The sequence below is a fragment of the Schistocerca piceifrons genome, chromosome 1 (assembly GCF_021461385.2).
Source record: "Schistocerca piceifrons isolate TAMUIC-IGC-003096 chromosome 1, iqSchPice1.1, whole genome shotgun sequence".
Classification (NCBI taxonomy): domain Eukaryota; kingdom Metazoa; phylum Arthropoda; class Insecta; order Orthoptera; family Acrididae; genus Schistocerca; species Schistocerca piceifrons.
The window spans coordinates 1,178,023,905-1,178,168,083 of record NC_060138.1 but is presented as its reverse complement, the minus strand read 5'-3'; positions in this window follow the sequence as shown (position 1 = coordinate 1,178,168,083).

The following is a 144,179-nucleotide window of genomic DNA, read 5'->3' as shown; positions in this document are numbered from 1 at the left end:
GCCGCGTGCCATGGTTGCATTGTGCAAAACATTAAGTTGGCGCCAGACGGGAAGCAGACTTCCAGGTATACGGCCTAGCGCCGAGAAGTCGCCGCTGCGCCAGACAGCGCATTGTAGGCCAGGAATAAAGCAGAGGATGGGCCCTTGTTAGGGAGCAAGCCGCCAAAAGAAATGTAAACGTTTTGCGAATCTCCGCGGGACAGGGAAACTGGCGTCCAAACGTCCAGACTCTGTTTCAAAACATGTCTAGAGTCTATGGCCGTTCTTTGGAAACTTCGAAATGGACGCAACGGGGGAGATAACAAGGTGTTTATCGAGGGCTGTGCTTCCACCCTTTATTGTGTTGGCAAAAGACACGGCAAACCCGTGGAAAAGAGGCCAGTAAGCTGAATCTCTTTTCCATTTCTTGCCAATTAACTTTAATGTCTCTGATTGGTCAAACAGGTTTGCAGTGCAAAGACCATTCTCTGAGCTTAGAATGCTGGGCTCCAGCTCATGATTGGCTTGTGCGAAAATGGGGGAAGGGGGAAGTCAAAAAAGAGAAATGCGCTTTTGGAACTGAGCTGAGGAGGAAGCAAGGAAAAAGGAAGAAGAGACACTTGTACAGGTCCCTTTCTATTGGCGCTTCGCTAGTTAAGAACTGCAGGTATCTACCTAAATGGTGAGACTTGTGTCCTTTGCTACTGTGCGACTTAGAACCTGAGCCTGTCACCTTCTGAACCGACATGGGTACTGCTTATATCATCACACTCGCAACGAGTGACGCGTGTGTGTAGTTATTTGTCTTCAGTCGGCAGTGTAAACATTTGACATATTCCGACATGCACAGTCCTGGCACGGAGTCAAATTGGTTTGGCAGACCACCAAACTGTTCCACCTGCACACTGGAATCCATTGGGGTTTCAGAGGCTCGTAGGGAAATACCTGCATTCAGAATTAACTGAACGCGGGACAGCGTACTTGCGTTTTTCTGGAATGGGCATTTAATAACAGATTGCTGCTGTCCATAACTTCAGTCGCCGAACGCATTGTAGTGTGCCGCCTTGACCAGGAGAGTAAAGTATTCGCTGCTGTGACGTAGGACTATAGTATATATTTCTCAGCACCCTATACTTTCTAACACTATTTTTCTTTTATTGTATGGTAGAATACAGATGCTTGATGGTGGCGTTATTTGGTGCCATAACCTGGATTCACATATATGAAGTCAGATAGAGCGATTACTGTTCTGGTTAGTGTCGTGTGTCGATCCGCAGCAGATCACTTTGTCCACCGTAGATACCATGTTAGTAAGACGTTTGTTAATTAAAAACGTTTGTGTAATGTTTCTTTAATAATTTTGTTGTCTTGTCATGTTCTAGATCAATAAATCGATCGTCAATTAGACTACAACTTCTCCCTGAGTTCTAATTAACCGTTCTTTCCCATTTTAGTATTGAAGTCTAGACCTGCATCATAAGGAGTAGCTTTTTCACTTGGTGTCCAGTGCTTGAATCTTTTACTTCATTAACGATAATTTTCTTTCAAGTATACAGCACCCATACACCCGACTTTTGAACCTTCCGCATTGCATACAAACGTCGCACGTTGGTGGAATGAACGCAGTTCAACGAGTTAGCCAGTTCTCGAGTACATCGACGAAGAATGTTCCCGTTCTTACCTGAAGGGCGTGTTACTGAAGACAAAGGGCTAGATGCTTCGTCCTCTAGAAATATTTAGATCATCCCAAACATCAGAGAGTATTCAAGAAGATTCCAGAAGATTCGAGCCTATTCGAGAACATTCTACAACACTCAAGAATGTTCCGGAATGTTCCACAATGATCCTGGATGATAAGAACTGTTTGCGAGTAGTTTGGAACATTCTGATATTCTGGAAGATTCCACAATCCTTGAGAACATCCTGGAACATTCCTGATCACAGGGAATCATTCCAGTCCATTTTCGGATGTTGTGGAATTTTCTGGAATATTGTGGACCTTCGTAGCCTTTTAGGTAGATGCCGTGTTTCTTGACTTCCGCAAGGCGTTCTATACAGTTCCCCACAGTCGTTTAATGAACAAAGTAAGAGCATATGGACTATCAGATCAATTGTGTGATTGGATTGAAGAGTTCCTAGATAACAGAACGCAGCATGTCACTCTCAATGGAGAGAAGTCTTCCGAAGTAAGAGTGATTTCAGGTGTGCCGCAGGGGAGTGTCGTAGGACCGTTGCTATTCACGACATACATAAATGACCTTGTGGATGACATCGGAAGTTCACTGAAGCTTTTTGTGGATGATGCTGTGGTATATCGAGAGGTTGTAACAATGGAAAATTGTACTGAAATGCAGAAGGATCTGCAGCGAATTGACGCATGGTGCAGGGAATGGCAATTGAATCTCAATGTAGACAAGTGTAATGTGCTGCGAATACATAGAAAGAAAGATCCCTTATCATTTAGCTACAATATAGCAGGTCAGCAACTTGAAGCAGTTAATGCCACAAATTATCTGGGAGTACTCATTAGGAGTGATTTAAAATGGAATGATCATATGAAGTTGATCGTCGGTAAAGCAGATGCCAGACTGAGATTCATTGGAAGAATCCCAAGGAAATGCAATCCGAAAACAAAGGAAGTAGGTTACAGTACGCTTGTTCGCCCACTGCTTGAATACTGCTCAGCAGTGTGGGATCCGTACCAGATAGGGTTGATAGAAGAGATAGAGAAGATCCAACGGAGAACAGCGCGCTTCGTTAAAGGATGATTTAGTAATCGCGAAAGCGTTACGGAGATGATAGATAAACTCCAGTGGAAGATTCTGCAGGAGAGACGCTCAGTAGCTCGGTGCGGGCTTTTGTTGAAGTTTTGAGAACATACCTTCACCGAAGAGTCAAGCAGTATTTTGCTCCCTCATACATATATCTCGCGAAGAGACCATGAGGATAAAATCAGAGAGATTAGAGCCCACATAGAGGCATACCGACAGTCCTTCTTTCCACCAACAATACGAGGCTGGAATAGAATGGAGAACCGATAGAGGTACTCAATGTACCTTCCGCCCCACACCGTCAGGTGGCTTGCAGAGTATGGATGTAGATGTAGATGTAGATGTCGGTATGTTCTGGAATCCACCATTGGTGGGTGGGGCTACCCATAGGTAGGGGTATATAAAGCAAGACCCTTCGTGGGTTCATACGTCAGTTTCTTACCAGTAGCGAAGGGTGGAACCGAAAAAGTATCGCAGTGTGCGGCAGGGCGGGGTCGGTCGTTTGCAATTCCCTCTTGCACTCATCGAAAGTCCACCTACCTCGATATCCTTCTTTCCGACGCCCCTTCACTCTGTAGTAACAGATAAGTGCTAGGCAGTGTAAAGCAGCGTTGGTGAAACCACTACCTAATACCTACCACACAGAAGCCGCGTAAATAGAGTTGAAAATCGGTTCAGCGCCCGCGGTAGCCGCGCGGTCTCGGGCGCCTTGTCACGGTCCGTGCGGCTGCCCCTGTTGAAGTTTCCAGTCCTCCCTCGGGTATGTGTGTGTGTGTGTGTGTGTGTGTGTGTGTGTGTGTGTGTGTGTGTGTGTGTGTGTGTTGTCCTTAGCGTAAGTTACTTTAACTTAGAATAAATAGTGTGTAGGCTTAGCGACCGATGACCTCTGCAGTTTAGTCCCATAAGACCTTACCACAAATTTCCAATTTCCAAAGTCAGTTCTTGAAACTTCATTTTTAAAAAAGTCGGGCATTCGGAGGATACAATCTAATTGCAGAAAACATTTAAAATTATATTGAATCTGCTTTTTATTCATATGGAAACACATGAAATGGCTATCAAGTCCGTATTCAATATGGCAATGCTCTCTCATTCAAAGTTCACTGTCTGTACAATATAGTTTCACTCAACAAGCAGCGCGAATTTTTGCAAGTCCGACCTGACTAATTTCCAAAATCTACCAGTCACCGACCCACAACTATTCGCGAGTTAAACATTCGGCCGTTTCAGTGGTCTTCTTCGAAAGAAGTGCTCGCCGAAGTATTCCGTACAGAGCACGAAACATGCCACTCGGAATTGTGACTACGACCAGAAAGTTCACACGCTCATAACTCTCAGACTATTTAATTTAGAAACACCAACCTTTCATTAAAATGTTCGTAACTCCGGTCGCTTCAGTCACGAGGTATTCGAACCGCAATTAACTCGCTATTTCTTCATTTTTCAGAGTATTTTTTTACGGATCTATCTAACATGACCGGTTAGCAAGCGACTCTCCTCGAACTGTTCTACTCACTGCCCACTGCACTATATTCGCGCTGGAACAGCTTAATTCTGATTGGCTGTTGATCTAAACGACCAATCAGAATGTTCCATCCAGATCATTCTCGCGGCAAAACTTGCTTTATCCAATCAATAATCTAATAGTAATTAATGTCAATAAAATTTCTACAATAATATGTTGTTTAGTCAAAATAAGCGAAGTACGAATTATTCTCCAAATTGATAAATAAACTTATTCCGTCTCTAACTTTCATTCTGCCTGATTTTATACAAAAGCAAACTCACACCGCCATACATCATCTGAATTATGGTTGCACCATAACTTTCCCACGGTCCATTTGCGCAAGGTTTTATGAAAAATGACATATAAAGTTTCAACGTATGTCCCACATACACTCTCTCAATCATTCTTAAGCACTCACACAACAAAATATAATCAAATAATTATTTTGACTGATTTTTGTATTACGTAATGCACAGTGACTAAAGTTTTAAAAAGAAAAGTATGCACTGATAACTTTGTAATGGCTTTAAATGATAATGCAAGTCAATCTGTGTTTGTTCTTAACATGTTAAAAAAAATACAAGCATTCGTTTTAGGACTTTTAGGTAATTTTCTTTATCTCCGGCACTATAATAAATAAAAATCTCAAATTTTGACGGCATCATTCTATTAATAACAAAAGGTTGTGTACCAAATTTGAACAAAATCGGATAATAACTACCATGGATTATTTGGATTCGTAGAGAGTATGAATCTTCGTATTGATTGCCTGTTACGCTATGCGCTATATAGTTCGCACGGCAGGCAGCGTCAGCTGCGCTGTGACAAAAAATAAATTAATAAATAAAAAATAAAATAAAATAAAAACAAAAAAAACCACGGCGTGCCTTACTGCAACGAATGTCAGAATGTCATCTCGTAATAACTTGCTACGTTACAAGTGAGTCAAAGAAAACGAACGGGAAAGGTAGTGAAAGTGACACAGTATAAAGCGTGAAAGGTGTGTGAAGCGTACTTAGAGTATTTGTTAGTAAAAAGTTGATTTATATTTTAGACAATGCCCAAAATTAAAGGCGGTGGGGGTTGTAGATATATTACATGAACAAAAAAATGTGGTTTGTAAAGAAGTATTGTGAATAGTTAGAATATGTTTTCATTAAAATTTTTTTACCTCTTTTACCTTAACAAGTATTGTAAATAGAATGTGTTTTGAAAAAAATGTTTTTACTTCTTATTCTTTATTTTTGATCCATTTATTTTAACTGCCACTCAATCTCGTATCGCTGGCATGTGTGGCCGAGAGGTTCTAGGCGCTACAGTCTGGAGCCGCACGACCACAAACGGTCGCAGGTTCGAATCCTTCCTCGGGCATGGATGTGTGTGATGTCCTTAGTTTAGTTAGGTTTTAGAAGTTCTAAGTTCTAGGGTACTGATGACCTCAGAAGTTAAGTCCCATATTGCTCAGAGCCATTTGAACCATTTGAACAATCTCGTATCAACTCCCTGAGCGAAGTAGGGCACCACAAATAGTAACTGTGTAATAGTTCAGAAGTTGTGACGTCATTAACATTGAAACGCATAAAAATTTAGTTTCTCTTAAAGCGTAGCTGTTTTGTACATGCGAAGTCGATTCCTTAAAGAATCGGTGTTGGTTGGGTAGGGGGTATCTTGGTACCCTACAACTGGAGAACAGCCATTGCATAAAACAGTATTTGGAGTTTGTTAATTACTATAGTAAATGTACTCGAACAAGTGGAATATGAACCAACAAGCCTCAGCACCCATTTGAATCGTACACTGGTCAAGTATCAATGTTGTTTCTATGAAGGCTACCAGTTCGTATTCCACGCGAAGCAGTTACGCAGCAAACACTGTACTTGATAGTTGTCATATCTCTGCATGGCAACAAACGGCAAACGGTGCCGGGCGTTTCTTTGGCGCCCGTAGAGAGCGGACTGCCTGCGCCTTTGTACAGGTGGGCGGTGTGTGGGCGAGGGTGCAGCCGCGTCGTCCGGCAAAGAGACCGGTAGCCCGGGGCGCAGTGCGGCGCAGATAGGGCGCTTTATTTAGGGCGAACTTTGTGGAGCAGCTCGTAAACACTTGCCGCGGCCCGCCCAGATAACCGCCAGCCGGCCCGTCGCCGCAGGCGTCCGACCGCTGCCGCGCTGTACGTACCGCACACCGAGGGCGTCGCCGGAATTAACCGACGCCGTGCGCGGCCGCGCCACGAGCTCAGCACGTTCTCACGGAGAGCTAAAGCGGTCCCATTGCCCCTTCTCGCAGGGGAGAAACAGATTGCTGCAGCGCCGTTCTCCGGTGTTAGCTGCAGAGGCCAACTTGGCTGTCTATTTTGTACTACTGTAACCTTCTTCTTCTTCCGTATTACACCAGTTGTGATCTGTTACGGTTCTCATCTTTATCTCGGTCTGCTCTCTTTCCCTCCCTTTTCGTTTGAAGTTCTTTATCTGACGTCAAAGTTTCTGTTGGCACCTACTTTGCAGATCATTACATCCCTTTTTGTTTTTTCCAGTCTTTCTTTCAGACTCCATGCTTTCAACTCTTTAAGAATATCTTCATTTTGTATTTTATCTGTCCTCTTACACCCCACCACCACTCTAAGATAACTTCGTCCTAATCACTTGCCTTCATGTTTCTTGTCTTTTAAATATCCATGATTCACTTCCGAGTGATAGGGTTTGCAATGTGACTGTATTGTAAAATTTCTGATGCGATTCTTTCTACATTTTTTGCTTTAAAGTTTTGTTAATTGTTCCACAGAAACTCCACATCTATTCCATTTACTCTACGTATCATCTTCGTATTCAGACAATATTTTATATCGTAAGCAGTTTAAATATTTTACTTCTTTATTTCATTTTTTCATTAACGACCATCTTACTTCTCGTTAAATATTTTCCACAAAATACCACAGATTTAAATTTACTAGAAGACAACCAACGAAAGAATAACGATCTACGAGTCCGAGCTTCTGCAAACAATTTGCATTTTGCTAAAACTTACTTTTTTCTGCATATCATTAAAGTAACAAGTTGTACGAACTTTGTGTAAACATTTCGAAAGTTGAAAGCAAGTGAGCATAGCAGAGATGTGAATAGCAAATAAGCTTATTTACGAAATCATCGCGCATGCACACTGCCCAAAGAGAGGCATTGACTGTATCTCTTTTGAGAAGAATATATAACAATCGCTTGCTCTGACACAAACTAGTATTACCCTCTGGGAGGATTTTGAGTTTTGACGGTGGATAAGGGTATCGGACAGTAATTTTGAATATCTTGTAATCAATAGAAAAACTAAACAGGCTTTTAGTTTGGCGATAATCTAATAAGTAAAATTTATATACGAAGGAAAAACCGAACGGTCACCAGCCCAATTAGGCACATTAATTTGAAATATTTTGTTCAAGAAGAATGAATATTAGTTGTTGTAGTGACTTTCATTAAGGCTCTCTTTGTATAGCACACTGGATACACATGAATAGAGGGTAAATCTAAGTTGTAGGTAGCAGTAGTTATCATTAATGCACAAACCAGTAATCATAGAAGGCAAAATTGTACCTCACTCGTAATAATAACAGTTACAAACACGATCATGACGTTACTCAGTACTGAGATGTTACTGCAGGAAGCACTGACCTGAAGTTGGACATGGAAACGTTTCTGACTAAACTGACATTAAATTACCACAAATAAAATTAAATAATTCCACAATTACACTGTTTATACTTCCATTTATAGACCCGTATCAGATTCCTTTATTAGAAATAATATTCTAATTGTCTTTCTAATATGAGAATATTATGGTGGGGATCCATAAACTGATACTGTAACACTAGTCAAATTCTATGATTATTTCTGTAGTAAGATTCAGTTCAACTAAATTTAATTGTTAGCCCCACTTCGAATAGTTTGTTTTCATCCTTCAAAGCATATTACTCAACACTGCGTTCGATTAACCTAAAGAAAATCGTTCATGATAGCAATTAGGGCTAAATTATGTTTCAGATAGGTTTAACTTGTGTGCCTTTTTCATCACCTGTGAAGCAGGTATTTTAGACAGTTACATTTACACAGTCTGACACTGAATTTTAGTACATTTAATACACAGAAATAAATCACTAATTCGTTAGAATGCTCGGTTTTCTGAACACTTAGAAGGGGATTCTGCATAGGTTCATGATTAGGATAAAAGTTATGTTTATAAACACAGGTTATAGCAATTGGACTATTATTGAAAACACTCACACAAATTAAGTGGTCCATGCTGCGATACACATCTGTATGCATTGAAGTTGGTGGAGCATTGGCGAAGTAGTGGTGGCAAGCGACGTGGCGGCTAACTGTACTTACGGCTCTTGATGTTGGAAAGCTCTTTACAGTTCTTCTTGGCGACGTATTTTTAACGTATTAGAGCCATTCCTTGTTGCCTAGAGTAGCATGCAACAGCCAAATCCACATCCGAGGCAAGATTCCTTGCAAAACGGCTTCCAAATGCCTCCCTTGGCACCCTCGATTTGTACCGTGCAAAGGCTAGTCACTGATTGCGTACCGTTCCCACCAAGGAGTCGCCCAGTTCGACCGCCAAATCCACCTTTTACATCGCGCCGCTTCGTTGCGGATGGACTTCCCTATACCTTTTACGTTACACAATACAACCGTCCTAAGCATAACCACCTTCGAATTTACAATGTTTTCTTTAAAAACATACATATATTATAAAATTTCGTTATTTTAAACATTATTTAGCATTTTCTATACATACATCACTAACTTTAAATTTCATGTCACAAATCAATGGCCTTAACTAATAAAGAACAAACACTTCATAATCACAGATACACATTTACGTAATATAACCTACTTCTAATCGATGTAACTGTTACAAATATTGTTACCTACCAGGATAATGGAATGTAGTCGAATTAAGTCGGGTGATGCTGAGGGAATTAGATTAGGAAACGAGACACTTAAAGTAGTAAAGGAGTTTTGCTATTTGGGGAACAAAATAACTGATGATGCTCGAAGTAGAGAGGATATAAAATGTAGACTGGCAATGGCAAGGAAAGCGTTTCTGAAGAAGAGACACTTGGTAACATCGAGTATTGTTTTAAGTGTCAGGAAGTCGTTTCTGAAAATATTTGTATGGAGTGTAGACATGTATGGAAGTGAAACGTGGACGATAAATAGTTTAGACAAGAAGAGAATATAAGCTTTCGAAATGTGGTGCTACAGAAGAATGCTGAAGATTATATGTGTAGATCACATAACTAATGAGGAGGTATTGAATAGAATTGGGGAGAAGTGGAGTTTGTGGCACAACTTGACTAGAAGAAGGGATCGGTTGGCAGGACATGTTCTGAGGCGTCAAGGGGTCACCAATTTAGTACGGGAGGACAGCGTGGAGAGTAAAAATTGTAGAGGGAGACCAAGAGATGAATACACGAAGCAGATTCAGAAGGATGTAGGTTGCAGTAGGTACTGGGAGATGAAGAAGCTAGCACAGGATAGAGTAGCATGGAGAGCTGCATCAAACCCGTCTCAGGACTGAAGACCATAACAACAACAACCAGGTAAAATTGTCTCACTGCAGTGTTTTTTTGGTCATATCATTTACTTTTTACCTCTTTCCATTAACAGTTTTTATCTTTTTGGTCTCGTTGTGGCACAGTCTTTCCTTTGTGCAGTCTCATACACTCTCAGTTGAAATAAAGTAGGTGCTCGATGTATTCAGTAGCGCTGTGTTGACTTGTGATTGTATCTGTTATATAAAGAATGACTTATTGGAAAGGACAGCAAGGATGAATATGATGTATGTATAGAAAGACGGAAGGAATATAAATTTTGAATAATGCTATTTTTTTTTATCAGAAGAAGTTTAAGGTAAGACGGCAGCAGTGCGCAGCTTGTTTATCGGAATGATAATTGCTAGCTAGTTAACTTTCTTCATTTTCTCATCCTGATTTATCACGATATTCTTGCTTATCAATGGACTCGTCGAAGATTGGTCTTGGCGCTCATTTATTCCAAGAATTTGAGGAGAGTGGTGTAACAGTGCAGAGAGATATAACTTTTGCCAGTCCTGTGTTGTCTAAGTCGGAAAGAAATTATTCTGTAACCGAACTGGAAGCATAGCAATTATTTGGGCGTTTTCTAAATTTCGGTTCTTCTTATTTGGGAAACATGCTAAGATTTACACTGATCCTCGAGCACTCCAATTTTTAATGTCATCCAAACTCAAGTATGACCATCTGAAACGATGGTCTTCATATTTACAAGTGTTAGACTTCACTGTTGTTCACATTCCTGGTACGCAAAATATTGTAGCGGCTATTTTATCAATTGCTCCTGTCGGTTTCGTCAAGAACACTTATGAAAATGATTTGAAGATAAACTTCAGTTTGCTGTAAATACGAAAGATAGCCTTTGAAAGCATTTTCTCCTTCCTTACGAGACATTCCATCGCATTCGAAAAGGTGTAAAGAGTACACTGATGACCTCTATGACTGGGAAATTGTGTCTGATGAAGTGATAAGTAGAAGAAACAGGAGTCCACATGGAACAGGTATCAGCCTTTAAACAGCGTTGGACAGCTTAACGTCAAATAAGGCAGAATAGACAACATTCCATCAGAACTTCTAAAATCGTTCGGGGAAATGGCAAAAAAGCGACCAGTCACAGTGGTGCGTAGAATTTATGAGACTGTCGTCAGACTTCCGATAAAACATCATCCAAATATTTCAAAAGATTGCAAGAGCTGACAAGTGCGAGAATTCATCCTGGATCAGCTTAACAGCTCAGGCATCAAAGTTGCTGACAAGAATAATATATAGAAGAATATGAAAGAAACTGAGGATCTGTTAGATGACGATCAGTTTGACTTCAAGGAAAGTAAAGGCACCAGACGGGCGGCTCTGTTGTTGATAGTGGAAGCCAGATTAAAGATAATTCACGACACGTTCATAGGATTTGTTCACCAGGGAAAATCGATCAACAGAGTAAAATGATGCAAAACGTACGAAATTCTGAGAGACATAGGGGTAAGTGCTTGGATTAAAAAGTGTCTAAGACATGGACGTATTCTATTGTCCAAACTGTTCAATCTATGCATCAAACAAGAAACGATAGAAATAAAGAAAGCGTCAAGTGTGGGATTAATTTAGGGTGAGAGAATACCAGTGATTAGATTTGCTGATTATATTGCTATCCTCAGTAAAAGTGAAGAACTACAGGATATATTGAATGAAGTGGTTGGCACAGGAGAGGAATTCGTGGCTGGTCACATCATATCCGTCAGAAGACTGAAAACTGATGACTCAAAAAAAGCATGGTTTGGCAAGCACGAAGACAGACAGTAGAAACCTTCGCCATGTTCAGGCAGGCATTATCTTGTTAAGATGAAAGCCCGGGATGGCTTGTCATGAAGGACAACATGAGGGGACTTAGAACATCGTCGACATACCGCTGCGCTGTAAGGGTACCGCGGATGACAACCTAGAAGATCTGTTATGAATTGATGTGGCACCCAAGACAATCGCTCCTGGTTGTCGGAGTGTATGGCTTGCGACAATCAGGTTCGTATCCCACCACTGTCCTCGGTGTCTCCAGACGTCTTTGGTTATCATCGTGGGTCAGTTTGAAGCAGGACTCAAGACAATTCTACACCACTCAGTCAGATTCCAGGTCGACGAAGTGTCTGGAAACGCTTCAAAATGCGGTGAGATGCCAACATAACTGTCGGCCACTACACAGCCCCATAGCCCGAAGTGATGGTCTAGGTCACCATTTCCTTTCATGGAAGGACACCTTTGGTTGTCATCCGTGGCAGCCCTAAACACAGAGGTGCGGTTACTATATTCCACGCCACATTAGGTTGCCCTTCATGGCAAGCCACCCTGGACTTACATTTTAGCATATTAATGTCCACCGCACACACTGAGATTTCCCACTGTCTTCGAGCTCACAAAACACTATCTCCTTCAGCAAGGATCTTTTCCCAGATGAGAACGTTTGGAGCATTATGGGTCATCCAACCAGTTCGGGAATTTGACGATCTAATTCGCTAATCAGATAGATTTCAGCATGATATCCCTCAGGATGATATCCAACAACTCTGAAACTCAGACAATCAACACCAAGCCGAATAAATGGTTTAATAAAGTCCAGGGATGGAGCAGTTCGTTAATGAGATTCTGAGGCGGCCGCGCCGTCTGTTTTACTAAAGACGGAAAACTACACTCATGCTCTACATTAAGGATAATGCTGATACATGGTGAAACAACGCTCTGGTGGGCGGTTTGCGCGTTTAAATCACCTCGGGGTATGACCATGCGGTGCATTTGACCTGCGGTCGTCGCACCGTGGCGCTGGCAGCTGTCCACATACGCAGAGGTGTGTTGGTGGATGTCAGAGTACGGTGCAGCAAGTAAGTGTGTAGACGTTTTCAAACGTGCTAATGGTGACTGTATGTTGAAAATGGCTCAAAGAACACGTATTGATGACGTTATGAGGTGTGAAGTGTGTTCTCAAGATTATGGCAACGATTCCAGCAGACATGGAACGTGTCCAGGAGCTGTAGTACGGGACGTCCACAGTGTACAACACCACAAGAAGACCGATATCTTATCATCAGTGCCCGCAGACGGACACGGAGTACTGCAGGAAGCCTTGCTCGGGACCTTATTGCAGCAACTGGAAAAGCTGTCTCCTGTCACACAGTCTACAGACGACTGAACAGACATGGCTTATTCACCCGTAAACCTGCAAGGTGCATTCCTCTGACCCCGGGTCACAGGAGAGCCCGTAAAGCCTGGTGTCAAGAACACAGTACGTGGTCATTGGAACAGTGGTTCCACGTTATGTTCACGGACGAGTCCAGGTATAGTCTGAACAGTGATTCTTGCCGGATTTTCATCTGGCTTGAACCAGGAAACAGATACCAACCTCTTAATATCCTTCAAAGGGACCTGTATGGAGGTCGTGGTTAGATGGTGTGGGGTGGGATTATGATTGATGCAGGTACACCCCTGCATGTTTTTGACAAAGGGACTGTAACAGGTCAGGTGTATGTCAGTTTGCACCAGTACGTCCATCTTTTCAGGGGTACAGTGGGTCCCACCTTTCTCCTGGTGGACTGTAACGCAAGGCCCCACCGAGCTGCCATCGTGGAGGAGTACCTTGAAACGAAAGATATCAGGCAAATAGAGTGGCCTACCTGTTCTACAGACCTAAACCCCCACCGAGCACATCTGGGATGCTCTCGGTTGACGTATCGCTGCACGTCTTCAAACCCCTACGACACTTCAGGAGCTGCGACAGGCACCGGTGCAAGAATGGGAGCCTATACCCCAGCAGCTGCTCGACCGCCTGATCCAGAGTATGCCAACCTGTTGTGCGGCCTGTGTACGTGTGCATGGTGCTCATATTCCATATTGATGTCGGGATACATGCCCAGGAAACAGTGGCGTTTTGTAGCACATGTGTTTTGGGACGGTTTTCTCAACATATCACCAATACCGTGGACTTACAGATCTGTGTCGTGTATATTCCCTATGTGCCTTTGCTATTAGCGCCAGTTTTGTGTAGTGCCACGTTGTGTGGCGCCACATTCTGCAATTATCCTTAATTTATGAGCAGGAGTGTATATTCGGGTCAGCCAGAAAGCGAGGGAAAACATACTGACCAGAGTGTCGAGTCTTAGGTCGACCCTCCTTTTTTGTTTCTGCTTCCTATTTACTCAGCGAAATCAGCAACTGTGTTTATAAATAAAAATTTCGAGATCTAGTTTTTCAATTATATTTAAAAAAATTATACGCAAAACATAGTAACATTCCTGGTAATAATAACAGCAATAATAATGTCTCCATCATAAAATGCACTATGAGAAGTTCAGAGGGGACCTCTACGCTAAGTTCCCACTAAAGAGTCTTCCACCCTGACTTGTAATAATCAAAGTTAAGTGCTTGCCACCAAAGCGGAAAATAAGGTCAACATTTGCTACGTGGTGTCGTTAACATTACGGGCGGCACACACTGTTAATTCCGCGAAATCTAAGCGATCCAGGACGGTGTACAGTCCTGGCGAGTTCACTTGATAGCTGAGTGCGAAATGAAGTCCTCACTCCCTCTCAGGCCGTATTTATACTCACATCAAGAAAAGTTTGCATCAATCTGGTTCCCAGAACTCCTGAAGATAGACTTTGACTGTGGACATTGTATCACAGACACTGTCCCTTTGACTGTTCACAGATGTCACAAGCCCGCTCAACGATGTAAACAACCATGCATGAGCAGCGCCTATTAGACCAAGGGGGGTCCGACAACTGATCAGCTCCTGTCGTTCCACCAGGAAGGAGGTACGCGGCTCGTGTTCTCTGTAGTTCAACTATGCCTAGATGGCCAGCCAATACCGCGGTTCTATCGCGTCCGCATAGTTACATTGTGTCAGGAAGGGCTCTCAACAAGGGAAGTGTCCAGGAGGCTGGGACTGAACCATAGCGATGTTGTTCGGATATGGGGAGATACAGAGATATAGGAACTGTCGATGACATGCCTCGCTCAGGCCGTCCAAGGGATACTACTGCTATGGATGACCGCTACCCACGGATTATGGCTCGGAGGAACCCTGACAGCGCCGGCCGGTGGGGTCGAGTGGTTCTAGGCACTTTAGTCTGGAACCGCGCGACCGCTACGGTCGCAGGTTTGAATCCTGCCTTTGGCATGAATGTGTGTGATGTCCTTAAGTTACTTAAGTTTAAGTAGTTCTATGTTGTAGGGGACTGATGACCTCAGATATTAAGTCCCATAGGCTCAGTGCCATTTGAACCCTGACAGCAACGCCACCACGTTGAATGATGCTTTTCGCGCAGCCGCAGGAAGTCGTGTTGCATCTCAAACTGTGCGCAATAGCCTGCATGATGGGCAATTTCACTCCAGACGTCCATGGCGAGGTTCACCTTTGCAACAACGACACCATGCATCGCGGTACAGATTGGTCTAACAACATCCCAAATGGACCGCTCAGGATCGGCATCACGTTCTCTTCACCGATGAGTGTCGCATTTTCCTTCAACCAGAAAATCGTCGGAGTCGTTTGGAGGCACCCCGGTTAGGCTGAACGCCTTATACACACTGTCCAGCGAGTATTAAGGAGGCGTTGTGTGGGGTCGATGTAAGCCGCTGGTGGACGTGGAAGGGGCCGTAACGGCTATACGATACGTGAATGCCATCCTCCGACCGATAGTGCAACCATGTCGGCAGCATATTGGCGAGGCGTTGGTTTTCAAGGACGACGATTCGCGCCCCCATCATGCACATCATGCGAATGACTTCCTTCAGGATAACGACATCGCTCGACTAAAGTGGCCAGTATAGTCTACAGACATGAACCCTTTCGAACATGCCTGAGATAGATAGAACAGGGCTGTTTATGGACGTCGTTACTCACCAACCACTCAGAGGGATCTACGCCGAATCACCGTTGAGGAGTGCGGTAATCTGGAGAACAATGCCTTAATGAACTTTCGGGTAGTAAGCCATGACGAATACAGGCATGCATGAGTGCAAGAGAACGTGCTACTGGGTATTAGAGATACCGATGTCTACAGCAGTCTGGACGCCCACCTCTGAAGGTCTCGCTGTATGGTGGTACAACATGCAATGTGTGGTTTCCATGAGCAATAAAAAGGGCAGATATGATGTTCATGTTGATCTCTGTTCCAATTTTCTGTACAGGTTCCGGGACTCTCTGAACAGAGGTGATGCAAAAGTTTTTTTGATATGTGTGTACGGGCGCAGAGGACGGCCGATGGGAACACCTGCCGTCATCCGCTCTATGCCCCGGTAGCAGCCAGTAAATATCCTCTTTCTCGGACACATGTTATTTTATAACGCAGTCATGAATCATTTTAGAATCTTTGTAATGTTTGTATGAATGGAGTTAAGTCGGCTTTAATCACAGAAATTGTTTTAGCTCACTAGCGTTTAAACTTTTGCCGTCTACAATGTTTAGAACGGAACTGACAATAGGAGATGACCTCTGAACTACATCTTTAAGAGACCTTGTATTGACTGGTATTTGCATCAAAGTCTCGAAACTTGTTACAGCTCTATTATATAATGGGTTTCTTCAGGTGCAGTAATCAAAATTTCTATGATTAATGTACTTAATCTGTTTCGAGTACAGAAGCTTTGTTCCAGATTTAGTTTTCAGTAAATTACTTGAAAATTATTTGAGTTAGCTTAGCTTAATGGGGTCACATAGGTAATGCTTTTATATTAAACTGAAGCTTCATACCAATTTTCGTCTTTGTAATTTTGATTTTTAGGGCCTTCAGTTTCTCGTAAAAACGCCGATTTTGACCAAAATATTTTTCTGATCAAGTTGAAACTTGTAACAGTTGACGGCCGAGTTGTTGCCTTCCCCAACCGCAGTTTATTGGCCGTCACCGCCAGCCATTCTTCCTCCCACAACTCCATGCACTTCCTGTGGCGTGCAGAGATGACAGACTGCAAGGGAATAGGACACTGGACCACATCCTGCTCTCTGAAGGCCTCCTTGGCAGCTCGGTCGGCCTGTTCATTGCCCCATACTCCTACATGACCAGGCACCCAGCCGAAGGACACCTTCTTACCCCGCCGTTGGAGCAAGTACAGTTGGTTATGTATCAGCTGGAACATCTCCTCAGTTGGGTACAGATTCTGCAGTGATAGTAAGGCGTCGTCTTGTCGCAACGTTTCAATGAGTTTCGTTGCCATCATCTTCTGGACTTCGCCAGAAGATGATGGGTACGGAACTCATTGAAACGTTGCCACAAGACGACGCCACCACTCAGCTGACAACCCGAGAAGAATTCATAATTCCAAAGTTTAGTATTTATCTTCCTCCCGCGAAGGCGGGCTAAGCTGGTAGATATATAAATATATACTATATGTAACCTGTTCTTATACGATCCTGATTCCTTAAATATTAGCGACTGGCAACTGGCTAAACATCAAATTGCATAGCAGCTGCTTAGTTCCTTGTGCAGCTCTTTCTAGTAGTCTTTTATTAACACGTCTGAGCACGTGAGCATTCATTTTTAAAGATAAGTGTTTCTGTTGTAGTTTTTTATGTAAGTGGTTCTATCATGTTATGTAATTGGATCTTAGCTTGGCACTAGTGTTTAAGTGTCATTAAGTCACCCTTTATTGGTAACTGTTTCATTTTATGTATTTTGAGGTAAATCCTATATGGGAGTTGGAATTTCTGAAGTTTGTCAGTAATTCTGTTTTCTTAGTAAGGGGAAATAAAGCTAAGAGTATTAGTGCCTGGCAACGTTAAGTTTATAATTGACCTTTAAACAAGAGCTTCTTTAACGGATTGAAGTAGTAAGTTTATAAAGGGTATTTTAGTGAAGAATGTTTTAAGTGTGGCTATGTTAATCTAACAACTGGTTTTAAGGAGTTTGAGGATGTGGCTATGTGAAGTAATTGATAATTGCTATGCCTAAGGTTTCTATAAATGCCTGGCACATTAAGTTTTTATGACTTTATCTTAAGCGACTATTTGTTTGAGTACTGTGTACGTTGGGTTTCTAACTGTATTTGTATAGCTTATTTAGTGGCTCTTTCAAAATTTGTAATTGTCTAATTCCTCAAAAGGCGTAATGTTAATAAACTGTCTTAATTATAAATTGTGACAACCAACCATGATTCCATCCCGCTTCCTCTTTTATGGTATCGAAGATATGGCGGGTAAGTGTGGTACGAATAAGAGAAACCCACGTACCACTGCTCTAGTAAGTTATTAGTGGGGAAGTCTCGTAGGTGATTGGTAGCCTATCAGTAAGTTGGTAGAGCAGCACAGAAAGTAGCCTATCACACAAATATGACAACCCAGATATGTCATGTCGGTAGCCATCACATAACCAATATAGACAGTATACAGGGGAAGACATTCGCTAGTATCTAGAAGTTAACCACCATGAAGAAGACAGCTGTAAGTGGTTGCTTTAGTTTCTGTAGTGTTTAGTTTCTTAAGTGTTTTATAATGACAGAGCTTCATGCCTAATCGTATTCTAAATGGCTCTGACCGCGGAAGTCTACGAATTTACACAGTTATACTACACTCTACAGGTACAGTGGGTACGTCACATCAGCGTAAACACTTCCATCAACGATCCACATACACGTGGAGAGCGAGTCGACTGTGTCAATTGATTACAACAGAGCGGCGATGCCGGGCGGTATTCCAGCCGAGACCGAGCAGGCAGGGTCGCCGTGGGGGACTGCGCCATCGGCGCCAGTTCTGTGTGCAGTAATGGCCGTAGCGGCGTAATGCAGTTTTAGTTGGGGCCATAACGCGCTTGCCTCCGACCACCTACGCCTCTGCCCCGACGCTACTGGCATCCCTTCTGGGACGTTGGCCCTGCTGCAGACTCTGGCCGCTACTGGCGGCTGTCAGGTCGACGTCCTGTTGCCACAGCCCCTCGCTGAAACGGACACTCCGAACCCTACTGCCGAACGCTGTACCTCCGAGTTTCATTCCGGCTTTTATTATAGATTCATCTACTGACGGCTGTGAAGCTTTTGTTGGAGAAGACACACTGCTACGCCGAGAAAAGGATTCCTTGGTAGAGAAGATGTGGTATACTGTCTTACCGAACAAAGCCGCAGTGATAAGACACTGCACTCACATTCGGAAGAACTGCTGTTCGAATCCCGATCCTGGTAACTGGTTTCACGCTATGTATGGTCTCCCAGAATGTTGTCTACCCGATGGACAAGGCCAATAACACCTTCCACATCACTGTCGGGATGTTAAACCCTCAATTTCCTTATCATTGGACAGTTATAGATATATAGAGTAAATTCGTCTTATAGGTTTCAAAAGATTATACAGGGAACTTAGTCGCCAATTTGTTAAGGGACGTCATATTCGCTGTTGACTGTTGAAGTTATTTATTTAACAATTGCCGTTTCGGCCTTGGGGTCATTTTCAAGTGGTGCTGCAAAACATTTTGCCCTTGCCGCAGTGGATACACCGGTTCCCGTCCGATTACCGAAGTTAAGCGCTGTCGGGCGTGCGCGGCGCTTGGATGGGTGACCATCCGGGCCGCCATGCGCTGTTGCCATTTTTCTGGGTGCACTCAGCCTCGTGATGCCAATTGAGGAGCTACTCGACCGTACAAGTAGCGGCTCCGGTCAAAGAAAAGCCGTCATAACAACCGGGACAGCAGTGTGCTGACCACACGGGCCTCCTTTCCGCATCCTCAACTGAGAATGACACGGCGGTCGGATGGTCCCGATGGACCGCTTGTGGCCTGTAGACGGAGTGCTGCAGAACATTTGATTCAGCATCATTAGATAACCGAAACTGACAAGCGTATAGTTCGCCCCCGGTAGCTGAGTGGTCAGCGCTACAGAATCTCACTCCTAAGGGCCCGGGTTCGATTCCCAGGTGGGTCGGAGATTTTCTCCGCTAAGGCACTGGGTGTTGTGTTATCCTAATCATCATCATTTCATCCCCATCGACGTGCAAGTCGCCGAAGTGGCGTTAAATCGAAAGACTTCCACCCGGTGAACCGTCTCCCCGACGGGAGGCCCTAGCCACACGACATTTTTATTTACCACCGTATACAGGTGAACACATTCACTAGTACCCATTACTTAACCCCCCGAAGAGGATCACTGCAAGTAGGTCGAAACATCGGCAATTTACACGCTTTAGTATTTTCTAGAGGCGCGAACAATTTGTGTTTCATAATGCGGCGACGAAACAATCAAAACTATGTAATATAATTCTTTTCAAGTGGAATACTGAAGATTTTAGAGACGTGGGTTACTGTAAAAGTCACTACGTGTTTGCTTACGCTGACGTGTCCTATTTGCTAAATCTGTAGAGTGGATGTTAATGTAATAGAGATTGCTGAGACGCAGGATATCGTATACAAGTCAGTAAGATTGTCAATGTGTACACTGGTGTGACATCCCTAGTATACCTCTAGAGTGAAGTTTCGCCCTTTCTTCCATGAACATATTTTGTAAGACAATCACTAATTTAGTTAATTTCTCTTAATATTTTGACGTGTTAGGCGATGAAACAATTATAAAGAATTCCTGTACTAAACATTCAACGGAAAAAAAATTGCTGGACACCTTATATTTCAACATAAATATTCTGAGATTTACTGCCACGTACATGATGTTACGAAGAACATTAGTGATTACTTGTTCTTATTTGATTTTTGTTTAACAAAAACAATAGCACAGTGTTGCACAAATAACAACGGATGTTTTGTGGCATAGTAATGCAAAATATCAGAATAATTTTGACGTTTGCAAAACAAATACATGGTGCAGAGAACTTCAAGTTTCGTGATAGAGTTTAAAATAATTCTTTCATTTTGAAATACCAAGGTACTGTTAGCAATTTGAGCACTTCGTATTAGTTCTGCTATTGCAGTGCTCCTCACATTGACACGTCATATTCCACGGGCCAACGGTCATAGTCGCTACCATCGAATTGCGTGTCCACATCATGGTTTTTTTTTTCTTCTTGTTCTTTACCTTGTTGAGGCGTGTATATCATCTTCCCACAGTACATAACACTCTTCTTCACCCCTTTATCTTCCTGACGAGACAGAACAGCCACCGAGCGAGGTGGCGCAGTGGTTAGCACACTGGACTCGCATTCGGGAGGACGACGGTTCAATCCCGTCTCCGGCCATCCTGATTTAGGTTTTCCGTGATTTCCCTAAATCGTTTCAGGCAAATGCCGGGATGGTTCCTTTGAAAGGGCACGGCCGATTTCCTTCCCAATCCTTCCCTAACCCGAGCTTGCGCTCCGTCTCTAATGACCTCGTTGTCGACGGGACGTTAAACACTAACCACCACCACCACCAGAACAGCCTCTGCCAGACACATCCTAAACTTCAGAAGATCCATAATGGTGTTTCTCCCAATAGTGTTTTCATAGCCAGCGGTTCACAACTGAAAATTGTATGAAAAATTGTGAACACCGACAGAACGCCACACACGTTAGAATCCTCTCACGGAGATTGACTTCGACCTTCTCTTAAACCTGCATGTAACGAGACTAATATTCACCGAAGGTTTCCGATTACAAACGTATGTGAACCACTGGTGGAGTGAAATCACCACGTATGGCCGTCAGATTACTAATAACTGTCGATACTCCATCCCTAACGGCAATACGCAGCAGATTGCCGAAGCAACACAGTTTAATTTAGGTACCAGTTACTGACATGGATTCAGCAGGGTGTTTTTGTTTTGACAAAATTCAGTTACATGTGCAGCGTATATCTGATGCCAAGAGGCGCATAAACAGAAGCATTACGTAAGGACAACGTTGTCACTTTTTGCACTCAGTTGGAAGTGAGACAAGAGATTCAGTCCGGCAGATATATATTGAAACCTATATTGAAACCGCATGATCGTGTCGGTACAGGTGGAAAGCAGTAATTAAATAGCTGGAAGCACAGAACCTGAAATCATTATAGGTACAGAGTGCTGGCTAAAGCCTGAAATAAATTCTGCAGAAATTATTACGAAGTCTCAGACGGTGTTCAGGAAATCTAGATTAGGCACAACTGGTGGTGGAATGTTTGTGTCTGTCAGTAGTGGTTTATCTTGTAGTGAAGTCGAAGTAGATACTCCGTGCGAATTGGTATGGGTGGAGGTTATACTTAACAGCCGAACTAAGTTAATAATTGGCTCCTTCTACCGACCCCCAGACTCCGATGATATAGTTGCTGAACAGTTCAGAGAAAATTTGAGTCTCGTAACAAATAAATACCCCACTCATACGGTTATAGTTGGTGGGCACTTCAACCTTCCCGCGATATGTTGGCAAAAATACTTGATCGAAACCGGTGGTACGTAGAAAACATCTTCCGAGATTGTCCTAAATGCTTTCTCCGAAAATTATTTCAAGAAGTTAGTCCACGAACCCACGCGAATTGTAAATGGTTGCGAAAACACACTTGACCTCTTAGCCACAAACAATCCAGAGCTAATAGAGAGCATCATGACTGATACATGGATTAGTGATCACAAGGTCGTTGTAGCTAGGCTCAATACCGTTTCTTCCAAATCCACCAGAAACAAATGCAAAATAATTTTGTTTAAAAAAGAAGTGCCGCTAGAAGCCTTCCTAAGAGACAATCTCCATTCCTTCCGAATTGACTACGCAAATGTAGACGAGATGTGGCTCAAATTCAAAGATATAGTAGCAACAGCAATTGAGAGATTCATACCTCATAAACTGGTAAGAGATGGAACTGATCCCCCATGGTACACAAAATAGGTCCGAACGCTGTTTCAGAGGCAACGGAAAAAGCATGCAAAGTTCAGAAGAAAGCGAAATCCAGAAGGTCGGCTAAAGTTTACAGACGCGCGAATTTGGCACGGGCTACAATGCGAGATGCCTTTAATAGGTTCCAGAATGAAACATTGTCTCGAAATTTGGTAGAAAATCCGAAGAAATTCTGGTCGTATGTAAAGTACACAAGCGGCAAGACACAGTCAATACCTTCGCTGCGCAGTGCCGATGGTACTGTTACCGACGACTGTGCCGGTAAAGCGGAGTTATGGAACGCAGTTTTCCGAAATTCCGTCACCAGGGAAGACGAATGGAATATTACAGAATTTGAAACACGAACAGCTGCTAGCATGAGTTTCTTAGGAGTAGATACCTTAGGGGTTGCGAAGCAACTCAAATCGCTTGATACAGGCAAGTCTTCAGGGCCAGATAGTATACCCATTATGTTCCTTTCAGATTACGCTGATACAATAGCTCCCTACTTAGCAATCGTATACAACCGCTCGCTCACCGATAGATCTGTACCTACAGACTGGAAAATTGCGCAGGTCGCACCAGTGTTTAAGAAGGGTAGTAGGAGTAATCCATCGAACTACAGACCTGTATCATTGACGTCGGTTTGCAGTAGGGTTTTGGAGCAGATACTGTATTCAAACATTATGAATCACCTCGAAGGGAACAATCTATTGATACGTAATCAGCATGCTTTCAGAAAACATCGTTCTTGTGCAATGCAGCTAGCTCTTTATTCGCACGAAGTAATAGCCGCTATCGACGAGGGATCTCAAGTTGATTCCGTATTTCTAGATTTCCGGTAGGCTTTTGACACCGTTCCTCACAAGCGACTTCTAATCAAGTTGCGGGCCTATGGGCTATCGTCTCAGTTCTGCGACTGGATTCGTGATTTCATGTCAGGAATGTCGCAGTTCGTAGTAATAGACGGCAAATCATCGAGTAAAACTGAAGTGATATCAGGTGTTCCCCAGGGAAGCGTCCTGGGACCTCTGCTGTTCCTGATCTATATAAATGACCTGGGTGACAATCTGAGCAGTTCTCTTAGGTTGTTCGCAGATGATAATGTAATTTAACGTCTAGTAAGGTCATCCGAAGACCAGTATCAGTTGCAAAGCGATTTAGAAAAGATTGCTGTATGGTGTGGCAGGTGGCGGTTGACGCTAAATAACGAAATGTGTGAGGTGATCCACATGAGTTCCAAAAGAAATCCGTTGGAATTCGATTACTCGATAAATAGTACAATTCTCAAGGTTGTCAATTGAACTAAGCACCTGGGTGTTAAAATTACGAACAACTTCAGTTGGAAAGACCACATAGATAATATTGTGGGGAAGGCGAGCCAAAGGTTGCGTTTCATTGGCAGGACACTTAGAAGATGCAACAAGTCCACTAAAGAGACAGCTTACACTACACTCGTTCGTCCTCTGTTAGAATATTGTTGCGCTGTGTGGGATCCTTTACAGGTGGGATTGACGGAGGACATCGAAAGGGTGCAATAAAGGGTAGCTCGTTTTGTATTATCACGTAATAGGGGAGAGAGTGTGGCAGATATGATACGCGAGTTGGGATGTAAGTCATTAAAGCAAAGACGTTTTTCGTCGCAGCAAGATCTATTTACGAAATTTCAGTCACCAACTTTCTCTTCCGAATGCGAAAATGTTTTGTTGAGCCCAACCTACATAGGTAGGAATGATCATCAAAATAAAATAAGAGAAATTAGAGCTCGAACAGAAAGGTTTAGGTGTTCATTTTTCCCGCGCGCTGTTCGGGAGTGGAATGGTAGACAGATAGTGTGATTGTGGTTCGATGAACCCTCTGCCAAGCACTTAAATGTGAATTGCAGAGTAATCATGTAGATGTAGATGTAGATGTGGTGTAACAAACTTGGTTGAGATACAGTGTATTGTGTTATATACACTCCTGGAAATTGAAATAAGAACACCGTGAATTCATTGTCCCAGGAAGGGGAAACTTTATTGACACATTCCTGGGGTCAGATACATCACATGATCACACTGACAGAACCACAGGCACATAGACACAGGCAACAGAGCATGCACAATGTCGGCACTAGTACAGTGTATATCCACCTTTCGCAGCAATGCAGGCTGCTATTCTCCCATGGAGACGATCGTAGAGATGCTGGATGTAGTCCTGTGGAACGGCTTGCCATGCCATTTCCACCTGGCGCCTCAGTTGGACCAGCGTTCGTGCTGGACGTGCAGACCACGTGAGACGACGCTTCATCCAGTCCCAAACATGCTCAATGGGGGACAGATCCGGAGATCTTGCTGGCCAGGGTAGCTGACTTACACCTTCTAGAGCACGTTGGGTGGCACGGGATACATGCGGACGTGCATTGTCCTGTTGGAACAGAAAGTTCCCTTGCCGGTCTAGGAATGGTAGAACGATGGGTTCGATGACGGTTTGGATGTACCGTGCACTATTCAGTGTCCCCTCGACGATCACCAGTGGTGTACGGCCAGTGTAGGAGATCGCTCCCCACACCATGATGCCGGGTGTTGGCCCTGTGTGCCTCGGTCGTATGCAGTCCTGATTGTGGCGCTCACCTGCACGGCGCCAAACACGCATACGACCATCATTGGCACCAAGGCAGAAGCGACTCTCATCGCTGAAGACGACACGTCTCCATTCGTCCCTCCATTCACGCCTGTCGCGACACCACTGAAGGCGGGCTGCACGATGTTGGGGCGTGAGCGGAAGGCGGCGTAACGGTGTGCGGGACCGTAGCCCAGCTTCATGGAGACGGTTGCGAATGGTCCTCGCCGATACCCCAGGAGCAACAGTGTCCATAATTTGCTGGGAAGTGGCGGTGCGGTCCCCTACGGCACTGCGTAGGATCCTACGGTCTTGGCGTGCATCCGTGTGTCGCTGCGGTCCGGTCCCAGGTCGACGGGCACGTGCACCTTCCGCCGACCACTGGCGACAACATCGATGTACTGTGGAGACCTCATGCCCACGTGTTGAGCAATTCGGCGGTACGTCCACCCGGCCTCCCGCATGCCCACTATACGCCCTCGCTCAAAGTCCGTCAACTGCACATACGGTTCACGTCCACGCTGTCGCGGCATGCTACCAGTGTTAAAGACTGCGATGGAGCTCCGTATGCCACGGCAAACTGGCTGACACTGACGGCGGCGGTGCACAAATGCTGCGCAGCTAGCGCCATTCGACGGCCAACACCGCGGTTCCTGGTGTGTCCGCTGTGCCGTGCGTGTGATCATTGCTTGTACAGCCCTCTCGCAGTGTCCGGAGCAAGTATGGTGGGTCTGACACACCGGTGTCAATGTGTTCTTTTTTCCATTTCCAGGAGTGTATTAGAGGAGCTAATATACAAGACTTAGATCTTGCGTTATATCAAATGTAGTTTAATGAGACTAAATTATCTTGTATGAAAATCCGACTAAACATTTCTTTTAAAAAAGAAATAACGTTTTATAGCGTCATGACGCTTAGAAACCTTACCATTTTCAGTACATTTTCTGCACCTGATGTCTCACTCCTTGTAAGTATTTGTGAGAAGTCACGACTGCCATGATATGAGCTGCTGATAAACGAATCTTTACAAACCTACAGTTTCGGTCATCTGATCAGGTATTACAAAAATCTGTAGAACATCCTGTATGGAAACGATTGTATTGTGGCATATAATGAAACAAAAGCCATCCTGAATAACTCCCATCAGTAGTAAAATAAATCAATAAATTTTGTTTGTTTGGTGACTAGTGTACTAAAACACCGTGTGATGGAGTGATAATAGCAGTATGCAAACATTATTAAACTAATTTAAGAGTTTTATTGTTGACTGTATTAATGAGTTTTACCAAATACCTTCGTCATGTTGATGGCCTTTCATTCATTTTGGACGCCAGTAGTAGAAAGTTGTGACATAAGCTAATGCAAATAAGGTCGTTATTGAAGAAATTGATAGCTCCTGGGTAGAAGCCTTCGTAATTGGTTCAAATGCCTCAGAGCACTATGGGACTTCACTTCTGAGGTCATCAGTCCCCTAGAACTTAGAACTACTTAAACCTAACTAACCTCAGGACATCACACACATCCATGCCTGAGGCAGGATTCGAACCTGTAACCGTAGCGGTCGCGAGGTTCCAGACTATAGCACCTAGAACCGATCGTCCGCTCCTGCCGGCCCTGCGTAATTGTCCTGTAATAAACTTCATTGAAACGCGGATTATCGTGTTATATATTAGAGGAACTAATATAAAAGATTGGATGGAACAAAGAAGCACACATTTTGCTGCAGTTACAGATACATCAGTGCAAGAAATATTACATATACAGATTCTATACTGAATATAATGGCCACCCCCGGTAGCTGAGTGGTCAGCGCGACAGAATGTCAGTCCTAAGCGCCCGGGCTCGATTCCCGGCTGGGTCGGAGTTCTTCTCCGCTCAAGGACTGGGTGTTGTGATGTTCTAATCATCATCATTTCATCCCCATCGACTCGCAAGTCGCTGAAGTGGCGTCAAATCGAGATACTTGCACCCGGCGAACGGCCTACCCGAATGGAGGCCCTAGTCAGACGACGACGACTGAATATAATGGAGTTTTTAGAATACTTAGATCAGTGTAAATACTTCTCCATAATAGATTTCCAGAATAGTTATCACCAGCAGGAGGTTGTTCCAGAAGACAGGCTGCAGGTAACATTTATTATCCTTTGGGATCACTATCAGCGCTGTTGGATGCTGTTTGATCTTATGAATGCGCCAGCTACCTGTCATAAGCAACTTGACGGAGTTCTCAGAGGATTAAACCGAGATAGTGTGCATTTTACCTTGACGATATAATTGTATTTTCTGAGGACCAGGAACGGCACATGCAACAACCGGAGAAAGTTCTTAAGGGGCTACATTCAGCATGTCTAATGCTCAGTATTGAGAAGTGTCACTTCACAGCAGCAGAGATAGGTTATTTAATTAGTCAGCGAGGTGTGAAAAATAATCCACGTTTGAGTTCAGCTCAACATGGTTTCTTAACATCACAGACAACAAAGCAATTATAGTCACTTTTAGGAGTGTAATTATTACAGGAAAATCGTTAAGCGGTATGCAAAAACTGATTTGAATCATTTGTTGAAGAAAGGTGTGAAATTTGAGCTGTCGACCGACGGTCAGGAAGTGTTTGAAAAAGTGAAAAAAGAACGGAGTAAGTGCGGTTGTGATATTTTTGAACTATGAGATGTAATTTATCCTATTACGTAATGCAAGCAATTTGCAATACTCCCATTCAGGGTGCAGACAGAGAGGAATGTCCAGTGGCATAATTATTGAGATAGTTGAATAAAGGAGAACAAAATTATTCAACCACAGAGAAATATACGTTGGCTGTCATTTACAGTATTACGTATTTTCGTTATTATTCATATCGGAAAAAGTTTAAAGGTGTATCATACCATGCTGAACTGAAGCACCTGCTGGGACAGAAAGAGCCTTCAAGTAGTTTAATGTATTGGGCTTTGAAATGGAGTGGATTTTTTTATGAAGTCACACACAAACGGGGAAAGAAACACAGTAATGTCGATGTCTTGCGCATAAAAAGTGAGATTACGTGGACATATGGAAGAAGCCGTAGTGAGTGGCAAGAATCACAGGCTCCTGATGTTCAGTGCCAAGGATATAGGGTCAGCTGCAGTTTACAATACGGAACGGCCTGTTGTGTAGGACGAAGAAGTACAGAACATGAGTGGTGATACCCGAAGCCTTAAACGATGAGGTGGTAAGGCATGGGGGGGCGGGGGGTTCCAAACAATTGTTGCCTGCATAGTTGAGAAATTTTGGTGGCTGACAAAGAGAGATGAGGTTGAGCAGTATGTAGTATGCCAAAAATTGTACATCGTGCACACAACGTGCTGACCTCAGTCACCAAAATCTACCACTGCTGAGATTTCATGTGGGGGGGGGGGGGGCGGAGGGGGGGTGAATATTCTAGGACTGTTTAACAGTACGCTAGCAAGTAACTGGTTACATGTTAACCATCATAGCCAATATTCACTTTGTGTGGTTGCAATACCGGATATATATATATATATATATATATATATGTATGTATTTTTTCTGGTATTTCCTAACTTCCTTCCTCCCTTTCTTAAATTTGAGGTCCTCTATTCACAATGACGCCGGCACTTGCAGCACAGCTTCCTTAAATCGTTAATGCGTCATGTATGCATAACTGAAGGCTTTTCTGGTAACTGCAGGATGACACTGATGGGCGACATCATTTCTATGACCTGATGTGGTCATGGTGGACTCGTCGTGCTGCAAAATAACTTACTTGGTGTGATTTGGTAAAAGTAAGACACCTTTCCTGGTAACATAAGAAGTCACGTAAGAGGTTCAGGCCACTATAGTAAAGCGGAGCTTCACGTTCAACGGAGAATGGCCACTGTTGTAGAAATTTTATGTCCATAATATCGAGGCAGTTCCTTCACACCATCGCCTTGCATAGTGGCCAGAGGCACAGAAGTACCGGTACAACCAATATAGTACGAGTAAAAAGATGGAACAAACGCAGCGGACGGTCCGATTATCTGAGGCAAAGTCCGAGGTTCTGCTATGTCCTGACTGGAAGAGACCACTGCTGTAGAACAAAAACAGTGATCTAAGCCCGTATTATTACTGCTCATTTTCGGATGGAGGTATCTCAGTCTGTGAAACATAGCCTGTGGGAAAACAACAAGGTACGGAATGAGGAGGTTCAGCGTAGAATCAGAGAGGAAAGGGATATGTGGAAAACACTGACAAGGAGAAGGGACAGATTGATAGGACATTTTTTAAGACATCAGAGAATGACTTCCATGGTGCTAGAGGGAGCTGTAGAGGGCAAAAACTGTAGAGAAAGGCTCGCGTCTACTAATCGGTGAGTTCCACAGGCGACCCTAGCCACGGCACTGTACTCATGTAGTGTAAGCCACTGTGGACAGACAGTCTGCAACCGGAAGGTCTCTTGGCGGCCTCTAGATCGCGACTGGGGGCGTACAGCTGGTAGTCGTCTCCCAGTCGTGTGGGCAGGCTACTTGCTGCCTGCAGTGTTCACGTGGACAGACTCCGCCTCCTGAGACTGCTTCTGTAGCAAGCACTGAATGTCGCGGTCACGCTCTCACTTTTCACCTACTTCCGAGACTGCTAACGGTCGCTGGGCTATGAGGGTGACGCAGCGAGTCGGCTTGCGGCGTTGCTGCGTCGCAGGAGCTGAAGCCTCTTCTTTTTTCAAAGATGCCTGCCTGCAGCTGCTAGCGCCTGCCCTTCAGTGCTTACATCAGCCGGCGTGCTGTACCGTTGCCTTGCAAGTGCTGATTGCCTGGAGTGATGCTTCGAGTACTGATGTTCTCTGGTTATCCGGGTACTGATGTTCTCTGATTAATAAATGTTCATGTTCTCTATATTGTTGCAGCGACATCTCGCCGGTCATCTAACAGGCAGCCACTCACGTCACCACTGCACACCCGCAACGTGGGGTGGGAGACCATCAACCTTCTCACGACCATCTACCCATTCAATTAATGTGGCCACTGCACAACATAGAATCTGAAACTTCTGGCTCCAAGGCCACTGCAAATATTCTCGACAGAGAAAGAATGCACTTCTGTGATTTTTAAATTTCCCTGCAGAAGGCTACAGTAAACTGAAAATTTTTAATTTTGCTCTTTTTTTACCTTGGGCACTTGTGATATGTTCTTCATAGATGGTGACAACTAAGAGTTTTGCGGCATATTTAAAGGTAGGCTACTGGGCTCTTGTATTCTAATCTTGACACTTAGTCCCCGTGCTCCTTGAGGAAGCTGAAGGTGGTGCAGTGGAGTGTCATGGGGGATGGGGGTGGAGGATAACTATACTAGCCTCACTGTTACGTATTTTGAATGTGCTGCAAATTTTTACTTACGTCACATGGGTTCTTGGATTTTAAATTTAGTACTCAGTATAGAGTTCTACGGCTATTCATGGATGCCTGAAATATTTACAGTGGCGCAGGTGAGGTGAGGGAACCCATTGTTGTCCTAGTGCAGTCATCAGTGGTGCAGGAGACCTCCCAGCACAGAATTTGTTTAAATAAAGACAGTGTTGTACCTATTCTATGCTACCTAGTGTCTTAGTGTATCTGGGCTCTCGTCATTGGCATGTATGGTGAGGGGGAGCGGCTGTTTAGTTGTATTTTTAAACTGAAATATTTTAATTTTGCGCAATTCTGACTGACCTCTTTGTTTTGAAAAGTAGCATGTGACATCAGGGATAACTCAGCTGCAATCTGGGACTCTATACATAGATTACACGAAATCTGGCAACAACGCAGTCTGGACCTGAAGGAACAAATGATGTTCCCTTCTATATACCTAAGGGCGCACACGTCCACGCGGTGTGCTACTTAAGAAAACGGCGCTACGCGGCGGGGCGTCGTGGAAGAAGCGCGTGGGCCGGTTATAACATAGTAATCCATAAGCTAACGACTGCAGTAACATTCTAAATGGGCTAATAGCTTTTAATCATCAAGAGTCTGGACCGGACAGACCATGGGTGGCTTGCAAACCTTGTTCGACGTCGTCCAACGGCGTGGGAAAAATCGCTTTAATGCTCGCTTGACGACGAAGGAGCGTCAAAACGGCCGGGGATAGGATAGTGATAAATCGATCGCCCAGGCAGTCCTCGTTTGCACTGCACTGCACTGAAGTATTTGCACTACACTGCACGCAGTAGTCAAATTGTTGATACCACCCGGGGGGGAGGGGGGGGGCACAAACCGGGTGTCCGGCATCAGGCTTTGTACTCCTGTAGTCACTAGAAGCGCCTCGAGAACTCGAGAAGACGCATCTCGGGAAGGCGGCGTGGATTAAACGCGGCAACAGTCCCCTCATCAAACGGGCCGTGACAGGACAAAGGCGACGAGCACGGAATAAGAGTTCTGTAGTTCGCGCATACCCTGACAAAAATAAGGCGAACGACGACGCGGGCGAGCTGCCGAGAGCGCGGCAGGAGGATGTTGCCTCGTCGGACTGGAACAAGAGGCTGGTCGAGCTACGGTTCGGCGCGCTTAACGTCCGGAAAGCGTGGCAGTCTAAGATTCCCCCGACGGAAGTGACCACTGAGGGTCGCATGGGGTTGGCTTCCGGTCTACGTAACCTGTAGTCTGCTGCTACAGATGGCAATGAGCCTTAACAGACTCACATCACCAGATCTATCATCTTAGCTTCTGACATCATAGAGGCTGTCGTCATATAATTGGGCCTGTTATCTTCGATTCTGACGTATGTCCTTGTATGATTAGGTCCGCCACCCCGGACCACTAACTTGGATTATCACATTAACAGCGCTGTGCATACGTCATCCAACTCGGATTCTGTGCTTACAAATTGGTTAGGTCAGTCATCTTGGATTTTTTTAATGTCCGGCCAATTTACACTTAGGACAACAGGGCTGTTTCGGATATCCTTCTACATTTTTGAATTTTCTTCTTTTTATGTATGATTCTAGTCTGCATGTCACTGATAAAGCGATATCAGCGTTGAAACTGTGGGTAGAGCTAAGCACACAACGCAAAATACTAGCTGTAATTCTCTCTCGTCTGTGAGACAGAGTTGACGATGACGAAATTTCATGGAATTAACTCTGATCACCGTTCCAAACGTTTCTTTCCGTCACATCCTGCTGCGTCATAATCCTCCACAATCTGCTGTACCTTCTGACGTATACCCTTATCGTCTTTATGTCCATACGTGTGACAAAAGTAGTATTATGCCTGGATGAAATGTTATAGTCAGTGTTAAGATTGTCGATAAAACGAATAGAAGCTTTGAAATTGTCCATGGTAACGATTTCAGACGTTTCTAGTGCCGAAAACTGCAGATGCCAATAGCGAACTTCAGACCCATACGACCTTGCTCTCTCACATTGCAATATTTCATGTTCCTTCGTTGTTTGTAATTAGAAAGGTCTCTTTTCATTCAAACGAGCTCCTGTGGCGTAGCGGGGAACTGGGGAGGGGGAATCTAGCAACAGTTCAGGCTATCCTCTGACTCCGGCAATTACCATACTGTCATTGACAACGCTGATGAACTTACTGATAAAGTTGATGACACCCCTTAAACAGAGGGTGGGGACTCGGTTCTAATTAATGGGGTACCGACCTGGGTCACAAGCGGTAACAAAGGTAAACAAAGTGGTCTAGAATAGGCACGGATGTACTACTAAGGACTGTCACTTTCAACAGGTTGGGGAGCCACCCCACTTTCAGTTTGATGCGAGGGAGTATCTCAAACGCACATTCTCTTCGAGATGAATTGGACGAATTACTTTGGACTATCCGGTTTGACCACCTGATTTAACCCCTGCAGACTTGTAAGTTTAGTATACTGTCAAGAACAAAGTGTACGCTACAGAACCACAAACATATCATCATCATTGGTTCGATGAACCATCTGCCAGGCACTTAATCGTGATTTTCCGAGTATCCATGTAGATGTAGATAATCTAAGAGAGCATACAGGGGAAGCTTGCAGTGCAGTTCCATTGCAAATAAGCCAATGGCTTTGCTACGTTGGCAGCACCGGCTCCCGCCCGATTGCCAAATTTAAGGAACGTTGGGTCCAGCAGGTAAATAGAGATGTCCGTCCGAGGAAAACCGGGTGCTGTTGGTTTTAAGGAGGAGCAAGTCCCCCAACTGGCCTCCAATTGAAAGTCTTGCTCCAGGCCGTCGTGCCTTACGACGTTTTTAATATTGGAAATAATACTGTTTGCATGTTGCTCTGTTGTAGGTTGTTGTTGATGATGCATTGTGATGTCAGTTGGTGATTATGAGCATATACCAGTGTGAGTTACAACTTAATGTATACACCACCTACTATATCTGTAGGATTTGGCTAAATATACATTCAGTTTGAAGAAGTGTTTACACTATTTAGGAACGCCTTTATGATTGACGGTTTTTTATATTAGAAATAATACTGTTTGCATGTCGCTCTGTTATAGGTTGTTGTTGACGATGCATTGTGGTTTCAGAGCATATACTTCAAGAAGAATATAAAAATTCCAATCCCAAAGAAAGCAGTTGTTGACAGATGTGAAAATTACCGAGCCGGCAGAAGTGGCCGTGCGGTTAAAGGCGCTGCAGTCTGGAACCGCAAGACCGCTACGGTCGCAGGTTCGAATCCTGCCTCGGGCATGGATGTTTGTGATGTCCTTAGGTTAGTTAGGTTTAACTAGTTCTAAGTTCTAGGGGACTAATGACCTCAGCAGTTGAGTCCCATAGTGCTCAGAGCCGTTTGAACCATTTTTTTGAAAATTACCGAACTATCAGTTTAATAAGTCACAGCTGCAAAATACTAACACGAATTCTTTACAGACGAATGGAAAAACTTGTAGAAACTGACCTCGGGGAAGATCAGTTTGGATTCTGTAGAAATATTCGAACACGTAAGGCAATACTGACCTAAAGACTTACCTTAGAAGAAAGATTAAGGAAAGGCAAACCTACGTTTCTAGCATTTGTAGACTTAGAGAAGGCTTTTGACGATGTTGACTGGAATACTCTATTTCATATTCTAAAGGTGGCAGGGGTAAAATACATTGAGCGAAAGGCTATTTACAATTTGTACAGAATCCAGACGGCAGTTATAAGAGTCGAGGGGCATGAAAGGGAAGCAGTGGTTGAGAAGGGAGTGAGACAGGGTTGTAGCCTCTCCCTGATGTTATTCAATCTATATATTGAGCAAGCAGTAAAGGAAATAAAAGAAAAATTCGGACTAGGTATTAAAATCCATAGAGAAGAAATAAAAAACTTTGAGATTCGTCGATGACATTGTAATTCTATCAGAGACAGCAAAGGACTTAGAAGAGTAATTGAACGGAATGGACAGTGTCTTGAAAGGAGGATATAAGATGAACATCAACAAAAGCGAAACGAGGATAAAGGAATGCAGTCGAATTAAATCGGGTGATGCTGAGGGAATTAGATTAGCAAATGAGACACTTAAAGTAATAAAGGAGTTTTGCTATTTGGGGAGCAAAATAAGTGATGATGGTCGAAGTAGAGAGGATAGAAAATGTACATTGGCAACGGCAAGGAAAGCGTTTCTGAAGAAGAGAAATTTGTTAACATCGAGTATTGATTGAAGTGTCAGGAAGTCGTTTCTGGAAGTATTTGTATGGAGTGTAGCCATGTATGGAAGTGAAACATGGACGATAAATAGTTAGGACAAGAAGAGAATAGAAGCTTTCGAAATGTGGTGCTACAGAAGAAGCTGAAGATTAGATGGGTAGATCACATAACTAATGAGGAGGTATTGAATAGAAATGGGGAGAAGACGAGTTCGTGGCACAACTTGACAAGAAGAAGGGACCGGTTGGTAGGACATGTTCTGAGGCATCAAGGGATCACAAATTTAGCATTGGAGGGCAGCGTGGAGGGTAAAAATCGTAGAGGGAGACCAAGAGATGAATACACGAAGCAGATTTAGAAGGTTGTAGGTTGCAGTAGGTACTGGAAGATAAAGAAGCTTGCACAGCATAGAGTAGCATGGAGGGCTGCATCAAACCAGTCTCAGGACTGAAGACCACAACAACAACAACAACAACATTTATGATCGTGTGTTTATGTTCCTTTCAGTTCTGTTGAGAATGTGATGGTGTTGCTCATGACGCTAAGCAGTGGCAGGATGGCGGGAGCAAAGTACTTGATCGGCCGGGTAAAGGCACCCTCGTCTGTGGCGGCGATTGCTGGCGCCGTGTTCCGCAGCCTGCGGCGAATGAGCGCCCCAGCTCACAGATCAGAGCTGCGGGCCGGCGCGGCGTCTTTTGTGACGGGCTGGCCGCAAGTGGCCTGCGTTTAATGAACGACGGGGCCGGGTATGGCCGGGCCGCGTCCCACTGTCGCAGCGCAACTCCGCCGGCAATGGCTCCTTTTTTTAATTAAAATATAGGCAAAGATAAAACGGGGCCGGCGGCCGTGTTTTATTGCGCCAGATAGCGGCGGCTGTGTGGGAGTGCGTTGGCCCTGTGCGCCGCCTGGACGCGAGAGGACTCTCTGCTCTGTCAATAAGGGAACGCCTACAGATTACTCCCCCACCTGCGGAAGCCTGTTACTGTTACACAATGGTCTCACACTTCGATATTTTTTTTTACCTCTGCAAATTGGAAAATAGGTAATTTTCACTGCCACGTAAGAGAAGACTATGAATGGTTTTTCAGAAGCCTAGTCGGAAAGTTTTCATCGTCTAAACACACAGTCGCATTTCCATACTGTGTGTAGAGTGTATCTTACGTTTATCCATTGATTTTAAGTGACTGTAGATGCGACATTTGTGTTAAAATATATCAATAATGTTTCGAGCAATTTCGTTAAAGTCTATTGCACTGGCAAGGGACACTTTTGATTTCGAACGTTCGGAAGAGCAAGAAACCCATGTTCAGTCTGACATTCGATCAGAAAAACAATGGTCAGTGTTATTTCCATGCAAAACTCCGCACTTGTCTGATAGCGCCAGCAGACCGTGTCATGCTGTAGTTGCGCTAACAGGCACTCGAGTTACATGAATGGTATAGCTGCAGTACGAATATGTCTCTTGTGTTCGCCTACGGGTTACTGTGTAAACTGTGTACGGTGATATCACGAAAAAAGTTAATACTACGAGTGTGTTCCAAATATACTGGACAACGCTACCACGTCCTGAGTATGGAAATGAAATCAGGTTCGAGGACAGAGATTTCGCGGATATATAACATAGTAATTCAGAAATATAAAAAACTCCATAAAAACCCAGCTCGAATGCCACGACCTTACCCACCAATCTTCTGGTGACATCTCCCGAACCGCTGCCTTACTCTACCAGACCGCGTCTGACGCCGTAGCCACCCATATCCCTACCAAACCCATCCACCCTCACCACCCAGCCCTGTCCCCACAGGCCGTCCTTCTCCTTCTTGAATCCCCTCTATCGCTCCATCCTCCGCACTCGTGACCGGGACATTCTCACCCGCCACCGGCAATTACAAAGACTCACTCGCAACATGCTTACTGCGAAGAAACGCCGTGCCCGGCTAAAGAAATGCACACATCTCAACACCACGCTCCCAATAAACTCTTCCAACATTGGTCTGCTTTCCACCACCTTACTGGGAACCGACCTACCCCGCAGTACCCTCTCCTCCTAGATGACCGTCCCATTCCTGATAACCTCAGTGAGGCCAACCACCTTGCCTCCCACCTATCCAATGTCTTTTCCATTATAGATGATCCTCAATTTGATTATTCCCTCTTCCCCGACGTCATCGACCATACGGATACCTCCACTCCTTCACTTGCCTCCAGTACTTGGGCCACACACCACCATCCGAAATTAACACTCCAATCACTACACAGGACATCAGCCTCACACTCCGCACTAAACGCAACACCCCCTCGGCCACGAGTGCGTTACCTACCGTCATCTCAAACACTTCCCTCCATACTTCCTTGCAGTCCTTGACGCCCTCTACAGTGTAATCCGCGCCACTGGCGTCTACTCCGACTTGTGCGCCGGCCGTTGTGGCCGAGTGGTACTAGGCGCTTCCGTCTGGAACTGCTCAACCGCTACAGTCGTAGGTTCTAATACTGCCTCGGGCTTGGTTGTGTGTCATGTCCTTAGGTTAGTTACGTTTCAGTAGTTCTAAGTTCTAGGAGACTGATAACCTCAGATGTTAAGTCCCATAGTGCTCAGAGCCATTTGAACCATTTTTTGATTTGATCTGACTTGTGGAAAACCAACCCTGTAACCTGATATTCTCCAAATCCAACAAGTCTCCTTCTGGCGCCTCTTCTTATCGCCCTTTATGTCTCACCTGAGTGTTCAGCAAGCTCTTGGAATCCATCCTTACACAGCGCACCCATCACCACCTCCATCGACTCCACCTCCTCCCCAGCACCCAGAGTGGCTTTCGACCTTCCTTCTCTGTCAACGACCAACTCCTACGCCTCACTCACCTCCTCTCCCTACAGCTTAACACCTGTCGCTCTCCCATTTGTGTCTCCCTAGACCTTGAAAACGCGTACACCCGCGTATGGCATCCCAATCTCCTGTTTAAACTTCAGACCGACGCCCTTCCTATCAACTATGTCTGTCTGATTGCCTCCTTCCTCTCCCACTGTCCCTCCTACGTTACCATTTATAAAACCGATTCCTGCACCTTCTACGCCTCCACACCACCCCAGGGCTCTGTCCCCTCCCCTCTCCTCTACCTCCTGCACACAGCCGATATACCCCAACCCCCCACCCTCCAGTCCACCTCCTGCAGTATGCCGATGACACCACCTTCCTTGCCCTCGCTCCTATTCTTCAACACTCCTAACGCCTTCTCCAGAGTCACCCTGACCTTTTTGCCACATGGTGTAACTAGTGGCACCTCAAAATCAATCCTTCCAAGATTCAGGCAAACATCGTAGGTCGTACAACTCGCTCCTTCCGGCCCCTTCAGTTTTCCCTTACCATCTGCGTCTGTCCTGTCCACCTCACCTTCACCTTGGACACACCATTGATCATCACCTCACCTGGATCCCTCATCTCCACTCTGTCCAATACAAAGCCCACAACCACCTCCATCTCCTGTTTCTGTGGCTGGTCACCCTCCACACCTACTAATCCTTAATCTGTCCCATCCTCTGTTGTGCCAGTTCCACCTGGATATCCACCCCCCACCCCCAAATTCTACAAGTCCCTCCAGATCCTCGAGCACCATGCAGTCCACCTTGCCTTTCGTATACACCTCCCATCCAACATGCGGATCCTCTACGACCTTCTCCCATCTCCTCCTTTTCCTCGAACATATCTGAGTCCTCTGCACCTCTCGATGACTTGATCCCCCCCCCCCCCCCCATTATTCCCTAGTTGCTCCTCTCTTCACCAACCCCCACCAGCTGCTGCGCCTTAACCACTGTGTGCCCCCTGCCATCCACCTTTACATCCTTCATCTCCTGTCCCATAGTGGCTTCTGTCAACTCCCCCTCCTCAATGCTGCCATCTCTCCCTTCATTTATCCCTCCTATCAACACTGATCCTCACCTCCCTTTCCCTCCCTCCCTCCCTCTCTCTATCCTTTTCCTGAGCTCCCTCTCTCCCCACCCTTCCATTTTCCTGGCCTACCTTCTCTTTGACTTCTTTCTCTACCTCAAGTTCTTTCGCTTTTCCCTCCAATGCCTTCCCCACTCCTTCTTTCATCCGCCCTGAACCCTGCCCCCTTTTCTGTATCAGGTCGACGATATAAAGTCAGTTCGTAGTAGAAATATTTCTATTACTGATAAGTCAGATATATGTACATCATTTAACAATCATTTTCTGAACATTGCTGGTGAAATAAATAAAATGTTTCTACAGGGAATCATATTACTCTCTTGGATAATGCCTTTCCGAGACTGATGTCCAAAATACTCCTCTGTGATACTGACAAGGGGGGAGATTGAGTCAATAAGTGAATTACTGAAGACTAGGTGCTCTTATGGATATGATGGAGTGCCTAGCAGAATATTTAAGTACTGTGCTGCAAGTGTTAGCCCTGCACCTGAATTGTAAATTTTCCTTCATGAATGGTCAGTTTCCTGAACGATTAAAGTTCTCACTAGTAAAGCCTCTTTATAAAAAAGGAGAAAGGGATAATGTAGACAAATTTAGACGTATTTCTAGGCCGTCAGTGTTTGCTAAAGTTATTGAAAAGGCTGTGTATGTAAAGATAATTGATCATTTCATGTAACATAATTTGCTATCAAATGCACAGTTCGGTTTTAGAAGCCGTTTAACAACTGAAAATACTATATTCTCTTTGTTCTGTGAGGTAGTGGATGGATTAAACAAAAGGTTTGGAATGCTAGGCAAATTTTTTTATTTAACTAAGGTGTTCGATTGTGTTGGTCAGAAACTATTGCTCCAGAAGTTGGACCATTACGGAATACGGGGAGTAACTCACAGTTGGTTCACCTCTTACTTTAACAACAGACAGAAAGTGTTGAGAATAGCTGTGATGTGGGGGTCTGATTTGGATACGGTCAAATGGGGGGGGGGGGGGGTTGCCCCAGGATCAGTGTTGGGGCCACTTCCGTTGCTTATTTATATACATGACATGCCCTCTAGTGTTACGGGTAATTCTAAAATACTTCTGTTTCGTGATGACACTAGCTTAGTAGTAAAGGATGTTGTGTGCAACTTTGGGTCTGTTTCAAATAGTACAGTTCATTATGTACGCTCATGCCTTGTAGAAAATAAACTAACCCAAAATCTCAGCAAGATACAGTTTTTACAGTTTCTGTTACACATTTCAACCAAACCCGACGTTTTTATTTCACAGAATGGGCATATGATTAATGAAATTGAGAAGTTCAAATTTCTAGGTGTTTAGATAGCAAACTGGCGTAGAAAGCCCATGTTAAACCTTATGCTGCCATTTTTACTATTCGAACGGTATCTGAAGTAAGTGATCGTTCGACATGGAAATTACTCTACTTTGCTTATTTTCATTCGCTTATGTCGAATGGTATTATATTTTGGGGTAACTCTTCCCATTCTAAAAGGATGTTCTTGATTCAGAAACGCGCAGTTATGGAAATAAGTGACGTAAATTCGCGAACCTCCAATCGACCCCTGTTCACTAGTCTGGGTATTATGACATTTCCCTCTCAGTTTATATATTCTTTATTGTCGTTTCTTGTTAACAATATCAGCTTGTTCCCAATAATTAGCGGCTTTCACTCAGTTAATACTCGGCAGAAATCCAATCTGCGTTTGGATCGCACTTCCGTAACTCTTTTGCCGAAAGGTGTGCAGTGTACTGCTGCGTCCATTTCCAATAAGCTACCACAAGAATTCAAAAATCTTAGCAGTAATCCACGTGCTTTCAAATCGAAAGTGAAGAGTTTCCTCATGTTTCACTCCTTCTATTCTGTTGAGGAGTTCCTTGAAAATTTAAGCTGATTGTTATGTTATATTGCTTATTGCGTTTATTTAAACTTATTGCTTCACTATTTTGGATTCAAAAACATTTTATTTTATCTGTTATTACTTTTATGTTGTATTTTCAGGTACTGACACGTTCCATGACCTTGGAGATTTCCTCTTCAATTTGGTCTTACGGAACTAGATGTGTACATAAAAAATAAAAACAGATAAATCACGAAGAAGATGAAGTTAAGGATTTCTCCAACTAGACATCAAAGAAACCCATGGCAGTAAGAGCAAGGAGGACTATCACTGTCAAAGAGGGCGTTCCTGGCAGAGAGAAGACTACTAGTATCAAACATAGGCGTTAATTTCAGCATGAAATTTCTGGAATGTACGTTTGTAGGACAGCATTGTGTCGTAGTGCAATGCGGATTGTGCGAAATCCAGAAAAGAAGAGAATCGACGAATGTTGAATCTTCCGCAACTTAATATATGGAAACACTGGCAAGAACAATTGATAAGATGTTAGGACGTCTTTTAAGACATCACTGAATAACTTCCATGGTACTAGACGGATCTGTAGAGGGGAAAGCTGTAGAGGAAAACAGAGATTGTAACACACGTAGCAAATAACTGGGGGCTTCGGCTGCAAGTCCTACTCTGAAATGAAGAGTTTGGCACTGGAGAGGAATTCGAGAAGGGCCACATCAAACTAAACAGAATACTAATAAGTCAGTTAACTAAATGCAGGATTTCCTGGTAATCAGGTGTGAGGAGAGTCCGTCCATTTGAGAAGGGGCAGGTATTTGACTGTCACTCGGACCCGTGTCTGGCCAGGGGTGGCCTGTTAACCCCTTCGGCTGGCTGTGGCTCACGGAATGAGAGTACCACTCTGTCCCTATTTATTCTTTCATCTCTTCCTTTCGGCAGTCAATGATTTATCGGGGCGACTCACCCAGTCAGTACCAAGAATTAAATGTACTGACAATTTGCTAACCACATGCGGCGGCTGATAACATCTACGTTGCAGCAAAGGCAATCCCAAAAATACTGGATTTGTTAAGGGTTTCGATCGAGCACCATACGGTCCTCAAATCTTAGCGTAGTTAACGGGAACACGTCTGGTTTTTCCCTGTTTTAACAGGTGAGGACATCACCGCAGGAACCGTCACTGCTCATTCTCCGGATTTGAATGAAATTACTCTTGCCGTTTCTCTTCTTAATGGGAGCTCTATTCAGGGCCGAAGTTGGTCTGCACATTTCCTAGTGAGGTCTGCAAGGTCCACCTAGTCTAAAATGTCCGCTTTTAATAGAAGTTAGCATGTTTTTCATTTTTAATCCTACAACTAAGGCGCATTATTGTGCTGCGTAATTATTATTATGTCTCAAGTCTTATCTTATGTAATCCTCGATTAACTGTCGACTTTTAGTTAGCAAGTTTTAAAAGTCCGCAGCTCGTGGTCGTCCGGTAGCGTTCTCGCTTCCCACACCCGGGTTCCTGGGTTCGATTCCCGGCGAGGTCAGGGATTTTCTCTGAATCGTGATGACTAGGTGTTGTGTGATGTCCTTAGGTTGGTTAAGTAGTTCTAGGGGACTGATGACCATAGCTGTTAAGTCCCATAGTGCTCAGAGCCATTTGAACCATTTTTGAAGTTTTGAACTGACACCGTTTCCAATGTGTCCCTTTAGTACTATTGCTGCTAATTATTAACTCGCATAATAGTTTTTGACATTGTGGACTGTAAGGTTTTGTTATCTTCCACTTTGTTCAATAGTGAGATGCTCTTAAACAGGAGTGGCACTTATGTATTTTATCTTAAACTAATGATTGTGGCCGGCCGAAGTGGCCGTGCGGTTAAAGGCGCTGCAGTCTGGAACCGCAAGGCCGCTACGGTCGCAGGTTCGAATCCTGCCTCGGGCATGGATGTTTGTGATGTCCTTAGGTTAGTTAGGTTTAACTAGTTCTAAGTTCTAGGGGACTAATGACCTTAGCAGTTGAGTCCCATAGTGCTCAGAGCCATTTTTGATGATTGTGGCGCGTTGGCCCACGTCGCGACATATATCCCCACTAAATTAAAAACTTGCATGCCACTCGTGTTAAAGTAAAGGTTTCATTGCGTTTTACAATTTATACGTAAATTTTATGTCGCCGGCTCCCACTTCGTTTTAATATAGTTCTGTATGCCCTGTTCAGTAAGTTCATTTAGCACTCACAATGCACTTCTAACGTTTTTCTTGTAACTTTCTATGTAAAGGTTTTTTCATTTTAAATGAATACCACTATTAAAATTGTGTACAGCCGGGCAAGTTTTTTTTAGTGTGTGTGTGTGTGTGTGTGTGTGTGTGTGTGTGTGTGTGAGTGTATGTGAGAGTGTGTGTGTGTGTGTTTGTGATTGTGTGTGTGTGCGTGTGTGTGTGTGTATACTTTGGGATGTTATGGGCCCCTAACGGCGAGGTTATCAGCGCCCAGACATCTAGCCCCGCTCTCTTCTTCTCGTCAACAGATGGCAGTACTTTTGCCACTCTGGTTTACGCTCGCTGGCAGTACACCACGTCCTGTACCAGTTCACTGGGGCGCTCGTGGTCACAGCACGAACTGTAAGTGTTCAAAATATGGCTATGAGCATTATGGGACTTAACTTCTGAGGTCATCAGTCCCGTAGAAGTTAGAACTACTTAAACATAACTAACCTACGGACATCACACACAGTCGTACCCGAGGCAGGATTCGAACCTGCAACCGTAGCGATCGCGCGGTTCCAGACTGTAGCACCTAGAATCGCTCGGCCACCACGGCCGGCGAACTGCACGTGTCCTGGTGGTCAATGCATATTTCTTTACCCAGGTAGTGATCCATTGTATTGTCTGGTGTCACTTTACCACTGTTGTTGTTGTTGTTGTTGTTGTCTTCAGTCCTGAGAGTGATTTGATGCAGCTCTCCATGCTACTCCATCCTGTGCAAATTTCTTCATCTCCCAGTACGTACTGCAGCCTACATCCTTCTGAATCTGCTTAGTGTATTCATCTCTTGGTCTCCCTCTACGATTTTTACCCTCCACGCTGCCGTCCAGTACTAAATTGGTGATCCCTTGCTGTCTCAGATCATGTCCTACCAACAAATCCCTTCTTCTAGTCAAGTTGTACCACAAACTCCTCTTGTCCCCAATTCTATTCAATACCTCCTCATTAGTTATGTGATCTACCCAACTAATCTTCAGCACTCTTCTGTAGCACCACATTTCGAAAGCTTCTATTCTCTTCTTGTCTAAACTATTTATCGTCCATGTTTCACTTCCATACATGGCTACACTCCATACAAATCCTTTCAGAAACGACTTCCTGTCATTTAAATCTATACTCGATGTTAACAAATTTCTCTTCTTCAGAAACGCTCTCCTTTCCATTGCCACTCTACATTTCATATCCTCTCTACTTCGACCATCATCAGTTATTTTGCTCCCCAAATAGCAAAACTCCTTTACTACTTTAAGTGTCTCATATCCTAATCTAAGTCCCTTAGCATCACCCGACTTAATTCGACTACATTCCACTATCCTCGTTTTGTTTTTGTTGATGTTCATCTCATACTCTCCTTTCAAGACACTGTCCATTCCGTTCAACTGCTCTTCCAAGTCCTTTGGTCCTCTGACAGAATTACAATTTCGTCGGTGAACCTTAAAGTTTTCATATCTTCTCCATGGATTTTAATGCGTACTCGGAACTTTTATTTTGTTTCTTTTACGGCACGCTCAATGTACAGATTAAATAGCATCGGGGAGAGGCTACAACCCTGTTTCACTCCCTTCCAAACCACTGCTTCCCTTTCATGTCCCTCGACTCATATAACTGCTATCTGCTTTCTATACAAATTGTAAATAGCCTTCAGAATTTGAAAAAGAGTATTCCAGTCAACATTGTAAAAAGCTTTCTCTAAGTCTACAAATGCTAGAAACGTAGTTTTGCCTTTCTTTAATCTTTCTTCTAAGATAAGTCGTAGGGTCAGTATTGCCTCACGTGTTCCAACATTTCTACGGAATCCAAACCGATCTTCTCCGAGGTCGGCTTCTACCAGTTTTACCATTCGTCTGTAAAGAATTCGCGTTAGTATTTTGCAGCTGTGACTTATTAAAGTAACTTAGGTTTTACAGCACCTAGCCCGAAGAGTGATTTATAAAATGATTTATAGAACTTTCTTATTTCTTTTGTGTATTTATGGGTGTAAAAGCAATTACCTCCCGTCTCTTCCCACTTACAGAATAACATCTGAAGATGGGCACATAAGAGTCCGAAACTGGGCGTGTTCTACATTAAATAACCTTACAACCGCAGCGGTATTTTCAAACTCTGACATTCCCTAGTGCCTAAGAAAGAAGCCGGTAGCGGTCCTGCTCTTTCAAGCGTGCCCACGTCGATGTGACGTTGCCGACAGGTGCGGCCGCTTTTTGTGGGGGAGCCACAACAGCGCATGGTCAGAACCGCTGGCATTTCCACACCAGAAAGGGGGTTCTCCTGGTCAGCCTTCTCGCACTGTAACTTATCACTCATTTTGCTTATTTCTATTTCGACACGCCCATCTACAGCCTTCTCACTGACCTCTAACTGAAATTGAGCCAGCTTTCCCTCGGTCATCTCCACTCTTGTCTCCATAGGGGAGAATAAGCCGTGTAACCAGAGAGGACTGTACTTGTTTCCTGCACGCTTTCATTCTACGACTGAAGTGTAGTATCTTGAGAACTTGACTGGAAATAACAGTTACCTGTTTATCTATTCCCACAAATTTCACATCTGTGGAATCTAACTAGGAGCCTACGAGTATATTCTCGCATACTTCCCTGCTATCCCTAACCATTTTGTCCGAAACCTCTCCGCTCTACCGAAGGTCTTGGGCCCAACCATCTCGGTACCCACTTAACTCATCACTTATCTGGAGTGCTCCAGCGAATGAAATTTGATTGTTTCAACCGCTTCAGATCGCTGCTCGAATGTAATACTCACGTCAAGGTTTGCATCACCTAGGTTCCGAGAGTTACGGAACATGTACAGAAAATTGGAATAGAGATTAACAGAAACAACATTTCCGCACTTTCTATTGCTCATGAAAACCACACATTGCATGTTGTACCAACATACATCGGGACCTTCAGAGGTGATGGTCCAGATAGGTGCACACACCGGTACCTCTAATAACTAGTAGCACGAACTCTTGCACTGATGCATGCCTGTATTCGTCGTGGCATACTATCCACAAGTTCATCAACGCACTGTTGGTCCAGATTGTCCCACTCCACAACAGCGATTCGGCGTAGATCCCTCAGAGTTATTGGTGGGTCACGTCGTCCATAAACAGCCCTTTTCAATCCCAGACACTGTCGATAGGGTTCATGTGTGGAGAACATGCTGGCCGCTCTAGACTAGGGATGTCGTTACCCTGAAGGAATTAACAAGATGTGCACGATAGGGGCGCGAATTGTCGTCCTTGACGCCGAATGCCCCACAAATATGTTGCCGATATACTGGCACTATCGGTCGGAGGATGGCATTCACGTATCGTACAACCGTTACGGCGCCTTCCATGACTACCAGCGGCGTACCTCGGCCCCACATGGCGCCATCCCAAAGCAGCAGCGAAACTCCACATTGTTGCCACTCGCTGGACGCAGTGTCTAAGACGTTCAGCCTGACCGGATTGACTCCAGATACGTCTGCGACGATTCACTGGTTGAAGGCGTATGCGACACTCATCATTGAAGAGAACGTGACGCCAGTCCTGAGCGGTCCATTCGGCATGTTGTTGGGCCCATCTGTACCGCGCTGCATGGTGTCGTGGTTGCAATGATGGACCTCACCACGGACGTTGGGAGTGAAGTTGAGCATCATGCAGCCTATTGCGCACAGTTTGACTCGTAGCACGACGTCCTGTGGCTGCACGAAAAGCATTATTCAACATGGTGGCGTTGCCGTCAGGGTTCGTTCGAGTCATAATCTCTAGGTAGCGGTCATCCACAGCAGTAGTAGCCCTTGGGCCGCCTGAGCGAGGCATGTCATTGACAGTTTCTGTCTCTCTATATCTCGTCAATGTCCGAACAACATCGCTTTGTTTGAGACGCCTGGAGATTTCCCTTGTTGAGAGCACTTCCTAGATCAAAGTAACAATGCGGATGCGATTGAACAATGATATTGGCCGTCTAGGCATGGCTGAACTACAGACACGTGCCCTGTATCTCCTTCCTGGAGGAATGACTGGAACTGATCGCCTGTCGGACCCCCTCCGACTAATAGGCGCTGCTCATGCATGATTGTATACATCTTTGGGCGGGTTTAGTGACATCTCTGAACAGTCAAAGGACCTGAGTCTGTGATACAATATCCGCCGGCCGTGGTGGCCGAGCGGTTCTAGGCGCTACAGTCCGGAACCACGCCACCGCTACGGTCGCAGGTTCGAATCCTGCCTCGGGCATGGATGTGTGTGATGTCCTTAGGTTAGTTAGGTTCTAGGGGACTGATGACCTCAGATGTTAAGTCCCATAGTTCTCAGAGCCATTTGAACTACTTTTTGTGATACAATATCCATAGTTGGGCCGGTTTAGTCACATCTGTGAACATTCAAAGGGACTGTGTCTGTGATACAATATCCACGATCAACGTCTGTCTTCAGGAATTCTAGGAGCCAGGGTGATGTAAAACTTTTTTTGATGTGTGTATTTATCTATAACCTCGGTTTATCTAATTTTAATTCTATTGCCGCACTTTGTGCTGTCAAGGTGGGCAGAAAGTAACTCAGTACAGCCTGCTTGTCTCTTTCAACAGCGAAGTCTTCCTACATTAGGACGCGTCGTCGACGGCGGTGCGTCTTCTCCCTCGATGTCTGCGTGCTGTGCTGGGACGGCGCTGGCGGCGGTTGCTGCGTCGCTGTCGACAGCCACGGCGGCAGCAGCAGCGGTGTCGGCGGCAGCTGGGGCGTCGGTGGTGGATTCGCCCGAGGCAGCCCTGGAGGCGCCATTGCGTCGGCGAGCTGCTGTTGGCTGTGGGCTGGGCCGGAACGGCGCCCTGGTCCGCTGGTACTTCTGGATGGCTCGACCGCTTTCCGATGGGGGCTGTTGTTCTCGCTCTAGTTACCTGTCCGGACGCGACAATAGAATTACCTTGGGACGGCCCTCTAAGCCTGGCTTCAGGTCGTTAGCCGGCGTTGTCGACCAAGCCACCTGCTCTAGTTCGTAACTTCTCCCTTATAGTGTCATTTTGCGAGCTGATATACAACTGGAAAATACTGTATAGTAAATCATGGTTAGTTGAAAACAGTTGCCACCTACAGTGGTTAGTTGGAAGCTAATTGTTCTGCCACCGACATGGGCTCGACCAATTACGGATAAGAACAAACAGTAATTATTTCATGAGAAATATGTCTGCTATTGCTACAGTCTGGAGCCGAGCGACGGCTACGGTCGCAGGTTTGAATCCTGCCGCGGGCATGGTTGTGTGTGATGTCCTTAGGTTACTTAGGTTTAATTAGTTCTAAGTTTTAGGCGACCGATGACCTCAGAAGTTAAGTCACATAGCGCTCAGAGCCATTTGAACCATTTTCTCTGCTATTCTGATACACTGGAAAAAATACGGAACTCGTTGTGAATCAGCATAGAATATTCTCGCTCGGCCTCTGTAGTTAAATGAATTTGCCATAGGTGGCAGCGCTATATGTATTCTTCGAAATGGCGTCTGTAATGGAGGTGCGTCCCAAGTAGAGAGAGCTGTCATTGAGTTTCATTTGGCGGTAAAACGGAGCATCAAAGATATTCATAGGCGCTTGCAGAATGTCTACGGAGACTGAGCAGTGAACAAAAGCAAGGTGAGTCGTTGCGCAAGGCGTCTGTCGTCATTGCAAAAAGATCGCGCAGATCTGTCCGATACCCTGTGTGCTGGCTGGCCTCACATAACTTTGGAACGTGAGGACACTCTCATTCGAGGTGATCGACTGAATTGTCAATCACTTCGCAGCAGAACAGAACGTCCCTGTTAGTAGTGCTAACTCATTCCTCCACCATTTGGGACACTGAAATGAGCGCTCGCTGGTTTCCTCACCGCCTAACAGAAGATCATAAAGGGCAATGAAGGATACCTGTGCTCAGTTGCTGATCATGACAGTTTTTTGTCAAATATCGTCACAGGCCATGAAACGTGGGTTCTGTTTTCTCGATTCGGAAAACAACGGCAATCCGAAGAAAAAAATTTTTAAAGCCGCACCCTCAACTGATAAAGTCATGACGACGATATTCTGGGCCTCTGAATGGTTTATTGCAGGGCTTCCCAACCTGTGGTCCGCGGAACCCTTAGGGGTCCGCCGGCTATTTCTAGGGGGGTCCGCCGCCACCTTTCACCAAATCGTGTAAAATAGTGAGTAAAATTATTGAATAAAAACGTGAAAATCAAATTCATTACTATTTTTTTTTTCGTGTGAATAACATGTGTGCTTCAGGTCGTATTCCCAAGCAGCCTTTGTGGTTCCTAAGTGTGAACGCAAACACAGTTTAGTGTCGGAGAATGCGGCTTCTCTGATCGACTGTTTCGGAACAATACCGGGGTCGTTTGTGCGCCGGCTCACGGCGCTATATGCGCTGAAACCTTTCACGCATGCGCGGAGCGAGCTCCGTCGACCAGTCCCAGCGCTCGCTGGCACGAATGCGGCCCCAGGCATCATTAAATGTTGGACGACCAAGGGAAGACTTTACATAAAGGGCTATTACAAATGATTGAAGCGATTTCATAAATTCACTGTAGCTCCATTCATTGACATATGGTCACGACACACTACAATACGTAGAAAAACTCATAAAGTTTTGTTCGGCTGAAGCCGCACTTCAGGTTTCTGCCGCCAGAGCGCTCGAGAGCGCAGTGAGACAAAATGGCGACAGGAGCCGAGAAAGCGTATGTCGTGCTTGAAATGCACTCACATCAGTCAGTCATAACAGTGCAACGACACTTCAGGACGAAGTTCAACAAAGATCCACCAACTGCTAACTCCATTCGGCGATGGTGTGCGCAGTTTAAAGCTTCTGGATGCCTCTGTAAGGGGAAATCAACGGGTCGGCCTGCAGTGAGCGAAGAAACGGTTGAACGCGTGCGGGCAAGTTTCACGCATAGTGATGTGAAAGATTCAGAGTTTAAACCTCCTCTACCAAGAAACGTGCCAGAACTGCGAGCTCGCATCAACAATGCTTTCGAACTCATTGATGGGGACATATGGCGCCGAGTGTGGGAGGAACTTGATTATCGGCTTGATGTCTGCCGAATCACTAAAGGGGCACATATCGAACATTTGGGAATGCCTAAAAAAACTTTTTGAGTTTTTGTATGTGTGTGCAAAGCATTGTGAAAATATCTCAAATAATAAAGTTATTGTAGAGCTGTGAAATCGCTTCAATCATTTGTAATAACCCAGTACATTTGAACATTTTTCTTCGGATTTCACGAAAAATCAAAGACACACACATAAACACACACACACACACACACACACACACACACACACACACATGAATTTTACGAAATACGCATGCTCCTTACACAACAGTAGCCAAATAGTGGAAGTGAACAGACCATAAGCGGCAGCTTGTCAACAGCGACCAGTTTGAACGTGGCATTGATTGATCTTGGAGGAAGACAACTCAATCGTGTGAAATTTCAATTACCAAGTAATTTTAATCAGGCTATAGTGTGTTGAACAAAGGGAGTACATCCACTAGTAACTGTCTGGATACAGTGGGAATTGGATCGTTAATTTCAAGTTGTTTTCATTCATCTCCAAACCAAAGACTGTTGATACTTGGAGGGGGGGGGGGGGGGGGGCATTGGGAATATAGCACACGGCACTTGCATTAAGAAGCTTTCAGATCCCATGGGTTTCGCTGTGAAATTTTTAAGTTACTGTGCTCTTGACTGACTAGGGGTCCGCCATGGATTTTCGACTCAAGAAGGGGTCCGCCAGCTGAAAAGGTTGGGAAGCCCTGGTTTATTGTGTTCCATGTCCTCCTTCGTGGTGCAACGATCAACTCGAATGTGTACTGTGCTATCCTCATAAATTTGAATAAATAACTTCAGCGTGAACGTCGCCTCAAAAATGCAAACGAACTTCTCATTCTCCACGACAAGGAAAGGCCTCCCATACGTCTGTACACTCGAGAGAAGCTCACAAAACTTCATTGGACTCTTCTTTCTCACCCACCCTAGAGATAGCCCGCCCCGATAGATGAATGGTCAGCGTGACGGACTGCCAGTGTAGCGAAGTGCTATGAAGCTTATCACAGTCTATGCGTCTGCAGCGACTGGGATGAAATTTGGTGAAAAACCTTTCCCTAACAGCCAGAGATGTTTTCACTCACTTACTGATACCCTGCCCTTTGATCACGTAGACTGTCGGACTCTTCACCTGCTTGCATGCGACATAGTTGTCTAGCTGGTGAAAGGATGTTAGCGAAAAGTGGGCAGGGGAAAGCTGTAGAAACTTTGATGCCTTCCTAGAAGTTAATTTGCAAATTTATCAATAATACCATAAAAAGAGGCAGCCCTGTAACAAATAAAGACACATTATCAACATGGACGTCAGTGTAAATGGGGAGCTTCTGTGCTGTTGTAGGCTAGGCGATATGAAAGACAAATACATCTAAGAAGCAATACAATTGAGAACTGGAGCCATAGAGAGAGAGCGTGAGAATGCTAGTTTGAATTTTGCCTCTATCCTATTAACACCGTACCACGAGAGTTGAATCGAAGAAGCAGCAATGGTGGCAAATTGTAGCTGACGTACCGGCGAGTCTGAGTGCGGGCATGGAAGTCCAGGAGTCGCTTAGCGGCGCGTAAGCGACACCTATAGTCGCTACAGTATGCCGAATAGTGTAGATCGTACACCTTAACTACAGAACGATAAGCGAAAATACTTCCACGTGTTGAAGGGACAGTCAGGGCTATAAATGTGGCCACGTCTGCATTAGGCCATGTCCTACGTTAGCGGCAGAAGCGACCGACAGCGAGCCACGTCTGGATACTCGACACTCCAGCAACAATCAGCTGCATCTGGCGGAAAGCTCGGGTGTCCTGAATGAGCGCGACCATCTCCCGCTACAAGATGGCTGCCTACAGCCGACAAGCTGTACAATACTGTGGCTGGAGAGTAAGGCTACAAAAGTAGCTTTATTTAGGAAAATAAATGGAAAAGGAATGCCGTGCATGAAATTTACGAAGGGAAGAACCTCCATGCAAAATTTCGTAATAAATATTATCAACTACGAAGCTCACCGGACAAATTCCTCGAATACACGTGAATGAACAGACGAGCATTCGAGTATCTCATCAATAAATTAAAGACGAATGGTTTTTACAACATCAAGAACTTTTAGCAGCCTATAAATAAGGAAGAATCACGAAGTAATACAAAAGAATCAGCATTAAGGTCGAGAACTTGTTGTGGAGTAACAGCAGCGTTGCCGGTTTGACATGGCGTTCAATGAGAGGCCCTGGGTTCGATCTTGGCAGTTTCTTGTATTTTAACTGACTCTGCTATAATTCTGTACACTAAGTTTTATGTATACTGTTTACACTGCATCGCTGATTATATTTTTAAGGTGTTGCCAAAGTACTTGATCTTTAACTGTATCCCAATAAATCACACGCATTACATTCCTAATAAAATACAATGAACAGCCATGATATTTTACTGATATCTGATGTTGAAAAACGTAATTCATCAGCAGTCAGTGCTAAGACCAAGCGTTTCAGTCAATCTAAATAGTCTGTTAAAGTAAAGCATACAAAATTTTTGAAAAGAAAGTCAAACGTTTTGTGAAACGATTAGTGTAAATGTATGAAACAAAAAATATTAGAGGAACGTTTGAAGCATCTCATTTTCTGTTCATGATTTCGAGCATCATCCAAAGGCACGTAGAAGGTTTCTCTGATCTATTTATTTCTCTTACGCAAATCATTTGACAAAATTTTTGACCGATTTTTTTCATTTTTTATTTTCAAGTTTTGTTCAGAAAGCATGACCTTAATGACAACTTATTTGCCTTCCTAACGTCTTCTGTTCTCGAAAATCCTAAGTTTAGTACTTAGGCCGTTTTGAAATTTAAATATGGCCTTTTTTTAATTTTCTGCACAGCTAGTTCTTGGCTGTTATGTTCATTCTTTTGTATTACTTCGTGATTCTTCCTTATTTTTATGTACAAAATAGCTACGCCTTCAACAGATGAACTTTTTGGTATTTCATCTACATAGCTCTGCTGCAGCATTTTTCCTCAAATAAGTAATTAAGCTTTCCTGAGTTACCCTGATTAGTTTCAAGCGATTAAATATTTTGATGCAAACCCATACCTCACGCTGGTCACTATGATAACACGTTTGCCTGTTTCTCTCACTTTGTTTGGTAATGAAAATTCGGACAAAATGGTATAACGTACAGGGAGTCTTGATTTCGCTCTGGTCACACGTTTGACAAAAACATATTTTTACAACCGCTTGATTCCCGAACAATATCTAAAAAAAAAAATGGTTCAAGGGGCTCCGGAACGCCCTATACTTGAAATGTTAAAATAACGCTTATAAATTACATCTTTCCTCACAAAGTATTTGAGGTAGGAAGTTGAACTTTTTACAGATTATTTATTGGAATATGGGGTACAACTTAACACAGGGATTTTACAAAATTTTAGTTCAGTTATTAAAGACGATTTTTTTTTCCATTGTAATGAAAATTCACAACATTTTTTTGCAATTGTTTATTTATATATTCAAAAATATACAGTTTTTTGGAAAAAGGCTGTGTTAAATTATACAGAAGGTACTGTGTAACATTTACTGAAAGTTTGAAACAAATATGTTTGGAAGATCCTTAGAAAACATGTAATTAGTATTAGAAAATAAAAGTTTTGGGAATCGAGCGACAAAGATTGGATTAACTTTTTAGTGCATTCCAGGTCCATAGGATGGATTATCTTCATCCTCTGCAAACTCCTCCTCCAGCTTCCTCTTGTTCCTCCTGCTGTTTACTCTTGCTTGTATTTCTAGACTCTTTACAGCCCTGTCTGCAGCCCGAAGGCGTTCCTTGTCTAAAGCAAGCATCGCTCGTTGTTGTGTTCGTAGATTTTGCTACCATTTTCTTCAGTTGCAGTTACTGCAACACTGTTCCAAAAGGTGGTCATGTATGAACACTTATCACATTTCAGTTGTATTTCACTAGCAAGTCCTACGTGCTTTATTATGGAGAGTTCCAGACCAACTTCACTACAATGAATACATCTTACACAGTTTGAAAAATTCCTTTGAGAACCGACATATCAAATATTTCATTCACATCCGATTCGCCCATAAAACATTCATAGTTTTCACTCATTGAACCAAGCTTCTTCTGTGAAGTATTTTCTTTCCCACTTTGACTGCTATGGGCAGGTGTACTTGAGAGGTTAGGTTCACTCACTTGGTTATCGTCTTTATTGTTTACAGTAATAACACATACCTTTGACTTTCCAACATTTCTCCTTTTCTTAAAAGCCTTCAGAGGATTTCTAATAACTTTACTTTTACTCATTATTATACTTCAACAAAACAGAGACTCAAGAAACAGAATTAAGTACGAATATTTTCGAGATAACGACAGAGTAAATAAACATGAAACAATCGACAATCACACCAGCGATACATATTGAACCATCACAGGTTAGCCACAACACATACTTTATCTCACATCACTAAAATGTACCTGATGAACACGGACGTTAATAATAACACCATTTGACAGCAGTTTAACAGCGCCACAGTGGGTCACGCCCATGTAGAACACATTTCAAAAAAAATTTAAAAATAGTTGTAGTCTTCGGAATTGAATAAATTATATATCTATTAAAAGGTAATAGTCTGCAGATTCAGAAAACACAAAAAAGTAAAAATTTAACTTTTCATGATTTTGAGCCTTTCCGGAGCCCCTTAAATGGCTCTAAAGAACTATGGGACTTAACATCTGAGTTCATCAGTCCCCTAGACTTAGAACTACTTAAACATAACTAGCATAAGAACATCACACATCCATCCATACCCGGGGCAGGATTCGAACCTGCGACCGTAGCAGTAGCGCGGTTCCGGACTGAAGCGCCGGAACCGCTCGGCCACAGCGGCCGGCGACAATATCTCAAGAAGGAAAAGAGATATCCCTCCGCTCTCAACTTTAAATATAGTTTACTGGTTACATTTTATACGCAGTAATTTATGGCCTAAAATGAACTATACAGAAAGTTTACGCAGTGTGATTTTACCTCTACAAACTATAAAAATTTCGTTCAGTTATGTATTCAGTTTAACGCAACACAGTAAATATGGCGAATAGCGGAAATAAATTCAGACCTTTATCGAGAAAAGCTGTCAAGCTGAAAGATACGGAAGAATCAAATTTTTTCACTGAATAGTTTTCTTAAAATGGGATGATAAATATTTCATAGCTGCCGGCGCGTCCGCTTTACTGTTTTGCCGAGAGGACGTGTGGCTGTCGTTCTGACGCACGTGCTGCAGCGACAAGGTTCAAGCACGTTGGAATTCAAACGTCGCTAGTTGTAACAGAGGACAGGCAGCGCCATGGACTTCACCACGTAGGACACTTCCGTAACAATACCTGCGGCGGTGTTTCGTCGTCTGAAGCTGTCGCCCGCTGTCGGTCGTTTCTGTCACTTACATAGGACGCGGCCTTACTGTTACTTACGAAGCTGCACGTCTTTTATCCCCGAAGAACACAGGATGAGTGGGCTCAGAGCTGGTCTCCTCGGAGTTCTGTTAACGTGAGTACATTCACACACTGGATACCCACGGTACGTGAAAAGGTGCATCGTACCATTGTGACCGCAGATGGAAAAAGTAACCGTTCTGTGGCCCAGGCTGAAGGCGTGACTCGGACTTCCGATGCGTCCAGCCTCACTGCCCTCTCTGGTTTCGTCTCTTAACTCCTTCACTGCCACAAGGCCACACCGGCCAACACAACATATGTTCACTCCTGATGTTATGCGCCCGTCTACAGTCACATGCTCCATTCTGTGTATTACGGTATATGGATCAATTTAATACCGATAATAGCAGTGGGCAGCTGTTTGTTACGAAGGCTGAGCTTCGTTGGGATGAAGTTTTTATTTTGTTCAGCGAAATCAAACAGAAATGTTTTTACGTGGAGGCCAATCTAGAAGCTGTGTATTTAATCACGAACGCTTGTTGCATTAATTAAAAATTTGGTTTTCTAACTTAACTTCTTATCGGAATGCATGCAAAAAATTCTCAATTGTGAGCGAAGAAAAAGCGATAAATTTTAGACTACACATCATTCCACTTACTTTTCCATTCCGTCTGCAAGTAGATACTATTGGAATGTAACGGCTTGTTTGTTATCGTGCGACCCTTAACTAATTAGACTACAAATAATTCCGCCTACTTTTCCATTCCGTCTAGAAGTAGATACTATTGGAAACTAACCGTTTGTTTGCTATCGTGCGACCCTTAACTAATGTGCAAGTCATTGGTGAAAAACAGTCCCTGCATGATTAGGCCACGCTGGGCTTATTATTGCCACGGAAGGTACGGAATCCCGTTAACCTTCATTGCACATGACAACGGTTGTGGGAGGCAGTTTACGTTCTGGGTCTCAAAATGACTCTATGTGGTCACGAAACTGTAGCATACGTTAAGAAGAATAAACGACATTAGATTCAAATACAGCTGCTGGTTTTGTTACTAGTTGCCTAGCTGCAGTCCCACTTTCCTTGATAGATTACCAGAGATTACTACAATACTAGCTGGAATTTCTTTGACCTCTCTCAGCGCTCTTTTGTGCTGAGAACTTAATGATGCTAGAATGGTACTCCATAGTAGTTTCTGGTTCTCTTGGGAGACGCGCTGAAACATAACGAAATCCTCCATCCGCCAGAGCCCTACGACTCTCGCTTGTTCGTAACATTATTTCCTATTGTTGCTTCTTCTATAATGACCTCACGACCTAAAAAGCTACAGAGAGGCTGCATATGTTTAGTAATGATAGCGTATTCCTCGGTTTTCAGTGGTTCCTAGTTACCATAAAAGTCATGATGGAGCTAATATGATACTTAACTTTTGCGGATGCGCTATAAAAATCACGCTATTCTTTTTCTCCGTGAGAGGTGGACGAGACTAGAATGAAACTCATGAATGGAAATGCAATAGTATTAATGTATACACGATGTGACTCCAAATATTTGATGAGGAAAACCGGCCAGTCTCGATATCCTTTACCGATACTGCTTATGCACTGAATTGCAAAAAGAAAAAAAAGTGAATAACAAATAATACGAAGACCATAGCAAGGGTTTAAAGAAAAACAAGTATGGAAATATGAATATGAAATATAGGGACCCGGCGGAATTGAGTCTGTGCCGGGAATTAGGAGATTTACGAGTAGCGCAGAGATGAGGGTGTGCTTTGGTGGCGGGGACACAATGGGGCGTACATCAATGCCAGGGGCTGCCGAGTTGTTTACTGGCGAGCCGGACTGCGCCCCTACATATGTAAGGCCCGGGCGGCGCGCCATGCGTCTTGAGCGCGGATATCGGCGGAGCGACACACCGCCAGATGATGCCGCTTCCGAGGGGTGTGTGTCTGTACGCAGCCAATCGTATGCCAAATTAATAATGCCTCAATATAATGATCTCTCAGATGACGACGTATGGCTTTTGGGGTAGAAAATTAGAGAATAACCAAACTATCGACGTCCACCAGCAAGGTATCCACCAAGTCTTTCAGCGTTGGGAAATTCGACGTAGTGAAGGAGTAACACCATTACAAAGTTTTATGGTGCCAGCATGGCTTTTTCGAAGTGATAAAACTCTGTAATGTAGTTTACGGATACATTATCAGTCTGAAGATAGGAAACAGGATTGCACCCAAAAATGACGTGATGGATGAGTCTATCACGGAGTCTTTATACGACTTCAAAAAGAAAGTTACAAATTTTTGGTGATATTCGTTTTATGGGTATTAGGCTGTGCTCCAAGGCATATTTCTTTGCCTAATGATTTTTAATGCAATTCTGGAGACTTCGTTAGAGGCGGTAACCGCTCAGAAAGCAGCTACAAGCACAAAAAAGCTCAGCAACCAGAACTGTTTATACGTATCTACGCATCGGTCGGTTTGTGACACCACCAGACCGCTAGCGAAAAAGATCGCGGTGTCGCTCGAACGTGCATTACGGCGCTCTATTTAGTACCAAAAGCTCACAAGCTGTCTAATTTATTTCTTCATAAAGCTGTTATTGTGCTTTGGAATTTCTATGGATCGTCTCTCCACATCCTAGCACAGTAATGATTAAGTCTCGATGAAACTATTTTACACACATCAAACAACGTTTCGCATCAGCTAGGTTCTCAGAATTCGTTAAGATAGACGTTCACTGTAGATATTGTATCACAAACACAGTCCCTTAAAGACTGTTCAGAGATGTCACTAAACGCGCCCAAAGATGTAAACAACCATGCATGAGCAACGCCTATTAGCCCGAGGGGCCCGACAGCCAATCAATTCCAGTCATTCAACCAGAAAGGAGGTACATGGCTTGTGTTGTCTGTAGTTGAACCATGCCTAGACGGTCAAAACCGCGGTCCGATCGCACCCGCACTGTAACCCTGTGCCAGGAAGGGCTCCCTACAAGGGAAGTGTCCGGGCGTCTCGGAGTGAACCAAAGCGATATTGGTTGGACATGGAGGGGATACAGAGAAACGTGAACTGTCGATGACATGCCTCGCTCAGGCCGCCCAAGGGCTACTACTGCAGTGTATGACAGCTACCTGCGGATTATGGCTCGAAGAAACACTGACAGCAACGCCACCCTGTTGAATAATGCTTTTCGTTTAGCGGCAGGACGCCGTATTACGACTCAAACTACGCGCAATAAGCTGCATGATGCGCAACTTCATTCCCGACGTCCATGGCGAAGTCAATCTTTCCAATCACAACATAATGCAGCGCGGTACAGATGGGCCCAACAACATGTCGAATGGACCGCTCAAGATTGGCATCAAGTTCTCTTCACCGATGAGTGTCGCATATGTCTTCAACCAGACAATCGTCAGTGACGTTTTTGGAGGCAACCTAGTCCGGCTGATCGCCTTAGACACACTGTCCAGCGAGTACAGCAAGGTGAAGTTTCCCTGCAGTTTTTGGTTGGTATTATGTGGGACCGACGTGCGCCTCTGTTGGTCATGGAAGGCGCCGCACCGTTGTATGATACGTGAATGCCATCCTCAGACTATTAGTGCAACCATATTGGCATCCTATTGGGGAGGCATTCGACTTCATGGATGACAGTTTATTCCCCCATCGCGCATATCTTGTGAATGATTTCCTTCAGGATAATGACATCGGCCGACCAGAGTGGCCAGCATGTTCTCCAGACATGAACCCTATCGAACATACCTGTTACACATTGACAACGGCTGTTTAAGGACGACGTGACTCTCCAACCACTCTGAGGGGTCTACGCCGATTCACTGTGAGTGTTCATCGGCGGTGAGGGTATCATCTGGAGTGCCCCAGGGAAGTGTGGTAGGTCCGCTGTTGTTTTCTATCTACATAAATGATCTTTTGGGTAGGGTGGATAGCAATGTGCAAGTGTAAAAAGGTGGAGGTTCCCTGCTTTTTTTGGGTGGCATTATGTGGGGCCGACGTACGCCACTGGTGGTCATGGAAGGGGCCGTAACGGCTGTACGATACGTGAATGCTATCCTCCGACCGATAGTGCAACCATATCGGCAGCATATTGGCGAGGCATTCGTCTTCATGGATGACAATTCGCGCCCCCATCGTGCACCTCTTGTGAATGACTTCCTTCGCGATAACGATATCGCTCGACTACAGTGGCCAGCATGTTCTCCAGACATGAACCCTATCCAACATGCCTGGGATAGATCGAAAAGGGCTGTTTATGGACGACGTCACCCACCAACCAATCTGAGGGATCTACGCCGAATCGCAGTTGAGGAGTGAGACAATTTGGAGCAGTAGCGCCTTGATGAACTTGTGGATAGTATGCCACGACGGAGACAGGTATGCATCAATGCAAGAGGACGTGCTACTGGCTATTAGAGGTACCGGTGTGTACAGCAACCTGGAGCATCACCTCCGAAGATCTCAATGTATGGTGGTACAACATGCAATATGTGGTTTTCATGAGGAATAAAAAGGGCAGAATGTTTATGTTGACCTCTATTCCAATTTTCTGTATATGTTCCGGAACTCTCGGAACGGAGGTGATGCAAAACATTTCTGATGTGTGTATCAGAGAGACAAATTGGTGGTTCCGAGGTCCCAATGCATGATCTACTGTCGAGGTATCCTCGTTCAACAGACGGCAACTGCACTGGTATCTCAGAACCATCAGTTAGATTTTGTAAGAATAGTACCGCACGAGTTCTTGATAAAAAGCCTAACGATCCAAGAGGAGGACCATATAAAGTTTCAGCGTCGTTTGAGTTATGGAATCTGAGTAAAACTAATTGCTTTTAGAGTTTTGCGTCACAAAAATGCACCTGCTCCCACTTTGTTGGGTGTTTTTGAAGTTTCTGTGATGAATAGGGCTATAGCGATTGGCAGACGCCGTGTTCAAACTAAATGACTTTCTTCTCTTCCCAAATGTAAACCAACTCGTAAAGGTCGTTTTACAAGCACGGATGAGTGAACTGTGGTTTTACTTTCAAAATCTTTTCTTAAAGAATTTACTTTATTTACTAGCGACTCATCAAGAACATTAACACATTTAATCGCACTATGTGAGCGTGGAAATAGTTGCCAGTGGATAACTGATGAAAACAAATTTCTTTCAACAAATGGAAATTTTACTCCTAAAACCCTTTCTTTTTTTTTTAAAAAAAAAAAGAAAACAGATTTAAAAATTATAATCAGAAAGCACCCTCTAAATATCATGTTACAATTTATTCAGAGGCAGAAATAACATTCTTTTTTTTCACAGTATGAGCTGAGAACCTTGCCGCTCCCTTTTAACACGGCACATTACACGTATACCACCTCTCAAGATGATATGCAAAATAAATACATATTTCAGGATTTCGGCCTTTACACCTTAAGCAATAAATTCGTTAACACCGAATCCGACAAACATGACAGAGGCAGCTATTAACGTACGGCAGACCAACAGACAAACAGACACTAACTGCCTAACAAATGCGGACGGGAGACAGACGAGCAACCTGAGGACGAGAGACTGACCAAGAAAACAAGTAGAATTTAACAACTGAATGAAACAACATATCACCAATCATTTAACTTACAATAAACTGCGATTTCTGGCGAAGACCTGGCGCAGCACCCCGAACGCTCTCCCGAACCGTCCGCTGCAGGCCGCTTCAACGCACCCAGGAAGGCGCGCCGCCGCGCGGGATTAGCCGAGCGGTCTAAGGCGCTGCAGTTACGGACTGTGCGGCTGATCTCGGTGGAGGTTCGAGTCCTCCCTCGGGCATGGATGTGTGTGTTTGACCTTAGGATAATTTAGGTTAAGTAGTGTGTAAGCTTAGGGACTGATGACCTTAGCAGTTAAGTCCCATAAGATTTCACACACATTTGAACATTTTTTGAAGGCGCGCCGATCTCCCGTCTCACGGCGTCGCAGCTCGCACCGGCCAGACCGGCATCGTGGGTTGACTCCCCACTGGGGCGGGCTGGCAGCAGCATATGCGCTGCTCTTCAGCCGAAAGTCATAGAACAAAACAACAGAAGACATATAAAAACAGCAAAGGAGAGAATAAGGTGAACATAGATACAACAAAGGGGGAACATCATGGAAGGCAACAGACAAAAAAAAAAACGGGGTGTCTGTAAAATGGAGATAAAAAACTGTTTAAAAGTAGCACACACAAAAAGCCACACACTGCGACGATTAAAAGAACACAAGGCACAGTATGACTGGAGCATAAGGTGTCGACGGACGGCGAACCTCAAGGCAGTACACAATTAAAATCAGACCTCTTGACGCACAGGAGAAACAGCACTAAACACAACACTGATGAGGCACACTGATGATGATCCATAGAAAGGATCTGCCAGGCGCAAGGAGATGAGGGAGACCTGAAGAAGGGAGGGAGGGGAAGAGATGGGGGAGGGGAGCTGGGGGCGCACGGAAGATGGCCAGGTAGGGAGGGATGTGGGAGGGAAAGAGGCAAGTATGAGGTGCAGGGCCTCAGGGGAGGGGGGAAATGGAGGAAAATCCGCTGTGGGAGAAGGAAGGAAGAGGAAAAAAGGGGGCCCTGGGGGGGGGGGGGGGGCGAACAAGGCCAGGTTACAGTTGGAAGGAAGGGTAGATGTCACGGCGAAGTTCGTCATCCGGGAGGGGGAGGTGTTGGAAATTGCCCTGATGAAGGAGATGGAGGGTGTGGAGGTGGAGAGAAGGAGGGATACAGCGATAGAGGCGCGGCAACGGGCGGGGGGTGGAGAGGAAGGAGGAAACCAGAGGGTGGCGGGTATCAAACCTGCGAACAATGTAAAGGATGCGGAGATGTTGGAGGAACAGGAGGAGGTGGGGGAAGGGGATCACTTCATACAGGAGCCGTGTGGGGGAAGGAAGGCGGATACGGAAGGCAAGGCAGAGCGCATGGTGTTCAAGGATTTGGAGGGCCTTGTAAAAGCGGGTGGGGGCGGAGATCCAGGCAACGCTGGCATAACAGAGGATAGGACGGATGAGGGATTTGTAGGTGTGGAGGATGGTAGAAGGATGCAATCCCCATGTCCTGCCAGACAGGAGTTTCAGAAGGCGGAGGCGGGAATGGGCTTTCTGCTGGGTGGTCTGGAGATGAGGGGTCCAGGTGAGGTGTCGATCGAGGGTGAGGCCAAGGTATTTCAGGGTGGGGGGGAGCTGGATAGGACGACCATTTAGGGTGAGGTAGAAATCATGGAGGCGAAAGGAGCGAGTGGTGCGGCCTATGATGATCGCCTGGGTTTTGGAGGGGTTGAGATGGAGGAACCAATGGTTACACCAAGTGGTGAACTGGTTAAGGTGGGTTTGGAGGGTACGTTGAGACCGTTGAAGGGTAGGATAGAGAGTCAGGAAGGCGGTGTCATCAGCATACTGGAGAAGGTGGACTGGTGGGGGTGGCTTGGGCATATCAGCTGTATACAAAAGAAGGAAAGGGGATAGGACAGAACCCTGGGGGACGCCAGCTGTGGGATAAAAGATACGGGAGTTGGTGTTGTGGAGGGTGACATAGGAAGGACGGTGCGAGAGGAAGGAAGCGACCAGACGGACAAAATTGATAGGCAGGGCGTGGGTTTGGAGTTTAAAGAGGAGACCAGGATGCCATACACTGTCATAGGCATTTTGGAGGTCAAGGGAAACAAAAATGGTGGAGTGACGGGAGTTGAGCTGGAGGGACAGAAGGTGAACAAGATTGAGGAGCAGAGAAGGAGGGTCGGAAGCCATACTGGGTAAGGGGGAGGAGGCAGTGTTGAGCAAGGTGCTGATAGATACGGCGGGAGAGGATGGATTCAGGTAAGTACTTTCGTATTTCCTTGGTGAGGGTACGAGTGTCGAGGAACTTAGGATCAGGAGTTGACAGGACAAATGTGTGGAGGGTGGGGGCCAAGGTATGGGTGGCAGGAGGAGGGGTGGTGTCCATGGTAACGGCAGGGGGAGGGGGAGGTGGTGTTGATTTTTTGTGGGAAGTGGCGGGAGCAGAGTCGGTAAGGACGCGCTTTTGGGGTTTTTTGGAGACTGGAGGCTGGGAGGAGGGGAGAGGGAAGGGGAGAAGAGGGAGGTGGGGGGTGGCAGATCCCTGCGGCGTAGTGGAGGCACCGGGAGAAGCAGCTGGTTCAGTGGTGGCGATGGTGGCTCCGCGCGACGTGATGCGTGCGGGAGATGCAGAAGACGAAGCGACGGGGTCGGTGAGAGAGGGGAAGTGACTGAGGGGCGGCAGCAGAGGCGGCAACAGAGGCGTACGTGAGGGCGGGGGTAGTAGTGGGAGCTGTTGAGGGTGTAGAGGCTGGAGGAAGGGTGTAGAGGTGTGGGTATACAACAGGGGAGGAGATAGGGGGATGGGTAAGTGGGGGAATCGAAGGGGAGGTCTAAGGAGGGAGGCCAGGGGCGGGACTGCAGGAAGTGACTGTAGGGGAGGGGGAGGGGGAGGTGTAGATGACGGTGGAGGTGGGAGTACTCATTGCAGACGAACGGCGACAGACAGACGGACGTGCAGCAGACGGCGGCGGCGGCGGCGGCGGCGGCGATAGTCGGCGGCGAACAGACGGACGAGCAGCAGGCGGCGGCGGCAGCAGCGGTGGCGGCGGCAGTGGTTACGACGACAGCGATGGACAGCGAGCAGGCAGGCAGGCGGACGGACGAACGAACAAACAGCGATAGCAGCAGGCGGCGGGCGGACAGACAGACAAACAAACACAATCTTCGAAGACGGAGATTCCACCCTGAGAGTAGCCCAGGCTTTGCAATCTGACGCTTTCGAAGGAGGGGATCCAACCCTCTAGATGCCAACCGCCGAGCTCATAGCGCCCTTAAATGCACGTGAACAAGCAACCTTTCCCCTTTCCCACCACAGGGAGACACCAAAGCCGCGGTTGCCACAGCGGCGCCACTGCCAGAAACGGAGGGCGACTGCTTCACACTACGCGCTGCGGCGCGCTCTTCTAAACAGCAAATTTTACCACGGCTCAATGAGATAAAAAACGCATCGCTGAGACAGCTAGGAAAAAAGGACAAGCTTTCTTTTTTCTCCAGCTCTCCTCCTGGTTTGATAGGGCCCGTTACGAATTCATCTCCAGTGCCAAACTGTTCACTTCATAGTAGCACTTTGCAAAAAATGGCTCTGACAAGGGAACCTCCCCATCGCACCCCCCTCAGATTTAGTTATAAGTTGGCACAGGGATAGGCCTTGAAAAACTGTACACAGATCAATCGAGAAAACAGGAAGAAGTTGTGTGGAACTATGAAAAAATAAGCAAAATATACAAACTGTGTAGTCCATGTGCAAGGTAGGCAACATCAAGGAGCGTGTTGGCTTACGAGCGCCGTGGTCCCGTGGTTAGCGTGAGCAGCTGCGGAATGGCAGGTCCTGGGTTCAAAGCTTCTCTCGAGTGAAAAGTTTAATTTTTTGTTTTCAGATAATTATCAAAGTTCAGGCACTCACACATAATCAACTTCGCTCTCCAAAATTCCAGGACATGTTCAGATTTGCTTGGACGTATACAGGATTTGACGGTTACGCACGGAAACATTTGAAAACGTAAAAAAACATATGTTTTGACAGAGCACAGGGAAAACTATGCGACTGTGAAACTGTTGCATTCATTTGATGCAGTTTATGTGACAAACTCATCACTTTTTTGGGAGTGATTATCACAACCACAAGAAAACCTAAATCGGGTAAGGTAGAAGAATCTTTTTACCCATTAGCCAAGTGTGCAAGTTAGGTGGGTCGACAACATATTCCTGTCATGTGACGCACATGCCGTCACCAGTGTCGTACATAATATATCAGACGTGTTTTCCTGTGGAGGAATCGGTTGACCTATGACCTTGCGATCAAATGGTTTCGGTTCCTATTGGTGCACGTCCTTTCGTCTACTAATCGCACGGTTTTGCGGTGCGGTCACGAAACACAGACACTAAACTTATTACAGTGAACAGAGACGTCAATGAATGAACGGACAGATCGTAACTTTGCAAAAATAAAGAAAGTAAAATTTTCACTCGAGGGAGGACTCGAACCAAGGACCTTCCGGTTCGCATCTGCTCACTCTAACCACGGGACCACGGCGCCCAGCAGCCAACAGTGTCCTTTATGTTGCTTATCTTCCATATGGACTACTCAGTTTGTATGTTTTACTTATTTTTTCATAGTTCCACACAACTTCTTCCTGTTGTCTCGATTGATCTGTGTTCAGTTTTTCAAGGCCTATCCACTGTGTCAACTTATAACTAAACCTGAGGGGGGTGCGATGGGGAGGTTCCCTTGTGAGGAGCACTATGGGACTTAACATCTATGGTCATCAGTCCCCTAGAACTTAGAACTACTTAAACCCAACTAACCTAAGGACATCACACAACACCCAGTCTTCACGAGGCAGAGAAAATCCCTGACCCCGCCGGGAATCGAACCCGGGAACCCGGGCGTGGGAAGCGAGAACGCTACCGCACGACCACGAGCTGCGGACAGCAGTTTGCAAACTACGTCCTCAGTTATCTGCTGGATATATTCCCATCTGTATCTTCCTCTACACTTCATATCCTCTATAGCTCCCTCTAGTACCAGATTGGCCACGGTGTGCAAAACTTCACGTGCGCAACGTGTGCAGCTCGCTGGCGTGCCAAGGCTCGGCCTATCAATCAGCGTAGCTCGGTCCTTCTCCGGAAATACACCGAACAGGGCGACATTTCACTTAGAATTGTGGTGCTGCATTTTGCGGTCCATCCGGTCTCAGAGTTCGCCAGTATCGCGCTGTCAGCGCTGTTTAACCCTCGCTATTTGTTCGTGGTATGAAGGACGTTCACAGGTCCAGCGGCAGTCTAGCGATCTGTCATCACAATCCTTTAAAATGAATTGCACTAACAGAGAGTTGAGAATTCTCAATTCGCATGAGTGACAGGTGCATCGTATTTGCTACGAAACGACATTATACTCTGAAGAACCGAAGAAACTGATACATCTGCCTAACATCGTGTAGGACCGCCGCGAGCAAGGAAGTAGTGCTGCAAAACGTCGTGGCATGGGCTCGACTAATGTCTGAAATAGTGCTGGAGGGAACTGACGCCATGAATCCTGCAGGGCTGTACATAAATTATTAAGGTACGAAGGTGTGGAGATCTCTACTGAACAGCACGTTGCAAGGCATCCCAGATATGATCAATAATGTTCATGTCTGGGGCGTTTGGTGGCCAATGAAGTGTTTAAACTCAGAAGAGGGTGCTTGAAGACATTCCGTAGCAATTCTCGACGTGTGGGGTGTCACATTGTTCTGCTGGAATTGCCTAAGTCCGTCGGAATGCACAATGGACATGAATGGCTGCAGGTGATCAGACGGGATGCTGATGTAAGTGTCCCCTGTCAGAGTCGTATCACCCAGTCACTTGAAACAAGACTTGGAGCCAGGAGGCCAAAGTTCCTCGGATGGGGTCTCCCAGCCATCAGTACCACACTATTATTTTTTTTTTCGTGGTCAACAGATGCCGTTACGATCGTGTTCTGCGTGGAAGATGGCATTCCGATCAGCGGACAACCACGCCAGCGACGACGTCAGTTCACCTACCAAGCGGGATAGCATTTGCGTAGTAGTCTCACATCCACAATCGCTGTGTACATAGTCACAGAACGTGCTGGATGACACAGAGAAGACGCCTACAGACAGTCTGCTGTGGAGTGTCACAGGAAGAATGGAAGCAGGATAGTCGCAAACTGATATTTTTGGTCATGGTTTGATCTGGAAAGTGATTCTAGGCGGATATGCATCTGGAGGGTACGTGGAACACGATTTCGGGACGGAAAGATTGTGGAACGAGACAGTTATGGAGGAGGATCCCTAATGGTATGGGCAAGGATTATGCTGAGCACTCGAACAGCTCATAATGAAATTTTTCGGGTGAATCATCAAAATTTAACTGCTGTCAGGCACAGTGAGGAGACCTTGGCATCTCAACTGCGTTTGTTGCGAGGTGCTGTGGGCCAGGACTTTGTATCGATGGACGATAATGCTCGACCTCAATGAGCACGGATGACTGATGTTTTTTTTTTTTTTTTTTTTTTTTTTTTTTTTTTTTTTTTTTTTTTTTTTTTTTTTTTTTTTACGGAAGATACTGCACGCATAGCGTGGCCTGTTCGCTCTCCCGATTTGAATGCACTAAGGAGACTGTTTGCATCACGTCAGCATCCACCAGCCACTCTACATGACTTGTGAGCAGTTCTGCAGGAAGAATGGGTGCTACACGGCATGACATTGATGACGTCATACACAGCCTGTCCCGTCGTTGTCTGGCATGTATTGGTGCCAGAGGTAGTCACACCCCTACTGAGCACATTATCTAGTTGTCAAAATGTGTATGCAAATCGGTTCAGCTGTAAAAAACGAAGAACATTTCTGTTTACCGTTATTATGTGCCGTATTCTTTACATTGTTCCTACTTTACTATCACCTGTTTATACTGTTTCGTAACAAAATAAACACTATCTTACAAAATTTCCGTTTGTTGCTTCAATTTTGGACAACAGTGTATAAATGCGAAGTACTTTAGTTAAGTCAAGTGGCGTGCCTGTAATAATTCAAATCTCGCTGTTGTTAAATTTGTGAAGGAGAAAGGAGTGTAGGAATGAAAAGTAGAACTTACGGAATAGATTGCAATGCAATACTAATTTCACGTGTGAGCAATGAATACTGCTGTTGAACTGTAGTTATAGAGCACAATAAGTCAACCGCGTATTTTCCTGCGAGAAAGAGCAGTGGTAAACAGTCTTCGATAAATCAGTTTACTGAAGCTGGTGTTCGAAAGAGTTACTATTTCTGATTGGCGGCTAAGTGTAAGACTTGTGAATCAAATGTCTAACAAGATTCAAATATTTTTATACATTGTTGAAGTGGATACTACAGTTGTAGTAATTCAGCGAAAATATGAACTTGGACTACGTGAAACGAATTTATTGCAACGGAAAGCAACTGATCTTCTTCTTTATTTTCTTCCTTGTACTACGTGAAATAGGTGACGTCGATGAAGTCATCTGAAGAGAATGATCGTGACATTTAACAGAAGATATTAACATTCTCTGGCTTTGAAAGTAATGTTTACCGGCAGCTCAAGCATTTTACAAGCGTCGTTGCTAAGCGCAAGTAAACGAGGTCAGGCAACGCAATGTGTGTTTTGAAGTAACATCTTCTGTCATTTAGTTCAGTTGTAATGTAATCCACTATTAATTGAAGATGTCCGATATTAACGTGACTCGTATTCCATAGACATGGGAAGAACTAATAACTATTTTTATTGTCAGTTTGCCACAGAACACCGCAACCATTTGTTGCGGACTAAATAATTACCTGCTTGTGAAAATGCCCAAGAAGCTCTCAATGCTTGCTTAAAGCACGCATTTAGCAGCAGCATAATAAAGAAGTTACATCTACATCTGCGTGATTACTCTGCTATTCACAATAAAGTGTCTGGCAGAGTGTTCAGTGAACCACCTTCACGCTGTCTCTCCACCGTTCCACTCTCGAAAGGCACGAAAGAAAAACGAGCACTTAAATTTTTCTGTGCGAGCCCTGATTTCTCTTATTTTATCGTGATGATAATTTCTCCCTATGTAGGTGGGTGTCAACAGAATGTATTTTCAATCGGAGGAGAAAAATGATGATTGATATTTCATGAGAAGATCCCGTCGCAATGAAAAACGCCTTTGTTTTAATGATTGCCACTCCAATTTACGTATCATGTCTGTGACACTATCTCCCCTATTTGGTGATAATACAAAGCAAGTTGGTCTTTTTTGTACTTTTTCAATGTTATCCGTCAGTCCTACCTCATGCGGATCCCACACCGCACAGCAATACTCCAGAATAGGGCGAACAAGCGTGATGTAAGCAGTCTCTTTAGTAGACTTGTTGCACCTTCTAAGTGTTCTGCCAAGGAACCGCAGTCTTTGGTTTGCTCTACCCACTATATTATCTATATGATCGTTCCAATTTATGTTATTTGTAATTGTAATCCCTAAGTACGAGGGGCGTTCAGAAAGTAAGCTCCGATCGGTCGCGAAATGGAAACGACTATGAAAATCCGATAAAGCTTTGCACAGATGTGTTGGGTAGTGTCTCTAGTATAACCCCAGTTAGCATCACGTCGCTCTTCTCATTTCTGAGCTCGCAGTGAGTGCGTAAAGATGTCTAGAAAATAGTGTCTGGCGCCAAGTACGAGGGCCTGGTGAGAAATTTCGCCTGAAGCTATGCAGCTAACATTACATAACTGTCGTGCTGTTTCTTCTTCAAGACAATTCTCAGCCGCATTCTGCAGGGGCAATGAAGATGCTCCTGCATCGTTTTCAAATGGAAATGTGATATTACCCACAATACAGTCCGCAATTGTCTCCCCCTGAGTTTCATCTCTGGTCACATGAACCGCTGTCTTTGAAGACAACATTTTGACACAGACAACGAGGTGTAGGCCAGCGTGGAGAATTGGCGGAAAGCACTGGCGGCTGCCTTCTATGATGAGGCTATTGAAAAGTTGGTACAACGCTATGACAAAAGTCTAAGTCAGAACGGCGACTACGTAGAGAAGTAGCTGAAAGGTGTAGCTAATTGTTACAAGTAAAACATTTCTGATGTTCACTGTGGTTTCAATTTGGCAATCAATCGGAGCTTACTTTCTGAACAGGCCTCGTATTTAGCTGAATTTCCAGCCCTCAGGTTTGTGTGACTTATCGCGTAATTGAAATTTAGCTGATTTCTTTTAGTACCCATGTGAATAACTTCACACTTTTCTTTATTCGGGGTCAATTGCCACTTTTTGCTCCATAAAGATATCTTATCTAAATGATTTTGCAAGTCGTTTTGGTCATATGATGACTTTACTAGACGGTAAATCACAGCATCATCGGCAAACAGTCTAAGACGGTTACTCAGATTGTCTCCTATGTCGTTTACATAGATCAAGAACAATAGAGGGCCTATAACACTTCCTTGGGGAACGCCGGAAATTACATCTGTTTTACTCGATGACTTTCCGTCTATTACTACGAACTGTGACCTTTCTGTCAGGAAGTTAATAGTTTACCCCGATTGTCAGGGTCCAGAGTGACACACGTCATTGGTACCTACATGAGCCACTACCTGCAGTTGGCTGCACCCTGTACTCTTCATGGCATCCGGAAGCACCCTTTCTACATCCGGAATGACTCCCGCCAGAATGCACACGGAGTGCACACTGGCTTCCTTCCCCTCCTTGGCAGTCATGTTCCCAAGGGGCCCCATTACGCGCTCAACTTTGGAGCTCCCAACTACCAGAAAACCCACCCTCTGTGAATGCCCAGACCTTGCGGGCCGAGAAGCTTCCTCTGGAACAGGGTGGACGATTTCATCCGGTTCAGAGACATCGTCATCCACAGATAACGCCCGGAACCTGTTCGTCAAACGAACCGAGGAGGCCCTACGATTGGCCCCTCGGGAAGTTAAAAGCGTTAATGGCAGTAATAATCTAAGTATTTGGTAACTTCACACTCTGCAATGCTTTTCTCCATCTAAGAAATTTCTTGAAAATGGCTTAGAATGGCAAGAAAGCGTCTTTACATCCGGCTGAGATGAGACCACCATAACTTCTGTGTCTGAAGCGCATCGATAGTCAGCCATTTAATAGTGAACTCACTTTTTTTAATCATATCTAAATTCTAAGCTAAACGTATCAAACATTATTACATAATCATGGGTGTAGCAAATGTAGTTTTCGGTGGTCTCGTAGATTGACCCTGCTTTCTTATTTGCAAGGTATGGTTTCGTTTACCCCCCCCCCCCCCTCCCATGTATTTAAAACAAACCCGAACAGATCTCCTTCTCGTCTATTAATAACAAGTGAAGTGAAGGAAAGCCAGGTTACACTGCATTTCGTATCCTCTCGCTACCAACTGCCAGAGACAATTGGGGTTGGACCCTAGCAGAGGCCGGCCGCTGTAACCGAGCCGTTCTAGGCGCTACAGTCTGGAACCACGCTGCTGCAACGGTCGCCGGTTAGAATACTGCCTCGGGCATGGATGTGTGTGATGTCCTTAGGTTAGGTAGGTTAAAGTAGTTCTAAGTCTAGTGGACTGACGACATCAGGTGTTAAGTCCCATTGTGCTCAAAGCCATTTGAACCTTAGCAGAGGCGGAAGTCGCGGCAAGCAGAAACTCGTTCGCCATTGAGCTTCCTGACACTAGAAACTTTATTTCATTTAATGAGTTAATGATGATTTCAAGTCATAGGGCACTTTTTCAAAAAAAAAAAAAAAAAAAAAAAAAAACTCGAGACGTCGGAAAATTTCATGCTGGATTGCGATTCAAATTCAGGCCTCCTCTTTCGTGGTACCTGTCTCACACGGAAGGATATTGTTCCATCATTTCGACGTTTTTCCCAAGATTGCAGATTCCTCTAGATCCTCACGAAAGGCACATACCTGGATTCGAAACCTGGTCCAGCACAAAAATATTTACTGTTTTATCTCGAGATCAGAAATATCCACACCGGACTACCAGTAATAAATAATTTTCATTTTTATTGTCTCTGCGTGTTTTGTCGACAATAACGATAGGAGTTTTTATTACACACTGGTGAGCAAATATTTCGTGGATAGAAAGCAACGGCTTAGATGACGAATTCGATTCACAGCCAAGCAAACAAATAATGTCCTCATTTCAAATTCGAATATGTCTCTGACGGAGAAAAAATTCGATATAGAACATCTGATTTCAATTAGTTACAAACATTATTAAGTGTTGCGTTTCGAGTCCCTGTCGAGTCCCTGTCATGGCACTTCGTTTTAAGTACGTAAAAACGTTGTTACTTGGAACTGTATTAAACGTATTTCGTGGCTAGTTAAGAGGCAATAAGAGTGTTGACAGTATTCCAGGCAGCATACAAAAGTTTTCAAGTTCAGTCTTGCTAACTTATATTGGAATAAACTTCTCTATTTCACAACGCTTTACGCCTGGTCACCAGTGACGAACGCTGGCATTATCAAGTGTCGATCAGGCACAAGAAGTTTGCTTAGTTACAGTGGCTGTAGGTACTTGGTTTCAATCCAGATCAGGAACAAAAATGTTTGTCGTGTCGTTTAAAGTTCAGGCACGTGCACAAATAACTGCTCAGTCAAAAGTACAGAGAAATTACTGGTGAGACAGTGTTATTTTTGAATTTTCCCTAGAGTGTTTGCCACTGTTATCAGCCTTGCTCTTAACTGGTTAGTTCAACATCCAGTTTATAACAAACCACTCGCATCAGGAGCGACGTTTCATAGGTTATGGAAAAACCTTGTAAACAGCAAAAATACTTCGAATTATCAAAGAACTTTCGGAGACCAGATATCATCTCAATTGCCTTGTTTATAAAAACGTTTAATTTTGCCATGATTACTGGGATGACTTACCTGACAGAGTTAGTTAATTCAAATTCTAATGAGTGTGGTAATTATTTTGAAATTTAACATAGTGTAATAATCTTGAGTTTACATGCGTTAAGTACCGTCTCATCTCTAGTGATGCGTTTGCTAGTATTTGCGCCTGGTTGGTTTTGATTTACATCTCGACTAATTACCTCAAAGAAAAGTGTTCGGCAAACGATCTCTTGTGGTATCCATTTTGTACAGCCAAATGATTATTCTGCAAAGAGATTAGAGGGCCTGAAAAATCAGACGAAATGCAATACACGTTCGGATACTTTTGGGTATGATAGTACATTAGATACATAGATTAGGTACATTGAAAATAAGTATCGCAACACCAAAAGCTAATTAATGTAGAGTAATGATATTTCTCGAATACATTTGTTTCGCTAAGGTATTTAATAGCTTAACATTTCAAAATCTCTGGTACATGAAATCGCGAGATAAGCCATTATAAATGTTGCATGCTGGTACCAGAGCTTGAAAATACCGCTACAGTTGTAAGTTTCTTTTGTATAGAACACGACCGGTTTCGGTCTCTTATACGTCTATCTTCAGGCGTAATTATGAAAATAGCGAGAGACGGGAGATAATAATTGTTTTTATATACACAAGAGAGAAAAAGTTCCGTAAAACATTTTAGAAACCATAGGTCGGGCTAGCTGCTGTAAAACCTGTCAGTGGAAAAGTGGCTCTAGACGATGGAAGAATACAGTCTCTCTCCCTTTTATAAAGAAAGTAACGGATCAGATTGGAAAGATTTTAAGTAAACATGATATTAGACCTGTTTTTAGACCAACGAAGAAAATTTGTCATGTTCTTCGGTCTGTAAAAGATAAACGCGCTCCTCTATCAGCCAGTGGCGTATATAAAATTCCGTGTACATGTGGTAAAGTTTATGTTGGAACAACAAAAAGAAGCGTAAATACACGGTTAAAAGAACACAGAAGTCTTTGCCGATTAGGAAAAACAGATAAATCGGCTGTAGCAGAACACGCTTTTCAGCCAGGAAATCATCAAGTGAAGTTTTCCGAAACAAAAATTTTATCTACGACGACGAACTATTACCCACGGCTTTGTAGAGAAGCAATTGAAATATATAAACATAGGGATAATTTTAATCGGAAAGAAGAGACCATGAAACTTAGTGATATTTGGACAGTAGCACTACAGAATTGCTTGTAGAGAGAGCACATTCCGGGAAGAGATGGGCAACATATTACTACCGCCCACATATATCTCGCGTAATGATCACAACGAAAATATCCGAGAAATTAGAGCAAATACGGAGACTTACAAGCAGTCGTTCTTCCCATGCACAATTCGTGAATGGAACAGGGAAGGGGGGATCAGATAGTGGTACAATAAGTACCCTCCGCCACACACCGTAAGGTGGCTCGCGGAGTATAGATGTAGATGTAGATGTAGAGACAGTTTTATCCGTGACAAGGTTACGATCGATAGTTAAGTTTTATCTCTGACAAAGGTTATCTCTGCATATCACGTGTAACTCTGGTCACGCCCACTTTTTACGATACATAAGTCGCTCTCAGACGTCCGACCCGTCAGTCGGCAAGACTCACCGGAGGAGAAACACCCCCTCTGAAGATGTCCAGCGAAGCACTGGACGAAACGTCAGGAGCTGAAGAGTTTCATGGACCACGACCTTACATCCCGCAAGGTTTACCAGAAGATATTTCATCCGGTCGTGAAAGCCTTCATACTATGACTGAATGCAAGCCTGCAAACGTGCATGCATTCAGCTGCACAGGTGTCGGATGTCAGCTTGTGTTATGGAGTTGCATGCTTATTCCACGCTTAACGCAGATTGTGGATGATCCTGGAGTTGTCGTCCGATGGTGGCCTGTATGTCCTCGATTGGAGACGGATCTGATTAAATCTCAAGCGAAACTAATGCTCACCACAGTTACAGCGTGTGTTTAAAGCAATCCTGATTTTCATTCTGATAGTGGAGGTACTAACCCCGCTCTCATGAGACTGGCGCGAAATTTGAATAGACATCTTCTATCACATGTAGAAACGCGCCTACCAAATTTTATTTATGCCGCAGAAATCCCTCTTGGGACTCTACTTTCTTTCCGTCAGCGTAATGAAAGAGATATTTAACATTTCCTGATTGTTGTATACAAAAACAGGTACTGCATCTTTGTACATATTCAGATTACAATTAACATATTCGGACTGGCACAATCCTGGTGCTCCCCGCTTTAATACTGCGTATCTACTTTCATTATGCCAATTACTTTTTACACTTTATGAAGGCAAACATGAACAGTATGTTAGAAGCTATCGTGTGCGCCAGTGGCGGTTTCAGATTTTGACGGTTCGACGTACACTCATGTTCATAAAATATGGATAATTGCAGAATGTGGTGCCACACAACGTGGCACTAAACAAAACTGGTTCCAGTAGCACAGACACATACGGAACACACAAGACACATATCTGTAAGTCCACGGCATTGGTGATAGGTTGATAAAACCGTCTCGAAACGCATGTGCTACAAAACGCCACTGTTTTCTGCGCATTTACCCCGACATCAGCATGGGATGTGATCCCCAGGCACATGTACACAGGCCGCACAATGGGACTGGCATACTCTGGATCATGTGGTCGAGCGGCTGCTGGGGTATAGACTCCCATTCTTGCATCAGTGCCTGTCGGATCTCCTCAAGTGTCCTAGGGATTTGAAGACGTGCAGCGATACGTGGACCGAGACATCCCAGACGTGCTCGATTGGGTTGAGGCCTGGAGAACAGGCAGCCACTCCGTTCGCCTGAGATCCTCTGTTCAAGGTACTCCTCCACGATGGCAGCTCGGTGGGGCCGTGCGTTATCATTCATCAGGAGGAAGGTGGGACCCACTGCACCCCTGAAAAGGCAGACATACTTGTGCAAAATGACGTCCTGATACACATGACTTGTTACAGATCTTCTGTCAAAGACATGCAGGGGTGTACGAGTTCCAATCATGATCACACCCCACATCATCAAACCGCGACCCCCATACAGATCCTTTTCAAGGACATTAAGGGTTGGTATGTGGTTCCTGGTTCACAACAGATGAAAACCCGGCGAGAATCACTGTTCAGATTAGACCTGGACTCGTCCGTGAACATAACCTGGGACCACTGTCCCTATGACCATGTACTGTGTTCTTGGCATCAGGCTTTACGTGCTCTCCTGTGATCTGGGGTCAATGAAATGCACCTTGCAGATTTCCGGGTGAATAAACCATGTCTCTTCAGTCGTCTGTAGACTGTTTGTCTGGAGACAAATGTTTCAGTGGCTGCGGTAAGGTCCCCAGCAACGCTACCTACAGTACTCCGTGGTCGTCTGTGGGCACTGATGGTGAGATACCGGTCTTCTTGTGGTGTTGTTCACTGTGGACGTCCTACGCCGTAGCGCCTGAAACCGTTACCTGTCTGCTAGAATCGTTGCCATAATCATGAGATCACACTTTCTGGCACACGCAGGGCCTGTGCTACGCCCTGCTGTGTTTCACAAGCCTCCAGTCGCCCTAGAATTCTACCCCTTCTACCGTCATCGGTATGTGTTCTATTAGCCATTTTCAACACACAGTCACCTTAAGCACGTCTGAAGACGTCTGCTCACTTACTCACAGCATCGTACTCTGACGTTCACCAACACACCTCGGCGTATGTAGACTGCCGTCAGCGCCACCGTGCGCGACCGCGTGGTCATACGCGGAGGTGATTTAAACCTGCAAACCGCCCACCAGAGCGTTGTTTCACCACGTATCAGCACTATCATTAATTTATGAGTATGATTGTACCTCAGGGGGTCAGCCGCCAGCCACGCCAGACTGCCTAGCGGCACTGAGGCCACCACCTTGGGTACACGAAACTGTCACTACGCCGCAGCCGATACGATTCCACGCCTAATCATGAGTCTGAGGCCATTGCACCTGAGTCCGCGCCTTGAAGCGTGCGCATCTCAATGCCACCCAAACCTCCAACTTAAATAATAGTCCATTATGTCACAGTATTAAAAAGCTGCAGTTACCGTCCAAGAGATCAATTCTGTACGTTGGTGCAAGAAATAAACGCAATTTCAGTTATGAGTGTTGTACAGTGTGGTTAAAGGTGAACTTTTGCGTCTTAATATCGCCCCCATGAAAAACAAGTGATCATAGAACAATGAAAGTTTTTGGAAATACTTTTAAAGGGAGTTAGAACGGAAAATAAATTCATTTCATATTTTCGGATTTTTGTGTCATTATAAAATTTGCAATTTTCCGGGTAAAATGATATATATATCACTTATAAACTCACATAGGAAGTATTTTATTTTATTTTTTAAAATATAATCTACATTAGTTGAAAACAAAAAAAAAAAATTACGCGCATTACTTCAAGGTCTAATAAAATCGGTGATTTTTTATTTAGAAGGCTGGAATGTGTTGGTCATCTCCAGAAGAAGATGGACACCAGGTTGAGGAAGTTGAAACAAAGTCTGCGAGACAAGAAACTATCTGATGGTAAAACCGTAAGAGGCAGCCGGACAGACAAAACCGAGCGAGGTGGCGCAGTGGTTAGCACACTGGACTCGCATTCGGGAGGACGACGGTTCAATCCCGTCTCCGGCCATCCTGATTTAGGTTTTCCGTGATTTCCCTAAATCGTTTCAGGCAAATGTCGGGATGGTTCCTTTGAAAGGGCACGGCCGATTTCCTTCCCAATCTTTCCCTAACCCGAGCTTGCGCTCCGTCTCTAAATGACCTCGTTGTCGACGGGACGTTAAACACTGACCACCACCACCACCACGGACAGACAAAATGATTGATGGACTACAGCAGCATTATAGGATGTCCATTAGCAATAATACTGAGGATTTGTTGAAAATGAAGCAGGCAGTATGGGCTACCTTTTTCCACAGACAGTCAACCGATGGAAAACCAGTACACCACCTTTGCCCTCCTGGACCTGAGTCATGGTGCAATCACCGCAATGCCCAGTACTCAAACAGTTCATACAGCCGTAAACTTTCCATCCCAGCTGCAGTCACGGATATCATACAACCTATTTGCAGAGACCTGGCAAATCCTGAATTAATGAAGAATTGTCTGCATGGTCAGACTCAACATTCCAATGAGTCGTTCAATAGTCTTATATGGACGCGCTTACCAAAAAATGTTTTTGTTGGAATGAAGGCGCTAAAGAAGGAGTCAGTGATGCTGTTATTCCTTTTAATGATGCCAACATTGGATGGGTGAAAGTGCCACAGCATATGGGAATTAATCCTGGAGAATCACAGTTGGCTTCTAAGGAGCCCATAAAAATAAGAAGAAAAAACTGGGAATAAGATCGATAGGATGATATACAGTATGGCCCAGGGTGCTTCTGAGTGACTAAAACTAAAAAATTAAACATATATTAAGTGATTTACAGCCCTTTGAAGCTTTAGAAACCGTTCCTGAAAATTTACATTTTCTGTTGCATTTCCCCCTAAATCGCAGAAACCACTTCAAGCAGAGTATCCAAATTTTCAGGGAGAAATAACATACATATCCTGAGTTTACTGGACTAAAAGTAGAACATAATGTTACCTATAATTAAAAGTATTGACGATAACATACAAAAAAGTATACAAAATTTTAACCATCTAAATAACGAATTGTATTTCCGAAAGCAGGGAGTGAAATGCAATTATTGTATTTATGTAGACTCAGAACTTATATTTTAATATCCTGTAAAAGTTTCATGTCAATGGCTACAGAGGTTCCTGAAATACAGGGAAGCCAAGTCAATAAATTTAACATTGTCAGGATAGGGCTTTCCAACTCCCCTTATGGACGTTCGAAAGAAAAACAATTGAAAAAAAATACGTGAGAGGGTGACTTCTGGTAAGTGTGTACCATGCTTATAGTCGAGATTACAAACTAACCACACTAGAGATTGCTTTACTGCTGCCAGAAGCATCTCAGGTGGTATATTGGCTATTCTCACTTCCAAACTCCAATGTGTATTAGTGTTCTATTGATAATCCCTGTCCTCCAGGTAATCTTACAGCCAGAAATCAAAATGGTTTAAATTTGGTGATCTTGTTGGCCACGCAGTTTTGAAGAGTCGGCCAGTCATTCGATTTTCTCCGAATGTGTTACGTAGAAACCGAGTGACCTCACAAGCAATGTGATGTGGAACTGCGTCGAACATCAAAACGGTAGCCTCCAAAACAAGTCTCTACCGTAGAGGAGGGATCACATGTTAGCGAAGTCAACCATAGTACCGTGTATCGATCACACCACGTATCTCTAGACCTTGGGGTGCGAGTCCCACGACGAAAAATGGACCAATGATTAACGTTGCAGTAAAACCACACTACACAGTGGCGCGTTCACTGTGCAGGGCAAGTTCAGTAAACGTTCTTTGGCGCTCAATATCCACAAATGGGATAGTTTATATTGTTCACTGCTCCAGTCAGTGTAAAGTGCGCTTGAACACTGCACAGAATGTTCTATGCTCACATGTTAGCTTCAACACAAGCACGACCTGGGATAGTTTCAAGGGTGTGGAAGGAACTTTGCCCTGATCCTCGGAAAGAAACGTAAGAGCTATGTCTACTCCAAAGTCTGTGTTACGTGGCTAAAGTCAGTGAGTAATTTGAAGTTTGTATTTCAGACTTTTTCGCAGTCCTTTTCGAAAGCTCGGCCATGGAATGTTCATCTGTCGTGACACGACACGTGCGCTGACTGAAGATCTCACATTTGCGTCCAAGGTCCTCAACCACGCCAACAGTAACTTCTTCAATGTTTTGTGGCGCAGCTGGCCATCGGCCCCTTCCAGGGGCATTTCCCATATCGCCAGTTAATTCGGTCTTCCGAATCATGTTCTTCAACCCCTGTGCGGAAAGTGAACCTCTCTGTATTCCATTGATGCGTCGATACTTGCGATGAGCAGCAGTGCCATTGCTGTTGTTTCGGTAAAACAATTACACAAACAATGCCATGCACACATTGTCCAGACCATCTCTGATTGCCTGCAACAGTAATGCGCACTGATTCTTGTGTTTCAACACTACGTCGCCGTACCGGTGCGGACACCTCACGGCAAGTCATTCTCCTAAGGCTACTACCAGCGCATATCCTGCAGCGCAACTTCTGAACACCAATCCTGAAAAGATGAGTACCAGTTGGGTAAATGGTTCTACCTCTGCACTCGCTCAAGGAGCAAAAGTTTAATTCTGGTCACTGTGTACTTAACTCGAAACGCTACATTCGAATCTGGATTTGATTGTGGTTTAGATGTGACAGTATTGACCAACTAAGAAGTATACCTATCTATGTCACATATGGACTATTAAGTCAGACACTGCGCGATTAATACCTAAAGCGGAAAAACAGAGGAGGCTGAAAAATCTCAGAGATCTGTTGTCTAATTTGAATTTGTCATAAGGAGCGACCGTCCTTTTTCAGGACCCTCCATCTATAAATTTTTGGGGCAATCGACAGATTACAACACTATGTCCACTGTAGCATTCGCTATCACTGAAACAAGCGAGAAATTTAATATAATTGACGAGTCGTCACCGAAGTTAAATTACATCACAAGCAGTCGTTATGTCTGTCGTGATATCAGCACATACACTATTGGCCATTAAAATTGCTACACCACGAGGATGACGTGCCACAGACGCGAAATATAACCGATAGGAAGAAGATGCTGTGATATGCAAATGATTAGCTTTTCAGAGCATTCAGACAAGGTTGGCGCCGGTGGCGACACCTACCACGTGCTGACTTGAGGAAAGTTTCTAACCGATTTCTCATACACAAACAGCAGTTAACCGGCGTTGCCTGGTGAAACGTTGTTGTAATGCCTCGTGTAAGGAGGAGAAATGCGTACCAGCACGTTTCCGACTTTGATAAAGGTCGGATTGTAGCCTATTGCGATTGTGGTTTATCGTATCGCGACATTTCTGCTCGCGATGGTCGAGACCCAATGACTTTTAGCAGGATATGGAATCGGTGCGTTCAGGAGGGTAATACGGAACGCCGTGTTAGATCCCAACGACCTCGTATCACTAGCAGTCGAGGTGACAGGCATCTTATCCGCATGGGTAGCGGATCGTGTAGCCACATCTCGATCCCTGTGTCAACAGATGGGGACGTTTGCAAGACAACAACCATCTGCATGAACAGTTCGACGACGTTTTCAGCAGCATGGACTATCAGCTCGGACCCTTGGCGCTGCATCACAGACAGGGGCGCCTGCGATGGTGTACTTAACGACGAACCTGGGTGCACGAATGGCAAAACGTCATTTTTTCGGATGAATCCAGGTTCTGTTTACAGAATCATGATGATTGAATCCATGTTTGACGACATCGCGGTGAACGCACATTGGAAGCGTGTATTCGTCATCGCCACACTGGCGTATCACCCGGCGTGATGGTATGGGGTGCCACTGGTTACACGTCTCGGTCACCTCCTGTTCGCATTGACGGCGCTTTGAACAATGGACGTTGCATTTCAGATGTGTCACGACCCGTTGCTCTACCCTTCATTCGAACCCTGCGAAACCCTACATTTCACCAGGATAATGCACGACCGCATGCTGCAGGTGCTGTACGGGTCTTTCTGGATACAGAAAATGCTTTACGGCCGCCCTGGCCAGCACATTCTCCAGATGTCTCAACAACTGAAAACGTCTGGTAAATGGTGGCCGAGCAAATGGCTCGTCACAATATGCCAGTCACTACTCTTGATGAACTATGGTATCGTAATGAAGCTGCATGTGCAGCTGAACCTGTACACGCCATCCAAGTTCTGTTTGACTCAATGCCCAGGCGTATCAAGGTCGTTATTACGGCCAGAGGTGGTTGTTCTGGGTATGATTTCTCAGGATCTACGTACCCAAAATGCGTGAAAATGTAATCGCATGTCAGTTCAAGTATAACATATTTGTTGAATGAATACCCGTTTATCATCTGCATTAATTCTTGGTGTAGCAAATTTAATGGCCAGTAGCGTATATGTTATGCCTGTCTTGATATTAGTTGTGTTACAGCTTATATAAAAAAAGCAATGCAACGTGAGTACCATTACGTAAACGTCAAAAGTGCGCAACCACCTGTTAGTCGGCCATCATCAATATCGCGTCAGCAGCGGCAGAGGCGCAGTTCCGGCGACCGCTGCGGTCATTCCACCGGTTTTCGCTTCCCGCAGGCCCAGCCGTCACACACCGCCACCCCTGACCAACAATATCCGAGCCGGCCGCGTCGTAATTTATATTAAATTCCGCCGGTATCAGCAATCGAGAGTTTCCCCGGGGGCGACAGCGCTAGCCCCCACTCTTCCCGTCACCTGCACCTCCACCCCCGCAACTCGAAGCCTACCCTCGCCTCCCACACCCTGCAGCCATTGACGTCAGCCCCTGAAATTCCTGGCTGGCCCCGTCCCAAAATATCTCCGGTGTCCAATAACTCACTTAGCTCATTGCTCATGGAGCCGTTCTTTGAAGCACACTTGTGTTTTTATGTCCGGAAAGGAAGGAGGGAGGTTTTCTGGCCATAAATCTGTCCATTCCTACTTTTGTAATCTTTCAGGAGGGAGATCGCGGCCACAATGCTGCAGAATGCGCCCAGTCTTTTGTTTTAAAGAACAGATATAATCCTGAGGAATTCGCGAACCGATAGCAAAAGGTGGTCTTTGTCTCTGCTTCACTAAACGATAATTATCTAAGACTTTGTATCTTCATATGTGCATCTTATGGACAGAAGCACGATCATTCTTGAATAGACAACCAGATAACTCCATACTACTGAAATCACTTCACTGTGTCACAATGATAACTGTTCAGAGTGACAGCGAAAGAGGTATCAAATTAGCAGCTGGCAGATTGAAACCAAAGAACAGCCTGGGAAGCTTTTTTGTAACCAGGTAAACAGTAGCGGGTTCTCAATGTAATATTGTGGAAAAAATAGAAGAAAGATTAAGGTTTAATATCCCGTCGACACCTCCCTCCTTTCAACAAGATTCGTCCCGAATCTAGATATAACAGACGCGGTCTGCGGCTACATAAACATACCTTGTTCACAAAACTTTCATTCTGCAGACTAGAACTAACAGAACATTAAAACACTAACTCTACACCTGTTCATTGTTTACAGTGGTTACCCATGCCGTAGGCAACTGATGTGTTGGCACCTCCTCTACATCTGCACGTTTCCACATTCTCCACAAGAAAAATAGAAAAACGGCTCTACCTGTGGCTGAAATGCTCACTGTCATTATTGATTCGCTGTGATGCTGTTTTAACGTTCGAACGTGTTCCAATACTTTATTAACCGTGATAGATCCTTCCTGTGCATTAATAAAGGAATGCACTGTTTCCAAAAACTCTGGGTTTAGCGTGGAGCTTAAATATGTCAGATTATGCACTGGTAATATCTCTAGAACACCTTCCGGATAAAACGACGTTCCATGTGTCAAAGTTAGATCTGTTTCACCCGTATGTGATGCTGGAGAACGGAAATCCTTCCCCACAATCTCACAAGCCGTACCATTTATAATTATTCCACTTTCCCGCGGTTGCAACCTTCTTATTTTATCCGCCCTCTGATTGGTATAACAAGTGGCCATCACCATATAGGCTTAAATACCGAATAAAACCAATGCCTCCTTACCTTCTGGAAGTAGGAATGTGTCGATGACACCTCTTTCTCACAGCCTGAGCCATTCGTAATCACCAGGAACAATCCAACTTCGCATGGACTTCTATCCGTAAAAATTGGTCGATTAGGGCAAATCACCACTCGTCCCCGCGTACAATGCTCCAACTTTGACAATGGTAGTACTCCGTGAGTTTCTCTGTTCACCGAAATAAAAAGTACGTCTCGCGTCCTAATCTGCACCCGTTTACCGATCTCCTTCCATTTCACTGTGTGTGGATGAATAGTGTAACACTCATAACGTGAGTCAACTCCGCCTGCTGGAAAACTGACATCGATGTAAACTAGCGCTCCATCTGTCCTCACCTGTACCAAGGACACATGAAAGAATATTGGTATAGTGGCCCGTGTTACCTCCACTACATGTTCTATATCTCGTGGGAATTGCCTCTTAGCCAGTTGTACTCCTCTAAAAAGATCGTCTGGCGAGATTAACCCTGCACTAAGATGCCCGTTTACCGCATGATATACTGCTTCCTGTAACATCGTAACTTCTGTACGTGTATCACTTAATCGGTCTGCTTATGCCCTGAGCAACTTGGCAATAGCCAACTTACCATCCAATATGTTTAATCGTTTCTAGAGCATTTCCAAATCGCTATTTATAATTGCCCGTGTCTCTCCAGCGTATCGAGTCATCTCCTCCGCCAACGTCTGTACGACCTTGGTGTTATTCAAGACCCTCGTTTCTAGGCTTGACTAGCGTGTTGTGTGCCACTCTATGGTACCTCTAACCTCACTGAATGCTTGTTCCACCTGCATTACTAATTGATTCAATGCTCGGACATCATCGTCAACCGCTGTACCGAACATTGTTTTCAGTATCTTTCCCCTTGCATTTATCCGCCCCCTCTTGCTCCTAGTTACCGCCTGTGGCACACTATCCACTAAACGAGACGATTTCTCCCTAAGTTTACTGTAAGTCAACTGTAATTCTCGATACCCCTCTTTTACTTCTTTTAATCTGTGAGTCCTTTTCGCTCGGTATACAATTCCGAGGATGATTACTGTAATTTTCGTACTTCATTCCTGATCTTCCATACCTCTATTGTTGTTCGTAGCGACCACTTATGACTTGTTACTAATATATATCTGGCTGCCGTGAACACAGTATATAGCGTGTATTGTGGGAAATGCAGCTACACGGCTGACATCCACTGAAGGTGCATGCTTTGGCTCCTGCTGACCTCTGACCTCGTGTCATGTTCAGACAGTGACTGTTGCAGCGCCTTACAGTTGATACTTCCTCGCTTATGTACTTTTCACGAATGAAGCCTGTTGAACCACGGGAAGAATGCTGAATAGTCGCTAATGACAATCCCCAAGCTACAGCTGCTAAGAGGCATCAACACTAATTATCAGTCAACTTGTGGTCACGCATAGGCAATGATTACGTACCAGGCGTGTTTCTACTTCCTCCCCGCTTAAATGCACCATTGCACACAGTGTTTATCGGAGATATAGCACCCTCGGTCCAGGAACGTACCCGACTTCTTCGTCAACGGATGTGTTTCCGGTATGACGTAGCCCCATCTCACTAGGGGTAGCCGGCCGATGTGGCCGAGCGGTTCTAAGCGCTTCAGTCTTAAGTGGGACTGGTGACCTCAGATGTTAAGTCCCATAGTTCTCAGAGCCATTTGAACCGTCACTAGGGGTTGTGGATCAGAATATGAGAATCCATGCTTTCTCGGCACATCACAACGATAGTGATCTCTGGTTGACTGCGCCTGAAGATGGCAATTAGGAAACTTGCTGAAACGTTACCGGAGAACGAGGCATTGACTCGACTGTCAACACGAGAAGACTTTATCATGTTGTTGTTGTGGTCTTTAGTCCTGAGACTGGTTTGATACAGCTCTCCATGCTACTCTACCCGGTGCAAGCTTCTTCATCTCCCAGTACTTACTGCAACCTACATCCTTCTGAATCTGCTTAGTATATTCATCTCTTGGCCTCCCTCTACGATTTTTACCATCCACGCTGCCCTCCAATGCTAAATTTGTGATCCCTTGATGTTTCAGAACATGTCCTACCAACCGGTCCCTTCTTTTTGTCAAGTTGTGGCACGAACTCGTCTTCTCCCCAATTCTATTCAATACCTCCTCATTAGTTATGCGATCTACCCATCTAATCTTCAGCATTCTTCTGTAGCACGACAATTCGAAAGCTTCTATTCTCTTCTTGTCCAAACTATTTATCGTCCATGTTTCACTTCCACACATGGCTACAGTCCATACAAATACTTGCAGAAACGACTCCCTGACACTTAAATCTATACTCGATGTTAATAAATTTCTCTTCTTCAGAAACGCTTTCCTGGCCATTGCCAGTCTACATTTTATATCCTCTCTACTTCGACCATCATCAGTTATTTTGCTCCCCAAATAGCAAAACTCCTTTACTACTTTAAGTGTATCATTTCCTAATCTAATTCCCTCATCATCACCCGACTTAATTCGACTACATTCCATTATCCTCGTTTTGCTTTTCTTGACGTTCATCTTATACCCTCCGTTCAAGACACTGTCCATTCCGTTCAACTGCTCTTCCAAGTCCATTGCTGTCTCTGATAGAATTACAATGTCATCGGTGAACCTTAAAGTTTTTATTTCTTCTCGATGGATTTTAACACCTACTCCAAATTTTTCTTTCGTTTCCTTCACTGCTTGCTCAAAATTCAGATTGAAAAACATTGGGGAGAGGCTACAACCTTGTCTCACTCCCTTCCCAACCACTGCTTCCCTTTCATGTCCCTCGACTCTTATAACTGCCATCTGGTTTCTATACAAATAGTAAATTGCCTTTCGCTCCCTGTATTTTACCCATCCCACCTTTAGAATTTGAAAGAGAGTATTCCAGTCAACATTGTCAAAAGCTTTCTCTATGTCCACAAATAATAGAAATGTAGGTTTGCCTTTCCTTAATCTTTCTTCTAAGATAAGTCGTAAGGTCAGTATTGCCTCACATGTTCCAATATTTCTACGGAATCCAAACTGATCTTCCCCAAGGCCAGCTTCTAATAGTTTTTCCATTCGTCTGTAAAGAATTTGCGTTAGTATTTTGCAGCTGTGGCTTATTTAACTGATTGTTCGGTAATTTTCACATCTGTCTACACTTGCTTTCTTTGGGATTGGAATTATTATGTTCTTCTTGAAATCTGAGGGTATTTCGCCTGTCTCATACATCTTGTTCACCAGGTGGTAGAGCTTTGTCGGGACTGGCTCTCCCAAGGCCGTTAGTAGTTCTATTGGAATGTTGTCTACTCCCGGGGCCTTGTTTCGACTCAGGTCTTTCAGTGCTCCGTCAAACTCTTCACGCAGTATCCTATCTCCCATTTCGTCTTCATCTACATTCTCTTCTATTTCCAGAATATTGTGCTCAAGTACGTTGCCCTTGTATAGACTCTCTATATACTCCTTCCAACTTTCTGCTTTCCCTTCTTTGCTTAGAACTGGGTTTCCATCTGAGGTCTTGATATTCATACAAGTGGTTCAAAAATATGATTCAAATGGCTCTGAGCACTATGGGACTTAACATCTATGGTCATCAGTCCCCTAGAACTTAGAACCACTTAAACTTAACTAACCTAAGGACATCACACAACACCCAGTCATCACGAGGCAGAGAAAATCCCTGACCCCGCCGGGAATCGAACCCGGGAACACGGGCGCGAGAAGCGAGAACGCTACCTCACGACCACAGGTGGTTCTCTTTTCTCCAAAGGTCTCTTTAATTTTCCTGTAGGCAGTATCTATGTTACCCCCAGTGAGATAAGCCTCTACATCCTTACATTTGTCCTCTAGCCATTGACTCGACTGTCAACACGAGAAGACTTTATCATATGGATCAGAAATTCCTTGAAAAATGGAGGTAGCGGCGGGTCTGCGTTGTCACATGCACTTTTACCTTATCTAACCCCCCTTGATTTCTTCTAGCGGGGCCATGTGAAAAGCCTTCTATAGGGGACAACTGTCGAAACTGAAGAGGATCTCCTATCAAGATAGTCGCTGGCTACCTACACTGCTCAAACGACTCCGGGCACATTAGAACGGATACGACAGAACTCCGTGCGACGGTGCGATGCCTGCATTGACGCTGGCGGATGCCAGTTTGATGCATTGTAAATATAACAGCCTGTAAAACTTGTGTAGGTAAATGGAATTCATAATTCGGTATCTCTGACATATAGTTACGTGTGCCGTTACTAGTCCATCATCAGGTTAAATTATCTGGGGGTACCGGGAAGTATTCAGCGGGAATTTTGTACATCGTGATCAGGGTTCGGGAGTTGGAAACTTCAGTTCGAGCGCTCACGAGGCTAAGGTGGAACTTGAGTAGTTTCTCGCTTTAACATTTTTACCCTATCATTTCCGGACTAGAGGGCTTTACCTTAAATTGAAACATTTTCCCCCCTTCTCCATCACCCCTGAAAGTTTGTAACATCATCAAGGAATAACCAATAAAATAAACGTAGTTATGTAACTATTTTTCTTTACTATCAGTGTAGTGTAAATAGAATGAATATGAACCGAAAAAAGAACCACATATTAATGCAATGGCTCAGCATAAAAGACAATTAACTAATTTAGGAATTACTTTAACAGTGTAATATGTTTAATTTAGCCTGACGCGTATAAGCACTCAGTAAACTAGCCCAGTTCTCAGGAGATACGGAATTGTAAATACTTATTTGTTTAACTACTAAAACACCACAGATATTCCTCAGTATATGCCTAGTCGACGTCAAGTTAAAAGTCATGTGCTTATAGCACCAGAGAATATTTCACTAGTCCGTTCACTGTACAACAGTAAATTCCGTAACTCAAAATCGTGGTTTCGTCTTCATTCCCAATATAAGATAACAAGCGTAGCTTTTATGAATAAAATCTAGAATCCTGTGAACAAGCCTTCCTGCCTGGGGTGTTATCTCGCAACTTTGAGAAACTCTGAAAGTGAATCTTATTAAATTATTTGCAGCGACCGTCAGGCTCTTAGAATCTGAAAGAAAGGTTTAGTTTTCTAACCGGCGGCACGTCTCTACGATGAGCTAAAAGAAAGTTCTTAATTTTTTTTAAGATGGCACCGAACAATGAAGGATTTCTGTTAAGGCCTATGTCTACTCTAGACAAGCATGGTTTAGGATTACGAATGATTTCAACACGGACACAATTTTTAATTCACAAAAAACTCTATATTCAGTTTTGTTAATAACTTACATTGGCTGATACAACAAGATGAACCTTCGATAAACGCTCCTTACGGTTCACGTCCAGATCATAAGCCAAGAAGAAGAATAGTAATGGCAAAAGAAGCCAGAGTTAAAACATAGAATCTCAGTTCGATGGAATAGTTATACATTGTAGCATAATATATTCTTCTTTGGTAAAACTCGCAAGTTAGTCATATTTCTGGTATAAACATGTAATCTATACATTTTACCTTCATGTTCACCCAAGAGAAACAGTACACGGACTAGAGACCTTTACCATAGATTGACACATTTTCCCGCTTCTCCATCTCCCCTGAAAATTTGTAACGTCATCACGGAATAACCGTGATAATACTGTCGTCACACCCCGAGATTTTGACAACCAGAGGTTTTGGTAGAAGCTCCGAATTACTCATTCCATTAAGTTTCGAGACTCGATTAATAAAAAAAATAGACGGAAGTTAAATGGTGGTTCTAATGCTTCAGGCGCTCAAAATATTCGCTCACCACTTCATTAGTACATATGTAACGTTCATATAAATATGTGAAACTGTCAGCAAAGTCCTTGCCGTACGTCACATTTGCACCTTCATCCGTCTTGGCGAGCAACTAGTGAAGTATTCAGCACTTTGTAGGTTCATATTTACGACTCCAAGTGTAATCATCCGTGATACCTTTTCCTGAATAGAACTGTCCACACTTTTTGTTTCACTCAAATCGTGTCAGACTTCCACACGTCGATAATTTTTGTTCGGGAGTCAGAGTGTCCGGGACAAGCGTTGCACATATTTTTCTCTCCTTGAAAACATTATGGAAAATATCTTGAACACTTGATTTAGAGAATTTCAGTTCGTCGCTCTATTGCTATTTGTGTCACTAAAACGTTGACATACTATGGTAGCACGTCAACTATTTAACACTGCCTGCTTACAACTGACTAGTCGAATGCACAACGGTTGTTACAGCTGTTACTGAACTCTTTCATTGTAGCTAATGGACTGGTGACGCTTATATACCAGGAATAAAATCAGTTTTGGAACATTTTAGACAGATGATGTAAGTAAAAATTTTAGCTTCCAAGTTTTACTCGGTCTAGTATTTCAACCGATTTCCTACTCTATATCTTCCAGCTAATGACCATTTTTCTTCTCTGTATACCTATATACCAAATTTTCTCTATAACCTGCTTTATATATACGAACAACTACTCCTCTTTAATCTTCTATACAGCCAGCGCAAACGTCGCACTAATTTGTACTGTCTACTGATAATGTTTCACCAGTGATGTATTCCCTTGCTTACGGACACACCCAGTTTCTACCATATTTATAATATCTCCAGTTTCCTGTTCTCAATTTTCACACTGTCCATTTTAACTTCCATGCTATGCTGTAATTTAGTTAGAGGCTTCTGTGAAATCTCATTTTTTTTACTACAGATGGGTACCTTTGCGTAAACAAACACTTACCCCATTCACCTGCCTTCTTATGTTTCCCTCGCTGTTTATGTAAGGCTGATGAACATCAAGATGGGCAAGAAAACTAACGAGTAAGCATATTTATTTGTATCGGTTAAAATTGTAGGTCACAGATCTCTCATCGATCTTTCCTGGTCCGTGGCTATCCACCATGCCCTGCAAAATAGTACCGTCATGAAATAATCGTGTAATTGTTACCATCTTAACAACTCGCGTGATTTTAATTAGTGGTTCAAAGAATGATTGTGTGTTTCGATTGAACATAGCTTGAACTCCCTTCGCCAAATAAAAGTTGAAAAGCGGTTGGTGAAAAGAAGGAACTAACAACTCCAAATGTAGCGCAAAGCAACCGTTTCATTGTGATAACTGACATTGCTACTACTAATTTGCTCGACATTTGGTAGAGTGCTCATGCTGCACTTCGTGGTATTCCTCTAATCTAGAAGGCAGTAACACGAAAAAAGTATCACAGCTAGTTCTAAGTAGGTTGACTCTATTACCAATTTAGACAGTAAGCTTTACTGTCTATTCACGACGGCCGCATTCAGCTTTTTCAAACACACCTGCTTATTTTGGATGGGCGGATCAACGTAGATGCTTCATGAAACAAAGCTCATTTCATTCAACTTGTAGGAGTCACTCTGGCTTTAAGTTATTGTAGTGTTTACGGATTCACTGAGTCTTCCTCTGTCTCAGTTCTCTAGTGGTGCCAATCCTCAACTTTACCGAAGTATATTGAATACAGGAACCCGTGGGAAAAAGAAATTTACTGGCGGAACTAAAAAAGGAGCATCTAAAAAGAGCATGTTGTAACACGTACAAATGAAAATGATTGGCCTTAATCTACGGGACACGAGGACGGCATCAAACCAACCTTGTGAGAACCATAGCCAATAACAAGACAGGGCAGAGATGGAGCTAAGTAAAACACACACGTATACATGTTCGTCTGTCTCACGTGCGCGTGCGTGTATGTTTGCACCAGCACTTTCTGTCTGTAATACAACCAACAACAAAAGCAACATTTTGTAAAAGCATTTATGAAATATACACCAAGAGTACAGTGAGACGGAACAGTTATTGTATTTGACAAGAGTTATTGGATTTCCAAGATTTAATCGCATCGCGATTGTACAGTGCAGTAGAAAAGCGTTTAGTTATAAGCAAAAGAGTTAATTTATCACTGACAACTGCAGTGATCCTGTTTAAATGGCTCTGAGCACTATGGGACTCAAATGCTGAGGTCATTAGTCCCCTAGAACTTAGAACTAGTTAAACCTAACAAACCTAAGGACATCACAAACATCCATGCCCGAGGCAGGATTCGAACCTGCGACCGTAGAGGTCTTGCGGTTCCAGACTGCAGCGCCTTTAACCGCACGGCCACTTCGGCCGGCGATCCTGTTTAACTCTAATAAACATTCATAGCTTGCAGCTATTCATATTTTCATTTGATTATTATATTTGTTTGTTTTATACGTGCTGCACATTTCTGATAAATTTTAAAATTCCAAGCTACCACCGTAATCTGCTTTTTGTGAATAATGCTCTATTGAAGACGAGTTTTAAAGGGAACAACAATTATCAAGTCGGCGTAAAAATGTTTTATAATAAAAACATCTGGGTAAGTTTAGTACGTAAAATCACGTATCCGGGCTAATAGTTGCCTTGGTGAAGGCCTTCTCTGCTACTGCCATAAGCTCTCCAAAACGCGTACTGATACAGGTCCGTCACCGCTGTAGGTCTGACATCTGCAAACACTGTATCTGTTGATATTCGTCGTACAACAGCGACAGACTTGAGTTTTTACGTTACAGTTGATTGTCGTACAGAGGGTTTTCATGTGAATTACCTTGACCAAAACAACCGTTAATTTGGATATGACGATTTACGCATTCACCTGTCCTATGAATGCATTTCTTTAAATTATATTTTTACATCGACTTGAATATAATATTTCTTACAGAAAGCGCTCTTCAGTAAAGCATTTTTATTACAAGCATACTGTCACGATAAACTGGGGGAAACTTATGGCCTGTAAAGATAGTTATGACCAAATAATTTTTGTTCTGGATAGCGAGACGATAAACTGAAACAAATTTCCGTGAGTTCTGTAGCTAGAAGATGATAAATATATATTTCGACAGTTAATTGTAGTGAGTGACAACAGTCTAACGAAATAGACCTCCAAATACATCTGCGGAAAGTAATCAACAGGAACCTGATTCCGAAAAGTTAGAATGACTTAAAAGTGCTCAACGCGAAAGAAGAAGAAGTAGCGGAAACAGGTATTTTCAGAACGGGAGTGTTAACTTTTGAAGGATTCCAGCGTAATATTAGTTAGTTACCAGGTGTGATATCTAAAGAGAGACATAGAGACGTAGTGAAAGTTCGAAAGGAAATTGGAGGAAAAGAGGAACTGAGAAAGAATCGAAACACTCATTTGGCCCTTAGTTGCTAAAATTATCCAGTTATGATGGTAAGTGTCTTTCTTTCCTTCTTATGTGTCACCGACAACAGAGTTTCTGTTATTAAAGTAGAACCCTGTCGCTTTTACTTGTAATCTAAGAAAATGATTTGTAATTTACACAAACATGACGCATTTCTTTAGAGTTTGTATTCCAGAGGTTCGACGTTGTAGTGTATTTGTTCGTGGTCTCTGGCAATAGCTTTGTCCCTCCATACTAAGTCGCCCATTGCCTTTCGTGTTGGATAATACAAGAGTCACTTACAAGGAGACCTTGAACACTCGTGAACACCGATTTCGTCTGAATTTATATTATATGCAGAGCTTGCCCAGATAAGAAAGTGACAGAATTGTGAGCTCCAGTTGGCCAAGCGTTTAGAAGAGATAGCATTTACAGCGGGCGGCCGGGTAGCCTTGCGTCATTTACGTTAGCGTTTCCAGACGGCGGTTGGCACTGTGGAAATTGTGCAGATGGATAATCAGAAAATCGTGGAGCCGAGTCCCAGCGCGGAAACTTTTTTTATCTTCAATTATGACATTACTTAGACTGGAGTTAAATTGATAAAATGCTCATTACATTGTATTTATTAATATTTTCATAAAAGGCATGGGAAGGAAAGGCAATCGAAAATTCTGGATTGCAAATACATTTCCAGAAAAGGACTGTAAGGCGTACACGAAAACTCTGTACACAGAATTAGATACTTTTTTATTTTACAGATAAATTATTTACACCTACTGGGGTGATACTCACTGTAAATACAGTGAAATCAGTAATGCTCATGGAATATTCTACCCGTTATAAACCAACGAACTTTTACAGTTACATGGTAGTTTTAAAGTTTATGTAATAAAATAGACTTGGTCTACATTCACAAAAGGTTCCCTCTCCGAACACAGTTTGGCAGCAAACCACGCGTAACGCACCATTTCGACAAATACCAGCGAGTCTTCTCGGAATGCGAGTTTCCTCTGTTGATGAGATTGGAGCAATTTCAAAGCTTTTTGCCGAATTATTTACCTGACGACAAAAATAGGCATTATTGGGCCGCATTAGCAGGATGCATTTGAGCGAATCACATAAGTATTGCACCATGGCAACCTGTAATCTTATAACAATTTGTCGTGTAAGTGTGAACTAGGCCTTCCTCAGCACAACCAACCTCCCCCAGCCATCAGTCAAGTAAAGGATTAGTCCGTTTTGTTGTTTTTGAGGTTTTATTTGCAATCGCAGCTTTTTCGTTGCCTTTGCATTTCATGCCTTTTGTGAAAATATTAATGAATACAATATACCGATGGATCGTGCAGCCACGTCTCGATCCCTGAGTCAACAGTCGGGGACGTTTGCAAGACAACAACCATCTGCACGAACAGTTCGACGACGTTTGCAGCAGCATGGACTATCAGCTCGGAGCCCATGGCTGTGGTTACCCTTGACGCTGCTTCACAGACAGGAGCGCCTGCGATGGTGTGCTCAACGACGAACCTGGGTGCACGAATGGCAAAACGTAATTTTTTCGGATGAATCCAGGTTCTGTTTACAGTATCATGATGGTCGCATCCCTGTATGGCGGCATCGCGGTGAACGCACATTGGGAACGTATATTCGTTATCACCACACTGGCGTATCATCCGGCGTGATGGTATTGGGTGCCATTGGTTACACGTCTCGGTCACTTCTTGTTCGCATTGACGGCACTTTGAACAGTGGACGTTACACTTCAGATGTGTTACGACCCGTGGCTCGACCCTTCATTCGATCCCTGCGAAACCGTACATTTCAGCAGGATAATGCACGACCGTTTCTAGCATTTGTAAACTTAGAGAACGCTTTTGACAATGTTGACTGGAATACTCTCTTTCAGATTCTGAAGGTGGCAGGGGTAAAATACAGGGAGCGAAAGACTATTTACAATTTGTACAGAAACCAAATGGCAGTTATAAGAGTTGAGGGGCCCGAAAGGGAAGCAGTGGTTGGGAAGGGAGTGAGACAGGGTTGTAGCCTCTCCCCGATGTTATTCAATCTGTATATTGAGCAAGCAGTGAAGGAAACGAAAGAAAAATTCGGAGTAAGTATTAAAATCCATGGAGAAGAACTAAAAACCTTGAGGTTCGCCGATGACATTGTAATTCTGTCAGAGACAGCAAAGGACATGGAAGAGCATTTGAACGGAATGGATAGCATCTTGAAAGGAGGATATAAGATGAACGTCAACAAAAGCAAAACGAGGATAATGGAATGTAGACGAATTAAGTCGGGAGATGCTGAGGGTATAAGATTAGGAAATGAGACACTTAAAGTGGTAAAGGAGTTTTGCTATTTGGGGAGCAAAATAACTGATGATGGTCGAAGTAGAGAGGATATAAAATGTAGACTGGCAATGGAAAGGAAAGCGTTTCTGAAGAAGAGGAATTTGTTAACATCGAGTATAGATTTAAGTGTCAGGAAGTCGTTTCTGCAAGTATTTGTATGGAGTGTAGCCATATGTGGAAGTGAAACATGGACGATAAATAGTTTAGACAAGAAGAGAATAGAAGCTTTCGAAATGTGGTGCTACCGAAGAATGCTGAAGATTAGATGGGTAGGTCACATAACTAATGAGGAGGTATTGAATAGGATTGGGGAGAAGACAAGTTTGTGGCACAACTTGACTAGAAGAAGGGATCGGTTGCTAGGACGTGTTCTGAGGCATCAAGGGATCACCAATGTAGCATTGGAGGGCAGCGTGGAGGGTAAAAATCGTAGAGGGAGACCAAGAGATGAATACACCAAGTAGATTCAGAAGGATTTAGGTTGCAGTAGATACTGGGAGATGAAGAAGCTTGCACAGGATAGAGTAGCATGGAGAGCTGCGTCAAACCAGTCTCAGGACTGAAGACCACAACAACAACAATGCACGACCGCATGGTGCAGGTTCTGTACGGACCTTTCTGGGTACAGAAAATGTTCGACTGCTGCCCTGGATAGCACATTCTCCAGATTTCTCACCAATTGAAAACGTCTGGTCAATGGTGGCCGAGCAACTGCCTCGTCACAACACGCCACTCTCTACTCTGGATGAACTGTGGTGTCGTGTTGAAGCTGCATGGGCAAATGTACCCGTACACGCCATCCAAGCTCTGTTTGACTCAATGCCAAGGCGTATCAAGGCCGTTTTTACTGCCAGAGGCGGTTGTTCTGGGTAGTGATTTCTCAGGATCTATGTACCCAAATTGCGTGAAAATGTGATCACAGGTCAGTTCTAGTATAATATATTTCTCCAATGAATACCCGTTTATCGTCTGCATTTCTTCTTGGTGTAGGAATTTTAATGGCCAGTAGTGAATGATGTGACTGATGTGTAATAGTGAAGCCTACTGTATACACTTATTTTTAATTAAAGCCTTTAAAGATCTTTGTAATTTTCAAATTGACCACCTGTGGAATAGTATTAATGAATGGCTCTTTAATCGTAAAGAAGAAATCAAGGCTAGACATGAAAGAAAGTTGTTGAAGTTTAGTAATAGGACCACAAGTAAAAGTGTTAATACAGCAGACAATAGTGTCAAACACCTATTTTACGAAAGAGTACTAAATAAAACCAATATTACTTTTACGCAGGCTGAGAATGACTTGTTATGTAAAGGCCTTAAATATAACTTGCCTGCTCAACTCGATAAATATCCAGTTATCTGTAATCTCATTGTAGATCTTAAAATCGGTTTAGAATCTCTGAAATTAGAGAAAACAGAGCAAGTAAAATGTGCCTACGAATCTAATAACATAATAGAAAAAGAAATTAAATTATTTCGTAATGGGAAGTCGGGCGAATATAGTATAGTAAAAAGCATTAATCGTAAGGTTAGAGAACACGACGCCTTAGTCACTAAGAGTGACAAAGGGAACACCGCTGTCGTGGCTTATAAAAATGAATATATAGAATAGACTGTAAAGTTTTTTGAGGAAAATGACGTCACTGAGGTTACCGTAGATCCTACCGCTGAACTGCAAAATGAAATCCGGCGTACTTTAGCTAGTTCCGTCAGCCTGTTCAATAACTTTCAAAAGAAAGGGCTTATAAATATGAACCCGAAACCACCCGTGCTCAGAAGTCAGTTTAAACTGCACAAACAAAATCACCCGATTCGCCCTGTAGTGAATGGTATAGGCAGTCCACATCACACACTTGCTAGGCGCCTCCATTTTAAAATTAAAGATGCTTTCACATTTGAAATTAATTTTTCTGTAAAAAACAGTAAGGAATTAATTAACAATATTCAATCTGTAAGATGTACACCTGACACTGGACTGGTGTCCTTTGACATCGTCAGCCTTTATACAAATGTCCCGGTTGATGAAAAACAGACCTTGTAAAAAAGAATCTTCTTAAGCATAAAAAACTAAGTGAAACTCAGATTGCGGAATTCATTAGTTTGCTTAAGGTCGTTTTAAAATACAATTATTTCACATTTAATGGGAAAATGTATGTACAGCCAGATGGTCTAGCAATGGGTAGCCCCCTCGCCGGTATTTTAGCAGAGGTTTTCATCAACGCCCTGGAAATAACATTCTTCAATTCAAGTTCAGAATTACGCCACAAAATCCGCTATTATGCACGTTATGTTGACGACATTATCATTGCTTTTGATGGCACTGATCACGAGTTAGAGCATCTCTTCAATACTTTCAATGGTTTACATGAAAAAATTTCCTTCACAAAAGAACTTCAAAATGAAAAACGTGAACTTAACTTCCTCGATTTAACAATTTCTATACAAGATAATACCTTCCATTTTAATATCTTCCGCAAGGAAACATATTCAGATAATGTCATTCCTGCTGACTCAACTCATCCAAAAGCTCATAACCTGGCGTTTTTTCATTCCGCCATTCACCGAATGGTAAATACTCCTTTATCACCTGCGGATCAACAAAAGGAATTGAATGTCATCAAAGCGATTGCTGCTAATAATGGGTACAATCAGAATATGATCGATTACTTGCTCAATAAGAAAACTTCCCAAAATTGTTCGACTTTGAGCAACAACCTCCCCACGGATACCAAAGAAACTAAAAAAATTATTTCCATCCCTTTCTTGGGTAATATATCTTATAGGATTAAACGTCTTCTAAATAAAAAATATAACTGTAACGTCTCCTTCTCTACAGATAACAGTTTAAAAAGGAATCTTGTACATTCAGTAGAGATTGCCAGCGATTGGTTTTCCAATTCAGGTGTTTACAAACTAACCTGTAATAACTGCCCCTCATATTATATTGGTCAAACAGGCAGAGCTGTGAAAACACGATATAAAGAACATCTATTAGGTAAAAAAAGGAGCGAATATTCACAACTCTACTTTTGCTGAACACCTCCTGATAGCCGGCCATACGCCTAAACAGTTAGAAGACACGGTTATCCTGCACAGACAAGTCAAAGGATGTAGACTAGATCTGTGGGAAGAGTTACAAATTTTTAAACATCTAGAGCTCAAAGACGGTAATATACTGAACGACCAGTTGAACCTTGCCTGTAGACAATTTTTCGAAGGCTTTAAACCCGTACTGTTTATTGTATAACATTAATGCTGGTAACCTCAGCAGTCTATTTTCTCAGGAAGCTATAATGCACTTTCAAATCTTTAAGCTCACTACCTTTTATGTAATGTGGTTTTCTCACGATGTATGGCTGCCACTACATCGGCCCTCATGTGATTTTCTCTTATTCTAAAACCTTGGCTCCCTGAGAATGTGTATTAACTGGATTGTGGACCAGGGTCCGTAATTTTTGTCTTAAGAGCCATTACTGATTATTTTTAAAGTTTTGACTTGTATACGGTGTGTGTGCTTCATTAATATTGTAATATAACTTTTACATTCTGGCTGTATATGCCACTGCATGTAACTTGCGGCGTAAGCGCCACCTGCCTTTTTGATGTATTTATCTACGTTAATGATCCTAAGGCTCCCATACTGTTATAACGGGAGTGTTAAATGCTTTCCTTCTATTTATTGTCACTTTATCTAAGGACGCAATTAATATTTATATTTTACATGTTGCTTCAGTAGGCCAATCGGCACATAGTTCGCGACTTGAGCGCCACCTGCCCTGGCTACAGTGTAACTACGCTGGCCGATTATACTCAGTCGCTTGTGAGCTCTGCAACTTCCATACACTAATTTTTATTTACTTGACAAGCCCTATTTTCGGGCTATATTTTATTTGGACTAATGGTTCTATGCAGATATTTGTAAAAACGACAATGACATATCATTCCATATTAATGTAATACTGTAAGTACCAGGAATCCTTCTCATACTTTGTAATACAAGAGCTTTCTAATATGTGTTAAACTCTATTCTTGACTTATGTTTCATACCTTTTAACATAAATTACGATGTTCATTGTCAACAGGCAGCCTTCTGAAGAAGATAGATTTAAATCTGTCGAAACCTAGGTAAAGATTACTTTATCCATTGCAACTGGTCGGCTGTTTTTAATCTTATTCATTTGTTTCGTTGTTTCGTGACGTATTTGTCTGGGTGAGGCGCGCAGGTTGGAAGTGTATTTGGCGCTTGTGGTGTTTGGTTTGTCTGTGTGTGTGTGTGTTTTCAGGACTGGGGCAGAGAGAGACAAAGAGAGAATGAATGTTGTAACCTCTGTAACCTCCCCACAAAAATTTAAAAGACAATATTTAATAGAAATGGAGCCAAATGTTACCTCCTTGCATAAAATGTACTGACTATGACAATTAAATGTTTGACTCGCAATCTTACTCAACGTGCAAGCTCCCACAAAAATAATGAAAGATAATTCATTGACAATGAAATTTCAGCCATAATGATAACTCAATTAGACCGAAATGTCGGTCTTTGGCCCTGTGCAAAAAAAAAATCATAATTAATTTCTTACCTCATTCAAAACTGCATGTCAAAGTTCTGCTCTTATTGTTGCCCACGGCTTGGAGGAGATGCATTGCAAGTATTATTCTTTTTTTTTTATTTTTGAAATTTAACTGAAACTTTTCTTTAAAGGAAATGGAAGGAAATCGTTGGTTCAATTAAATGGTTCTTTTGTAAAAAATTGCTTTGAAATGAAAATTATTATTAGGGCACTTGTTGAAAATTGATTACAATAAATAAACTTTACATTATCTGATGTGCGCAATGCAGCTTGGTTACCTTAATTAACAATATACCTCATTCAGCATCTTGACCAGAGACCCATGTGGACGCCTGCGACTGCGCCCCTCTCGCGACCGTACTCGACTACTAGTGCTAACAGACTGCCATTCGCAACTGAACTCGACTACTGCTACCGACAGAGTGCCACAGACAACTGCACTGCCGACAGACTACCCACAGACTGCACTGGCCTACTGCTACCGGCAGACTACCGCTCGCAACTCTCGCGCGGTCAAGCGCAGACTAGGAACGACAAATAGCTCTCTGGTCAGAGACTCTGCAATGCCTCGCCATCGCCGCCACACAACATACGTGTTTCATAACCCTCCACTGGGGGGGCAAAAATTTGGCAGCGATGGTGAGTCATTTGGACTTGCCATCGCAAGAATTTTTTTTTAACTAATTAACTCTACAGTTACAGCATATATACAGATATAGTACATGAATTAAATGTGGTGCACATGCACCGAGTACAAAACATTAGACAATGACGAAAAATGTATACAATGAGTACAGAGCGTATCATCAAATCAGAAAAATGTATATATAATATAAAAGACCAGAGTGCACATATACTGTACTTCAGAACAAATCGAAAATGTCTTTAGCATTTTCACAAGAAATAAACATAATGGCAAAAAAATCATGTCGACAAGTGACATAAGTGTACTTGCATTAGAGTTCAGCAAATCGAAAAAAATGTATAGGCCATGAACATAAATGATGTTAGCAAAAAATGATCTTCACTATGTGACAAGAATTAGGATAGGAAAGGGAAGGATTGCATCATGGTTGTAGCACTTTAGATTGCACATAGCTGCTCTGAAAGTCCATATCTTTCCACAGAAGTACAACACCAAGTGACACAATTTGAAGTTCTTTTTCCATTAGTATTTATCAGCGTAGCCAAGACACTGAACTGTCGTAGTAATATTCCATGTTTTCATTTTGGCAGTATATCAGGTACACCAAACAGTGGGACCATAATAACGTCTCCATCGTTCACGGTGGTGGACAGCATGTCGTGTCAACACCACGCTCTTACAAGGCACACCAACGTAGAATTAGCGCAAAAACCAAATATAGTGCTCCATGATCATGAGGATGGACAAGACAAACGGATATTACAGTAATTCCAGGTAGTTAGGTCAGAAGGTGAAGGACATTAAGTCACAGACTAGTCTTGATTAGTAATTACATTAGTAGTTTGCGGCATTCATAGCCCAGTTATTCAACATTTCTGTACCATGTATTTAGTATTACAGAATAATGTTCATAAAATTAAATTATTGGCATCATGAGTAATCGTATTACAATAAACAGCGGTAGTCTTTGGCCAGTTACAAAGCATATTTAGTACGACAGAATAATGTTCATCAGAAGTCTTCATTGAGAAAAAAAAAGTCAATTATTGGCCTAGCATTAACATAATACATTGAGTTATACAAATTATTGGCACTCAGTGGCCAGTTATAGAACATGAAAAATCATCATTGAAAACAGGAGCTAATTAATGGCATAATTAATAACATAATTCATTTAGTGACATTAATTATTGGCACTCAGTGGCCAGTTAGCAAAATATGAAAAGTCATAATTCATTTAGTTATATTAATTATTGGCACTCAGTGGCCAGCTATAGAACATGAAAAATCATCATTGAAAACATTAGCTAATTAATGGCATAATTAATAACATAATTCATTTAGTGACATTAATTATTGGCACTCAGTGGCCAGTTAGCAAAATATGAAAAGTCATAATTCATTTAGTTATATTAATTATTGGCACTCAGTGGCCAGCAAGTATTGAATAGAATAAAACATTGTTCATCATTCAGTATTATTCAGATCATTAAGAAGTCATTATAAAAAATCAGTTAATTACAATCATAGCATTAATAATCATGGGCATTATAAGTAGTCTCATTACAATAAACAGTGGCAGTTATTAGCCAGGTACAAAGCATTATTTTATATATATATATATATATATATATATATATATATATATTTGTATCATTAAGAAGTCATTACTGAAGTGACATACTATTCAGAGCTGATCAGTATTATTCAGAATTCTCTTAAACTAGTAACATTATTTGGGACTGGTAATACATTTTTTTTTGTTTATGTGCTAGATAGTTAACAATGCATTGCTTTGGGTAATTATAAGGGAAAGCAAGAAGAGAAAAAATTTGTTTCTGGTTTGTTGGTATAAATGAAGATGTGTAACGTCATCTGTCATAAGTCAGCTGTGGCAAGATTATGAAACAAGTAGAGTATATGTAATCACCTTCATAGATTTAATGAACAACTGCTTATAGCACATTAATCTCATAAATAATTTCTCCTGCAAAAAATGTATAAAAATGGATTATTAAGCTGAAAAGAGAAATGCATTTTTTGCTGAAAAGTAGTGAACTTCGAATTAACAGGTAGTGAAATGTGTATAAAAAATGTGTTAAATAGCTGTCCTTTCCAAAACCTTCAGTCATTATACTATGCAATATAACACCTGCTGTCAAAACGAACTGCAACAAATACTTAAATAACTACATAGCATAAATACATGAACTTCAACATCATCCTCATCTGTAAAGAAAAACTTCATTATCCATATTATCATAACTTCATTATTATCATCACCTGTAAAGAAAAACTTCATTATTCATAGTATCACTCTCTTCATCATTATTCATCAGCATTCATTATCATCTGCAAAAAAAATCACTTCATTACTCATTATACAACTATTCCTTATTTCTAGCATATTTCATCACTAAAACTAAGATGTGTAGTTCTGTCTGACAGCTTGCATCAATCGCCTTGTATTCTGAAAGAAAAAATTAGTTAAGACTGCTATTCTACGATGTGTATAGTATATTCTTGTTAATGCTTGTTAATTCTGATCCATTTACTCTTCCTCATAAAGTTATTGCATCTTCTTCGATCATTCCGTAGGTGAAGTTCCCATTTCTGTGTAATTTATTTCCTTTACACGTTATTTTTTCTGAAAATGATGAACAAAGATTAATGTCTTGCATTTACATCATATACTCAATAAATAATGACTGGTTTATGGTGACATAATTAAGCATACAGCATAACATGACGGAAAACGTAATATGTCAAAAGCATAGACAGTGTTCAAAGGCAAAAATGTACAGAGAATATCACAATGCAGCAGCAAAAAGAAAAATGTAAAACAGTCACGATGTTGAGATATCATAGGGCAAAAAATGTCAAAGTCAACTGGTGTATGTTATATCTTAACCATTTCATAGTGCATACAAACAAAACATGAAATAAACGTATATATATAAGAAAGAAAAAATGTGATGTTCGTTGTGTTCAGCTTGTATGTAGTGTAGTTAATAGAGGCGATAATTAAAGCCTTTAATGGAGAAAAATGTAATGAAATTAACATGTCATTAGATAACATTGCATAATTAGTCAGAAAATACGTAAGTGTCTCTGGAAAGAAACGTGCACAGTCTGATATATAACGACTAGAAAAGCGACCTGCTAACCTTACCTTGCCGGGCACTTGCCAAGAAAAATACGATAATCATCAGTAGTTAACTATTTAATTATAATTGCATAAGTGCTCATAAGATTTGTAAATTCATCTGGAAAATATGCACGGTCTGATATGTAACTACAAGAAAAGCGACCTACTAACCTTACCTTGCCGGGCACTTGCCAAGAAAAAAATACGATAATCATCAGTAATTAGTCTTGTGAATATAATTGCATAAGTGGTCATAATGATTAGTAAATGGCATCATAGCATGTTACATCATAAAGTGGTTTCATTCAATAAACGGTTTAATGTTTGAGATATGGTGATTGCCTTTCGATTTTCTGGTTCTCAAAGTTTCGACGTGTACAACATTGGGGTGAGGGATGCTGCGAATCCGATATGGGCCTGCGTATAGAAGTTCAAATTTACTGCACTTACCTTTTATTCTGCTGGATAAATAGTGTGTACGTACTAATATCTTCTGTCCAACGTGAAAGTCTCGGCGCGTACAAACCTGTTTTTGTTGTCTTCTCCGGCGCTCTGCGGCACGTTTGATGTTGTTCAGCGCAATGTCAATTATTTCGTGGTGTCTTAGTCGACGACAGGTAGGGAAGTTCACTAATTCTTTAATTTTGTTTGGTGGTTCAACGTTTTTCAGTATATCAGACGGAGATAGCATAGTGGACTCATTTGGAATCGAATTAATTACATCTTGGAATGAGAATATGTGTGTGTCCCAATCAATATGTCTTTTGTGGCAGTATATTCTACACAGCTTACCAATTTCTTTCATTAATCTTTCACAGGGGTTCGAAGAAGCATGGTACTTGGATATATAGATCGGAGAAATTTTTCTAGCTCGTAACGTACGTGTCCATTTGGCAGAACGAAATTGTGATCCATTGTCAGAAATTACTTTCATCACATGCCCTACATGAAATAGAAAATGTTTTACAAATGCTTTCGAAACAGTTTTAGCTGTAGCTTTGCGTAACGGAGTGAAAGTAACAAATTTTGAAGTGAGCTCAACAGCGACAAATATGTAGCAAAAACCTCTGTTAGTTCTCGGAATCGGACCAAAAATGTCTACAGCGGCCATATGTTTTAATTTAACAGGTACAATGGGATATAAAGGAGGAATATGTGAAGTGGTGTCTGGCTTAGCTTTCTGGCAAATTTTACATGACGCTAAAACTCGTCGTATACGTTTCTCCATGTTGGTAAAATAACAGTTCTGTCTCAGTATAAGAAAACATTTTCTTGCTCCGTAATGTGCGTAACTTAAATGAGTGTACCAAATTAATTTGTTAATCAGTTCGTCAGGAGTGCATAATAACAAATTGCTGCTATCAGGATGAGAGCGGCGAAACAAAATGTCATTGCGTACAGTGTAATGGTTTCTAATCGTAACATTATTCTTATCTTGCCAGAGGTGTTTAATTTCTTTCCACACGTTGTCTCTATTTTGCTCTTTTGCTATGTCCTGTAATGACGACGAAATAAAATTTTCAAATGCAACTTGCTGAATGTACATGACACTGAAATTCGCTTTGCAGAAGTTGGTTGCTACGTCTTGCTGATTGTTGCTGAGAGAACGCGATAGTGCGTCTGCTATAACATTTTGTGTGCCGGGAATGTGGACAATCGTAAAATTAAATTCCTGTAAATACAGCTTCCATCTACTTAATCTATCGTGTGTGAATTTAGCCGAAAGTAAAAATTGTATCGCTCTGTGATCTGTGTAGACAGTGGTATGTCTTCCATAAAGAAAATGCCGAAATCTCGTAAAAGCCCAAACAACACATAATGTTTCAAGTTCTGTAACAGAATAATTTCGCTCAGCAGGTGACAGAATGCGGCTTGCAAATGCGATGTTTTTGATTACTGTTGAACCATCTTCTTCAATTTCCTGGAAAATGTGTACGCCTAAAGCGGTGTTGGAACTGTCGGTGGCAATGGAAAAATTTATGGTAAGGTTTGGGTGCGATAAAAGTGGTGCATTCAACAGAGCATGTTTCAGGTTCATGAATTCAGGATGTGCTTGCTTATCCCAAGACCAAATACTGTTTTCACCTGTTAAATGGCATAATCTAGGCGTATCTAAAGCAGAGTGATGAATAAATTTACGAAAAAAGTTAATTAAGCCCAAAAAACTACGTAGTTGCTTCTTCGTTGTAGGAATAGTAATGCCACGTACAGCTTGAAGTTTTTCCGGATCAGGCGCAATGCCTTCCGCTGAAATCACGTGTCCAAGAAATTTTATAGAAGTTTTGCCAAAGTGCGATTTACTGAGGTTAACTGTGAGTCCTTGTCCATGAAAAGTTTGTAACAGTCGTTCAAAAATCACATTGTGTTCAGCCCAGTTAGCTTCTGCAATGAGAATGTCATCTACGTATGTCGTAATTCTGTCTTTAAGTTCTTTTGGAAGTATTGTGTTCAAACCGCGAATAAAAGCTGCAGAAGAAATAGTTAAGCCGAATGGTAATTTGCAAAACTGATAACAGTCACCAAAACAGAGAAAAGCTGTGTACTTTCTGCAATTCGGATGAAGTTGAATTTGCCAAAATCCCGATTTCAAATCTAATGTAGAATAAATAGCAGTACCGTGAAATTTCTGTAGAAGTTCCTCTAGTGTCTGTGGTCGATCTGTTTCATTAATAATAATGTCATTAATGTGACGTGAATCAAGTACAAGGCGAAGTGAGCCATCTTTTTTCTAAACAATATGTAGCGGGTTTATGTACGGACTAACTGCTGGTTCAATAATTCCTTGGTCGAGCGTATCCTGCAATTCTTTTTTTTAACTTGTTCTCTATGAATATACGGAATAGGATAATGCTTAGCTTTAAATGTGTCGTGCTGTTTGACTTGAAATTCATACATAAATCCGGACATAGTACCAGGAATATTGTCAAAAATTGGAGCTTGCTGTAAAAGAATTTTGTGTAATTGCGTTCGTTCATCATCTGTATTTGCACTGCTTTGTTTGACTTTATCAGAAATCATCTGCATTACGTCGTAGTCAGTTTCGTCTGGAGTATTATAGTTGTGTACGTACGCATCAGTGAACAATGTGGGATTACAGTTTGTGTTACGTGATACGGAAATGACCTCTGTGCGATTAATTGTTTGTTCTTCCGCAGATAGTGAGTGTTGAAATTCTATAGCAAATTGTATATTTTCATCCTTCAACATTAAATAGGAATTCTGAAAATCGATAACTGCGTCGTGTTGTACCAGAAAATTAGTACCTAAAATGACGTCTGTTGTCAATAAAGGAACAATCCAAAAATTTGAGTGGAAAGTATGACCTCCTATACATAATGATAAATGCGTCTGTAATTTAACGTCTACTCCTTTACTCGATACTGCTCCTTTCACTTTTATTTTCCCTAAAGGTAATGTCGGATAGGTATTCTCTTTGTTACACTCGTTAAAAGTTTCTTCATTTATTACTGATATAGGTGATCCGGAATCAATTACTGCTGAAAATTTCGATGAACCAATTTTAATTTCGATGACAGGATGTGAAATAGTTTTCTGAAAAAATGGTCTTTCCTGCAAGAGAGTGTCTCTGATGTCGTCAAAAGTAATAACATTTTCGTGAACAACATTTTGCGTGTCAAAGGTAGTGCTTGTATTACTGGAAGATGCGGCTTGTACAGTATCTAGTCAGATTCTATCTGACGTGTTATTATTATCAGGAGGATGTTGTGGCATTTCTACTATTTCAACAGTTCTATTACTTCTTCCAGACGTATTACGTTCTGGATGGTACCTACTGTCGGGTTCATTCATGAGAATATGTTCTTGCGGATAATTCTGCTGTTGGTATGACCGACTGTTGTTAGATGTACGCTGAAAATTGTCCCCATTATTTCTACGTCTGTCGTAATAGTCATTCCTATACGGTGCATTGCGATAGGAATTGAAATACTGTGTTTTCTATACGTAGTTATTTCCTTGGTGCTGTGCGTTACTATTTGTTCTGAGACTATACGTGCACGCGGCGAAACATTAAAGCTTGGTTGACCTTGTAGACTGCATTGTTGGTTAGGTATGCTAAGCGGTTGACTTTCATGCTATTGTGGTGAAAAACATCTATTGTTACAAAAATGTGGTTCCTGTTACTAATAATTTTACACGTACTAATGTTTACAATTTTATCTGTTATTAAAATTCTCATGATTCTGGAGTGCCTAATGAAAATTGTCACATTCAGTAAAAATTTGTCACATCGGGTTTTCATTACTACGTTTCGTAATTCTAGATAGAGCAATAGTTAAAGAGCTGTTTTGATAGATATAAAGGATAGTAGAAGAGAAAGCAGCAGTGCAGAAAACTAAAGATGAAACAGCACTACTACAGCTCGGGGCCCTATGCACGCTACGGCACATATTCATTAAAGCGTAATGAATCCCCTGAGGTCTATTACGTACTGCAAATAAATTTTAGCTTTTGCGTTGCAGGCAATAGCGGTAAAAATCCAAAAGCAAATTGTTGTATTCTTGCTAATTCCAATTTCTGCATTATAGGCAATGCTGATGAAAATACAATAGCAAATTGTCGCATCAGGTTCAAAGCTAGCTTCTGCATTACAGGTAATAGCGGTGAAAGTACAAAAATAAATTGTCTTATACAGTGCAAATCGTGTATCTGTGCTCTGTCATTATTAAATTCCTTAGATTTTCTTACAGGTAAAAATTGCTCGTAATCTACGTTCTTGTCTCTGAACTTGTGAACACGTTCAGGTTTGTGTGTGAATCTGCTTGTCTGTGTCATTTCGGATTTCAAGTTACGTAGCTTTTCAGATTTTAAGTCGCGTGGCTTTTCGTATTTTAAGTCGCGTAGTCTCTGTAAATTGCTCACATTATACGCGTTGCGCGAGTCTGACAAATGTTCGCAAAGTGGCGTCTGTTGTGATGTGTTATTAACTGAAATATTTTTCATCTCTGTTACTTCTTGTTGTAAACTTGACAATTTTCTACGCAACGTGTTATTAGATGAATCGATCTCATTAATTGTCTGCTGTAAATTTTGAAATTCAGGTGTTTGGTTAAATGAAACCGGTGAAGTATTGTCTGACTTATTGTCATTAGTATTTTCGATAACATCAATACGACTGGCCAATTCATCATATTTTTCAGTCAGTATTTTTACCTGCTCATCAGACTTTGTGTCAGACGCATTAATCTGTTTTTGCAATTTACGTGTAGTTTCATTCAGTTTTTTAATGTCAACTTTGACGACATCTGAATCATGTGTTAGTTGTAATTGTTGGAGTCTGTCGGTCACTGTTTGAAAATCTGTTGTGTATGTGTCTGTTATCGATTTAAGGTCAGAAATCTCATCATGTAATTCAGTGTTCAACTGTTTGATGGAATTAATTTCGTCGGACACTGTAGCAATATTGTTGTCTACATATGTCTTCGCTTTCGCGAACAATTTACGTTTGTCTTCCTGTCTCTGAGCAGTGATTGTTTCCATGACTTGACGTTTTACTTTATTTTGATCCTGAATAAATTTACGGAAACGCTTATCACTGTTTTGTATGTGAACACTAAGACGTTCGTTAATTTGAGAGTTCTGTTGCTCGAATTTCGCGTCTATCTTTGCGTCCATTGAGCGCGAAAGTTCTGCTGTCATTGCTTTAAACTCGTCGCGTAATTGTGTAGCTTTTTCAGAGCATTGTTTAGCGACTGTACTAATTTCCGCTCTAAGTGTTTCTGTTGTAGCTGTTTGCATTTCCCTTAATTCCTGAGCAACAGACCTAATTTCTTCGCTACTTTTTCTTGAACAAGTCTCAATTTCCTCGCGTAACTGTTCCTTGGTATCATGACACTGAGCGGCAACGTCTCTAATTTGATCACTAAGCTGTCTGGAATTGTTGTCTAATTTTTCATTTAACTGTTTGGAATTATTGTCTTATTGTTCATTTAACTGTTTGGAATTGTTGTATAATTTTTCATTTAACTGTTCGTTCTGTTCACTAAGTTGTTGTTTGAGATCTTCTTTAAGACTGTCTTGTTTTTCATTATTGTCATTAAGTTGTTTACTCATTTGTAGCAACAATGCCATAATTGGATTCGACACAAAATTATCATTTCTATTCTTCGTGTTGTTTAGTGGTGTACCTGGAATTGTCTCGCTTTCCGTAACCATTTGGTTATTCTGAGTTTCACAAAAAGGTTTGTCAGTCGGATGTACACTGTCAGACATTATTTCGGAATTAAATAAATCCGTCGTACTTTGTGTATCCTGTTCATTTTCATTAGACAAATTTGTGCGTTCGTTACATGGATTTAGTAAACCGGTTGTGTTAAGCTGGGCAGCGCTCATTACAATGGAGCGCCCCGCGCCATCAATTGTCGTCAAACCAACAGAGGACATAACCGAGTTCGTTTGTTCATCATTAAGACAAAAATCATCATTAGTGGTTGGAACGCATTGATTGTCAGTGAACGCAGGATTGTCATCATTACACTGCGTGTCACAATTACTATCGGTCACGTTGTTTAAGTCAGTGATTTCATTCATAATACCTCGCGATACACTATTCACAGTCTTTCGTGGCATTTTTACAATAGTCACAAATATTCACAAAACAAATAAGCACAAATGCAAAAGGCAACAAACACAAATACAACAGAGCAACGAATTGCCGATGATCTGAGGAAAGAAAGTCACAAAATTAGTAAAAGCGTTGCGCCAAATCCTAATTATATCTAAGCAAATAAGAGCAGATATCTGACTGTTTTTCAAAAGATTCTCAACGAAATACGATCCTGGACCGGGTGTCGCCAAGTGTAACCTCCCCACAAAAATTTAAAAGACAATATTTAATAGAAATGGAGCCAAATGTAACCTCCCTGCATAAAATGTACTGACTATGACAATTAAATGTTTGACTCGCAATCTTACTCAACGTGCAAGCTCCCACAAAAATAATGAAAGATAATTCATTGACCTGCCCTGGCCACAGTGTAACTACGCTGGCCGATTATACTCAGTCGCTTGTGAGCTCTGCAACTTCCATACACTAATTTTTATTTACTTGACAAACCCTATTTTCGGGCTATATTTTATTTGGACTAATGGTTCTATGCAGATATTTGTAAAAACGACAATGACATATCATTCCATATTAATGTAATACTGTAAGTACCAGGAATCCTTCTCATATTTTGTAATACAAGAGCTTTCTAATATGTGTTAAACTTTATTCTTGACTTATGTTTCATACCTTTTAACATAAATTACGATGTTCATTGTCAACAGGCCGCCTTCTGAAGAAGATAGATTTAAAACTGTCGAAACCTAGGTGAAGATTACTTTATCCATTGCAACTGGTCGGCTGTTTTTAATCTTATTCATCTGTTTCGTTGTTTCGTGACGTATTTGTCTGGGTGAGGCGCGCAGGTTGGAAGTGTATTTGGCGCTTGTGGTGTTTGGTTTGTCTGTGTGTGTGTGTGTGTGTGTGTGTGTGTGTGTGTGTGTGTGTTTTCAGGACTGGGGCAGAGAGAGACAAAGAGAGAATGAATGTTGTAACCTGTGTAACCTCCCCACAAATATTTGAAAGACAATATTTAATAGAAATGGAGCCAAATGTAACCTCCCTGCATAAAATGTACTGACTATGACAATTAAATGTTTGACTCGCAATGTTACTCAACGTGCAAGCTCCCACAAAAATAATGAAAGATAATTCATTGACAATGAAATTTCAGCGATAATGATAACTCAATTAGACCGAAATGTCGGTCTTTGGCCCTGTGCAAAAAAAATCATAATTAATTTCTTACCTCATTCAAAACTGCACGTCAAAGCTCTGCTCTTATTGTTGGCCACGGCTTGGAGGAAATGCATTGGAAGTATTATTATTTTTTTTATTTTTGAAATTTAACTGAAACTTTTCTTTAAAGGAAATGGAAGGAAATGGTTGGTTCAATTAAATGGTTCTTTTGTAAAAAATTGCTTTGAAATCAAAATTATTATTAGGGCACCTGTTGAAAATTGATTACAATAAATAAACTTTACATTATCTGATTTCCCCATTGCAGCTTGGTTACCTTAATTAACAATATACCTCATTCAGCATCTTGACCAGAGACCCATGTGGACGCCTGCGACTGCGCCCCTCTCGCGACCGTACTCGACTACTAGTGCTAACAGACTGCCATTCGCAACTGAACTCGACTACTGCTACCGACAGAGTGCCACAGACAACTGCACTGCCGACAGACTACCCACAGACTGCACTGGCCTACTGCTACCGACAGACTACCGCTCGCAACTCTCGCGCGGTCAAGCGCAGACTAGGAACGACAAATAGCTCTCTGGTCAGAGACTCTGCAATGCCTCGCCATCGCCGCCACACAACATACGTGTTTCACCTCCCAACAGTGTATTTCCCTAACCTCGCAATAATAACGTGACTAATACCACAAAAAAAAAAAATGTGACTCATATATAACCTTTCAATAATTAACTGACTGTGAATCTAAACTGGTAAATTTGGACGTCAGCAGTGCTGCGTCATGGCCCTGAAATATCATTCTGAATAGATTGAAAATTCTTACCTCAGTGATGTCGCTGGATAAAACGTATATCTCTGCTCCTATAAGAAATTTTTCCTGCACAGCCGAGTGCAATGCTGGCCGCTAGATTTGTCATATATAAAAACAAACAACTGATTTTTCTTTACGATAATCGGGATGACCATGGATTGCAGAAATTAGTAAATTCCTTAAATTCAGATAAATGACCGTCAGAAAGTTAATTTTATAAAAAAGATAATTATTAAAAGATTTTTTAAAACATTTACATGGGACTTGATATAACAATTGTACAAATTTAGTTGTAACAAATTAGATATGCGCGCGGCTGCTTTTACCTTATACTACAACGCTCAGACACGACTGGCCCAACCGTCCGACTGCGAGCTACCACCACTACCGCCGACACTGCTCGTACTGCATAACAACACTGCTCTCTGGTCTGAGATTCTCTTATAGCTTACATATCGCAGGCAGCGCGTGAGCAATCCATCGAAATTACATCTGCTCGAGTGCGCTAGCAAGAAGTTTTGGTGTGGCCGTTATTTGTATAGTCCTTCAGTTGTGACTAAGAAGGTTTTACTGCACAGTACTTTCCCCCTAGACCTATTAATTTTTTGATGTGATAGTTTTCTTCTATAGTTAATTTTTGGTGTAAGCAGCTACTAGTTTTAAGGATCTGTAAGTCAGTTTCAATATTTGTTGTGTGGTGATTGTGTTATGTCAGTTGATCTGCGAGTGCTGAGTGTGAGCTATTGCTTTTCAGTGCTGTGAGATGTTCTGTATATCGTGTTCGGAAATTCCTGTATGTTTTTCCCACATATACAGATTGACAGCACTTGCAAGTAAGATGGTAAATACCGGACTGGCTGCATTTGTCAGTGTTGGTGATATTTCTTACACGTCTCCTTTTTAATGTGTTGCTGATTCTGTACGCTATTTTGAGTCGTTTATTTAGTATATTACCCACGCTGTGTGTGACGTTGTTGTTGTAAGCCATTATGCGCAATTTCTTGCTTACTGTCTCCTGATTTGTTGTATGTTGTGTTATGTTGTGTTTGTGTGTGTGTTTCGGGTTATATATTGCTTGTTTTCTGTATTTTGTGGTTTGTTGTATCTACTCTCCTTGCATCATATCCATTTTCCTGTGAACTTTGTTTTATTATGTTCAGTTCTTGTGTGTAATCATGTTCGTTCATGGGTGTTTTGCTCAGTGTGTGTAGTAAATATCTGAAGCTGTCTCCTCTATGAGTTATGGAGTAATGGGATTGGTAATGAGTAATGGCGCTGGTGATTGTGGGTTTCCTATAAATTGTGAATTCATGTTTGTTGTTTCTCTTGTGTACGGTGAGATCTAAGAAATTAAGTTTTCCATCTGTTTGTGTTTGAATGGTGAACTGTATTTGTGGGTGGACGGAGTTAACGTTGTCGTGAAGTTTTTTTATGGGAGCTTGCCGTTCATCTATTAAGCAAATTATATCTTCTACATATTTGTACCAATATATTATTTTGTACTGTTTTGGTATTATTATTTTGTCAAAGATTTGTTCTTCTATATGATTGAGGAAAATGTTAGCTAGGAGGCCACTGATTGGGGATCCCATGGGTAGTCCACTATTCTTTATCGTCCTACAAACAATAGGAAATGTGGGAAACTGCTTCTGGCTGTCTCTGGCACTCTTTTCTCCATGTTAAACTAAAATTAGTCACTACTGCATATCTAAAGACGATCAGGAAGCATCCTCTGTCCCTAGGTACAATATTCTCCAGGTACAACACTCTCCATAACTCTTAATTTCTGGACACGTACATTACCGGGCAGTAGGCCTGTTGACGAGGGAGACACATTTCAGCGTGTTTGCGCACTGCCATCAGTCTGTACTAACATGGAACAACGAACTTTTTCTAAGCTTCGAGCCGTCAACGACGTTGTTTCTGTGTTCCAACGATAACATCTGTGCGCTCTGACGAGGGGTGTGATGATGGTTTCTCCATGCTGAGAAAATGTTTTTTTGATAGTATGACTTCTCTTCAGTGCTGTTGACCAACACTGAATTGATGAGTGATTTCCGACTCTTTCTACCCATGTTCATCACTACACATGTGTCACACGTTACTTACACAGGTATAGAAATGTTATTTTTTTTATTTGTCTTCCTAAAATAAGTCTGTAGAAGTTTATTTTATGTTAAGCACAAGAAGTTAATTATATTTTTAATGATCTTTTAATTACTTTTGCGGTTTTCTTGATACATGAACAGAGTTCATATCGACTTTTTTGTAGTATGTACCTTCATGTGTTTGGGCGTGTGTTACACAAGACAGGTTTCACGAAATATTTTGTTGTTTCATTTTACAATTTTTAGCACTCATTTTACCCACATTAGTCAACCAGGACTTTAGTATGTATGTTTGAGGCCTCGACTGCGTTCGCCCAAATAATTCCACCATCATCTACATCTACATCTACATCCATATCTACATTCATACTACGCGAGCCACCTGATGGTGTGTGGCGAAGGGTACTTTCTTTCTTTCTATGTATTCGAAGCACATTTTATTGTATTGTATTTTAACCGGGGACCTAGAAACGAGGGAGAGGCTCCGTCCCCACCGCAGCCGCAGTGGTCCACAATCCCACGACCACCACCGCAGTCCACCCCTCCGTCGGTCCACACCGAACCCAGGGTTATTGTGCGGTTCGGCCCCCGGTGGACCCCCCAGGGGACGTCTCAGAGCAGACGAGTGTAACCCCTATGTTTGTGTGGTACAGTAATGGTGGTGTACGCGTACGTGAAGAACTTGTTTGCTCAGCAATCTCCGACATAGTGTAACTGAGGCGGAGTAAGCGGAACCAGCCCTCATTCGCCGAGGCAGATGGAAAACTGCCTAAAAACCATCCACAGACTGTCCGGTTCACCGGACCACGACACAAATCCGCAAGGCGGATTCGTGCCGGGGACCAGGCGCTCCTTCCCGCCCGGAAAGCCGCGCGTCGTCTGCACGGCCAACTGGGCGGGCCGAAGTACATTACACTCGTCTACATTGAGATTCAATTGCCATTCCCTGCACCATGCGTCAATTCGTTGCAGATCTTCCTGCATTTCAGTACAATTTTCCATTGTTACAACCTCTCGATATACCACAGCATCATCCGCAAAAAGCCTCAGTGAACTTCCGATGTTATCCACATGGTCATTTATGTATATTGTCAATAGCAACGGTCCTACGACACTCCCCTGCGGCACATCTGATAATAGACAGCTTATAGGACAACGACAAGGAGAAAGAGCTAGGTGGTGACAATGAAAAGGGACAGCAGCAGTAGGAAGCAAGGAAGCAGTTATTAGCTGTAAGAGAGAGCAAGAGGTAGACAGTGACAGTGACAGGACAGAACGAAGGGGACTATGGCTGTGACTAAGAATACTACAGAGAGACAAAAATAGATAGTGAAAATGAGGTGGGGGTCAGTGAGTGAGTGAGAAAGAGCAAGTGGGAGTGGATGGGTACGAGCTACTTCCAGAGACGTACCAGTGAATGTGAATAACAGTTGGGGGACGTTGTGGGAGTTTGAGATGAGTTGCAAGTTAAAAAAGTGCGAATACATTAGGATGACAATATTGTGAGGATGATGACAGAGTAAGATGGAAGTCAGACCTAATAAATTTAATTAAAGTATTTCGAAAACTTTCGAGAAGACCCCCCATATTGTCTTGCTATTGCTGTTTACTTCCCAATGCGACCAGTGGGACGCCGTACAAACCAACTGTTCTCGAGTGGAGTACGCGATGCGTAGATCAAAACTGTTCGCGACAAAGCGGAACTCGATGGCCGCGGGTGTACTTCTGGTGAAAGTCCGCTGGGCGACGGAGCGCGCTCGTGCCACTGGGACGGCGCTTCGGCGGATCATACAGGCAGAGCGGCGTCAACATCAAAATAAATAGCGGCCGCGCCACGGACCTGGCGCTGTTTGTGCAGCGGGGGCAGTTTACCGATAGCCCCCGCTGTTTGCCGCGCCCGCTTTGATGTCCGGGCCGCGCGCCGGCGCGTGGGCAACCCGGCTGACCGGCGGCCCGCGTATCACGGCGCCAGCAAACGCCGGCCGCATGCACAGGGCCACTTAAATACCTGTCGCGCCCTGTTACATCTGCCAGCCGACTCCGTATTTACTGTGCAGTACTCGGCGTTAAACCGTCACCGAGCGTTAACTGAGGAGTAATCTAGAGAACACCTCCACGCATTGCTTTCGGTACAGGTGTATATACAAAACCTTCAGCATCTCGTAAGATTAAATTTTCAAACACACTAAACATTCACTTTTAATTTAGTGAGTTTCAAGTGGCATTAAAATTAAAAAAAGAATTATGTATGGTGATTATGACAGTGGAACGCAGTTGACAATGACAGAAGAGTGCCAGGAGAAACGTGTAGAAGACAGTGCCATGAGGAGAGAAATCGATGATTTCAGCAGTAAATAGAAATATTAAAAAGGGTAGGAAGATTTTTCTGTTTAGCAAAAGTGACAAAAAGTAGATTTAAGGGTACTTGACAGCTTAACATTAAAGTTTTGTCTCAAATACAGATAGTGTTGAGGATCAGTGGACAAAGTTCAAAACCATCATACAATATGCTTTAGATGAGTATGTGCCAAGCAAGTTCGTAAGAGATGGAAAAGAGCCACCGTGGTACAACAACCGAGTTATAAAACTGCTGCGGAAGCAAAGGGAACTTCACAGCAAACATAAACGTAGCCAAAGATTTGCAGAAAAACAAAAACTATGCGAAGCGAAATGTAGTGCGAGGAGGGCTATGCGAGAGGTGTTAAGTGAATTCGAAAGTAAAGTTCTATGTACTGAATTGGCAGAAAATCATAAGAAATTTTGGTCGTATGTCAAAGCGGCAGGTGGATCAAAACAAAATGTCCAGACACTCTGTGACCCAAATGGTACTAAAACAGAGGATGAAAGACTTAAGGCCGAAATAATAAATGTCTTTTTCCAAAGCTACTTCACAGAGGAAGACTGCACTGTACTTCCTTTTCTACATTGTCGCACAGATGACAAAATGGTAGATATCGAAACAGAGGACGGAGGGATAGAGAAACAATTAAAATCGCTCAAAAGAGGAAAGGCCGCTGGACCTGATGGGACACCAGTTCGATATTACACAGAGTACGCGAAGTAACTTGCCTCCCTTTTGCAGCGGTCTACCGTAGGTCTCTAGAAGAACTTAGCGTTCCAAAAGAATGGAAAAGGGCAAATGGCTTTGAGCACTATGGGACTTAACAGCTGTGGTCATCAGTCCCCTAGAACTTAGAACTACTTAAACCTAACTAACCTAAGGACATCACACACATCCATGCCCGAGGCAGGATTCGAACCTGCGACCGTAGCAGTCGCGCGGTTCCGGACTGCACGCCTAGAACCGCGAGACCACCGCGGCCTTGGAAAAGGGCACAGGTCATCCCCGTTTTCAAGAAGGGACGTCAACAGATGTGCAGAACTAGAGACCTGTATCTTCAACGTGGATCAGTTGTAGAATTTTGGAACACGTATTATGTTCGAGAATAATGACCTTTCTGGAGACTAGAAATCTACTCTGTAGGAATCAGCATGGGTTTCGAAAAACACGATCGTGTGAAACCCAGCTCGCGCTATTCGTCCACGAGACTCAGTGGGCCATATACATTGGTTCCCAGGTAGATAACGTGTTTCTTGACTTCCACAAGACGTTCGATATAGTTCCCCAGAGTCGTTTAATGAACACAGTAAGAGCATATGGACAATCAGACCAATTGTGTGATTGGATTGAAGAGTTACTAAATAACAGAACGAAGCATGTCATTCCCAATGGAGACAAGTCTTCCGAAGTAAGAGTGATTTCAGGTGTGCCACAGGGGAGTGTCGTAGGACCCTTGCTGTTTACAATTGAAACGTCCTCTTTGAACAAGTATACATGACTGTGCTTAAACTGACACTCAATATTTTTAGCGCAATGCAATCTGACTTTCAATAATCCCCACAAAAGAATGGCCCTGACTAACATTAACCTATACCTTTCACAAATCACTTACCTCACAAATATCTTCGTTACTCGAACTACTGCAATACAGCAAGCGCCACTACTGCCAGCTAAATAAAAGATTCAAACTACTGAAGGCACTAACTACTGATAGGCATAGTTAGCAAATGAAAGATTTTGATAGAGAACAAACACTGTATTTACCTTAACCGTCATAATATATACAGCAGTTCATGACATCCATTCTTACAAATGTACTGTTTCTGATGGACACACGTCCAGATCATCCGCTCCCAAAAATCCACCATCTCACTTCCCCACATCCACCACTGCTGGCGGCTCACCTCCAACTGCGCAACTGTACGCGCTGTTAACAGCCAGCTGCCCAACACTACAATAGCAAATTCCAACAATGCCACCCAGCCAGAGACTGCACACAGCACAGCCAGTGTTTTTCATACAGAGCGCTACGTGGCGTTACCAATAAGAAAACCTAAACAGCCTACTTACATAGCCCCCATGCTCCCCACAAAAAATTTTACAAATTGTTTTGGGCAGTGGTCAATACAGACTTGAAAAATATTTTTCATAATTACAATAACAAAGAAATCAAAAGTGCACACTTATCGATACAATGTTGTTCAAAAGCAAAAATTTTCACACAGTCCATTAAGTCAGTCCTGATCATTCATCACAGTAAAATTGCAGTGTTTTTCTCAAAGTCTGAGTAGTAAAAGAAAATGCACACGGAAGTAGTGGATTTCCATGCAGCCTTGAAGAAGTAGTGTTGTCCTTCCAACGGAAAGACAACTCTGACTGTTGACATGCAGTCAGGTAATGGGCCACAACAGAGCAAACCACCGCAGAGTCAGTCGAAGTTTTGAAGAATATTGGTAGGTAGTTCATCACAGAGTAGACACACTGTAGTCCTGGTAGAGATTACGGTATTGGTGGGCCACCCGAGGTGTAGACCCACTGCAATCCTTGTAGAAATAATGGTATTGGTGGGCCATCAAAGATGCAGACCCACTGTAGTCCTTGTAGAGATGGCCAGCAGTCATCTGTTGCGACAGTGCAGGTGCACAATCGCCATCAAAAAGTCTTGCAGAGAATATAGCAAGTCCACAAACCACCACTTAGGCACTCATAAAGTTTTTGGAATTGTCCTTAGAACCAGCAATGCTGTTAACCAGTCCCTTGCTGAATTATTAACACATGCCCAAACACTAACAGTCCTCTTTTTTTCACACATTGTGTATATACTGTGACCAACAGAAATATGTGCAGTGAAATTAGTGCTTACAAGTTACTTAATTTGATGAACTGGTGTCAATTACAATTTTACAACATGAGAATACAATAACAAAGGTACAAAATACATCATTAAAGAACATAACAATACAGATAACATTTGCAGTAAAACAGGCTTTACAAAAGAATGGAAATAAACATGCACATCAGTGTTACAAGAATTATGACATAAGTACATAAATAAAGATCAGAATAACTTTTGAAACATCAACTTCACATATGAGCATTAAAACAAAACAGAATAAATAATGTCTAAACATCTTTACAAAGTAAATAACATATCATCAGAAAAATTCTACAACATAAATCTTATTAGCTAAACACATAAAGACAGGAAAAACACAAATACACAAGAGTACTCAAACACACAGCAGAATAACACAGGAGGAAAGGACAGGGTTTGTTTTCAGTGTAACATTTGGTACTGCAGTCCAACCCAAAACTTCATTCTGTAGATCTTTCCTCTTATTTCAACAATTGTTTCCATAAAAAAAAATCCTATCCAAGCATGCTTTCTGTATTCTGTTCACATGCCGTTTCAAAAATAGTTTTTCTCCACTGTACACAACTTTTTTGGCCAAACCATTTTCTTATAGCTTCTCAATGCATTTCTTCCAATTCATCATAGTTAGTATCTTATATAGTCTACCCCAACCTAAGCTAACTTAAATCTACTGAGCTCAGATACATATACTAAGGGACGAGGCAATGCAGCAGTACAAAACAATGAACACAAACAGCAATGACAAAAAAATGGAAATTGGCAAAGCAAGCAGCAGTAAACTTATATCTAAACATGACAAACCCACAAGCAGAAACAATAGTACAATAAAGACAACAATGCAGGTAAGGGAAATGTGTATTCACATCTTAATGTCTACGTAATGAAATTGGTGCACCACAAAAACTTATTCTGCAAAAAATTACCAAGTACTTGAAAAGAAAATTATATGTGCAGTTACTGTTATTAGTCCCTTCCTATTGTTCTTTCCATTCCAAGAGCTCCTTTTTCGAAGAATCTGGATCATAAAATTATTATTTAATAGATCTGTTGACAGAAAGTGTTCACATTAGCAAATGCATTTAATTATATTTTATAAAACCAATGTTGCAACACAGTTGGAAACTAGATAGCAAATGAAATAAGCAATTACGCAAAGCAAAGCATATAAATATCATTCAATAGTCATGTGACATTTCATAAGTCAGTAGCTCTCAACTCTCGTAGAAAGACACTTGTCATAATCAGGTTTGCAGATGTAAGAATATTTCCCATCAATTCATAAGCATTTCAGTAGGTAGCACAAAGTACGATATGTTTCCAAGTAATGAGCGTGTCGTATTTGCGATGCTTTCTACAATCGAATGTCATTACCGAGGTTAATGGTCTCTTTCTTTTCCGCCTAATGGCTTTTTCTCCAGGCGACTCGCACAGCTGGTCGCCCATAACGCATTACGTCAAGGTTACTTAGCTTTCTTACCGAAATATTTACGACACCAGTTTGCACTACAGTGACAGTCTCATACAAAAAGTTTCGCAGGTCGAAAATTTGCGTCACAAATGTGTAGAAACAAAATCGTATAAATATAATAGTGTCCAAAAAATTTTCATTGGCATTCTGATACATTTACGCATATACATACATTTCATAACTCTTAAAGTACGATTCTTGGTTTCCAACATCCCTTTTCTCAAATCAGAGTCCCTAACCACTACTCATTATTCCGTACCTTATTACACATATACATATTCGTCGACACTTCTTCAATATTTCATCATAATAAATACGTAGCATAATCAAATTCTTCATATAGCATCAGCTTATTGGTCATAAATATACCTCAACAGCATAATACACATCGTCATCGTAATAATATCATAACACCTCAGTCAAATCTCGAAAACGTCGTGGCTTTCTGCAATAATTTCAATACCTAAAAAATATTCTCTGCTCATTTCAATAGTGTCATCTACCTCAAAAATACTTTAAAAATCATGATTCCATACCAAATACATCATTTAAAGCTCTCATAGTATCACAATGGTTCTGAAAAAATATGAACAGTTCACAAAGTACAGACAAAATACAATTTCATAGGTGTGAAATTATCCAACGGTGTAATTTCGTAAACATGTTTCACTGATGCGCTTGCCACACACATGGTACACAAAGTAGGCGTGTACTCCCCTGAGGATTAATGTAATTATACCCTCAGGTGTTACAGATTATAGCAATGGAATGAAGAGTATCACGGAAAACCTTTGTATCATTGTAATTCAAAAATCTTTAAAAATAAATGTTTTAAGTACAAAATTAATCACTCAAATATGTGTACTGTAGCGCTAAACTGTGCGTCCTGTTGTAAGATAATGTCTGTGGAAGTGTCGTAGTTATCGTCCTCCAAAAGCTAAGTTCTGCAGAAGTCAATGTACTTACCTTATGATAAAGAAAAGTGAAATGCTTTGCGTATAGATATCTTACTTATTACGCTTATTGCCGTGATGAAGAAAGTGCTGTGCTGTAACGTATTGTTGTGCTACGGAAAAGGCTGTCTCATTGTAGCTATACCACAAAAGTTACTACTAAAACATGTTTTCCTTTCCAGAAGAATTCAGAAAAACTGTGCAGATATAAAACAGAAACACCGAAAAAGCAACATTGTAAATTGTCACTCATTAGTAGCGTCGTGATAAAATCGAGTAGCTGTCACATAAATTAACCATTGTGTCATCTGGTATCTCACAGAAAGTACTTTAAATCCAGAATGTATTTTCAAGTAAACCAAAATGCTGCATTAAAATCTCATTAGCAGTACCAGTATATGTTCTAAGTATGTACGACTTATAGTCGTTACGCAATCGTGCAACTAACAAGCAAGAATGAACACACACAATAACACTGTGTCGTCAGTTCACTATAACAATGCATTTGTAATACTGGTCTAAATAAGTTTCCCAGTTTCTTGACTGGATAGTTAACTTTAAATCATTGTTGCATGTTTCCAGAACGAGATTTTCACTCTGCAGCGGAGTGTGCGCTGATATGAAACTTCCTGGCAGATTAAAACTGTGTGCCCGACCGAGACTCGATCTCGGGACCTAGGGTTCGCAGGAGAGCTTCTGTAAAGTTTGGAAGGTAGGAGACGAAATACTGGCAGAAGTAGAGCTGTGAGTACCGGGAGTGAGTCGTGCTTCGGTAGCTCAGATGGTAGAGCACTTGCCCGCAAAAGGCAAAGTTCCCGACTTCGAGTCTCGGTCAGGCACACAGTTTTAATCTGCCAGGAAGTTTCATTGTTGCATGTTAACAGTTTCTATGTGTGACAAAGCATACTAGTAACGTGAAGTGAAAAATTTTATAGCAAAGACTAAGTTAAAAAAAAAACGATTATCTCTCAATAAACGGTTTTACATGTGAAATATGGTGTAAACCTTTACTCTTCCTAGTACGCAGAGTTTCAACTTCAACGCAATTATCATGTGGTATACGTCGGTAAGGACTGCTAAAATTTTTTTCAAGGTTAGCGTCTATGTTATTTTTCTCTGAGCCAGCCGGTGCACGTGGCTGCCTGCAGTGCGAGTCACTGTCTGTCTCTTTGTTGGCCCGCATCGTTACGATGAGGAGACCTAACTTCTACAAGGTCACCTTGTCGAGAGGGCCCTGCCCTGTTAGAATCCCGCCAGTTCTGATGCAATTCAGGCCTGTCGTTACGATTATACCGTCTGTCGTCATGTCAGTAGATTCGATAGTTTCTGTCTTGTCGGTCACGTGGTGGAGAATTTCTCCCTGAATCGTAACTGCACACAGGACCGTTGCGTCTGAAGTTATTCTGTCTCCCTTAATAATAATTATTTTGGTTCCCACATTGTCTGATTCTCTGATTGTCTCTGTGATAGTCATTACTGCAGAGAGGTGATCTTTCCCTGTAATTATTACTACTCTGCCAATGGTTGTCATACGGGTGGTGTCTGTTTTGGTCACGATTTACGTTGTAAGAATAGCCTTGTCGTGTCCAGTTATTATTTCTTTCATCGCGGAATTGTGACAGATGTGACCTATAATTGTTGTGTTCCTGTTTTCGCGTCCCGCGAGTGTCAGTGTCGATTTCCAATTCTTGAAACAGTCCCTGAAAAGCATCAATGTCGTCTTTGCAAGTGCTGCCAAAATAAAATGTCGTAAATGTTCAGGCAATTTGATTAAGCAAATGTGGATGAGTTCTGAGGAGCTGTAAGGGTTTTACAGATACTGATTCTTATGTAACATGTCTTCGAAATATTTGACAAGACTAGAAAATTCCGATTGTTCGAAATGTTTCATCATTATGGTGCTATGTTTTACTCGGTCTTGTGTGGCCTGAGACCAATATGTTGAGAGGAAGGCACGATAAAATTCTCCTTCACTGTGGCAATCGTGAATGGCCGGTCGCATACTCACAGCTGGTTCATTCTCTAAGTAGCCACACATAAATTCTAATCTATGCTCTAATGACCAGTTGGGAGGAAACCAATGAGAGAATTGATGAAGCCACGCTTGTGGATGATTGTCGTTGTCAGAATTCTTAAATGTTTTGAATTTACGTGTAGTAATAAACAGCTTATAGTCAAAATCATCGTGTCGGCGAGTAGCATATCGGTCATTGTTACGTCGTGTTGGCGGTTCCATCTAAAAATTCGGTGCACCTTCCAATTTCTTTCATAATTTCCGAAATGCCCTGTGTTATTATTTTGTGGCTTTTCCGTATTTCCAAGTCCCTCTTCCCGTGTTGGAGCGCGAGTGTCCTCTGAAATATGTAATTTTTGTATTACTTGTGCCAACTGATCTTGTACTTCCCGGATTTCTCTTCTGTGTTGCGTATTAATTTGATTCTGATTTTGTTTGAATTTCTTAATTTGTTTATACAGTTCTGTGACAGTGATGGCTACAGGTCTTGTGTCACTCAGATCATCATCTACCTTTGCAGATAAGTTAGTGAACCACCCGACAGTTTGGCTACTTTCTCCGATAGTGTACTTATTTTCTCAGTGTGTTTTTCTGAACCAAGTTTCAGAGTGTCCATTTGTGTTGAAATCGTATCTACTGCGTCCTTTAAGTTTTCCTGAGTTTTTTCAAGTTGCGTAACCGAATCGATAGATGCCACTGAGGCAATTTTAGCTTGCAAGGTCTCATGATTTTCATGAACAATAATCCGCAGTTCTTTTATGGCTGCTTCGTGATTCTGTAACGTATTTTCATGCCGCGAAAAAATAGGTTTAAAATGTCACAAATTTGTGTTTTTACGTCATTACAGACTTTTTGATATTTCGATTCGATTTTATGTAACTCAGTAGTTAAATCTTTACGTGTTGGTTCAAGCGTATGTTCCACTGAGTCTAACTTTTGAAGCTTTTGTTCAATTGCGTCTAACTGTTGCTGTGTTTGTCTCTGGTGTTGTTCCATTGTGTCTAACTTTTGAGGATTTTGTTCCATTGTGTCTAACTTTTGAATATTTTGTTCCATTGTGTCTAACTTTTGTACCTTTGTCCTATTTGTTGCATTAACTGTAATAACAGTGCACTGGTGTCTCAAACATGTTCCTCAGTGCTTTTCGGCAGTGAAGTTGCACCGGCAACATTCACATTTTGACAAGCAGAATATGTGTCTTGACTTATTTTAGAAAACGGTGAGGACCCAAAACCTGAATCTGCAGTATTTGCAAGATTGTGTCCTGTCATTCCCGATTCCTGAGGCGGGCTGTTGCCGACCGATCGATCGATAATGCTTCCCTGTTCACTAATTGTTTCACTGTCTACACCATTATTTGTCGCCCGCTCCATTTCCCTATGCACAATTACCAAATTACTATGTTGAACATTAGTTAATTCATTACACGGTGGCGCCAACACACTGCTTTCGTCTTCACTGTCATTTCTCAGTTTACTTTGGAGCCTAGTATTACGTTTTTCACACGCCATTATTGTCACAATATTTCACACGATAACAAAGAAAAGCACAATTTGAAGAGCAAAAATAAGAAAACACATTAACATAGCACTGAAAATAATATCTAGTTAATCGGAAGCGCTGCTGCGAAATACTTGGTGCACATCTACATGTATGGTACAACTGTTTTACTGTACAACAATGAAAGACTGAAGCTACACAGGAGATTCTCTCTACAATTACGCGCTAGCAATAAACAAAAGCTACACTAATTACACAAACTACAAGAAAAATTCAGAAGATTTCAGTGAGGTATCCTCGGCTAAGGGCCGACATATGAATCGTCCAGTTTCAACAATTATACGTGACTGTGCTTAAACTGACACACAATAATTTTAGCGCAATGCAATCTGACTTTCAATAATCCCTACAAAAGAACGGCCCTGACTAACATTAACCTATACCTTTCACAAATCACTTACCTCACAAAAATCTTCGTTACTCGAACTACTGCAATACAGCGAGCGCCACTACTGCCAGCTAAATAAAAGATTCAAACTACTGAAGGCACTAACTACTCATAGGCATAGTTAGCAAATGAAAGATTTTGATAGAGAACAAACAATGTATTTACCTTAATAGTCATAATATGTATATAGCAGTTCATGACATCCTTTCTTACAAATGTACTGTTTCTGATGTACACGCGTTCAGATCATCCACTCTAAAAAATCCGCCAGCTCACGTCCCCACATCCACCACTGCTGGCGGCTCACCTCCAACTGCGCAACGCTACGCGCTGTTAACAGCCAACAGCCCAACACTACAGTAGCAGACAACAAATCAAATTAGCCACAGACTGCACACAGCACAGCCAGTGTTTTTCATACAGAGCGCTACATGGCGTTACCAATAAGAAAACCTAAACAGCCTACTTACACAGTGTACATAAATGAACTTGTGGATAACATCAGAAGTTCCCTGAGGCTTTTTGCGGATGATGCTGTGGTACATCGAGAGGTTGTAACAATGGAAAATTGTACTGAAATGCAGGAGGATCTGCAACGAATGGACGCATGGTGCAGGGAATGGCAATTGAATCTCAATGTAGAGAAGTTTAATGTGCTTCAAATACATAGAAAGAAAGATCCTTTATCATTTAGCTACAATATAGCAGGTCAGCAACTGGAAACATCTAATTCCATAAATTATCTGGGAGTAGGCATTAGGAGTGATTTAAAATGGAATGATCATATAAAGTTGATCGTCGGTAAAGCAGATGCCAGACTGAGGTTCATTGGAAGAATCCTAAGGAAATGCAAACCGAAAACAAAGGAAGTAGGTTGCAGTACATTTGTTTGCCCACTGTTTGCATACTGCTCACCGGTGTGGCATCTGTACCAGATAGGGTTGATAGAAGAGATAGAGAATATCCAACGGAGAGCAGCGCGCTTCATTACAGGATCATTTAGTAATCGCGAAAGCGTTACGGAGATGATAGATAAACTCCAATGGAAGACTTTGCAGGAGAGACGCTCAGTAGCTCGATATGGGCTTTTGCTGAAGTTTCGAGAACATACCGTCGCCGAGGAGTCAAGTAGTATATTGCTCCCTCCTACACATATCTCGCGAAGAGTCCATGAGGATAAAATCAGAGAGATTAGAGCCCACACAGAGGCATACCGACAATCTTTCTTTCCACGAACAATACGAGACTGGAACAGAAGGGAGAACCGATAGGGGTACTCAAATTACCCTCCTCCACACACCGTCAGGTGGCTTACGGAGTATGGATGTAGATGTAGATGTAGATTACCACTAGTCTTATCCACTTCCACTTTCTCTTCATTTCTCTCCTCTTGGCGCTGTCTCCTGAACACTTATCCTATCACTCTTCTGTCATTGTCAACTGCGTTCCACTGTCGCTATGTGCCTCTCTTTCTCTCTCACACAGCCACTGTCTCCTTCGCTCGATCACTGTTCCTTATCTTCAAGAAATAACGAGTTTTCTGCCTCTCTGCCATTGCCAATGTCTTCTTCACTGACTCATCGTGATAAAACGCAAGTGTGTTCGAGTGCCCAAATTTTTTAGAAAATTTCTAGATGTGCTGAAGAAGGTAGAATTGGGCGACTGGTACTCCACTTTTCAGCCAGAGCCTTTTAATTATACAGGAACAAATCCCCATGTATTGTTCTCTGAAAGGAGTAGTTTTCTGCTCGTTGCTTTCTTTTCCGTGCTGCTGCGGGGAATGTAATTCCTATGAAAATAAATATATCGGCCAGAGCATGTAAATAGTTTACTTATCTGAAATTGAAGTAATGCAAGGCTAACTTTACATCTCACACCGCATTTTTCGTTGCAAAAAAAAAAAAAAAATTGCATGCGTTTCAGTAGTGCAAGATAGGATTCCCAGATGAGACAAATATATTTCACCGGGCTACCTCAGTTTATAAACTACGTTTTTTCTCTCACAACAAATTTTACTTGCGTATATTACAAGCAACACTGAAAAACTTTGAACCTCTGTGTCTCAGAAACGGATAAAACCTATAAAAAAAATTTTCCAGATCGTTCGAGATCTGGGTCTGAGAAATATATTGTTAAAAATTATAGCTAACTGCTATGCATCATCATCTCGGAATCCGCGGCTGGTTATTGGTACCCAAGAAACAAGTTTTTGGGGAGTTTACCGATAACGGATGAAGATTTTTGAAAACGGGGAGACAGCTCTTCTAGATAAACGCCTAGACTACATGCCGTAATATTTAAGCAATTTGCTGCTGTTATTATTTAGATTTCGCTTTATAACGGATTTTTCATGTAGAAGTGAAGTAATTTCGGACCTCCGTATCTTGGAAAGCGATAAAGATATCAAGAAAATTTTCATTGCTCCTCGAGATGGAGGTCTTATGAATACATTTCAGCCATTTTCTGTACAAAGCCTTGAAAATATAGTAAAAAGCCCTTCCTTGTGTGGTTTCCCGAGGGGCCATCCATGGACAAATGGAGCCTCCATGGGTCCCATCAACCCCACCGTAGACCACATCAAATGCAAAAAGAGCAAACCGATTTGCTCCATTTGTCTAACCAGGAGGGAGTGTGTAGTTTTCGTACTTTGACCCTGTACTGTAGAATAGTGTCACTAAGATGATACTTTTGCTGGGTATACTCATGACCCCTAACGCATTGGTTATCCAAAACACTGGGCTTCGCCTTTTATCACCAGTAGAACTTGTGCTATGAGCTCCACGAAATACTTTTTTATGCGTGCCGTTTTGTGACATATTAGGTACGCATGCTGTGGCAACAAACATTGAAACGAAATGTAATTTAAAGCTACAAGACTTCATTGGCCCAACGTTCATCTGCCAGCATGGCACGGTCATATTAGGTACTCATGCTGTGGCAAAAAACATTGAAACGAAATGAAATTTAAAGCTACAAGACTTCATTGGCCCAACGTTCATCTGCCAGCATAGCACGGTCATTTTCTACCAACAAGTCTTCCATTTACAGGGTTCGCGCAGATTACAGCAAACCAATAAGTGGTCAGAGTCCTGCCTTGACCCTCATTGACCAAGTTCGTCATCACTGATACCCCATTTCTTCAATTTAGTCTTGTACCTTGTCAGACTGTTGAGGGTCTTCCATGTCCTGTATTGAAAGCCTGAAAGTAGCTCCTCTTTTGCTATCCGTAACCCTCCAGGAGAGATTGTTCTCCACAGCTGAGTTCGGCGATCTTCTGCTGAAGTTCGAAGTGGTGCTGTTGTAGGTAGGGAACTTTTTCAGGATGTCAGTGATGACTGATAAGCGTGAGTTCCAAACAGTGGATGCTTTGGATCCTTTTCTTGGTTCTTCCTTTAATTCTCAGCTACTACTCCTCTTGTTACATCTGGAGGTGGCACTCAGATGACTTAAAAGACCTTACTGACTGTGACTTGTTGGCTCCCGGTGACTACGCAGCCTCTCTCTTGAAAAGCCACATCAACCTGGTTATCGTGTGAAAAGTTCTTCCAAACTTCACTATTCGGCTCACTCAAAGGCGAATACGTCGAAAACTAGTATCTGATGTAAATTTAGAATTTGTAAATTTGTCTTAAGTACAGTGCATACCAGATTTTTGAACGACTGAGTACAGTGTTGTTCCTTGGAACACTTTGCAGACTGTTTTCTGTAGCCGCTCTTGTACCAGAAATTTAAAATAATTTTTGATTCAACAAAGAGCTAGTTCCGGTAAGTGTGGCCGATAGCAAACAGCTGTTATCTTGCATGGAGAGCTGCATCAAACCAGACTCTAGACTGAAGATCACAACAACAACAACAACAACAACAACAACAGCAACTCAGAGATTTCTGATTAACGCGCGCCTTACGGTTTCCTGATTAGTCATGGTGGACTACACAATCATTCGAACGCCAGCTCTGCGGACGATTTTTCCTAACCTCTTAGAACATCGACGTTTAACTCTTTATTGTCCATCTGCCCAAGAGGGGCAACTATTTACGAGCTATCCAGTTGTGGAAACGTGACGCGCTGGTACTTAAGTGAATGGAGAATAGTTGTAGTAACAATACGGGCCTTAAATATGGGAAAACATTTTGAAAAAAGCACAATTTGTTTTGGTCCGGCGCCTGGGAACAAGCATCTCGGAATCGTCGAAAGTGGTCCATTATAGCACGATTTGGTGACCAAGTGTCATCACAAACTGTGAGTGTCGTAAGAATGTCCGCTCTGTAAAACTAGATAGGTGGAGATCAGTAGCACATCTGACGAAAGAGTACAATGGCGATGCAGGCAAAGGTGTTTCGGAAAACATCGTTCACGCACACTGAGAGGGTTTCCGCAGCGGACGACCTTAAGTGTTCCCATGTTGACCCAACGACGTTATCAATTATGATTGTAGTTCGCACGGGGTAATCGAAATTGGAACGTGGGGCAATGCAAACGAGTAACCTGGTCAGACGAAACTTGTTCTCTCGTTACACCAATTTGATGCTCGTGTTCGGATATACCACCATCCAAAAAAATGGCTGCACTAAGTGTGTTCTGCGACACGGATGTAGGCCACTGTGGACACTATTATTCTATGAAGAAAATTCACTTAGAGGTGCGTGGGAGCTGAGGTACCCATTGAATGCACGTTGACAGCGGTGAACCACGTGAATATTATTGCACACCATGTGCATCTCCTGGTGAGCAAGATGTATGAGATAGGCGAAATACCCACAGACTTCACGAAGAATATAATAATTCCAATCCCAAAGAAAGCAGGTGTTGACAGCTGTGAAAATTACCGAACTATCAGTTTAATAAGTCACAGCAGCAAAGTATTAACGCGAATTCTTTACAGACGAATGGAAAAACTGGTAGAAGCGGACCTCGGGGAAGATCAGTTTGGATTCCGTAGAAATGTTGGAACACGTGAGGCAATACTAACCTTACGACTTATCTTAGAAGAAAGATTAAGAAAAGGCAAACCTACGTTTCTAGCATTTGTAGACTTAGAGAAAGCTTTTGACAACGTTAACTGTAATACTCTCTTTCAAATTCTGAAGGTGGCAGGGGTTAAATACAGGGAGCGAAAAGCTATTTACAATTTGAACAGAAACCAGATGGCAGTTATAAGAGTCGAGGGGCATGAAAGGGAAGCAGTGGTTGGGAAAGGAGTGAGACAGGGTTGTAGCCTCACCCCGATGTTATTCAATCTGTATATTGAGCAAGCAGTAAAGGAAACGAAAGAAAAATTCGGAGTAGGTATTAAAATTCATGGAGAAGAAGTAAAAACTTTGAGGTTTGCCGATGACATTGTAATTCTGTCAGAGACAGCAAAGGACTTGGAAGAGCAGTTGAATGGAATGGACAGTGTCTTGAAAGGAGGATATAAGATGAACATCAACAAAAGCAAAACGAGGATAATGGAATGTAGTAAAATTAAATCGGGTGATGCTAAGGGACTTAGATTAGGAAATGAGACACTTAAAGTAGTAAAGGAGTTTTGCTATTTGGGGAGCAAAATAACTGATGATGGTCGAAGTAGAGAGGATATGAAATGTAGAGTGGCAATGGAAAGGAAAGCGTTTCTGAAGAAGAGAAATTTGTTAACATCGAGTATAGATTTAAGTGTCAGGAAGTCGTTTCTGAAAGTATTTGTATGGAGTGTAGCCATGTATGGAAGTGAAACATGGACGATAACCAGTTTGGAGAAGAAGAGAATAGAAGCTTTCGAAATGTGCTGCTACAGAAGAACGCTGAAGATAAGGTGGGTAGATCACGTAACTAATGAGGAGGTATTGAATAGGATTGGGGTGAAGAGAAGTTTCTGGCACAACTTGACCAGAAGAAGGGATCGGTTGGTAGGACATGTTTTGAGGCATCAAGGGATCACAAATTTAGCGTTGGTGGGCAGCGTGGAGGGTAAAAATCGTAGAGGGAGACCAAGAGATCAATACACTAAGCAGATTCAGAAGGATGTAGGTTGCTGTAGGTACTGGGAGATGAAGAAGCTTGCACAGGATAGAGTAGCATGGAGAGCTGCATCAAACCAGTCTCAGGACTGAAGACCACAACAACAACAACAACCTGTGCATCTCATCATGATTGCTGTCTTCAGCGTCGACAATAGAATCCACCAGCAAGAAAAATGTCTGTTGCACAAAGCCAGGATCTTGCTACAGTGGTTTGAGTTGCATGGTACCGAACTCATCCTGCTGACTTGGACATCAGTTTCTTCTGAAGTTAACCGGATAGAACGTATCTGGAACGCTTGCGGGCGCCGGCTCCTCACTCAGTGATCAACGGCCCGTAATGTACCGTATTAGCGTCACGCATGCGTAGAAACAGGGTGCTACATACCTCTGGAAACCTACCAAAGACCCGTTGAATCCATGTCATGCAGAGTCACTGCGATAACCCGTTCCAAAGTTGGAGCAACAGGCTATTAAGTAAGTGCTCATGATGCTTTACTGTATCAGTATACAGGGTTATTACAAATGATTGAAGCGATTTCACAGTTCTACAATAACTTTATTATCTGAGATATTTTCACAATGCGTTGGACACACATACAACAACTCAAAAAGTTTTTTTAGGTATTCACAAATGTTCGATATGTGTCCCTTCAGTGATTCGGCAGACATCAAGCCGATAATCAAGTTCCTCCCTCACTCGGCGCAGCATGTCCCCATCAATGAGTTCGAAAGCATCGTTGATGCGAGCTCGCAGTTCTGGCACGTTTCTTGGTAGAGAAGGTTTAAACACTGAATCTTTCACATAACCCCACAGAAAGAAACCGCATGGGGTTAAGTCGGGAGAGCGTGGAGGCCATGACATGAATTGCTAATCATGATCTCCACCATGACCGATCCATCGGTTTTCCAGTCTCCTGTTTAAGAAATGCTGAACATCATGATGGAAGTGCGGTGGAGTCCCATCCTGTTGTAAGATGAAGTCGGCGTTGTCGGTCTCCAGTTGTGGCAAAAGCCAATTTTCCAGCATGTCCAGATACACGTGAGGTGTAACGTTATTTTCGCAGAAGAAAAAGGGGCCGTAAACTTTAAACCGTGAGATGGCACAAAACACGTTAACTTTTGGTGAATTGCGAATTTGCTGCACGAATGCGTGAGGATTCTCTACCACCCAGATTCGCACATTGTGTCTGTTCACTTCACCATTAATAAAAAATGTTGCTTCATCCTCTTCCTTGAGCTGTTGCAACCGCGCCGAAAATTCAAAGCGTTTGACTTTGTCATCGGGTGTCAGGGCTTGTAGCAATTGTAAACGGTAAGGCTTCTGCTTTAGCCTTTTCCGTAAGATTTTCCAAACCGTCGGCTGTGGTACGTTTAGCTCCCTGCTTGCTTTATTCGTCGACTTCCGCGGGCTACGCGTGAAACTTGCCCGCACGCGTTCAACCGTTTCTTCACTCACTGCAGGCCGACCCGTTGATTTCCCCTTACAGAGGCATCCACAAGCTTTAAACTGCGCATACCATCGCCGAATGGAGTTAGCAGTTGGATCTTTGTTGAACTTCGTCCTGAAGTGTCGTTGCACTGTAATGACTGACTGATGTGAGTGCATTTCAAGCACGACATACGCTTTCTCGGCTCCTGTCGCCATTTTGTCTCACTGCGCTCTCGAGCGCTCTGGCGGCAGAAACCTGAAGTGCGGCTTCAGCCGAACAAAACTTTATGAGTTTTTCTACGTATCTGTAGTGTGTCGTGATCATATGTCAATGAATGAAGCTACAGTGAATTTACGAAATCGCTTCAATCATTTGTAATAGCCCTATATTTAAAGAGATCAAAAACGAAGTAATGTTACTCTTGACAAGTAGAGCTTCCTTCAACATGGCTTAAGAACTCGTCTTCCGTTGTGACAATTACTGCTTACTATCAGCGTCATAGCCATAAACCCAACTTTGCTGCACCCTCCCTGTATGATGTTGCTTCCGATCGTTTCGATGCTGTCGGGGCAGTAAATTCGCAGCAATTCTTCTTGTGATAATAAGTTTAACTGCTCTGTAGCGTTTACCTAAGGTGCTGTAGAAGTCTCGGATGGTGTGACTACGATCTTTCACAATCAAATCCATCACTTTACGAACAGTTTCTGATGTGACGCCTGGACGGTCGTTACCATCATTAAAGTTCGCTGATTTTTGAAACTTCAGTTTGAGGAAAGTCGTTGTTTAGAAAAGCTTGCTTCAACAATTGGTGCATTGCTCCTGCAGTTTTCACAAGTTTGAAAGAAAACTTTATACAAATAAGCTGCTGTTTCAGGTCAACGATCGTCAAACAGCAGACTCACGGAAACATGACAATTCAAATACAATCACGAACAAGTGGGCAAATCACTCCCCTCAGCTGCCTGCCCTATTGATTCAAGAAGGATAGTACGTGGTACATCCGTGTGCACGCAGACATTTTCGGGAAAAACTGCACCTTCGAGATCTTTTTGACACCAACTCGTAATTAATTAACTTTAGAAACGACAAATTTACAATAAAACTGTGTCCAACCATGACCATTCCCTCCTTAGAGAAAATATTTTTCCGGGTAGGATTTGCAAAGTTTTTAATTTAGAGGTTAAGTAGTCGTAAAATTGAATTACGTGAGTTACTCGTGAACAGCGCTTTGAGAAGTAAAGATACAATAAAGCTCAAAAGCTCACACTCAAGCCAGTAAGACCATCACCTTATGCAGTAAGTCACTGGAGAAACTCTTTTGTAAAACTGCAAATAACGAATTACTACGTACGAGAACGCAACGAAGACGAAAGAATTCAGTCGTTAAAAACCATAAGGGTGTAACGCACACCGTATCAGTTTTGACAATGTGGCTGTTATGCATACTTCGGTCATCTGTTGATCTTATGGTGAACGACTTTACCAATGCTGTTGCCATACAGCCGGCCGTAGTGGCCGTGCGGTTCTAGGCGCTACGATCTGGAACCGAGCTACCGCTACGGTCGCAGGTTCGAATCCTGCCTCGGGCATGGATGTGTGTGATGTCCTTAGGTTAGTTAGGTTTAATTAGTTCTAAGTTCTAGGCGACTGATGACCTCAGAAGTTAAGTCGCATAGTGCTCAGAGCCATTTGAACCATTTGTAGACATACGTCGTATACACAAACATTTGCGGAAAGATGCCTCATCGATTTCCTTGATATTCACTTCCGTAAGAGCCCAAAGCGCAAATTTTCATCGCTGTAGGAACGCTCACTGGCTACACAGACGCCCATTTCTTCATAAAATCTGGAAAAGCTCGTAAAGGAATGCTTCACCATAGCCTTATGTTCCATTGTTTCAGCATTCCAGTCTGCAAAATAGACACAGTGGATTTCAGAACTTTTAAGAGTGTTACCCACCTCACTGTCGAAGCAGAAGTTCTGTTAACAACATACATTTCAGAAGTTTTACAATGAGGAAGTTTAGAACACGTTGCCATGAACTGTTGTTTAAAGTAAAGCACTCTTTATCGGACATTATGGATGGAAACATTTTAGGACACCATTTTCTTCAAGTTGCATCGAGGGAGACCACAATTTGTAATTTCTTCATTGTTTGTAGCTGCCTAGCAAAATCCAGTGTCCCAATACGCAGATGGAAGTCAAATATCAATGTTAAAACACAATAGTTACCTAAAGTACTGGATCAAACTTCAAGCACATAGACAGTAACACTATTAGAGTTCATGCCTAAAGTGGGAAGATAGCTGTAGGACCATGAAGTGTGGGAACAGGTGATAATTGTGAGTGTGGTGGATCTAGTATTTTGTAGATTGACATTAATAAAGATAATCCTAAATATTAAATGAAACTGAGCCATGCTGCGGCTCGCGTTGGTGCTGCTTATAGGTTTCCGCCTTCTGTTGGAGGTCAGGCGGTATCATTTAGTTGGCATGGTTGCGGCTGTTTGTCTTCTTCTCGTGTTGACTGGCGCCACTCGGTTTCGAGAGCGTTGCCTATACGCTATTGTGCAGCAGAGCCGGTTATCGATATGTGGTAACTGTTGCCCTATCTTTGGGTCGATGTCGTCGTTTTTCCGGGTCGTGTGAGTGGGCCATTTCAGTTGGGGACTCTCGAGGGGCCAGGTCCGCGCAGTGCGAGAACACGCCGGGACCGCTGGGGGCACGCATGGACTGCCGGATGGAAGGGCTGCGCTCACGAGGGTGCACGACCTCGTCGTAAACCGTATCCAGCAAGCTTCAAGATGAGTGCATTTCAATCCAAGTAGAGAAACCTGCACCACTGCGATATCTCGCGATTCTCCAGTGACTTTGGTTCGTGTTGCTGCTCGTAGTGTAGCCGAGGTGAAGAGCAGCGAGTGGAGTGCTTGGGGAATGCGGATGTGATTGGCTTTCCTCGATTTCTTATTACTATTTACTGCCTTCAACTTGTTACTATTTGTTAAGTACAGCTAGTGGTAATTTTTCTTGCCTGGTGGCCGCTAACGCCCCAGTTACCTGCTCTGGGGGTTAGTGTATGTAACGGCAGTGTACGTTTCCTCGCCTTGCCGATGCTGTCCGGTAAGGCGTGTAGGGTTAGACGGCTTTCTTGCTTGTAGGCCGGTTGGTGATTCTTCTACTCTGGTGATAGTGATTCCTATCTCGTTCCAGGCGCTCTAAACACAGTATTCTGGGGACGTAGTGCAGAACGCTGGTTCCAGCATTGGCGTATTGTTCCATCGTTGCATTTAGTTTGTAGGACGTTAGGTAGCTTCAGCTAGATTATCTTTAGTCATTCGTTAGACTGCCACCAGTTTGAGTTACCATCTTGTGAAGTGAATGCCACTCTTGGCTGCCTATCTCATCGTTCGCGAAAGTGTTTGCTGCCGGACCTTCTCAGACATTGATTCCAGGAGCATTCTTCTGTGGCCCCTTGGTTCTTGTAAGATATGTGTGTTCTAAAAGGAGATCTGATGGCCAGTAGCTCAGTGTAACGCTTCGTCAGCCCATGCATTCTGCGGGTATAATCTGCCTCAGTACCTTTTAAGGAACTTATGTACTAGTCCTTGTGTTTTATTATTGTATTATTTACTGCAATACCTTGCAAGGCATACATTAAAGGTTATATGCCTATAGTTAGTAGTGCTGGTCACCTTCTGGAATACATCTAGCAGTGTAGAGTTAAAGGGATGTTAACGATTGTGTTACAAAGTTTACCATCGTCTTATTTCACCTGTTTTGTGATCAATTGCTTGTTTTTTTAATTAACCTTTGCTATGATATTTGCTGTTTTCAGCAGGTTTCTAAATTTTTTTATATTATTGCTGTTCCTAGCGTGTAAGGCCTTCAGCCGTGATTGTGGTCATTTGCCTTAAAATTCTAATTTGGTATTTGTATTTTAGCAGTAAGCCTGAAAACCTTATTTACTGCCATTCCTGGCGTCCGATGCCTTCTGCTGTGTTTGTGGCGACTTGCCTTTAATATTTCAGTACCCGTAATTTGTAAGTTGCAGCGGGTTTTAAACAATCTTAATTTATTACCATTCCTGGCGTGTAAGGCATTCTGCCCAGATCACAGTGGCTTGCTTTTAAACAATTATCTGCAGTATCTGTATTTAATGGTGATTTGCTATATTGTAACTCACTTAGAACTCTATTATTTGCACAGTTGTTTATTCCTTCACTAATAACGTGGTATTTTTATTTATTGTTTGGTCTGGAATTACTGGTTTAAAATAAATTGTATGTAACTGTAAAAGGCAGCCAGTAGTAATTGATCACGGCCCCGTCCACAACCGTTACCGAATCCTGCCTTCCCTTGACTACCCGGTCCCAAAATTTCCATCACGTAAAGTAGGTACATGATTTTTAAAGGAAAATATGTGAAACCTATGACACCGGAGAGTTTCCTACAAATTTGATTTTTACAATTATTTTTCTAAAAACTTTGTATCTGTGATTTGACTCCTTCTCAGTGCCTCAGTTGTTCTGTGTAATTTTTGACTGTTCTCTTTTGGAGATGAGACATATGATATATGTTAATTTTCACGCCTCAGTTGTGGCATGTCTACAGTGTACAACATTTTTGATGGATACCCCACAGTGTGTTAAGATCTGTAAGCCTTTATAAGTAGAGTCAAGTTCAACCCGAAAAGTAATAGTCTTACGTTTGCCGGTTTCTTTACCTACCGTACCATTGCGGAAACGCACACAGACTGTCTTTCAGTGTTCCTTTGTGTCTGTCGTGGTAGCACGTGGCAATTCACCAACGTAATACTTGCCTCTCTGAACATTACTTCTGTTGGAATTGTTCGAAATAGTGTGTGTCAACAGCGTATTCCAACGTGGCTTCCGAAAGTTTTTTACAGTAACGCAAAAATTATGGCTGCACGAGAAAATTAAGGGACTGGAGTACAAGTTACTAATACATAAAGAATACCTTCCTTTCAGTAGGTTAATGACGGAACAGAACAAAGATTTAGTAGAATTACTTGTCAGCGTATAGAAGATATAATTCTCCCTCGTCGGCTTATTTTAAGTTCATAAATGTCAAAGCAATCAACGCCGGCCCGGTCTTTAAATTTCCTTCTCCATCTCTTAACAAGACTGGTCCCATATGCCTCTATTTCCACGCCTTTGTGAATATACAAAGAGATTTCAATTTTCTCGCTTGTTAACTCGTTATCGGGCTTCCGCTTTGAGTTATAAAGGACTCGTAAGGAGCCGAAATGCAGTCGCCGTCGCCTTGTTGAGAGCGAACAAAGTGCTTCCACTCAGTTGTTGAATCTATTGTGCCCCGTTTCCCAAGAAGAGACTGCATTAAAAAATTCCACCTCCTTGTAAGAGTTTCCTAGCGTAAGCTAGCGGAACTATCATTACAAATTAATCAAAATTGCTGCGTCCACATAGTATAAATTATATATACACTGGTGTGCAAAGCGTAAGGAAGAAAGTAGCTTTCACTTGATTTGTCCTTGCCAATGGAACTAAAAGAAATACGCAATAAGTAATGAGACGAACAAAAATAACAGTTTCATTCAAGGGCAATAATTACACTGAAGGCGTCGCCGTTTATGATAGCCGCCTGGTGTTTACAAAGGCGGTACATGGTTCTCAATAGGGTGTGTGATCACCACAGACGATAATGCATGCTCTGCAACCTGCTTCCATGTTGTCCACGAAGTTGTTAGGGAGTTCTTGTGGTAGGGCTTTGTATTCTTCCTTCAGCGCGGAGACTGCTGCGTTGTTGTTGGTGCACATGAATGTGTTGCTGTACTGTATGTCCATCTTTTCAGAGATAGGAACTCGGGTGTTCGATACAGGATGTCAAATTATACGCCTTTCAGAAGACGAGTTTCGAAACCTATTTTATTTGGCTACCGCTTTCGACTACTTACTACGCCATCTTCAGGCCCCTGATGTCAGGATGTCAGGATGTCAAATTATACGCCTTTCACAAGACGAGTTTCGAAACGTATTTTATTTGGGTACCGCTTTCGACTACTTACTACGCCATCTTCAGGCCCCTGACCGACATGTATAAAGATTCCACCACGGTTCTGGTCAAAACAGGGGCCAGCAATACTAGTATCAGCAGATTTATGTTTGCTATAGCGATCACTTCAACCATCATCTGCGGACTGAACAAGCAGCACAGTCGGCAGATAATGGTTGAAGTGATCGCTATAGCAAGCAGATATCTGCTGATAGTAGTATTGATGGCCCCTGTTTTGACCAGAACCGTGGTGGATTTATAAGATGCTACTCCAGGCGGATGTAAAAATAAAATAATAAATAATAAACGCTAAAATGAAGATTTGGCCGCTTCTGACTACCCCCTGAAGCAGATGTTAGGATCTCGTAATGGACTTTAACATATAAATTACAACCTGAACATAAATGAATTATTAAGACAACTAATACTACCAAATGATAAACGTTGTTCCTGTTTATATATTTATTGTATATTAGAAAACCTTTATATTACAAAGTTTACATTTCCTAAGTAAAAGTACTAATCAATTTCCCAACTATTCCCCTTACTATGACTGCGCGATTTAATTTCAATAACGAGAAATGACTGACATCATCTTCGTGCCAATCACTAGAAGACACTACTTTCAAAGATGATCTACGGTGGTGTGGAACCTCATTGGAAATAAACTATCGTGATCACAGCTGTTTAGCTTTTACAGCTCTAATAAGCCGAATCAATATGCGTTATCACCGTATGTACTGCGTCCGGTGTGTCGAAGTGATGGTTTTCCTACTCGTCTGCGACGATGGAAGAACTCCAGCCATAAATGAACTCTTTCAAACACTAGGCCGGCAGAAGGCCATCCTCTGACTAATATACTCTAATACTGTCTTCTCCTCTCTGTGTCCTACAGACGAGAAACGCGAACTCCCAACCACAAAGACGGAGTTCAGATAACGTCTCAACGTAAGTACAGGCAGAGGAAGTGCTCTCAGTTACTGAACACTGCGTACTCAACGACGACTTCCAACCCTGATGTGAAGTCCAGAATCGTATAGGTTCTCAACAGTACAGTGCGCAACTTTTCTAACTATAAACTCTCCTGAGAGCAAAGACAGCAAGCCCATCTGTACCAACAAAGCTGAAATCGAGCAACCGTCACACACGGGCGCTCACAACGGAAAACCTCGTCTCTCCACCGCTGGCTTCCCAGCAAGGCTCAGTTCCCCACAATCGAAATTCCGAAAACGAATCGTATTCCCGAAACCACGGAATATTATCCCTCTCTACAGATTTTTCCGAACGCCTACCAACCATATTATAGTCTTTTGTCATTCAGTGGGGAAAGTTTACGAGGAAAAACCTAAACACGTACAATGGTACGCTTCTGAGTAAAAATCCTTGCAGATAACCCAGGGTGTGTGGTTTCCGAGGTGCCGGTTCTTCGTTCCTCTGACCCGCGTCCAAAATTTGCAGAGTTCGGAAGTATTATCCGGTTATCCTTCCGCCCTACTACAATAGCGACCGCCCGTCACCCTATTGCGCTCCAGACCTCATGTGCCACGACGTCCGTCTAGCTACTTCCTGTATTTAAGCAGGACCAACACCTGTGCAGGCCTTCCACCCAGAGCTTGAGTTCTGCCTGCCGTTTCATCTCCACTGGCGTTCCAACCTCTACTAGTATAGGCAATCATTCATTAGCCGTTTTTATAATAAAGACACTCCGTCACCTTTCATGCAATATGAGTTAACAATTATTTACAAGGTGTACGTGACAATGTCAGTCTCCTTTAAATATTCATGTATACGATTTACAACCTATCACATGATACGTAATTGTGTTTGTAGATCACGGCAAGGTATGTGGATGGATGCTTGTAAGGTGCGGAATTATAGACACCTTACAGACTCTTCCTACACGTCGGTCGGGGACCTGAAGATGGCGTAGTAAATCGCCTAAGATGGTAGCTAAATAAAAAAATTTTGGACATTAGAAGGCTGAAAGCTGTTTAATTTGAAATTCTGCTGCAGTACTTCTCTCCAGCACCGCCCGCATGTTCTCGGTCGGACTTAGGTCGGGGGACTGGGCACACCAGTCCATTCGCAGAATATCCTCTCATTCCATGAGTTCCTCCACCTGCTGTGTTCCAAGCGGTTGCTCATAGGGGTCCCTAAATATTACGTCATCGCCTGTTATACCACTGAAAATATGGAAGTGGGGAAGGAGTACAGGGTGACAATAACGTTGGTCAGGGAATGAACCATGTTAAAAGATTTGCAGGCCAAGACGCACATGCAACATTATATTACGTCACATTACATCACCTGGACCACCAAAACGCTCATGTTTGACAATGCTTGACGTATCCACATTGAGCCGTGGCTGGCTCGCGCCGTGCCTTGTTTGTGGTTGCAGTCCAGTGGTGTCTTATTTCTCCTTCAGTTACCGCCATCACGTTGCTGCCTTCTCTCCGTAAGTGGCCGCAGCAGAGTGTATCGATACTAGTACTTCTCTACTACCTTTGGTATGGCGGGTGTATTTTCCGGGTGTGCTGTGTGTGGCAGTCGGTCGGTTGGGGCAGAGCATCGTTGAAGTCTCCGTGGACCGTGGTCAGGCCGCAGCAGATGGCGGCGTGTACGCGCGATTGCAGTTGTGAGGCGCTTCTTGCAAGGATTACCAAGTTCGTCGCCCACCGATCGTGGACACCAAAGTTGAGTGTTCACTTAACCTATTATCAAGCCTCGACTGCTATCGCATCTCTTCGTTTGAACCTGGTTGTCGCTCTCTGGGAGATTCCGGCGAGCGACAACGTGTGTGCATTGAAGTCGGCTAGAGTTGCAGCCTTTTTCCTGTGTGGTGTTTCACTTAATTTAATTCATTCCTTCATTAATGAAGTGTATCAGTGGTATCTTGTGCCTTGAGGCCGTTGACGTTCCGAGTACCTGCCCTGTAATTTTCGGCAGTGTATTTTCCTCGTCGTGTTGATGCTGTCCAGCACGGCGTGTAGTTCGACGGCTGAGGTGTGTTGGTAGTTTTGGGTGTTTATTCCGACTTCGCTGGATTGCGCACCAATATCCAGAACGTTGAGCTATTAACATCTTATTGTCGTTTTGTCGGTCGGGTGGAGCAGAACTGATCTTGTTGGTTGGTTCCTCGGCTCGCTTTCCGTTAGGTTGCCTTCTGATTAAGAGGTTGCCTGTCTCATCGAAATGTGTGTTAGTGTTATCTTCCCAGGCCGACCCTTGGAACCTTCTGAGCGCTGCTCTTTGTGCTTTACACAGTGATTTCCTTTTTAGTCTTAGATACTCTGTATGGCCTTCATCCAAGTTTTAGCTTATTGAAATTGTAAGGCTTCTTCTTAGGCCTCAAGCCGTAAAAAAATTGTTTCTTGTTAGGTATGTGGCCTTCAGCCGAGTTTCAGCCTTTCAAAATTAAAATTGAAAATTCCTTGTGTCCAGGCCTTAAGCTGTAAATTTGTTTCAAGTTGGTATGTGGCCTTCAACCGAGGTTTCACCATTTTCAAATCCAAAGTTGAAAAATTTTGTCTAGGCCTTAAGCCGTAAGAAATATTTTCTAGTTTGTATATGGTCTTCAGCCGAGTTCTTCAGCTTAAATTAAAATTTGGAAATCTCTGTGTCTGAGCTTTAAGACGTGAGATTGTTTGGGTTTCACATGTTGCCTTCAGCCGAGTTTTATGTGAAGCATTTTAGGATAAAGCCTTTAGTCTATTTAGAAAATTAGAAGCTCTTGCCTTTAGGTCTTAAACCTTAAAATTGTTTTCTGCAAGGTGTGTGGCCTTCAGCCGAGTTTTCAGCCTATTTAGATTGAACATTGAAAATTTTTATCTCGGCCTTAAGCTGTAACACTGTTCTTGATTAGTCTGTGGCCATCAGCCGAGTTTTATGGGAAAAAATTGAAGCTAAGGCTTTCAGTCCATTTATATTGAAGATAAAAAATGTTTTTCTAAAGAAGTGAAACCTCCAGAAGATCTCATGTACGTCAATTCCTTTCTTAGGCCTTCTGCCTTGGATTTTCGATGTGGCCTTCTGCCGGTCTAAATTAAATCAAAGGAGGTCTTTCGTTAAAACCTTGAGAGTTATTGATTTTTGCTTGTGTGATTGTGTGTTTTAGCAACTAAAGTTTACATGTTGAGTGCAACTGACAGTAACTTATTTTGGCCCCTTCCCACAAATATTACCTCATCCGCTCTCTCCTGCTAGCCCAAGGATTTCACACATACGATAATGCACCCAGGATCACCATCAAAAATGATCGTTTTGGTGGTTTAGGTGTGAGGAGGTATAACGTTGCATGAGCTTACAGACCTTCAAATCTTTCAACACGCTACACACAGCCGTAAACCTTATTGTGACACTGTACTTCTTCCCCATGTGCTTCTTTTCAGGGGTGGATTCAGCAATGACTTAATTTTTAGGCATGACAATGATCGACAGCATCGAACAGTGCACTTGGAAGAGTTCCTGGAACGAGAAGGTATTCTGCAAGACTGGCCTGCCTTCTCCTCCGACTTAAATCCTATCAAGCACTTGGGCGATGCATTGGACAGACACACTGCAGCGCGTTCGCATACACTGACGACTACCCAATAGTTGTGAACGCTGCTGATGGAAGAACGGAACGCCCTACCACATCAATTCCTTACCAACTTTGTGGCCAGCACGGGACACGTTGCAGTGCAACACTCCCAATTAAGAACCATGTCACACCTACTATAACGTCCAGGAGACCGTCATAAATCCCGGTGACTACCGTGTTTTTTTTTGTTTATTGTTTTTTGTTTTTGTTTTTGAGTCATCGGTCTTCTGACTGGTTTGATGCGGCCCTCTACGAATTTCTCTCCTGTGCGAACCTCTTCATCTCCGAGTACCACTTGCAACCTACATCCTCAATTACCTGCAGAATTTATTCCAATCTCTTTCTTCCTCTACAGTTTTTGACTCTGCAGCTCCCTGTAGTACCATAGTAGTCAGTCCCTGATATCTCAACTGCTGTAATATCATCCTGTCCATTCTCCTTGTCAGTGTTTTCCACATATTCATTTCCTCTCCGATTCTGCGCAGAATCTGTTACCTTATCAGTCCACGTAATTTTCAACATTCGTCTGCAGCACCACGTCTCACATGCTTCAGTTCTCTTCTATTCCGATTTTCCCATAGTTCATGTTTCACTACCATACAATGCTG